We start from the raw sequence: 144,179 nt of genomic DNA on the forward strand, positions 1-144,179 counted from the left end.
GATTTTTAGGACATAACATTGTTAATAATACTATTAAACCTATTATAAGAAGTTTAGAATTTTCTAATAAATTTCCTGACGAAATTATAGATAAAAAACAACTTCAACGATTTCTAGGATGTCTAAATTATATTCATGATTTTTTCAAAGATTTAGGAACTCTTTGCAAACCTCTTTATAATAGATTAAAAAATAATCCACAACCTTGGACTCAAGAACATACTAATATTGTTAAACTTATAAAAAAACAAAATTCCTTCTTTACCTTGTTTAAATTTACCACATCCTTATGCTAATATCATAGTCGAAACTGATGCTAGTGATATTGGATTTGGAGGTATTTTAAAACAAAAATTATCAAATTCTTCTGAAGAACAATTGGTTCGTTTTTATTCAGGTGCTTGGAATAATACTCAAAAGAATTATTCAACTGTTAAAAAGGAGATTTTAAGTATTGTTTTATGTATTACTAAATTTGAAGAAGATTTATTTATGAAAACTTTTTTATTAAGAATTGATTGTCAATCTGCAAAATCAATTTTAGAAAAAGATGTTAAAAATATAATTTCTAAACAAATCTTTGCTAGATGGCAAGCATTGTTGGGCAATTTTGATTTTGATATTGAATTTATAAAAGGAGAAAGCAATTCATTACCAGATTTTCTTTCTCGTGAATTTTTGCAGGGAAAATGAGTTCATCGTCTTCCTCTAAGATTGAAGACAAGAAACCAATTAATCAAAAGCTTGTTCCTTTCTCAAGTCAGAATCGTTTTTCTCCATTAACTCCAATTGCAAAAAATTCTCAACTTTATTCAAATATGCTTCAATCAAAATTAGTCAATCCAAACATTTCTCCAGTTCAATCAATTAGCCCTTTTTCAAAACCTATTCCTTCTGAAACACAACTTTCAACAACTTCTAAACCTACAAATAAAGCCCCTTATGTTCTCAATTCAAATCTCTTGAAAATCCAAATACTTGAAGATTCTCAAATTCTTAAGCTCAATCAAGGTTTTCATGTTCTTACTGAACACCTCTTTGGCCGAGGAAAAACCTTTCATGAAAACTCTTACAAATCTCGAGAATATTATCAAACCATTCTACAAGAATCTGGATCTGTTCAGATTGATCACCGTTCTAATAATAAAGAAGGATCTATTGATTTTAGCAAAGCCCGAATTCTTAAAATCATTTCTCCAGAAAATTGGTCATCCAATCTTTCTTTCGAAAAACCCCTTTATCAATTTCCTGCTTATCCAAGATATTCATATTATGATTACCAAGAAGCTTGGACTAAAGCATTTTTTCTTCGAAACTATTCTCATTCATGGTTCATTTTCTTTGATAAAAATTTTACCTGTGAATATCCCAGATGGTTTGTCAATTGGTATCGCTATATGGGACTTGTTCCTAGTTGTTTACCCACTGAAATTCTCAAAGGCTTTTCTAAATTCAAAGAGCTATTTATTCAACAAATCCCAGAATTTGAATATTTGTTACAATTCACCATGTTATTTAAAGTTCCATGGATTATGTCCTGGACATTCTCTTATCAAGAAGCAACAGACTTCAATCCCCCTTGGCTCAATAGACAATTTCGTCTAAAATGGTGGGATAAAGTCACAATTTCTCAAGCAAACGAGCAAGCTGTTTTCAATCATTATCAATCAATGTATAATCAAAAGCCAGAAATTGAAGCAAATCTTATCAAGAGTCTATCTTCTCCAGATGCTAATCTTATTAGCAAAATTCGTGCCGCTGCAAACTCTTCCCCTGAAGATCTACAACAATTACTTCAAGAAATTCGCAATTCTCCAACTAATTCAGAACATTCTCCCACATCTGTCAAAAATAATTTTCAAGATGCTCAAGATCCTTTTGATGATCCATTTGCAGATTAATTAAGTTTTTAATTTTGGTGTTATACCTTCAATGTAAGGTATTCTTTTATATGTGTTTGTTATTCAAAGGGGGGTAGTACGTGTGTTATCAAATTGTTCAACTATTATCAATTATACACTGTGTGTGTTCAACTATTATCAATTATACACTGTGTGAGTACATCAATTATCAAAAATATTATCATGTCTTCTGCAGTGAGATGATGCTAAATTATTGCATGAAAACAAACAACTTTTATAAAGATGAAAGAAGATGCTCCATTATCGCCAAAGAAGATTTCCATTATCAAAAAATGACAAAATATGATGCCAATTTGTCAAAAGCTTTAAAGTTTTGTCTGCCACATCTACACTCTGACAAATGCAAGTTGATTCAATAATTCTCAAGATGATCCGGTAATCCTTCGGTTTCCCGTCTCAAGATGTTTCAAGACTCCAAGACTCCTATATATTGAAGGGACATGTTTTAATGAAGACCATCCAAAAGTTCTCTAAAAATCTCTCTTATAAAACTTCTGTCAAATGTTTAGTTCATGTCTAAGAAAAGAGTTCTCCTATCTACTTCTAGATGTTCAAAATCTTTAGATTTTCAAATCATACTTGCTCCAGACGGATGCTCTGATTGTAATTTAAAAGAAGGTAATATATAAAGAATTTTATTCAATTATTGTCTTAACTCTGTTATCGCTATGACAGTCTCTTTTCGAGTTATTCTAACTATTAATTCTACAAGATTTGAAATTTTTGTTAAAATAATACTTGCATTTAATAATAATCAAATTCATGCTTGAAATATTATGTCTGATTCAAAGATACAAGTTAATCGTCATTATTATTGTAATCAATTAAAAGCTTTACAAGTTCTAATCCATAATCATGAGTTTAGAAGCAAAGATAGAAAACAGTTTTATAAAATAATGTATGATTTTTATCATCAAAAAAATATCTGAAACTACTAGTTAGCAAATGGTATCAGAGCTACGTTTTAGACCAGAGATTAGTATGTATGATAACTCTGTTTGTTATTTGGTTAATTTTTGTTTGAAGAATTTTAAGAAACAGAGTTATCATACATGATAAAATTGGCAGACAAAAATATAAATTTCTTCATTTAGGTCTTGTTCAAATACATACAGTTTTATAAAATAATGTATGATTTTTATCATCAAAAAATATCTGAAACTACTAGTTAGCAAATGGTATCAGAGCTACGTTTTAGACCAGAGATTAGTATGTATGATAACTCTGTTTGTTATTTGGTTAATTTTTGTTTGAAGAATTTTAAGAAAATTATGAGTTTTGTTAAGAATGATACAGAGACCAGACCAGTGATTGGTTGGATTAGCGTAAGACGTGCAAGTATGGTAAGTCACGGAGCCGGACCACAATCATCGTTGGGCCGATGCCCTCTCTGTTCATCCTAGATAAAACAAGTAAGTTTTCTTATAAAATCTTTAAACTAAAAATTAATCAAATATGAGTAGATTTTCACGCATATTATCTAAAAAATATGATACTGGTAAAAATATTATGAATAAAGAACAAGATTATGATGATAATCATATAAACTCTATTGAAGAAACTATTGATAATATAGAACAAAATTTAAATGATTGGACTATACCTAAAACAAATATAAACACAATTTATAGAATAGGGACTTTTGATTATTTTCAAAGTTACTCAATTAAAATGACTGAACAAACCCTATCCATTGGTCAAAACCAACAAAATATAAATTTGTTATCATCAAGATCTATTTTCGAACATAGACAAAAATATAAATTTCTTCATTTAGGTCTTGTTCAAATTGCTATCAAACCTCTTTTTAGAATTGGTGTTGATGCTCCTGTTCTCTTAATATTAAGAGATAAAAGACATACAGATTTTCAAAATTCTATTTTAGCTATGGCAGAAACAAATATCGCAAATGGACCAATTTATTTTAATTGTTATCCGAATTTTTCCGTAGGATTATTTGACAAAAATATTTTAGACACTTTGGTTTTAACTGTTGAAACAAAGAATTTAGAATTTAAAAATAACTCTAAACCTTTAGCAATTATTTATCGTGTTTGTTATAAAACCATGACAACTACCTTAGAACCAAAGACCCGTTTGTCAAATCCAAGAAATGAAACAATTATTTACGAAGCAAATACTAATCATACAAAAGTTCATATGCCTAAACGACTTAAATGGTCAGAAATTACTCAATCATGTAATTGGAATTTACAAAATGTTATTGAACCAAAATCTTTAGATTCTTCAAAACAAATTTCAAATATAATTGAGCATAATGATGGCTCAGTTGATATAAACTTTTCTTCTACAAATTTTTCTTCATCTAGATTTTCTACTAGTTCTATTCCTGAAATTGGTACTTCTAAATTTTCGCTTTCAAAATCAAAGTCTTTAAATTTAAAAACTGTTGACTATTCTAGTCCTATTCCTAAACCTCTTTATCAAGAAGACCAAACTAGTGATACAAGTTTACCAAGTCCTACTAAATCTGATTTTATTAATGAACTTCAAAATTATAGACAACAATTATGACTAATAAAGTTCAAATAAATTGCAATTCTTTAAATAGAAATAGAGTTACTGCTATTAAGAGATTAAGAAATTCAATAAAAATATTTAAAAAACTCTTGCAAGAAAAGATATTAGAATTAAAAAATATAAATAATGATAAAGAACTATTGGAATTAGAACAAGAAATTAATAACATAAAAGCAGTATTAAAAACCTTTAATATACATCTTGATAATTATTTAAGAAATTTATCTAAATATACGTGTTAATGAGTTCTAAAAGACAGATTAGTTGTAGTAATAATAATAAATTTTGGAATAATTTATTAAAGACCAGATGGAAAATTATTGCAAGCATTTCTAAAGAAATAAATAGAATTAAACAACTTAAAAAAGACGAAGAAATTAAATTAATTAATACTGAAAAGGACACATATAATTATAATATTCAAAAGGAAATAATATATTGCTTATCAAAAATGATTAAAAATAAAACTATTGTTATTAGTGCTCAACTTAGTATTATTAAAAATATATCTTTTAGATTAAATCAATCAACTTGTTAAAATGAATATTAATATAGATATTTCTAAAATACCATCATATGTTAATTTTGATTATTTAAAAGAAGAAGAATATTATAAAGATTATAATAATATAAAAAGAATTTGGCATGAAGAAAACTTTTCATATTATATAAGATTTTTACATTTTGGACTTTGGGAAGATTATGTTTTATCAAATCAAATTCACTCTCCGTTTTTTCAATGGTTCGAATTAATTTATGCTCCTAAACATAATATAGATTATCCTTTTAAAATGCAAACTATTTTTCCTGTTTCTTCAAAAACATACAAGGATGTTATTACTAATCAAGAAATTATTTCTGAGTATCCGCCAAAAAAGGAAATCATTATTGATAATAATTTTATTGCAACTCCTTTAGTTAAAGTTCCGAGTCAGATAACAAATGAAAAATGTTTTCAAAACATTATTTATCAAAATAATTACTCAAATGAAACTCTTTTAACTATTTCAGATCAACTAAATAGGATTGAAGAAAATACTATAAATTTACAATTATCAAAAGAAAATAAAATTAAAACAAAAAATTTTTATAATAATATAGCAAGTTCTAGTAATGTCAGCTTTATTCCTCATCAAATAAATGGAAATTTTAATCTTGGAAATAAAGATTTAATTGATGAATTAGAAAAAAGACTTACTAATTTTCGTATTTCAAAAAATGTATCTATAAATATGTTAAGAACAAATAATGACTCTTTTGACGAATCTGATGAAAGTAATAATGAAAGTGAATTAAATTTAGACAATCTTACTCAACAATTCATAAATGACAATGATGATATAAATCAGCTTACAAATGATTTTTCAAGATTAAATAAGATTAATTATTTTGGTAATAATCCAAAACCAACTATTAAAAATTATTGGAATAGACCTTCTCTTCCTGATATTCAAATTGAAGAAAGAGCTTTTCAATATGATCGTTCAGCTTACGATGGTACTTCTGTTTACGAATGGAATATCGATGGTAACTCTGAACATCAAATTCTTAATATTGTTCAAGAAATGACCATGGCAGCTAATGCTTACAAGTCTCACAATAATACTCAACTTCAAATTGTTAATATTATTATTTCTGGGTTTACTGGTACTCTTAAAGGTTGGTGGGATTTCTATATTACACCAGAAGAAAAGAATTTTATTATGAATGCCAAGAAAACCGTTATAAAACAAGAAAATAATTTACCAATTCAAACTCAAGAGGATGATATGGTTAATACTTTAATTTTTGCTATAATCAAAAACTTTGTAGGAGATCCTACTACTTTTCAAGAAAGAACTTCTGAAATTCTAATGAACTTACATTGTAGAAAATTAACTGATTTCAGATGGTACAAAGATAATTATCTCGTTAAAGTTTTTTCAAGACCAGATTGTAAAGAATCTTATTGGAAAGAACGTTTTATTGCTGGACTTCCAAAACTTTTTGCCGAAAGAATTAGACAAAAATTAAGAGAAAATTTTAATAATACAATTCCTTATCAAAACTTAACTTATGGAGACTTAATTAATTATATTAATAAAGAAGGATTAGCTATTTGTGCTGACCTTAGATTTAAAGAAAAACTTAAAAAAGATAGAATTAATAGTAAGAATGAATTAGGAAATTTTTGTCAACAATATGGTTATCAACCATTAACAGGTCCGTCTACTTCAAAAACCAAAAAATATAATAAAAAATCTTCAAAATATTTCAAGAAAAAGAAATATAATAAATCAGAAAAATATAAGAATTATAAGAAAAATAAATTTTTAACATCAAAAAACCCTTATAAACGATCTAATAAAAATTCTAAAAGAAAATCAAAAGACATTATTATTTGCCATAAATGTGGTCGTAATGGTCATAATGCTAATAATTGTTATGCAAAAACAAAAATTAATGAATTAAATATTTCAGAAGAATTAAAAGAACAAATTAGAAAAATTATGTTAAATTCTGATTCCGATTCTGATTCTAGTTTTACCGATTTTCAAGAAAATGATTTAAACATCTTAGAACAAAATACTTCAAGTTCGGAAGATTCTGATACATGCAAATGTGTTGGAAAATGTAATTGTAATTATTCAATTAATGTCCTTACAAACAATGACAAAGATCTTTTAAAAAATTTGGATTCAATTAAAGATAAAAATATCCAAGAACTGTTGATAAAACAAATGCTTAATAAGAATGAAAATTCTATTTCAAATAATACAAAAATTTTTAATTTAAAAGACATATATGAAAGATTTTCTGAAACAAAACCCATTTCCATACAAGAACTTCAAGAAGAATTAAAATTAGTTAAACAAGACATAAAAGAAATTAAAGGCAAAATTATAACTCTTGAAAAGGGAAAAAATATTATTAATTCACAAAATAATGATAATAAAGATGAAAAGGTTATCGAAAGAATTATAAATGATCAAATTTCTCAAAAATGGAATACTCAAATAACTCTAGTAAAAAATAATTTTAAAATGGATATTACTGCTCTAATTGATAGTGGTGCTGATATGAACTGTATACAAGAAGGTTTATTTCCCACTCAATTTTATGAAAAAACTTCTTCTAGGCTTACTGGAGCTGAAGGAACCAGTTTAAAAATAAATTATAAAATTTCCGATGTTCATATTTGCAACAATCAAGATTATTGTTATAAAACTCATTTAATTTTAGTAAAAAATCTTACTTCTCCTTTAATTTTAGGAACACCTTTTATTACTAAATTATATCCTTTTATGGTTCAAGATGATGGAATTATTACTAAAGTTTTTGGAAAAGAAATTATGTTTAAATTTTGTGAACCTCCGTCTTATTCAACTATTAATATTCTTAATTATAAAACAAAACAAGCAAATTACCTTATCAATGAAATTAATGATTTTCGTATACATAATCAATTACAAGATAAGTATATTCAAGACAAAATTATAGCTTTAAAACAAAAGTTTGAAAATAATGTTTGCTCAAATATTCCAAACGCCTTTTGGAACAGAAAACAACATATTGTCAAATTACCTTATATTAAAACTTTCAATGAAAAGGATATTCCTTCAAAATCAAGAGCTATTCATATGAATAATGAATTAGAAGCCCATTGTAAAAAAGAAATTCAAGATTTATTAGACAAAAAATTAATTAGACCTTCTAAATCTCCTTGGTCTTGTTCAGCTTTCTATGTTATGAATGCTGCTGAATTAGAAAGAGGATCACCAAGATTAGTTATCAATTATAAACCTTTAAATAAAGTTTTAGATTGGATTAGATATCCTATTCCTAATAAAAGAGATTTATTGAAAAAACTTTATGATTCAAAAATATTTTCAAAATTTGATATGAAATCTGGTTTTTGGCAAATTCAAATTCAAGAAGAAGATAAATACAAAACAGGTTTTAATGTTCCTTTTGGACATTATGAGTGGAACGTTATGCCCTTTGGTTTAAAAAATGCTCCTTCTGAATTTCAAAACATTATGAATGATATTATCATTCCTATAAACAGTTTTTCAATTGTTTATATTGATGATGTTCTTATTTTTTCAAAATCTATTGATCAACATTTCAAACATTTAAATCAGTTTTATGATTTAATTTATAAAAATGGCTTAGCTGTTTCAGCTAAGAAAATGCATTTATTTCAAAATGAAATTAGATTTTTAGGACATAACATTGTTAATAATACTATTAAACCTATTATAAGAAGTTTAGAATTTTCTAATAAATTTCCTGACGAAATTATAGATAAAAAACAACTTCAACGATTTCTAGGATGTCTAAATTATATTCATGATTTTTTCAAAGATTTAGGAACTCTTTGCAAACCTCTTTATAATAGATTAAAAAATAATCCACAACCTTGGACTCAAGAACATACTAATATTGTTAAACTTATAAAACAAAAAATTCCTTCTTTACCTTGTTTAAATTTACCACATCCTTATGCTAATATCATAGTCGAAACTGATGCTAGTGATATTGGATTTGGAGGTATTTTAAAACAAAAATTATCAAATTCTTCTGAAGAACAATTGGTTCGTTTTTATTCAGGTGCTTGGAATAATACTCAAAAGAATTATTCAACTGTTAAAAAGGAGATTTTAAGTATTGTTTTATGTATTACTAAATTTGAAGAAGATTTATTTATGAAAACTTTTTTATTAAGAATTGATTGTCAATCTGCAAAATCAATTTTAGAAAAAGATGTTAAAAATATAATTTCTAAACAAATCTTTGCTAGATGGCAAGCATTGTTGGGCAATTTTGATTTTGATATTGAATTTATAAAAGGAGAAAGCAATTCATTACCAGATTTTCTTTCTCGTGAATTTTTGCAGGGAAAATGAGTTCATCGTCTTCCTCTAAGATTGAAGACAAGAAACCAATTAATCAAAAGCTTGTTCCTTTCTCAAGTCAGAATCGTTTTTCTCCATTAACTCCAATTGCAAAAAATTCTCAACTTTATTCAAATATGCTTCAATCAAAATTAGTCAATCCAAACATTTCTCCAGTTCAATCAATTAGCCCTTTTTCAAAACCTATTCCTTCTGAAACACAACTTTCAACAACTTCTAAACCTACAAATAAAGCCCCTTATGTTCTCAATTCAAATCTCTTGAAAATCCAAATACTTGAAGATTCTCAAATTCTTAAGCTCAATCAAGGTTTTCATGTTCTTACTGAACACCTCTTTGGCCGAGGAAAAACCTTTCATGAAAACTCTTACAAATCTCGAGAATATTATCAAACCATTCTACAAGAATCTGGATCTGTTCAGATTGATCACCGTTCTAATAATAAAGAAGGATCTATTGATTTTAGCAAAGCCCGAATTCTTAAAATCATTTCTCCAGAAAATTGGTCATCCAATCTTTCTTTCGAAAAACCCCTTTATCAATTTCCTGCTTATCCAAGATATTCATATTATGATTACCAAGAAGCTTGGACTAAAGCATTTTTTCTTCGAAACTATTCTCATTCATGGTTCATTTTCTTTGATAAAAATTTTACCTGTGAATATCCCAGATGGTTTGTCAATTGGTATCGCTATATGGGACTTGTTCCTAGTTGTTTACCCACTGAAATTCTCAAAGGCTTTTCTAAATTCAAAGAGCTATTTATTCAACAAATCCCAGAATTTGAATATTTGTTACAATTCACCATGTTATTTAAAGTTCCATGGATTATGTCCTGGACATTCTCTTATCAAGAAGCAACAGACTTCAATCCCCCTTGGCTCAATAGACAATTTCGTCTAAAATGGTGGGATAAAGTCACAATTTCTCAAGCAAACGAGCAAGCTGTTTTCAATCATTATCAATCAATGTATAATCAAAAGCCAGAAATTGAAGCAAATCTTATCAAGAGTCTATCTTCTCCAGATGCTAATCTTATTAGCAAAATTCGTGCCGCTGCAAACTCTTCCCCTGAAGATCTACAACAATTACTTCAAGAAATTCGCAATTCTCCAACTAATTCAGAACATTCTCCCACATCTGTCAAAAATAATTTTCAAGATGCTCAAGATCCTTTTGATGATCCATTTGCAGATTAATTAAGTTTTTAATTTTGGTGTTATACCTTCAATGTAAGGTATTCTTTTATATGTGTTTGTTATTCAAAGGGGGGTAGTACGTGTGTTATCAAATTGTTCAACTATTATCAATTATACACTGTGTGTGTTCAACTATTATCAATTATACACTGTGTGAGTACATCAATTATCAAAAATATTATCATGTCTTCTGCAGTGAGATGATGCTAAATTATTGCATGAAAACAAACAACTTTTATAAAGATGAAAGAAGATGCTCCATTATCGCCAAAGAAGATTTCCATTATCAAAAAATGACAAAATATGATGCCAATTTGTCAAAAGCTTTAAAGTTTTGTCTGCCACATCTACACTCTGACAAATGCAAGTTGATTCAATAATTCTCAAGATGATCCGGTAATCCTTCGGTTTCCCGTCTCAAGATGTTTCAAGACTCCAAGACTCCTATATATTGAAGGGACATGTTTTAATGAAGACCATCCAAAAGTTCTCTAAAAATCTCTCTTATAAAACTTCTGTCAAATGTTTAGTTCATGTCTAAGAAAAGAGTTCTCCTATCTACTTCTAGATGTTCAAAATCTTTAGATTTTCAAATCATACTTGCTCCAGACGGATGCTCTGATTGTAATTTAAAAGAAGGTAATATATAAAGAATTTTATTCAATTATTGTCTTAACTCTGTTATCGCTATGACAGTCTCTTTTCGAGTTATTCTAACTATTAATTCTACAAGATTTGAAATTTTTGTTAAAATAATACTTGCATTTAATAATAATCAAATTCATGCTTGAAATATTATGTCTGATTCAAAGATACAAGCTAATCGTCATTATTATTGTAATCAATTAAAAGCTTTACAAGTTCTAATCCATAATCATGAGTTTAGAAGCAAAGATAGAAAACAGTTTTATAAAATAATGTATGATTTTTATCATCAAAAAATATCTGAAACTACTAGTTAGCAAATGGTATCAGAGCTACGTTTTAGACCAGAGATTAGTATGTATGATAACTCTGTTTGTTATTTGGTTAATTTTATCATGTATGATAACTCTGTTTTAGACTTACCATAGTTGATAAGGTAATTTGCTTGTTTTGTTTTATAATCTAGATGTTCAAAATCTATAGGTTTTTGAAGTAGACGGACCTGTTAATGGTTGATAACCATATTGTTGACAAAAATTTCCTAATTCATTCTTACTATTAATTCTATCTTTTTTAAGTTTTTCTTTAAATCTAAGGTCAGCACAAATAGCTAATCCTTCTTTATTAATATAATTAATTAAGTCTCCATAAGTTAAGTTTTGATAAGGAATTGTATTATTAAAATTTTCTCTTAATTTTTGTCTAATTCTTTCGGCAAAAAGTTTTGGAAGTCCAGCAATAAAACGTTCTTTCCAATAAGATTCTTTACAATCTGGTCTTGAAAAAACTTTAACGAGATAATTATCTTTGTACCATCTTGATAATAGTTGAACAATTTGATAACACACGTACCATAAATTTATATTAACAGTTTGATTGTAATTTAACTAAAGTATTATTTGATTGTATTTGCCATCAATTAAAAGCTTTACAAGTTCTAATCCATAATTTTTTAATTGATAATTGATAATAGTTGAACACACACAGGGACATGTTTTAATTGATAATAGTTGAACACACACAGTGTATAACCATATTTACTAAACTTTAGTAAATAATGACGAATAGTCTTAACGATTATTTGTGGTGGGCTTGATCAGTGCACAAGAATGTGTACTCGATCCTTTACTTGACTCACACATCCATGTGAACAAGTAGTTAGTCTTAATTTTTCCAATGCTTGAAAGTTCTTATTCATCATGCTATACAACTTGCATGATTCCAAGTTTCTATCCAACTGAAACTTAGGTGATGAGAATCTTTCCTTATTTGGTAAATTTAGACACTATCACAAATGAAAGAATCAAATTCATATTTCCAATAAAAACACACAGTGTATAATTGATAATATTTTTGATATTTTTTGATGATAAAATTCATACATTATTTTATAAAACGTTTCATCCAAAATTTATTATTATTACTACAACTAATCTGTCTTTTAGAACTCATTAACACGTATATTTAGATAAATTTCTTAAATAATTATCAAGATGTATATTAAAGGTTTTTAATACTGCTTTTATGTTATTAATTTCTTGTTCTAATTCCAATAGTTCTTTATCATTATTTATATTTTTTAATTCTAATATCTTTTCTTGCAAGAGTTTTTTAAATATTTTTATTGAATTTCTTAATCTCTTAATAGCAGTAACTCTATTTCTATTTAAAGAATTGCAATTTATTTGAACTTTATTAGTCATAATTGTTGTCTATAATTTTGAAGTTCATTAATAAAATCAGATTTAGTAGGACTTGGTAAACTTGTATCACTAGTTTGGTCTTCTTGATAAAGAGGTTTAGGAATAGGACTAGAATAGTCAACAGTTTTTAAATTTAAAGACTTTGATTTTGAAAGCGAAAATTTAGAAGTACCAATTTCAGGAATAGAACTAGTAGAAAATCTAGATGAAGAAAAATTTGTAGAAGAAAACTTTATATCAACTGAGCCATCATTATGCTCAATTATATTTGAAATTTGTTTTGAAGAATCTAAAGATTTTGGTTCAATAACATTTTGTAAATTCCAATTACATGATTGAGTAATTTCTGACCATTTAAGTCGTTTAGGCATATGAACTTTTGTATGATTAGTATTTACGAAGCAAATACTAAAGTATTTTTGATATTTATTCAGGTGCTTGGAATAATACTCAAAAGAATTATTCAACTGTTAAAAAGGAGATTTTAAGTATTGTTTTATGTATTACTAAATTTGAAGAAGATTTATTTATGAAAACTTTTTTATTAAGAATTGATTGTCAATCTGCAAAATCAATTTTAGAAAAAGATGTTAAAAATATAATTTCTAAACAAATCTTTGCTAGATGGCAAGCATTGTTGGGCAATTTTGATTTTGATATTGAATTTATAAAAGGAGAAAGCAATTCATTACCAGATTTTCTTTCTCGTGAATTTTTGCAGGGAAAATGAGTTCATCGTCTTCCTCTAAGATTGAAGACAAGAAACCAATTAATCAAAAGCTTGTTCCTTTCTCAAGTCAGAATCGTTTTTCTCCATTAACTCCAATTGCAAAAAATTCTCAACTTTATTCAAATATGCTTCAATCAAAATTAGTCAATCCAAACATTTCTCCAGTTCAATCAATTAGCCCTTTTTCAAAACCTATTCCTTCTGAAACACAACTTTCAACAACTTCTAAACCTACAAATAAAGCCCCTTATGTTCTCAATTCAAATCTCTTGAAAATCCAAATACTTGAAGATTCTCAAATTCTTAAGCTCAATCAAGGTTTTCATGTTCTTACTGAACACCTCTTTGGCCGAGGAAAAACCTTTCATGAAAACTCTTACAAATCTCGAGAATATTATCAAACCATTCTACAAGAATCTGGATCTGTTCAGATTGATCACCGTTCTAATAATAAAGAAGGATCTATTGATTTTAGCAAAGCCCGAATTCTTAAAATCATTTCTCCAGAAAATTGGTCATCCAATCTTTCTTTCGAAAAACCCCTTTATCAATTTCCTGCTTATCCAAGATATTCATATTATGATTACCAAGAAGCTTGGACTAAAGCATTTTTTCTTCGAAACTATTCTCATTCATGGTTCATTTTCTTTGATAAAAATTTTATCTGTGAATATCCCAGATGGTTTGTCAATTGGTATCGCTATATGGGACTTGTTCCTAGTTGTTTACCCACTGAAATTCTCAAAGGCTTTTCTAAATTCAAAGAGCTATTTATTCAACAAATCCCAGAATTTGAATATTTGTTACAATTCACCATGTTATTTAAAGTTCCATGGATTATGTCCTGGACATTCTCTTATCAAGAAGCAACAGACTTCAATCCCCCTTGGCTCAATAGACAATTTCGTCTAAAATGGTGGGATAAAGTCACAATTTCTCAAGCAAACGAGCAAGCTGTTTTCAATCATTATCAATCAATGTATAATCAAAAGCCAGAAATTGAAGCAAATCTTATCAAGAGTCTATCTTCTCCAGATGCTAATCTTATTAGCAAAATTCGTGCCGCTGCAAACTCTTCCCCTGAAGATCTACAACAATTACTTCAAGAAATTCGCAATTCTCCAACTAATTCAGAACATTCTCCCACATCTGTCAAAAATAATTTTCAAGATGCTCAAGATCCTTTTGATGATCCATTTGCAGATTAATTAAGTTTTTAATTTTGGTGTTATACCTTCAATGTAAGGTATTCTTTTATATGTGTTTGTTATTCAAAGGGGGGTAGTACGTGTGTTATCAAATTGTTCAACTATTATCAATTATACACTGTGTGTGTTCAACTATTATCAATTATACACTGTGTGAGTACATCAATTATCAAAAATATTATCATGTCTTCTGCAGTGAGATGATGCTAAATTATTGCATGAAAACAAACAACTTTTATAAAGATGAAAGAAGATGCTCCATTATCGCCAAAGAAGATTTCCATTATCAAAAAATGACAAAATATGATGCCAATTTGTCAAAAGCTTTAAAGTTTTGTCTGCCACATCTACACTCTGACAAATGCAAGTTGATTCAATAATTCTCAAGATGATCCGGTAATCCTTCGGTTTCCCGTCTCAAGATGTTTCAAGACTCCAAGACTCCTATATATTGAAGGGACATGTTTTAATGAAGACCATCCAAAAGTTCTCTAAAAATCTCTCTTATAAAACTTCTGTCAAATGTTTAGTTCATGTCTAAGAAAAGAGTTCTCCTATCTACTTCTAGATGTTCAAAATCTTTAGATTTTCAAATCATACTTGCTCCAGACGGATGCTCTGATTGTAATTTAAAAGAAGGTAATATATAAAGAATTTTATTCAATTATTGTCTTAACTCTGTTATCGCTATGACAGTCTCTTTTCGAGTTATTCTAACTATTAATTCTACAAGATTTGAAATTTTTGTTAAAATAATACTTGCATTTAATAATAATCAAATTCATGCTTGAAATATTATGTCTGATTCAAAGATACAAGCTAATCGTCATTATTATTGTAATCAATTAAAAGCTTTACAAGTTCTAATCCATAATCATGAGTTTAGAAGCAAAGATAGAAAACAGTTTTATAAAATAATGTATGATTTTTATCATCAAAAAATATCTGAAACTACTAGTTAGCAAATGGTATCAGAGCTACGTTTTAGACCAGAGATTAGTATGTATGATAACTCTGTTTGTTATTTGGTTAATTTTTGTTTGAAGAATTTTAAGAAAATTATGAGTTTTGTTAAGAATGATACAGAGACCAGACCAGTGATTGGTTGGATTAGCGTAAGACGTGCAAGTATGGTAAGTCACGGAGCCGGACCACAATCATCGTTGGGCCGATGCCCTCTCTGTTCATCCTAGATAAAACAAGTAAGTTTTCTTATAAAATCTTTAAACTAAAAATTAATCAAATATGAGTAGATTTTCACGCATATTATCTAAAAAATATGATACTGGTAAAAATATTATGAATAAAGAACAAGATTATGATGATAATCATATAAACTCTATTGAAGAAACTATTGATAATATAGAACAAAATTTAAATGATTGGACTATACCTAAAACAAATATAAACACAATTTATAGAATAGGGACTTTTGATTATTTTCAAAGTTACTCAATTAAAATGACTGAACAAACCCTATCCATTGGTCAAAACCAACAAAATATAAATTTGTTATCATCAAGATCTATTTTCGAACATAGACAAAAATATAAATTTCTTCATTTAGGTCTTGTTCAAATTGCTATCAAACCTCTGTTATTGAATCAACGTTTTAGACCACGTAATGGTTAATACACATTATTTATAATTGATAACTAATCTTGGTGATCCTCTTTCTAATTCATCAATTAAATCTTTATTTCCAAGATTAAAATTTCCATTTATTTGATGAGGAATAAAGCTGACATTACTAGAACTTGCTATATTATTATAAAAATTTTTTGTTTTAATTTTATTTTCTTTTGATAATTGTAAATTTATAGTATTTTCTTCAATCCTATTTAGTTGATCTGAAATAGTTAAAAGAGTTTCATTTGAGTAATTATTTTGATAAATAATGTTTTGAAAACATTTTTCATTTGTTATCTGACTCGGAACTTTAACTAAAGGAGTTGCAATAAAATTATTATCAATAATGATTTCCTTTTTTGGCGGATACTCAGAAATAATTTCTTGATTAGTAATAACATCCTTGTATGTTTTTGAAGAAACAGGAAAAATAGTTTGCATTTTAAAAGGATAATCTATATTATGTTTAGGAGCATAAATTAATTCGAACCATTGAAAAAACGGAGAGTGAATTTGATTTGATAAAACATAATCTTCCCAAAGTCCAAAATGTAAAAATCTTATATAATATGAAAAGTTTTCTTCATGCCAAATTCTTTTTATATTATTATAATCTTTATAATATTCTTCTTCTTTTAAATAATCAAAATTAACATATGATGGTATTTTAGAAATATCTATATTAATATTCATTTTAACAAGTTGATTGATTTAATCTAAAAGATATATTTTTAATAATACTAAGTTGAGCACTAATAACAATAGTTTTATTTTTAATCATTTTTGATAAGCAATATATTATTTCCTTTTGAATATTATAATTATATGTGTCCTTTTCAGTATTAATTAATTTAATTTCTTCGTCTTTTTTAAGTTGTTTAATTCTATTTATTTCTTTAGAAATGCTTGCAATAATTTTCCATCTGGTCTTTAATAAATTATTCCAAAATTTATTATTATTACTACAACTAATCTGTCTTTTAGAACTCATTAACACGTATATTTAGATAAATTTCTTAAATAATTATCAAGATGTATATTAAAGGTTTTTAATACTGCTTTTATGTTATTAATTTCTTGTTCTAATTCCAATAGTTCTTTATCATTATTTATATTTTTTAATTCTAATATCTTTTCTTGCAAGAGTTTTTTAAATATTTTTATTGAATTTCTTAATCTCTTAATAGCAGTAACTCTATTTCTATTTAAAGAATTGCAATTTATTTGAACTTTATTAGTCATAATTGTTGTCTATAATTTTGAAGTTCATTAATAAAATCAGATTTAGTAGGACTTGGTAAACTTGTATCACTAGTTTGGTCTTCTTGATAAAGAGGTTTAGGAATAGGACTAGAATAGTCAACAGTTTTTAAATTTAAAGACTTTGATTTTGAAAGCGAAAATTTAGAAGTACCAATTTCAGGAATAGAACTAGTAGAAAATCTAGATGAAGAAAAATTTGTAGAAGAAAAGTTTATATCAACTGAGCCATCTGATTAGTATTTGCTTCGTAAATAATTGTTTCATTTCTTGGATTTGACAAACGGGTCTTTGGTTCTAAGGTAGTTGTCATGGTTTTATAACAAACACGATAAATAATTGCTAAAGGTTTAGAGTTATTTTTAAATTCTAAATTCTTTGTTTCAACAGTTAAAACCAAAGTGTCTAAAATATTTTTGTCAAATAATCCTACGGAAAAATTCGGATAACAATTAAAATAAATTGGTCCATTTGCGATATTTGTTTCTGCCATAGCTAAAATAGAATTTTGAAAATCTGTATGTCTTTTATCTCTTAATATTAAGAGAACAGGAGCATCAACACCAATTCTAAAAAGAGGTTTGATAGCAATTTGAACAAGACCTAAATGAAGAAATTTATATTTTTGTCTATGTTCGAAAATAGATCTTGATGATAACAAATTTATATTTTGTTGGTTTTGACCAATGGATAGGGTTTGTTCAGTCATTTTAATTGAGTAACTTTGAAAATAATCAAAAGTCCCTATTCTATAAATTGTGTTTATATTTGTTTTAGGTATAGTCCAATCATTTAAATTTTGTTCTATATTATCAATAGTTTCTTCAATAGAGTTTATATGATTATCATCATAATCTTGTTCTTTATTCATAATATTTTTACCAGTATCATATTTTTTAGATAATATGCGTGAAAATCTACTCATATTTGATTAATTTTTAGTTTAAAGATTTTATAAGAAAACTTACTTGTTTTATCTAGGATGAACAGAGAGGGCATCGGCCCAACGATGATTGTGGTCCGGCTCCGTGACTTACCATACTTGCACGTCTTACGCTAATCCAACCAATCACTGGTCTGGTCTCTGTATCATTCTTAACAAAACTCATAATTTTCATCGTCAAAAAATATCTGAAACTACTAGTTAGCAAATGGTATCAGAGCTACGTTTTAGACCAGAGATTAGTATGTATGATAACTCTGTTTGTTATTTGATAACTACTAATTTTATTCAATCATAGTTAGCAAATGGTATCAAAGCTACGTTTTAGACCAGAGATTAGTATGTATGATAACTCTGTTTGTTATTTGGTTAATTTTTGTTTGAAGAATTTTAAGAAAATTATGAGTTTTGTTAAGAATGATACAGAGACCAGACCAGTGATTGGTTGGATTAGCGTAAGACGTGCAAGTATGGTAAGTCACGGAGCCGGACCACAATCATCGTTGGGCCGATGCCCTCTCTGTTCATCCTAGATAAAACAAGTAAGTTTTCTTATAAAATCTTTAAACTAAAAATTAATCAAATATGAGTAGATTTTCACGCATATTATCTAAAAAATATGATACTGGTAAAAATATTATGAATAAAGAACAAGATTATGATGATAATCATATAAACTCTATTGAAGAAACTATTGATAATATAGAACAAAATTTAAATGATTGAACTATACCTAAAACAAATATAAACACAATTTATAGAATAGGGACTTTTGATTATTTTCAAAGTTACTCAATTAAAATGACTGAACAAACCCTATCCATTGGTCAAAACCAACAAAATATAAATTTGTTATCATCAAGATCTATTTTCGAACATAGACAAAAATATAAATTTCTTCATTTAGGTCTTGTTCAAATTGCTATCAAACCTCTTTTTAGAATTGGTGTTGATGCTCCTGTTCTCTTAATATTAAGAGATAAAAGACATACAGATTTTCAAAATTCTATTTTAGCTATGGCAGAAACAAATATCGCAAATGGACCAATTTATTTTAATTGTTATCCGAATTTTTCCGTAGGATTATTTGACAAAAATATTTTAGACACTTTGGTTTTAACTGTTGAAACAAAGAATTTAGAATTTAAAAATAACTCTAAACCTTTAGCAATTATTTATCGTGTTTGTTATAAAACCATGACAACTACCTTAGAACCAAAGACCCGTTTGTCAAATCCAAGAAATGAAACAATTATTTACGAAGCAAATACTAATCATACAAAAGTTCATATGCCTAAACGACTTAAATGGTCAGAAATTACTCAATCATGTAATTGGAATTTACAAAATGTTATTGAACCAAAATCTTTAGATTCTTCAAAACAAATTTCAAATATAATTGAGCATAATGATGGCTCAGTTGATATAAACTTTTCTTCTACAAATTTTTCTTCATCTAGATTTTCTACTAGTTCTATTCCTGAAATTGGTACTTCTAAATTTTCGCTTTCAAAATCAAAGTCTTTAAATTTAAAAACTGTTGACTATTCTAGTCCTATTCCTAAACCTCTTTATCAAGAAGACCAAACTAGTGATACAAGTTTACCAAGTCCTACTAAATCTGATTTTATTAATGAACTTCAAAATTATAGACAACAATTATGACTAATAAAGTTCAAATAAATTGCAATTCTTTAAATAGAAATAGAGTTACTGCTATTAAGAGATTAAGAAATTCAATAAAAATATTTAAAAAACTCTTGCAAGAAAAGATATTAGAATTAAAAAATATAAATAATGATAAAGAACTATTGGAATTAGAACAAGAAATTAATAACATAAAAGCAGTATTAAAAACCTTTAATATACATCTTGATAATTATTTAAGAAATTTATCTAAATATACGTGTTAATGAGTTCTAAAAGACAGATTAGTTGTAGTAATAATAATAAATTTTGGAATAATTTATTAAAGACCAGATGGAAAATTATTGCAAGCATTTCTAAAGAAATAAATAGAATTAAACAACTTAAAAAAGACGAAGAAATTAAATTAATTAATACTGAAAAGGACACATATAATTATAATATTCAAAAGGAAATAATATATTGCTTATCAAAAATGATTAAAAATAAAACTATTGTTATTAGTGCTCAACTTAGTATTATTAAAAATATATCTTTTAGATTAAATCAATCAACTTGTTAAAATGAATATTAATATAGATATTTCTAAAATACCATCATATGTTAATTTTGATTATTTAAAAGAAGAAGAATATTATAAAGATTATAATAATATAAAAAGAATTTGGCATGAAGAAAACTTTTCATATTATATAAGATTTTTACATTTTGGACTTTGGGAAGATTATGTTTTATCAAATCAAATTCACTCTCCGTTTTTTCAATGGTTCGAATTAATTTATGCTCCTAAACATAATATAGATTATCCTTTTAAAATGCAAACTATTTTTCCTGTTTCTTCAAAAACATACAAGGATGTTATTACTAATCAAGAAATTATTTCTGAGTATCCGCCAAAAAAAGAAATCATTATTGATAATAATTTTATTGCAACTCCTTTAGTTAAAGTTCCGAGTCAGATAACAAATGAAAAATGTTTTCAAAACATTATTTATCAAAATAATTACTCAAATGAAACTCTTTTAACTATTTCAGATCAACTAAATAGGATTGAAGAAAATACTATAAATTTACAATTATCAAAAGAAAATAAAATTAAAACAAAAAATTTTTATAATAATATAGCAAGTTCTAGTAATGTCAGCTTTATTCCTCATCAAATAAATGGAAATTTTAATCTTGGAAATAAAGATTTAATTGATGAATTAGAAAAAAGACTTACTAATTTTCGTATTTCAAAAAATGTATCTATAAATATGTTAAGAACAAATAATGACTCTTTTGACGAATCTGATGAAAGTAATAATGAAAGTGAATTAAATTTAGACAATCTTACTCAACAATTCATAAATGACAATGATGATATAAATCAGCTTACAAATGATTTTTCAAGATTAAATAAGATTAATTATTTTGGTAATAATCCAAAACCAACTATTAAAAATTATTGGAATAGACCTTCTCTTCCTGATATTCAAATTGAAGAAAGAGCTTTTCAATATGATCGTTCAGCTTACGATGGTACTTCTGTTTACGAATGGAATATCGATGGTAACTCTGAACATCAAATTCTTAATATTGTTCAAGAAATGACCATGGCAGCTAATGCTTACAAGTCTCACAATAATACTCAACTTCAAATTGTTAATATTATTATTTCTGGGTTTACTGGTACTCTTAAAGGTTGGTGGGATTTCTATATTACACCAGAAGAAAAGAATTTTATTATGAATGCCAAGAAAACCGTTATAAAACAAGAAAATAATTTACCAATTCAAACTCAAGAGGATGATATGGTTAATACTTTAATTTTTGCTATAATCAAAAACTTTGTAGGAGATCCTACTACTTTTCAAGAAAGAACTTCTGAAATTCTAATGAACTTACATTGTAGAAAATTAACTGATTTCAGATGGTACAAAGATAATTATCTCGTTAAAGTTTTTTCAAGACCAGATTGTAAAGAATCTTATTGGAAAGAACGTTTTATTGCTGGACTTCCAAAACTTTTTGCCGAAAGAATTAGACAAAAATTAAGAGAAAATTTTAATAATACAATTCCTTATCAAAACTTAACTTATGGAGACTTAATTAATTATATTAATAAAGAAGGATTAGCTATTTGTGCTGACCTTAGATTTAAAGAAAAACTTAAAAAAGATAGAATTAATAGTAAGAATGAATTAGGAAATTTTTGTCAACAATATGGTTATCAACCATTAACAGGTCCGTCTACTTCAAAAACCAAAAAATATAATAAAAAATCTTCAAAATATTTCAAGAAAAAGAAATATAATAAATCAGAAAAATATAAGAATTATAAGAAAAATAAATTTTTAACATCAAAAAACCCTTATAAACGATCTAATAAAAATTCTAAAAGAAAATCAAAAGACATTATTATTTGCCATAAATGTGGTCGTAATGGTCATAATGCTAATAATTGTTATGCAAAAACAAAAATTAATGAATTAAATATTTCAGAAGAATTAAAAGAACAAATTAGAAAAATTATGTTAAATTCTGATTCCGATTCTGATTCTAGTTTTACCGATTTTCAAGAAAATGATTTAAACATCTTAGAACAAAATACTTCAAGTTCGGAAGATTCTGATACATGCAAATGTGTTGGAAAATGTAATTGTAATTATTCAATTAATGTCCTTACAAACAATGACAAAGATCTTTTAAAAAATTTGGATTCAATTAAAGATAAAAATATCCAAGAACTGTTGATAAAACAAATGCTTAATAAGAATGAAAATTCTATTTCAAATAATACAAAAATTTTTAATTTAAAAGACATATATGAAAGATTTTCTGAAACAAAACCCATTTCCATACAAGAACTTCAAGAAGAATTAAAATTAGTTAAACAAGACATAAAAGAAATTAAAGGCAAAATTATAACTCTTGAAAAGGGAAAAAATATTATTAATTCACAAAATAATGATAATAAAGATGAAAAGGTTATCGAAAGAATTATAAATGATCAAATTTCTCAAAAATGGAATACTCAAATAACTCTAGTAAAAAATAATTTTAAAATGGATATTACTGCTCTAATTGATAGTGGTGCTGATATGAACTGTATACAAGAAGGTTTATTTCCCACTCAATTTTATGAAAAAACTTCTTCTAGGCTTACTGGAGCTGAAGGAACCAGTTTAAAAATAAATTATAAAATTTCCGATGTTCATATTTGCAACAATCAAGATTATTGTTATAAAACTCATTTAATTTTAGTAAAAAATCTTACTTCTCCTTTAATTTTAGGAACACCTTTTATTACTAAATTATATCCTTTTATGGTTCAAGATGATGGAATTATTACTAAAGTTTTTGGAAAAGAAATTATGTTTAAATTTTGTGAACCTCCGTCTTATTCAACTATTAATATTCTTAATTATAAAACAAAACAAGCAAATTACCTTATCAATGAAATTAATGATTTTCGTATACATAATCAATTACAAGATAAGTATATTCAAGACAAAATTATAGCTTTAAAACAAAAGTTTGAAAATAATGTTTGCTCAAATATTCCAAACGCCTTTTGGAACAGAAAACAACATATTGTCAAATTACCTTATATTAAAACTTTCAATGAAAAGGATATTCCTTCAAAATCAAGAGCTATTCATATGAATAATGAATTAGAAGCCCATTGTAAAAAAGAAATTCAAGATTTATTAGACAAAAAATTAATTAGACCTTCTAAATCTCCTTGGTCTTGTTCAGCTTTCTATGTTATGAATGCTGCTGAATTAGAAAGAGGATCACCAAGATTAGTTATCAATTATAAACCTTTAAATAAAGTTTTAGATTGGATTAGATATCCTATTCCTAATAAAAGAGATTTATTGAAAAAACTTTATGATTCAAAAATATTTTCAAAATTTGATATGAAATCTGGTTTTTGGCAAATTCAAATTCAAGAAGAAGATAAATACAAAACAGGTTTTAATGTTCCTTTTGGACATTATGAGTGGAACGTTATGCCCTTTGGTTTAAAAAATGCTCCTTCTGAATTTCAAAACATTATGAATGATATTATCATTCCTATAAACAGTTTTTCAATTGTTTATATTGATGATGTTCTTATTTTTTCAAAATCTATTGATCAACATTTCAAACATTTAAATCAGTTTTATGATTTAATTTATAAAAATGGCTTAGCTGTTTCAGCTAAGAAAATGCATTTATTTCAAAATGAAATTAGATTTTTAGGACATAACATTGTTAATAATACTATTAAACCTATTATAAGAAGTTTAGAATTTTCTAATAAATTTCCTGACGAAATTATAGATAAAAAACAACTTCAACGATTTCTAGGATGTCTAAATTATATTCATGATTTTTTCAAAGATTTAGGAACTCTTTGCAAACCTCTTTATAATAGATTAAAAAATAATCCACAACCTTGGACTCAAGAACATACTAATATTGTTAAACTTATAAAACAAAAAATTCCTTCTTTACCTTGTTTAAATTTACCACATCCTTATGCTAATATCATAGTCGAAACTGATGCTAGTGATATTGGATTTGGAGGTATTTTAAAACAAAAATTATCAAATTCTTCTGAAGAACAATTGGTTCGTTTTTATTCAGGTGCTTGGAATAATACTCAAAAGAATTATTCAACTGTTAAAAAGGAGATTTTAAGTATTGTTTTATGTATTACTAAATTTGAAGAAGATTTATTTATGAAAACTTTTTTATTAAGAATTGATTGTCAATCTGCAAAATCAATTTTAGAAAAAGATGTTAAAAATATAATTTCTAAACAAATCTTTGCTAGATGGCAAGCATTGTTGGGCAATTTTGATTTTGATATTGAATTTATAAAAGGAGAAAGCAATTCATTACCAGATTTTCTTTCTCGTGAATTTTTGCAGGGAAAATGAGTTCATCGTCTTCCTCTAAGATTGAAGACAAGAAACCAATTAATCAAAAGCTTGTTCCTTTCTCAAGTCAGAATCGTTTTTCTCCATTAACTCCAATTGCAAAAAATTCTCAACTTTATTCAAATATGCTTCAATCAAAATTAGTCAATCCAAACATTTCTCCAGTTCAATCAATTAGCCCTTTTTCAAAACCTATTCCTTCTGAAACACAACTTTCAACAACTTCTAAACCTACAAATAAAGCCCCTTATGTTCTCAATTCAAATCTCTTGAAAATCCAAATACTTGAAGATTCTCAAATTCTTAAGCTCAATCAAGGTTTTCATGTTCTTACTGAACACCTCTTTGGCCGAGGAAAAACCTTTCATGAAAACTCTTACAAATCTCGAGAATATTATCAAACCATTCTACAAGAATCTGGATCTGTTCAGATTGATCACCGTTCTAATAATAAAGAAGGATCTATTGATTTTAGCAAAGCCCGAATTCTTAAAATCATTTCTCCAGAAAATTGGTCATCCAATCTTTCTTTCGAAAAACCCCTTTATCAATTTCCTGCTTATCCAAGATATTCATATTATGATTACCAAGAAGCTTGGACTAAAGCATTTTTTCTTCGAAACTATTCTCATTCATGGTTCATTTTCTTTGATAAAAATTTTACCTGTGAATATCCCAGATGGTTTGTCAATTGGTATCGCTATATGGGACTTGTTCCTAGTTGTTTACCCACTGAAATTCTCAAAGGCTTTTCTAAATTCAAAGAGCTATTTATTCAACAAATCCCAGAATTTGAATATTTGTTACAATTCACCATGTTATTTAAAGTTCCATGGATTATGTCCTGGACATTCTCTTATCAAGAAGCAACAGACTTCAATCCCCCTTGGCTCAATAGACAATTTCGTCTAAAATGGTGGGATAAAGTCACAATTTCTCAAGCAAACGAGCAAGCTGTTTTCAATCATTATCAATCAATGTATAATCAAAAGCCAGAAATTGAAGCAAATCTTATCAAGAGTCTATCTTCTCCAGATGCTAATCTTATTAGCAAAATTCGTGCCGCTGCAAACTCTTCCCCTGAAGATCTACAACAATTACTTCAAGAAATTCGCAATTCTCCAACTAATTCAGAACATTCTCCCACATCTGTCAAAAATAATTTTCAAGATGCTCAAGATCCTTTTGATGATCCATTTGCAGATTAATTAAGTTTTTAATTTTGGTGTTATACCTTCAATGTAAGGTATTCTTTTATATGTGTTTGTTATTCAAAGGGGGGTAGTACGTGTGTTATCAAATTGTTCAACTATTATCAATTATACACTGTGTGTGTTCAACTATTATCAATTATACACTGTGTGAGTACATCAATTATCAAAAATATTATCATGTCTTCTGCAGTGAGATGATGCTAAATTATTGCATGAAAACAAACAACTTTTATAAAGATGAAAGAAGATGCTCCATTATCGCCAAAGAAGATTTCCATTATCAAAAAATGACAAAATATGATGCCAATTTGTCAAAAGCTTTAAAGTTTTGTCTGCCACATCTACACTCTGACAAATGCAAGTTGATTCAATAATTCTCAAGATGATCCGGTAATCCTTCGGTTTCCCGTCTCAAGATGTTTCAAGACTCCAAGACTCCTATATATTGAAGGGACATGTTTTAATGAAGACCATCCAAAAGTTCTCTAAAAATCTCTCTTATAAAACTTCTGTCAAATGTTTAGTTCATGTCTAAGAAAAGAGTTCTCCTATCTACTTCTAGATGTTCAAAATCTTTAGATTTTCAAATCATACTTGCTCCAGACGGATGCTCTGATTGTAATTTAAAAGAAGGTAATATATAAAGAATTTTATTCAATTATTGTCTTAACTCTGTTATCGCTATGACAGTCTCTTTTCGAGTTATTCTAACTATTAATTCTACAAGATTTGAAATTTTTGTTAAAATAATACTTGCATTTAATAATAATCAAATTCATGCTTGAAATATTATGTCTGATTCAAAGATACAAGCTAATCGTCATTATTATTGTAATCAATTAAAAGCTTTACAAGTTCTAATCCATAATCATGAGTTTAGAAGCAAAGATAGAAAACAGTTTTATAAAATAATGTATGATTTTTATCATCAAAAAATATCTGAAACTACTAGTTAGCAAATGGTATCAGAGCTAATCTCTGGTCTAAAACGTACCATCATTACCAGATTTATCATACATACTAATATGATGCCAATTTGTCAAAAGCTTAAGATATTTGTTTTAGGTATAGTCCAATCATTTAAATTTTGTTCTATATTATCAATAGTTTCTTCAATAGAGTTTATATGATTATCATCATAATCTAGTTCTTTATTCATAATATTTTTACCAGTATCATATTTTTTAGATAATATGCGTGAAAATCTACTCATATTTGATTAATTTTTAGTTTAAAGATTTTATAAGAAAACTTACTTGTTTTATCTAGGATGAACAGAGAGGGCATCGGCCCAACGATGATTGTGGTCCGGCTCCGTGACTTACCATACTTGCACGTCTTACGCTAATCCAACCAATCACTGGTCTGGTCTCTGTATCATTCTTAACAAAACTCATAATTTTCTTAAAATTCTTCAAACAAAAATTAACCAAATAACAAACAGAGTTATCATACATACTAATCTCTGGTCTAAAACGTAGCTCTGATACCATTTGCTAACTAGTAGTTTCAGATATTTTTTGATGATAAAAATCATACATTATTTTATAAAACTGTTTTCTATCTTTGCTTCTAAACTCATGATTATGGATTAGAACTTGTAAAGCTTTTAATTGATTACAATAATAATGACGATTAGCTTTTATCTTTGAATCAGACATAATATTTCAAGCATGAATTTGATTATTATTAAATGCAAGTATTATTTTAACAAAAATTTCAAATCTTGTAGAATTATTGAATCAACTTGCATTTGTCAGAGTGTAGATGTGGCAGACAAAACTTTAAAGCTTTTGACAAATTGGCATCATATTTTGTCATTTTTTGATAATGGAAATCTTCTTTGGCGATAATGGAGCATCTTCTTTCATCTTTATAAAAGTTGTTTGTTTTCATGCAATAATTTAGCATCATCTCACTGCAGAAGACATGATAATATTTTTGATAATTGATGTACTCACACAGTGTATAATTGATAATAGTTGAACACACACAGTGTATAATTGATAATAGTTGAACAATTTGATAACACACGTAAAACCGAAGGATTACCGGATCATCTTGAGAATTATTGAATCAACTTGCATTTGTCAGAGTGTAGATGTGGCAGACAAAACTTTAAAGCTTTTGACAAATTAGCATCATATTTTGTCATTTTTTGATAATGGAAATCTTCTTTGGCGATAATGGAGCATCTTCTTTCATCTTTATAAAAGTTGTTTGTTTTCATGCAATAATTTAGCATCATCTCACTGCAGAAGACATGATAATATTTTTGATAATTGATGTACTCACACAGTGTATAATTGATAATAGTTGAACACACACAGTGTATAATTGATAATAGTTGAACAATTTGATAACACAGTGATGACAAAATATATTTTTAACTAAAGGAGTTGCAATAAAAACTACTCTGTTATTGAATCAACGTTTTATCATCAAACTCTTGAAAAGGGAAAAAATATTATTAATTCACAAAATAATGATAATAAAGATGAAAAGGTTATCGAAAGAATTATAAATGATCAAATTTCACAAAAATGGAATATTCAAATAACTCTAGTAAAAAATAATTTTAAAATGATGTTATCAAATTGTTCAACTATTATCAATTATACACTGTGTGTGTTCAACTATTATCAATTATACACTGTGTGAGTACATCAATTATCAAAAATATTATCATGTCTTCTGCAGTGAGATGATGCTAAATTATTGCATGAAAACAAAAGTTTGAAAATAATGTTTGCTCAAATATTCCAAACGCCTTTTGGAACAGAAAACAACATATTGTCAAATTACCTTATATTAAAACTTTCAATGAAAAGGATATTCCTTCAAAATCAAGAGCTATTCATATGAATAATGAATTAGAAGCCCATTGTAAAAAAGAAATTCAAGATTTATTAGACAAAAAATTAATTAGACCTTCTAAATCTCCTTGGTCTTGTTCAGCTTTCTATGTTATGAATGCTGCTGAATTAGAAAGAGGATCACCAAGATTAGTTATCAATTATAAACCTTTAAATAAAGTTTTAGATTGGATTAGATATCCTATTCCTAATAAAAGAGATTTATTGAAAAAACTTTATGATTCAAAAATATTAATCAAAGATGCCCTCTCTGATACCATTTGCTAACTAGTAGTTTCAGATATTTTTTGATGATAAAAATCATACATTATTTTATAAAACTGTTTTCTATCTTTGCTTCTAAACTCATGATTATGGATTAGAACTTGTAAAGCTTTTAATTGATTACAATAATAATGACGATTAGCTTGTATCTTTGAATCAGACATAATATTTCAAGCATGAATTTGATTATTATTAAATGCAAGTATTATTTTAACAAAAATTTCAAATCTTGTAGAATTAATAGTTAGAATAACTCGAAAAGAGACTGTCATAGCGATAACAGAGTTAAGACAATAATTGAATAAAATTCTTTATATATTACCTTCTTTTAAATTACAATCAGAGCATCCGTCTGGAGCAAGTATGATTTGAAAATCTAAAGATTTTGAACATCTAGAAGTAGATAGGAGAACTCTTTTCTTAGACATGAACTAAACATTTGACAGAAGTTTTATAAGAGAGATTTTTAGAGAACTTTTGGATGATCTTCATTAAAACATGTCCCTTCAATATATAGGAGTCTTGGAGTCTTGAAACATCTTGAGACGGGAAACCGAAGGATTACCGGATCATCTTGAGAATTATTGAATCAACTTGCATTTGTCAGAGTGTAGATGTGGCAGACAAAACTTTAAAGCTTTTGACAAATTGGCATCATATTTTGTCATTTTTTGATAATGGAAATCTTCTTTGGCGATAATGGAGCATCTTCTTTCATCTTTATAAAAGTTGTTTGTTTTCATGCAATAATTTAGCATCATCTCACTGCAGAAGACATGATAATATTTTTGATAATTGATGTACTCACACAGTGTATAATTGATAATAGTTGAACACACACAGTGTATAATTGATAATAGTTGAACAATTTGATAACACACGTACTACCCCCCTTTGAATAACAAACACATATAAAAGAATACCTTACATTGAAGGTATAACACCAAAATTAAAAACTTAATTAATCTGCAAATGGATCATCAAAAGGATCTTGAGCATCTTGAAAATTATTTTTGACAGATGTGGGAGAATGTTCTGAATTAGTTGGAGAATTGCGAATTTCTTGAAGTAATTGTTGTAGATCTTCAGGGGAAGAGTTTGCAGCGGCACGAATTTTGCTAATAAGATTAGCATCTGGAGAAGATAGACTCTTGATAAGATTTGCTTCAATTTCTGGCTTTTGATTATACATTGATTGATAATGATTGAAAACAGCTTGCTCGTTTGCTTGAGAAATTGTGACTTTATCCCACCATTTTAGACGAAATTGTCTATTGAGCCAAGGGGGATTGAAGTCTGTTGCTTCTTGATAAGAGAATGTCCAGGACATAATCCATGGAACTTTAAATAACATGGTGAATTGTAACAAATATTCAAATTCTGGGATTTGTTGAATAAATAGCTCTTTGAATTTAGAAAAGCCTTTGAGAATTTCAGTGGGTAAACAACTAGGAACAAGTCCCATATAGCGATACCAATTGACAAACCATCTGGGATATTCACAGGTAAAATTTTTATCAAAGAAAATGAACCATGAATGAGAATAGTTTCGAAGAAAAAATGCTTTAGTCCAAGCTTCTTGGTAATCATAATATGAATATCTTGGATAAGCAGGAAATTGATAAAGGGGTTTTTCGAAAGAAAGATTGGATGACCAATTTTCTGGAGAAATGATTTTAAGAATTCGGGCTTTGCTAAAATCAATAGATCCTTCTTTATTATTAGAACGGTGATCAATCTGAACAGATCCAGATTCTTGTAGAATGGTTTGATAATATTCTCGAGATTTGTAAGAGTTTTCATGAAAGGTTTTTCCTCGGCCAAAGAGGTGTTCAGTAAGAACATGAAAACCTTGATTGAGCTTAAGAATTTGAGAATCTTCAAGTATTTGGATTTTCAAGAGATTTGAATTGAGAACATAAGGGGCTTTATTTGTAGGTTTAGAAGTTGTTGAAAGTTGTGTTTCAGAAGGAATAGGTTTTGAAAAAGGGCTAATTGATTGAACTGGAGAAATGTTTGGATTGACTAATTTTGATTGAAGCATATTTGAATAAAGTTGAGAATTTTTTGCAATTGGAGTTAATGGAGAAAAACGATTCTGACTTGAGAAAGGAACAAGCTTTTGATTAATTGGTTTCTTGTCTTCAATCTTAGAGGAAGACGATGAACTCATTTTCCCTGCAAAAATTCACGAGAAAGAAAATCTGGTAATGAATTGCTTTCTCCTTTTATAAATTCAATATCAAAATCAAAATTGCCCAACAATGCTTGCCATCTAGCAAAGATTTGTTTAGAAATTATATTTTTAACATCTTTTTCTAAAATTGATTTTGCAGATTGACAATCAATTCTTAATAAAAAAGTTTTCATAAATAAATCTTCTTCAAATTTAGTAATACATAAAACAATACTTAAAATCTCCTTTTTAACAGTTGAATAATTCTTTTGAGTATTATTCCAAGCACCTGAATAAAAACGAACCAATTGTTCTTCAGAAGAATTTGATAATTTTTGTTTTAAAATACCTCCAAATCCAATATCACTAGCATCAGTTTCGACTATGATATTAGCATAAGGATGTGGTAAATTTAAACAAGGTAAAGAAGGAATTTTTTGTTTTATAAGTTTAACAATATTAGTATGTTCTTGAGTCCAAGGTTGTGGATTATTTTTTAATCTATTATAAAGAGGTTTGCAAAGAGTTCCTAAATCTTTGAAAAAATCATGAATATAATTTAGACATCCTAGAAATCGTTGAAGTTGTTTTTTATCTATAATTTCGTCAGGAAATTTATTAGAAAATTCTAAACTTCTTATAATAGGTTTAATAGTATTATTAACAATGTTATGTCCTAAAAATCTAATTTCATTTTGAAATAAATGCATTTTCTTAGCTGAAACAGCTAAGCCATTTTTATAAATTAAATCATAAAACTGATTTAAATGTTTGAAATGTTGATCAATAGATTTTGAAAAAATAAGAACATCATCAATATAAACAATTGAAAAACTGTTTATAGGAATGATAATATCATTCATAATGTTTTGAAATTCAGAAGGAGCATTTTTTAAACCAAAGGGCATAACGTTCCACTCATAATGTCCAAAAGGAACATTAAAACCTGTTTTGTATTTATCTTCTTCTTGAATTTGAATTTGCCAAAAACCAGATTTCATATCAAATTTTGAAAATATTTTTGAATCATAAAGTTTTTTCAATAAATCTCTTTTATTAGGAATAGGATATCTAATCCAATCTAAAACTTTATTTAAAGGTTTATAATTGATAACTAATCTTGGTGATCCTCTTTCTAATTCAGCAGCATTCATAACATAGAAAGCTGAACAAGACCAAGGAGATTTAGAAGGTCTAATTAATTTTTTGTCTAATAAATCTTGAATTTCTTTTTTACAATGGGCTTCTAATTCATTATTCATATGAATAGCTCTTGATTTTGAAGGAATATCCTTTTCATTGAAAGTTTTAATATAAGGTAATTTGACAATATGTTGTTTTCTGTTCCAAAAGGCGTTTGGAATATTTGAGCAAACATTATTTTCAAACTTTTGTTTTAAAGCTATAATTTTGTCTTGAATATACTTATCTTGTAATTGATTATGTATACGAAAATCATTAATTTCATTGATAAGGTAATTTGCTTGTTTTGTTTTATAATTAAGAATATTAATAGTTGAATAAGACGGAGGTTCACAAAATTTAAACATAATTTCTTTTCCAAAAACTTTAGTAATAATTCCATCATCTTGAACCATAAAAGGATATAATTTAGTAATAAAAGGTGTTCCTAAAATTAAAGGAGAAGTAAGATTTTTTACTAAAATTAAATGAGTTTTATAACAATAATCTTGATTGTTGCAAATATGAACATCGGAAATTTTATAATTTATTTTTAAACTGGTTCCTTCAGCTCCAGTAAGCCTAGAAGAAGTTTTTTCATAAAATTGAGTGGGAAATAAACCTTCTTGTATACAGTTCATATCAGCACCACTATCAATTAGAGCAGTAATATCCATTTTAAAATTATTTTTTACTAGAGTTATTTGAGTATTCCATTTTTGAGAAATTTGATCATTTATAATTCTTTCGATAACCTTTTCATCTTTATTATCATTATTTTGTGAATTAATAATATTTTTTCCCTTTTCAAGAGTTATAATTTTGCCTTTAATTTCTTTTATGTCTTGTTTAACTAATTTTAATTCTTCTTGAAGTTCTTGTATGGAAATGGGTTTTGTTTCAGAAAATCTTTCATATATGTCTTTTAAATTAAAAATTTTTGTATTATTTGAAATAGAATTTTCATTCTTATTAAGCATTTGTTTTATCAACAGTTCTTGGATATTTTTATCTTTAATTGAATCCAAATTTTTTAAAAGATCTTTGTCATTGTTTGTAAGGACATTAATTGAATAATTACAATTACATTTTCCAACACATTTGCATGTATCAGAATCTTCCGAACTTGAAGTATTTTGTTCTAAGATGTTTAAATCATTTTCTTGAAAATCGGTAAAACTAGAATCAGAATCGGAATCAGAATTTAACATAATTTTTCTAATTTGTTCTTTTAATTCTTCTGAAATATTTAATTCATTAATTTTTGTTTTTGCATAACAATTATTAGCATTATGACCATTACGACCACATTTATGGCAAATAATAATGTCTTTTGATTTTCTTTTAGAATTTTTATTAGATCGTTTATAAGGGTTTTTTGATGTTAAAAATTTATTTTTCTTATAATTCTTATATTTTTCTGATTTATTATATTTCTTTTTCTTGAAATATTTTGAAGATTTTTTATTATATTTTTTGGTTTTTGAAGTAGACGGACCTGTTAATGGTTGATAACCATATTGTTGACAAAAATTTCCTAATTCATTCTTACTATTAATTCTATCTTTTTTAAGTTTTTCTTTAAATCTAAGGTCAGCACAAATAGCTAATCCTTCTTTATTAATATAATTAATTAAGTCTCCATAAGTTAAGTTTTGATAAGGAATTGTATTATTAAAATTTTCTCTTAATTTTTGTCTAATTCTTTCGGCAAAAAGTTTTGGAAGTCCAGCAATAAAACGTTCTTTCCAATAAGATTCTTTACAATCTGGTCTTGAAAAAACTTTAACGAGATAATTATCTTTGTACCATCTGAAATCAGTTAATTTTCTACAATGTAAGTTCATTAGAATTTCAGAAGTTCTTTCTTGAAAAGTAGTAGGATCTCCTACAAAGTTTTTGATTATAGCAAAAATTAAAGTATTAACCATATCATCCTCTTGAGTTTGAATTGGTAAATTATTTTCTTGTTTTATAACGGTTTTCTTGGCATTCATAATAAAATTCTTTTCTTCTGGTGTAATATAGAAATCCCACCAACCTTTAAGAGTACCAGTAAACCCAGAAATAATAATATTAACAATTTGAAGTTGAGTATTATTGTGAGACTTGTAAGCATTAGCTGCCATGGTCATTTCTTGAACAATATTAAGAATTTGATGTTCAGAGTTACCATCGATATTCCATTCGTAAACAGAAGTACCATCGTAAGCTGAACGATCATATTGAAAAGCTCTTTCTTCAATTTGAATATCAGGAAGAGAAGGTCTATTCCAATAATTTTTAATAGTTGGTTTTGGATTATTACCAAAATAATTAATCTTATTTAATCTTGAAAAATCATTTGTAAGCTGATTTATATCATCATTGTCATTTATGAATTGTTGAGTAAGATTGTCTAAATTTAATTCACTTTCATTATTACTTTCATCAGATTCGTCAAAAGAGTCATTATTTGTTCTTAACATATTTATAGATACATTTTTTGAAATACGAAAATTAGTAAGTCTTTTTTCTAATTCATCAATTAAATCTTTATTTCCAAGATTAAAATTTCCATTTATTTGATGAGGAATAAAGCTGACATTACTAGAACTTGCTATATTATTATAAAAATTTTTTGTTTTAATTTTATTTTCTTTTGATAATTGTAAATTTATAGTATTTTCTTCAATCCTATTTAGTTGATCTGAAATAGTTAAAAGAGTTTCATTTGAGTAATTATTTTGATAAATAATGTTTTGAAAACATTTTTCATTTGTTATCTGACTCGGAACTTTAACTAAAGGAGTTGCAATAAAATTATTATCAATAATGATTTCCTTTTTTGGCGGATACTCAGAAATAATTTCTTGATTAGTAATAACATCCTTGTATGTTTTTGAAGAAACAGGAAAAATAGTTTGCATTTTAAAAGGATAATCTATATTATGTTTAGGAGCATAAATTAATTCGAACCATTGAAAAAACGGAGAGTGAATTTGATTTGATAAAACATAATCTTCCCAAAGTCCAAAATGTAAAAATCTTATATAATATGAAAAGTTTTCTTCATGCCAAATTCTTTTTATATTATTATAATCTTTATAATATTCTTCTTCTTTTAAATAATCAAAATTAACATATGATGGTATTTTAGAAATATCTATATTAATATTCATTTTAACAAGTTGATTGATTTAATCTAAAAGATATATTTTTAATAATACTAAGTTGAGCACTAATAACAATAGTTTTATTTTTAATCATTTTTGATAAGCAATATATTATTTCCTTTTGAATATTATAATTATATGTGTCTTTTTCAGTATTAATTAATTTAATTTCTTCGTCTTTTTTAAGTTGTTTAATTCTATTTATTTCTTTAGAAATGCTTGCAATAATTTTCCATCTGGTCTTTAATAAATTATTCCAAAATTTATTATTATTACTACAACTAATCTGTCTTTTAGAACTCATTAACACGTATATTTAGATAAATTTCTTAAATAATTATCAAGATGTATATTAAAGGTTTTTAATACTGCTTTTATGTTATTAATTTCTTGTTCTAATTCCAATAGTTCTTTATCATTATTTATATTTTTTAATTCTAATATCTTTTCTTGCAAGAGTTTTTTAAATATTTTTATTGAATTTCTTAATCTCTTAATAGCAGTAACTCTATTTCTATTTAAAGAATTGCAATTTATTTGAACTTTATTAGTCATAATTGTTGTCTATAATTTTGAAGTTCATTAATAAAATCAGATTTAGTAGGACTTGGTAAACTTGTATCACTAGTTTGGTCTTCTTGATAAAGAGGTTTAGGAATAGGACTAGAATAGTCAACAGTTTTTAAATTTAAAGACTTTGATTTTGAAAGCGAAAATTTAGAAGTACCAATTTCAGGAATAGAACTAGTAGAAAATCTAGATGAAGAAAAATTTGTAGAAGAAAACTTTATATCAACTGAGCCATCATTATGCTCAATTATATTTGAAATTTGTTTTGAAGAATCTAAAGATTTTGGTTCAATAACATTTTGTAAATTCCAATTACATGATTGAGTAATTTCTGACCATTTAAGTCGTTTAGGCATATGAACTTTTGTATGATTAGTATTTGCTTCGTAAATAATTGTTTCATTTCTTGGATTTGACAAACGGGTCTTTGGTTCTAAGGTAGTTGTCATGGTTTTATAACAAACACGATAAATAATTGCTAAAGGTTTAGAGTTATTTTTAAATTCTAAATTCTTTGTTTCAACAGTTAAAACCAAAGTGTCTAAAATATTTTTGTCAAATAATCCTACGGAAAAATTCGGATAACAATTAAAATAAATTGGTCCATTTGCGATATTTGTTTCTGCCATAGCTAAAATAGAATTTTGAAAATCTGTATGTCTTTTATCTCTTAATATTAAGAGAACAGGAGCATCAACACCAATTCTAAAAAGAGGTTTGATAGCAATTTGAACAAGACCTAAATGAAGAAATTTATATTTTTGTCTATGTTCGAAAATAGATCTTGATGATAACAAATTTATATTTTGTTGGTTTTGACCAATGGATAGGGTTTGTTCAGTCATTTTAATTGAGTAACTTTGAAAATAATCAAAGTCCCTATTCTATAAATTGTGTTTATATTTGTTTTAGGTATAGTCCAATCATTTAAATTTTGTTCTATATTATCAATAGTTTCTTCAATAGAGTTTATATGATTATCATCATAATCTTGTTCTTTATTCATAATATTTTTACCAGTATCATATTTTTTAGATAATATGCGTGAAAATCTACTCATATTTGATTAATTTTTAGTTTAAAGATTTTATAAGAAAACTTACTTGTTTTATCTAGGATGAACAGAGAGGGCATCGGCCCAACGATGATTGTGGTCCGGCTCCGTGACTTACCATACTTGCACGTCTTACGCTAATCCAACCAATCACTGGTCTGGTCTCTGTATCATTCTTAACAAAACTCATAATTTTCTTAAAATTCTTCAAACAAAAATTAACCAAATAACAAACAGAGTTATCATACATACTAATCTCTGGTCTAAAACGTGGCTCTGATACCATTTGCTAACTAGTAGTTTCGTTATAATAATATAGCAAGTTCTAGTAATGTCAGCTTTATTCCTCATCAAATAAATGGAAATTTTAATCTTGGAAATAAAGATTTAATTGATGAATTAGAAAAAAGACTTACTAATTTTCGTATTTCAAAAAATGTATCTATAAATATGTTAAGAACAAATAATGACTCTTTTGACGAATCTGATGAAAGTAATAATGAAAGTGAATTAAATTTAGACAATCTTACTCAACAATTCATAAATGACAATGATGATATAAATCAGCTTACAAAAATTTCAAATCTGATACCATTATTTTAATAAATTTCCTATCTACTTCTAGATGTTCAAAATCTTTAGATTTTCAAATCATACTTGCTCCAGACGGATGCTCTGATTGTAATTTAAAAGAAGGTAATATATAAAGAATTTTATTCAATTATTGTCTTAACTCTGTTATCGCTATGACAGTCTCTTTTCGAGTTATTCTAACTATTAATTCTACAAGATTTGAAATTTTTGTTAAAATAATACTTGCATTTAATAATAATCAAATTCATGCTTGAAATATTATGTCTGATTCAAAGATACAAGCTAATCGTCATTATTATTGTAATCAATTAAAAGCTTTACAAGTTCTAATCCATAATCATGAGTTTAGAAGCAAAGATAGAAAACAGTTTTATAAAATAATGTATGATTTTTATCATCAAAAAATATCTGAAACTACTAGTTGAAACAAAGAATTTAGAATTTAAAAATAACTCTAAACCTTTAGCAATTATTTATCGTGTTTGTTATAAAACCATGACAACTACCTTAGAACCAAAGACCCGTTTGTCAAATCCAAGAAATGAAACAATTATTTACGAAGCAAATACTAATCATACAAAAGTTCATATGCCTAAACGACTTAAATGGTCAGAAATTACTCAATCATGTAATTGGAATTTACAAAATGTTATTGAACCAAAATCTTTAGATTCTTCAAAACAAATTTCAAATATAATTGAGCATAATGATGGCTCAGTTGATATAAACTTTTCTTCTACAAATTTTTCTTCATCTAGATTTTCTACTAGTTCTATTCCTGAAATTGGTACTTCTAAATTTTCGCTTTCAAAATCAAAGTCTTTAAATTTAAAAACTGTTGACTATTCTAGTCCTATTCCTAAACCTCTTTATCAAGAAGACCAAACTAGTGATACAAGTTTACCAAGTCCTACTAAATCTGATTTTATTAATGAACTTCAAAATTATAGACAACAATTATGACTAATAAAGTTCAAATAAATTGCAATTCTTTAAATAGAAATAGAGTTACTGCTATTAAGAGATTAAGAAATTCAATAAAAATATTTAAAAAACTCTTGCAAGAAAAGATATTAGAATTAAAAAATATAAATAATGATAAAGAACTATTGGAATTAGAACAAGAAATTAATAACATAAAAGCAGTATTAAAAACCTTTAATATACATCTTGATAATTATACACCCAACTATTAGTGTATACAGAGACCAGACCAGTGATTGGTTGGATTAGCGTAAGACGTGCAAGTATGGTAAGTCACGGAGCCGGACCACAATCATCGTTGGGCCGATGCCCTCTCTGTTCATCCTAGATAAAACAAGTAAGTTTTCTTATAAAATCTTTAAACTAAAAATTAATCAAATATGAGTAGATTTTCACGCAAATATGATGCTAAAAATTACCATACTTGCACGTCTTACGCTAATCCAACCAATCACTGGTCTGGTCTCTGTATCATTCTTAACAAAACTCATAATTTTCTTAAAATTCTTCAAACAAAAATTAACCAAATAACAAACAGAGTTATCATACATACTAATCTCTGGTCTAAAACGTAGCTCTGATACCATTTGCTAACTAGTAGTTTCAGATATTTTTTGATGATAAAAATCATACATTATTTTATAAAACTGTTTTCTATCTTTGCTTCTAAACTCATGATTATGGATTAGAACTTGTAAAGCTTTTAATTGATTACAATAATAATGACGATTAGCTTGTATCTTTGAATCAGACATAATATTTCAAGCATGAATTTGATTATTATTAAATGCAAGTATTATTTTAACAAAAATTTCAAATCTTGTAGAATTAATAGTTAGAATAACTCGAAAAGAGACTGTCATAGCGATAACAGAGTTAAGACAATAATTGAATAAAATTCTTTATATATTACCTTCTTTTAAATTACAATCAGAGCATCCGTCTGGAGCAAGTATGATTTGAAAATCTAAAGATTTTGAACATCTAGAAGTAGATAGGAGAACTCTTTTCTTAGACATGAACTAAACATTTGACAGAAGTTTTATAAGAGAGATTTTGAGAGAACTTTTGGATGGTCTTCATTAAAACATGTCCCTTCAATATATAGGAGTCTTGGAGTCTTGAAACATCTTGAGACGGGAAACCGAAGGATTACCGGATCATCTTGAGAATTATTGAATCAACTTGCATTTGTCAGAGTGTAGATGTGGCAGACAAAACTTTAAAGCTTTTGACAAATTGGCATCATATTTTGTCATTTTTTGATAATGGAAATCTTCTTTGGCGATAATGGAGCATCTTCTTTCATCTTTATAAAAGTTGTTTGTTTTCATGCAATAATTTAGCATCATCTCACTGCAGAAGACATGATAATATTTTTGATAATTGATGTACTCACACAGTGTATAATTGATAATAGTTGAACACACACAGTGTATAATTGATAATAGTTGAACAATTTGATAACACACGTACTACCCCCCTTTGAATAACAAACACATATAAAAGAATACCTTACATTGAAGGTATAACACCAAAATTAAAAACTTAATTAATCTGCAAATGGATCATCAAAAGGATCTTGAGCATCTTGAAAATTATTTTTGACAGATGTGGGAGAATGTTCTGAATTAGTTGGAGAATTGCGAATTTCTTGAAGTAATTGTTGTAGATCTTCAGGGGAAGAGTTTGCAGCGGCACGAATTTTGCTAATAAGATTAGCATCTGGAGAAGATAGACTCTTGATAAGATTTGCTTCAATTTCTGGCTTTTGATTATACATTGATTGATAATGATTGAAAACAGCTTGCTCGTTTGCTTGAGAAATTGTGACTTTATCCCACCATTTTAGACGAAATTGTCTATTGAGCCAAGGGGGATTGAAGTCTGTTGCTTCTTGATAAGAGAATGTCCAGGACATAATCCATGGAACTTTAAATAACATGGTGAATTGTAACAAATATTCAAATTCTGGGATTTGTTGAATAAATAGCTCTTTGAATTTAGAAAAGCCTTTGAGAATTTCAGTGGGTAAACAACTAGGAACAAGTCCCATATAGCGATACCAATTGACAAACCATCTGGGATATTCACAGGTAAAATTTTTATCAAAGAAAATGAACCATGAATGAGAATAGTTTCGAAGAAAAAATGCTTTAGTCCAAGCTTCTTGGTAATCATAATATGAATATCTTGGATAAGCAGGAAATTGATAAAGGGGTTTTTCGAAAGAAAGATTGGATGACCAATTTTCTGGAGAAATGATTTTAAGAATTCGGGCTTTGCTAAAATCAATAGATCCTTCTTTATTATTAGAACGGTGATCAATCTGAACAGATCCAGATTCTTGTAGAATGGTTTGATAATATTCTCGAGATTTGTAAGAGATTTGAATTGAGAACATAAGGGGCTTTATTTGTAGGTTTAGAAGTTGTTGAAAGTTGTGTTTCAGAAGGAATAGGTTTTGAAAAAGGGCTAATTGATTGAACTGGAGAAATGTTTGGATTGACTAATTTTGATTGAAGCATATTTGAATAAAGTTGAGAATTTTTTGCAATTGGAGTTAATGGAGAAAAACGATTCTGACTTGAGAAAGGAACAAGCTTTTGATTAATTGGTTTCTTGTCTTCAATCTTAGAGGAAGACGATGAACTCATTTTCCCTGCAAAAATTCACGAGAAAGAAAATCTGGTAATGAATTGCTTTCTCCTTTTATAAATTCAATATCAAAATCAAAATTGCCCAACAATGCTTGCCATCTAGCAAAGATTTGTTTAGAAATTATATTTTTAACATCTTTTTCTAAAATTGATTTTGCAGATTGACAATCAATTCTTAATAAAAAAGTTTTCATAAATAAATCTTCTTCAAATTTAGTAATACATAAAACAATACTTAAAATCTCCTTTTTAACAGTTGAATAATTCTTTTGAGTATTATTCCAAGCACCTGAATAAAAACGAACCAATTGTTCTTCAGAAGAATTTGATAATTTTTGTTTTAAAATACCTCCAAATCCAATATCACTAGCATCAGTTTCGACTATGATATTAGCATAAGGATGTGGTAAATTTAAACAAGGTAAAGAAGGAATTTTTTGTTTTATAAGTTTAACAATATTAGTATGTTCTTGAGTCCAAGGTTGTGGATTATTTTTTAATCTATTATAAAGAGGTTTGCAAAGAGTTCCTAAATCTTTGAAAAAATCATGAATATAATTTAGACATCCTAGAAATCGTTGAAGTTGTTTTTTATCTATAATTTCGTCAGGAAATTTATTAGAAAATTCTAAACTTCTTATAATAGGTTTAATAGTATTATTAACAATGTTATGTCCTAAAAATCTAATTTCATTTTGAAATAAATGCATTTTCTTAGCTGAAACAGCTAAGCCATTTTTATAAATTAAATCATAAAACTGATTTAAATGTTTGAAATGTTGATCAATAGATTTTGAAAAAATAAGAACATCATCAATATAAACAATTGAAAAACTGTTTATAGGAATGATAATATCATTCATAATGTTTTGAAATTCAGAAGGAGCATTTTTTAAACCAAAGGGCATAACGTTCCACTCATAATGTCCAAAAGGAACATTAAAACCTGTTTTGTATTTATCTTCTTCTTGAATTTGAATTTGCCAAAAACCAGATTTCATATCAAATTTTGAAAATATTTTTGAATCATAAAGTTTTTTCAATAAATCTCTTTTATTAGGAATAGGATATCTAATCCAATCTAAAACTTTATTTAAAGGTTTATAATTGATAACTAATCTTGGTGATCCTCTTTCTAATTCAGCAGCATTCATAACATAGAAAGCTGAACAAGACCAAGGAGATTTAGAAGGTCTAATTAATTTTTTGTCTAATAAATCTTGAATTTCTTTTTTACAATGGGCTTCTAATTCATTATTCATATGAATAGCTCTTGATTTTGAAGGAATATCCTTTTCATTGAAAGTTTTACTATAAGGTAATTTGACAATATGTTGTTTTCTGTTCCAAAAGGCGTTTGGAATATTTGAGCAAACATTATTTTCAAACTTTTGTTTTAAAGCTATAATTTTGTCTTGAATATACTTATCTTGTAATTGATTATGTATACGAAAATCATTAATTTCATTGATAAGGTAATTTGCTTGTTTTGTTTTATAATTAAGAATATTAATAGTTGAATAAGACGGAGGTTCACAAAATTTAAACATAATTTCTTTTCCAAAAACTTTAGTAATAATTCCATCATCTTGAACCATAAAAGGATATAATTTAGTAATAAAAGGTGTTCCTAAAATTAAAGGAGAAGTAAGATTTTTTACTAAAATTAAATGAGTTTTATAACAATAATCTTGATTGTTGCAAATATGAACATCGGAAATTTTATAATTTATTTTTAAACTGGTTCCTTCAGCTCCAGTAAGCCTAGAAGAAGTTTTTTCATAAAATTGAGTGGGAAATAAACCTTCTTGTATACAGTTCATATCAGCACCACTATCAATTAGAGCAGTAATATCCATTTTAAAATTATTTTTTACTAGAGTTATTTGAGTATTCCATTTTTGAGAAATTTGATCATTTATAATTCTTTCGATAACCTTTTCATCTTTATTATCATTATTTTGTGAATTAATAATATTTTTTCCCTTTTCAAGAGTTATAATTTTGCCTTTAATTTCTTTTATGTCTTGTTTAACTAATTTTAATTCTTCTTGAAGTTCTTGTATGGAAATGGGTTTTGTTTCAGAAAATCTTTCATATATGTCTTTTAAATTAAAAATTTTTGTATTATTTGAAATAGAATTTTCATTCTTATTAAGCATTTGTTTTATCAACAGTTCTTGGATATTTTTATCTTTAATTGAATCCAAATTTTTTAAAAGATCTTTGTCATTGTTTGTAAGGACATTAATTGAATAATTACAATTACATTTTCCAACACATTTGCATGTATCAGAATCTTCCGAACTTGAAGTATTTTGTTCTAAGATGTTTAAATCATTTTCTTGAAAATCGGTAAAACTAGAATCAGAATCGGAATCAGAATTTAACATAATTTTTCTAATTTGTTCTTTTAATTCTTCTGAAATATTTAATTCATTAATTTTTGTTTTTGCATAACAATTATTAGCATTATGACCATTACGACCACATTTATGGCAAATAATAATGTCTTTTGATTTTCTTTTAGAATTTTTATTAGATCGTTTATAAGGGTTTTTTGATGTTAAAAATTTATTTTTCTTATAATTCTTATATTTTTCTGATTTATTATATTTCTTTTTCTTGAAATATTTTGAAGATTTTTTATTATATTTTTTGGTTTTTGAAGTAGACGGACCTGTTAATGGTTGATAACCATATTGTTGACAAAAATTTCCTAATTCATTCTTACTATTAATTCTATCTTTTTTAAGTTTTTCTTTAAATCTAAGGTCAGCACAAATAGCTAATCCTTCTTTATTAATATAATTAATTAAGTCTCCATAAGTTAAGTTTTGATAAGGAATTGTATTATTAAAATTTTCTCTTAATTTTTGTCTAATTCTTTCGGCAAAAAGTTTTGGAAGTCCAGCAATAAAACGTTCTTTCCAATAAGATTCTTTACAATCTGGTCTTGAAAAAACTTTAACGAGATAATTATCTTTGTACCATCTGAAATCAGTTAATTTTCTACAATGTAAGTTCATTAGAATTTCAGAAGTTCTTTCTTGAAAAGTAGTAGGATCTCCTACAAAGTTTTTGATTATAGCAAAAATTAAAGTATTAACCATATCATCCTCTTGAGTTTGAATTGGTAAATTATTTTCTTGTTTTATAACGGTTTTCTTGGCATTCATAATAAAATTCTTTTCTTCTGGTGTAATATAGAAATCCCACCAACCTTTAAGAGTACCAGTAAACCCAGAAATAATAATATTAACAATTTGAAGTTGAGTATTATTGTGAGACTTGTAAGCATTAGCTGCCATGGTCATTTCTTGAACAATATTAAGAATTTGATGTTCAGAGTTACCATCGATATTCCATTCGTAAACAGAAGTACCATCGTAAGCTGAACGATCATATTGAAAAGCTCTTTCTTCAATTTGAATATCAGGAAGAGAAGGTCTATTCCAATAATTTTTAATAGTTGGTTTTGGATTATTACCAAAATAATTAATCTTATTTAATCTTGAAAAATCATTTGTAAGCTGATTTATATCATCATTGTCATTTATGAATTGTTGAGTAAGATTGTCTAAATTTAATTCACTTTCATTATTACTTTCATCAGATTCGTCAAAAGAGTCATTATTTGTTCTTAACATATTTATAGATACATTTTTTGAAATACGAAAATTAGTAAGTCTTTTTTCTAATTCATCAATTAAATCTTTATTTCCAAGATTAAAATTTCCATTTATTTGATGAGGAATAAAGCTGACATTACTAGAACTTGCTATATTATTATAAAAATTTTTTGTTTTAATTTTATTTTCTTTTGATAATTGTAAATTTATAGTATTTTCTTCAATCCTATTTAGTTGATCTGAAATAGTTAAAAGAGTTTCATTTGAGTAATTATTTTGATAAATAATGTTTTGAAAACATTTTTCATTTGTTATCTGACTCGGAACTTTAACTAAAGGAGTTGCAATAAAATTATTATCAATAATGATTTCCTTTTTTGGCGGATACTCAGAAATAATTTCTTGATTAGTAATAACATCCTTGTATGTTTTTGAAGAAACAGGAAAAATAGTTTGCATTTTAAAAGGATAATCTATATTATGTTTAGGAGCATAAATTAATTCGAACCATTGAAAAAACGGAGAGTGAATTTGATTTGATAAAACATAATCTTCCCAAAGTCCAAAATGTAAAAATCTTATATAATATGAAAAGTTTTCTTCATGCCAAATTCTTTTTATATTATTATAATCTTTATAATATTCTTCTTCTTTTAAATAATCAAAATTAACATATGATGGTATTTTAGAAATATCTATATTAATATTCATTTTAACAAGTTGATTGATTTAATCTAAAAGATATATTTTTAATAATACTAAGTTGAGCACTAATAACAATAGTTTTATTTTTAATCATTTTTGATAAGCAATATATTATTTCCTTTTGAATATTATAATTATATGTGTCCTTTTCAGTATTAATTAATTTAATTTCTTCGTCTTTTTTAAGTTGTTTAATTCTATTTATTTCTTTAGAAATGCTTGCAATAATTTTCCATCTGGTCTTTAATAAATTATTCCAAAATTTATTATTATTACTACAACTAATCTGTCTTTTAGAACTCATTAACACGTATATTTAGATAAATTTCTTAAATAATTATCAAGATGTATATTAAAGGTTTTTAATACTGCTTTTATGTTATTAATTTCTTGTTCTAATTCCAATAGTTCTTTATCATTATTTATATTTTTTAATTCTAATATCTTTTCTTGCAAGAGTTTTTTAAATATTTTTATTGAATTTCTTAATCTCTTAATAGCAGTAACTCTATTTCTATTTAAAGAATTGCAATTTATTTGAACTTTATTAGTCATAATTGTTGTCTATAATTTTGAAGTTCATTAATAAAATCAGATTTAGTAGGACTTGGTAAACTTGTATCACTAGTTTGGTCTTCTTGATAAAGAGGTTTAGGAATAGGACTAGAATAGTCAACAGTTTTTAAATTTAAAGACTTTGATTTTGAAAGCGAAAATTTAGAAGTACCAATTTCAGGAATAGAACTAGTAGAAAATCTAGATGAAGAAAAATTTGTAGAAGAAAAGTTTATATCAACTGAGCCATCATTATGCTCAATTATATTTGAAATTTGTTTTGAAGAATCTAAAGATTTTGGTTCAATAACATTTTGTAAATTCCAATTACATGATTGAGTAATTTCTGACCATTTAAGTCGTTTAGGCATATGAACTTTTGTATGATTAGTATTTGCTTCGTAAATAATTGTTTCATTTCTTGGATTTGACAAACGGGTCTTTGGTTCTAAGGTAGTTGTCATGGTTTTATAACAAACACGATAAATAATTGCTAAAGGTTTAGAGTTATTTTTAAATTCTAAATTCTTTGTTTCAACAGTTAAAACCAAAGTGTCTAAAATATTTTTGTCAAATAATCCTACGGAAAAATTCGGATAACAATTAAAATAAATTGGTCCATTTGCGATATTTGTTTCTGCCATAGCTAAAATAGAATTTTGAAAATCTGTATGTCTTTTATCTCTTAATATTAAGAGAACAGGAGCATCAACACCAATTCTAAAAAGAGGTTTGATAGCAATTTGAACAAGACCTAAATGAAGAAATTTATATTTTTGTCTATGTTCGAAAATAGATCTTGATGATAACAAATTTATATTTTGTTGGTTTTGACCAATGGATAGGGTTTGTTCAGTCATTTTAATTGAGTAACTTTGAAAATAATCAAAAGTCCCTATTCTATAAATTGTGTTTATATTTGTTTTAGGTATAGTCCAATCATTTAAATTTTGTTCTATATTATCAATAGTTTCTTCAATAGAGTTTATATGATTATCATCATAATCTTGTTCTTTATTCATAATATTTTTACCAGTATCATATTTTTTAGATAATATGCGTGAAAATCTACTCATATTTGATTAATTTTTAGTTTAAAGATTTTATAAGAAAACTTACTTGTTTTATCTAGGATGAACAGAGAGGGCATCGGCCCAACGATGATTGTGGTCCGGCTCCGTGACTTACCATACTTGCACGTCTTACGCTAATCCAACCAATCACTGGTCTGGTCTCTGTATCATTCTTAACAAAACTCATAATTTTCTTAAAATTCTTCAAACAAAAATTAACCAAATAACAAACAGAGTTATCATACATACTAATCTCTGGTCTAAAACGTAGCTCTGATACCATTTGCTAACTAGTAGTTTCATATAAACTCCATTTGCTAACTAGTAGTTTCATAAAAATTGATGTACTCACACAGTGTATAATTGATAATAGTTGAACACACACAGTGTATAATTGATAATAGTTGAACAATTTGATAACACACGTACTACCCCCCTTTGAATAACAAACACATATAAAAGAATACCTTACATTGAAGGTATAACACCAAAATTAAAAACTTAATTAATCTGCAAATGGATCATCAAAAGGATCTTGAGCATCTTGAAAATTATTTTTGACAGATGTGGGAGAATGTTCTGAATTAGTTGGAGAATTGCGAATTTCTTGAAGTAATTGTTGTAGATCTTCAGGGGAAGAGTTTGCAGCGGCACGAATTTTGCTAATAAGATTAGCATCTGGAGAAGATAGACTCTTGATAAGATTTGCTTCAATTTCTGGCTTTTGATTATACATTGATTGATAATGATTGAAAAGAGCTTGCTCGTTTGCTTGAGAAATTGTGACTTTATCCCACCATTTTAGACGAAATTGTCTATTGAGCCAAGGGGGATTGAAGTCTGTTGCTTCTTGATAAGAGAATGTCCAGGACATAATCCATGGAACTTTAAATAACATGGTGAATTGTAACAAATATTCAAATTCTGGGATTTGTTGAATAAATAGCTCTTTGAATTTAGAAAAGCCTTTGAGAATTTCAGTGGGTAAACAACTAGGAACAAGTCCCATATAGCGATACCAATTGACAAACCATCTGGGATATTCACAGGTAAAATTTTTATCAAAGAAAATGAACCATGAATGAGAATAGTTTCGAAGAAAAAATGCTTTAGTCCAAGCTTCTTGGTAATCATAATATGAATATCTTGGATAAGCAGGAAATTGATAAAGGGGTTTTTCGAAAGAAAGATTGGATGACCAATTTTCTGGAGAAATGATTTTAAGAATTCGGGCTTTGCTAAAATCAATAGATCCTTCTTTATTATTAGAACGGTGATCAATCTGAACAGATCCAGATTCTTGTAGAATGGTTTGATAATATTCTCGAGATTTGTAAGAGTTTTCATGAAAGGTTTTTCCTCGGCCAAAGAGGTGTTCAGTAAGAACATGAAAACCTTGATTGAGCTTAAGAATTTGAGAATCTTCAAGTATTTGGATTTTCAAGAGATTTGAATTGAGAACATAAGGGGCTTTATTTGTAGGTTTAGAAGTTGTTGAAAGTTGTGTTTCAGAAGGAATAGGTTTTGAAAAAGGGCTAATTGATTGAACTGGAGAAATGTTTGGATTGACTAATTTTGATTGAAGCATATTTGAATAAAGTTGAGAATTTTTTGCAATTGGAGTTAATGGAGAAAAACGATTCTGACTTGAGAAAGGAACAAGCTTTTGATTAATTGGTTTCTTGTCTTCAATCTTAGAGGAAGACGATGAACTCATTTTCCCTGCAAAAATTCACGAGAAAGAAAATCTGGTAATGAATTGCTTTCTCCTTTTATAAATTCAATATCAAAATCAAAATTGCCCAACAATGCTTGCCATCTAGCAAAGATTTGTTTAGAAATTATATTTTTAACATCTTTTTCTAAAATTGATTTTGCAGATTGACAATCAATTCTTAATAAAAAAGTTTTCATAAATAAATCTTCTTCAAATTTAGTAATACATAAAACAATACTTAAAATCTCCTTTTTAACAGTTGAATAATTCTTTTGAGTATTATTCCAAGCACCTGAATAAAAACGAACCAATTGTTCTTCAGAAGAATTTGATAATTTTTGTTTTAAAATACCTCCAAATCCAATATCACTAGCATCAGTTTCGACTATGATATTAGCATAAGGATGTGGTAAATTTAAACAAGGTAAAGAAGGAATTTTTTGTTTTATAAGTTTAACAATATTAGTATGTTCTTGAGTCCAAGGTTGTGGATTATTTTTTAATCTATTATAAAGAGGTTTGCAAAGAGTTCCTAAATCTTTGAAAAAATCATGAATATAATTTAGACATCCTAGAAATCGTTGAAGTTGTTTTTTATCTATAATTTCGTCAGGAAATTTATTAGAAAATTCTAAACTTCTTATAATAGGTTTAATAGTATTATTAACAATGTTATGTCCTAAAAATCTAATTTCATTTTGAAATAAATGCATTTTCTTAGCTGAAACAGCTAAGCCATTTTTATAAATTAAATCATAAAACTGATTTAAATGTTTGAAATGTTGATCAATAGATTTTGAAAAAATAAGAACATCATCAATATAAACAATTGAAAAACTGTTTATAGGAATGATAATATCATTCATAATGTTTTGAAATTCAGAAGGAGCATTTTTTAAACCAAAGGGCATAACGTTCCACTCATAATGTCCAAAAGGAACATTAAAACCTGTTTTGTATTTATCTTCTTCTTGAATTTGAATTTGCCAAAAACCAGATTTCATATCAAATTTTGAAAATATTTTTGAATCATAAAGTTTTTTCAATAAATCTCTTTTATTAGGAATAGGATATCTAATCCAATCTAAAACTTTATTTAAAGGTTTATAATTGATAACTAATCTTGGTGATCCTCTTTCTAATTCAGCAGCATTCATAACATAGAAAGCTGAACAAGACCAAGGAGATTTAGAAGGTCTAATTAATTTTTTGTCTAATAAATCTTGAATTTCTTTTTTTACAATGGGCTTCTAATTCATTATTCATATGAATAGCTCTTGATTTTGAAGGAATATCCTTTTCATTGAAAGTTTTAATATAAGGTAATTTGACAATATGTTGTTTTCTGTTCCAAAAGGCGTTTGGAATATTTGAGCAAACATTATTTTCAAACTTTTGTTTTAAAGCTATAATTTTGTCTTGAATATACTTATCTTGTAATTGATTATGTATACGAAAATCATTAATTTCATTGATAAGGTAATTTGCTTGTTTTGTTTTATAATTAAGAATATTAATAGTTGAATAAGACGGAGGTTCACAAAATTTAAACATAATTTCTTTTCCAAAAACTTTAGTAATAATTCCATCATCTTGAACCATAAAAGGATATAATTTAGTAATAAAAGGTGTTCCTAAAATTAAAGGAGAAGTAAGATTTTTTACTAAAATTAAATGAGTTTTATAACAATAATCTTGATTGTTGCAAATATGAACATCGGAAATTTTATAATTTATTTTTAAACTGGTTCCTTCAGCTCCAGTAAGCCTAGAAGAAGTTTTTTCATAAAATTGAGTGGGAAATAAACCTTCTTGTATACAGTTCATATCAGCACCACTATCAATTAGAGCAGTAATATCCATTTTAAAATTATTTTTTACTAGAGTTATTTGAGTATTCCATTTTTGAGAAATTTGATCATTTATAATTCTTTCGATAACCTTTTCATCTTTATTATCATTATTTTGTGAATTAATAATATTTTTTCCCTTTTCAAGAGTTATAATTTTGCCTTTAATTTCTTTTATGTCTTGTTTAACTAATTTTAATTCTTCTTGAAGTTCTTGTATGGAAATGGGTTTTGTTTCAGAAAATCTTTCATATATGTCTTTTAAATTAAAAATTTTTGTATTATTTGAAATAGAATTTTCATTCTTATTAAGCATTTGTTTTATCAACAGTTCTTGGATATTTTTATCTTTAATTGAATCCAAATTTTTTAAAAGATCTTTGTCATTGTTTGTAAGGACATTAATTGAATAATTACAATTACATTTTCCAACACATTTGCATGTATCAGAATCTTCCGAACTTGAAGTATTTTGTTCTAAGATGTTTAAATCATTTTCTTGAAAATCGGTAAAACTAGAATCAGAATCGGAATCAGAATTTAACATAATTTTTCTAATTTGTTCTTTTAATTCTTCTGAAATATTTAATTCATTAATTTTTGTTTTTGCATAACAATTATTAGCATTATGACCATTACGACCACATTTATGGCAAATAATAATGTCTTTTGATTTTCTTTTAGAATTTTTATTAGATCGTTTATAAGGGTTTTTTGATGTTAAAAATTTATTTTTCTTATAATTCTTATATTTTTCTGATTTATTATATTTCTTTTTCTTGAAATATTTTGAAGATTTTTTATTATATTTTTTGGTTTTTGAAGTAGACGGACCTGTTAATGGTTGATAACCATATTGTTGACAAAAATTTCCTAATTCATTCTTACTATTAATTCTATCTTTTTTAAGTTTTTCTTTAAATCTAAGGTCAGCACAAATAGCTAATCCTTCTTTATTAATATAATTAATTAAGTCTCCATAAGTTAAGTTTTGATAAGGAATTGTATTATTAAAATTTTCTCTTAATTTTTGTCTAATTCTTTCGGCAAAAAGTTTTGGAAGTCCAGCAATAAAACGTTCTTTCCAATAAGATTCTTTACAATCTGGTCTTGAAAAAACTTTAACGAGATAATTATCTTTGTACCATCTGAAATCAGTTAATTTTCTACAATGTAAGTTCATTAGAATTTCAGAAGTTCTTTCTTGAAAAGTAGTAGGATCTCCTACAAAGTTTTTGATTATAGCAAAAATTAAAGTATTAACCATATCATCCTCTTGAGTTTGAATTGGTAAATTATTTTCTTGTTTTATAACGGTTTTCTTGGCATTCATAATAAAATTCTTTTCTTCTGGTGTAATATAGAAATCCCACCAACCTTTAAGAGTACCAGTAAACCCAGAAATAATAATATTAACAATTTGAAGTTGAGTATTATTGTGAGACTTGTAAGCATTAGCTGCCATGGTCATTTCTTGAACAATATTAAGAATTTGATGTTCAGAGTTACCATCGATATTCCATTCGTAAACAGAAGTACCATCGTAAGCTGAACGATCATATTGAAAAGCTCTTTCTTCAATTTGAATATCAGGAAGAGAAGGTCTATTCCAATAATTTTTAATAGTTGGTTTTGGATTATTACCAAAATAATTAATCTTATTTAATCTTGAAAAATCATTTGTAAGCTGATTTATATCATCATTGTCATTTATGAATTGTTGAGTAAGATTGTCTAAATTTAATTCACTTTCATTATTACTTTCATCAGATTCGTCAAAAGAGTCATTATTTGTTCTTAACATATTTATAGATACATTTTTTGAAATACGAAAATTAGTAAGTCTTTTTTCTAATTCATCAATTAAATCTTTATTTCCAAGATTAAAATTTCCATTTATTTGATGAGGAATAAAGCTGACATTACTAGAACTTGCTATATTATTATAAAAATTTTTTGTTTTAATTTTATTTTCTTTTGATAATTGTAAATTTATAGTATTTTCTTCAATCCTATTTAGTTGATCTGAAATAGTTAAAAGAGTTTCATTTGAGTAATTATTTTGATAAATAATGTTTTGAAAACATTTTTCATTTGTTATCTGACTCGGAACTTTAACTAAAGGAGTTGCAATAAAATTATTATCAATAATGATTTCCTTTTTTGGCGGATACTCAGAAATAATTTCTTGATTAGTAATAACATCCTTGTATGTTTTTGAAGAAACAGGAAAAATAGTTTGCATTTTAAAAGGATAATCTATATTATGTTTAGGAGCATAAATTAATTCGAACCATTGAAAAAACGGAGAGTGAATTTGATTTGATAAAACATAATCTTCCCAAAGTCCAAAATGTAAAAATCTTATATAATATGAAAAGTTTTCTTCATGCCAAATTCTTTTTATATTATTATAATCTTTATAATATTCTTCTTCTTTTAAATAATCAAAATTAACATATGATGGTATTTTAGAAATATCTATATTAATATTCATTTTAACAAGTTGATTGATTTAATCTAAAAGATATATTTTTAATAATACTAAGTTGAGCACTAATAACAATAGTTTTATTTTTAATCATTTTTGATAAGCAATATATTATTTCCTTTTGAATATTATAATTATATGTGTCCTTTTCAGTATTAATTAATTTAATTTCTTCGTCTTTTTTAAGTTGTTTAATTCTATTTATTTCTTTAGAAATGCTTGCAATAATTTTCCATCTGGTCTTTAATAAATTATTCCAAAATTTATTATTATTACTACAACTAATCTGTCTTTTAGAACTCATTAACACGTATATTTAGATAAATTTCTTAAATAATTATCAAGATGTATATTAAAGGTTTTTAATACTGCTTTTATGTTATTAATTTCTTGTTCTAATTCCAATAGTTCTTTATCATTATTTATATTTTTTAATTCTAATATCTTTTCTTGCAAGAGTTTTTTAAATATTTTTATTGAATTTCTTAATCTCTTAATAGCAGTAACTCTATTTCTATTTAAAGAATTGCAATTTATTTGAACTTTATTAGTCATAATTGTTGTCTATAATTTTGAAGTTCATTAATAAAATCAGATTTAGTAGGACTTGGTAAACTTGTATCACTAGTTTGGTCTTCTTGATAAAGAGGTTTAGGAATAGGACTAGAATAGTCAACAGTTTTTAAATTTAAAGACTTTGATTTTGAAAGCGAAAATTTAGAAGTACCAATTTCAGGAATAGAACTAGTAGAAAATCTAGATGAAGAAAAATTTGTAGAAGAAAAGTTTATATCAACTGAGCCATCATTATGCTCAATTATATTTGAAATTTGTTTTGAAGAATCTAAAGATTTTGGTTCAATAACATTTTGTAAATTCCAATTACATGATTGAGTAATTTCTGACCATTTAAGTCGTTTAGGCATATGAACTTTTGTATGATTAGTATTTGCTTCGTAAATAATTGTTTCATTTCTTGGATTTGACAAACGGGTCTTTGGTTCTAAGGTAGTTGTCATGGTTTTATAACAAACACGATAAATAATTGCTAAAGGTTTAGAGTTATTTTTAAATTCTAAATTCTTTGTTTCAACAGTTAAAACCAAAGTGTCTAAAATATTTTTGTCAAATAATCCTACGGAAAAATTCGGATAACAATTAAAATAAATTGGTCCATTTGCGATATTTGTTTCTGCCATAGCTAAAATAGAATTTTGAAAATCTGTATGTCTTTTATCTCTTAATATTAAGAGAACAGGAGCATCAACACCAATTCTAAAAAGAGGTTTGATAGCAATTTGAACAAGACCTAAATGAAGAAATTTATATTTTTGTCTATGTTCGAAAATAGATCTTGATGATAACAAATTTATATTTTGTTGGTTTTGACCAATGGATAGGGTTTGTTCAGTCATTTTAATTGAGTAACTTTGAAAATAATCAAAAGTCCCTATTCTATAAATTGTGTTTATATTTGTTTTAGGTATAGTCCAATCATTTAAATTTTGTTCTATATTATCAATAGTTTCTTCAATAGAGTTTATATGATTATCATCATAATCTTGTTCTTTATTCATAATATTTTTACCAGTATCATATTTTTTAGATAATATGCGTGAAAATCTACTCATATTTGATTAATTTTTAGTTTAAAGATTTTATAAGAAAACTTACTTGTTTTATCTAGGATGAACAGAGAGGGCATCGGCCCAACGATGATTGTGGTCCGGCTCCGTGACTTACCATACTTGCACGTCTTACGCTAATCCAACCAATCACTGGTCTGGTCTCTGTATCATTCTTAACAAAACTCATAATTTTCTTAAAATTCTTCAAACAAAAATTAACCAAATAACAAACAGAGTTATCATACATACTAATCTCTGGTCTATAACCTGGCTCTGATACCATTTGCTAACTAGTAGTTTCAGATATTTTTTGATGATAAAAATCATACATTATTTTATAAAACTGTTTTCTATCTTTGCTTCTAAACTCATGATTATGGATTAGAACTTGTAAAGCTTTTAATTGATTACAATAATAATGACGATTAGCTTGTATCTTTGAATCAGACATAATATTTCAAGCATGAATTTGATTATTATTAAATGCAAGTATTATTTTAACAAAAATTTCAAATCTTGTAGAATTAATAGTTAGAATAACTCGAAAAGAGACTGTCATAGCGATAACAGAGTTAAGACAATAATTGAATAAAATTCTTTATATATTACCTTCTTTTAAATTACAATCAGAGCATCCGTCTGGAGCAAGTATGATTTGAAAATCTAAAGATTTTGAACATCTAGAAGTAGATAGGAGAACTCTTTTCTTAGACATGAACTAAACATTTGACAGAAGTTTTATAAGAGAGATTTTTAGAGAACTTTTGGATGGTCTTCATTAAAACATGTCCCTTCAATATATAGGAGTCTTGGAGTCTTGAAACATCTTGAGACGGGAAACCGAAGGATTACCGGATCATCTTGAGAATTATTGAATCAACTTGCATTTGTCAGAGTGTAGATGTGGCAGACAAAACTTTAAAGCTTTTGACAAATTGGCATCATATTTTGTCATTTTTTGATAATGGAAATCTTCTTTGGCGATAATGGAGCATCTTCTTTCATCTTTATAAAAGTTGTTTGTTTTCATGCAATAATTTAGCATCATCTCACTGCAGAAGACATGATAATATTTTTGATAATTGATGTACTCACACAGTGTATAATTGATAATAGTTGAACACACACAGTGTATAATTGATAATAGTTGAACAATTTGATAACTCTGTTTGTTATTTGATGTACTCACACATTATTTTTTGATGATACCATTTGCTAACTAGTAGTTTCCTTATAAAAGTTGTTATTGGTTTAATTCAAATGAAAGTTAAAATATATCTTTTAGATTAAATCAATCAACTTGACTTAAATAATTATCAAGATGTCTTTTAAATTAAAAATTTTTGTATTATTTGAAATAGAATTTTCATTCTTATTAAGCATTTGTTTTATCAACAGTTCTTGGATATTTTTATCTTTAATTGAATCCAAATTTTTTAAAAGATCTTTGTCATTGTTTGTAAGGACATTAATTGAATAATTACAATTACATTTTCCAACACATTTGCATGTATCAGAATCTTCCGAACTTGAAGTATTTTGTTCTAAGATGTTTAAATCATTTTCTTGAAAATCGGTAAAACTAGAATCAGAATCGGAATCAGAATTTAACATAATTTTTCTAATTTGTTCTTTTAATTCTTCTGAAATATTTAATTCATTAATTTTTGTTTTTGCATAACAATTATTAGCATTATGACCATTACGACCACATTTATGGCAAATAATAATGTCTTTTGATTTTCTTTTAGAATTTTTATTAGATCGTTTATAAGGGTTTTTTGATGTTAAAAATTTATTTTTCTTATAATTCTTATATTTTTCTGATTTATTATATTTCTTTTTCTTGAAATATTTTGAAGATTTTTTATTATATTTTTTGGTTTTTGAAGTAGACGGACCTGTTAATGGTTGATAACCATATTGTTGACAAAAATTTCCTAATTCATTCTTACTATTAATTCTATCTTTTTTAAGTTTTTCTTTAAATCTAAGGTCAGCACAAATAGCTAATCCTTCTTTATTAATATAATTAATTAAGTCTCCATAAGTTAAGTTTTGATAAGGAATTGTATTATTAAAATTTTCTCTTAATTTTTGTCTAATTCTTTCGGCAAAAAGTTTTGGAAGTCCAGCAATAAAACGTTCTTTCCAATAAGATTCTTTACAATCTGGTCTTGAAAAAACTTTAACGAGATAATTATCTTTGTACCATCTGAAATCAGTTAATTTTCTACAATGTAAGTTCATTAGAATTTCAGAAGTTCTTTCTTGAAAAGTAGTAGGATCTCCTACAAAGTTTTTGATTATAGCAAAAATTAAAGTATTAACCATATCATCCTCTTGAGTTTGAATTGGTAAATTATTTTCTTGTTTTATAACGGTTTTCTTGGCATTCATAATAAAATTCTTTTCTTCTGGTGTAATATAGAAATCCCACCAACCTTTAAGAGTACCAGTAAACCCAGAAATAATAATATTAACAATTTGAAGTTGAGTATTATTGTGAGACTTGTAAGCATTAGCTGCCATGGTCATTTCTTGAACAATATTAAGAATTTGATGTTCAGAGTTACCATCGATATTCCATTCGTAAACAGAAGTACCATCGTAAGCTGAACGATCATATTGAAAAGCTCTTTCTTCAATTTGAATATCAGGAAGAGAAGGTCTATTCCAATAATTTTTAATAGTTGGTTTTGGATTATTACCAAAATAATTAATCTTATTTAATCTTGAAAAATCATTTGTAAGCTGATTTATATCATCATTGTCATTTATGAATTGTTGAGTAAGATTGTCTAAATTTAATTCACTTTCATTATTACTTTCATCAGATTCGTCAAAAGAGTCATTATTTGTTCTTAACATATTTATAGATACATTTTTTGAAATACGAAAATTAGTAAGTCTTTTTTCTAATTCATCAATTAAATCTTTATTTCCAAGATTAAAATTTCCATTTATTTGATGAGGAATAAAGCTGACATTACTAGAACTTGCTATATTATTATAAAAATTTTTTGTTTTAATTTTATTTTCTTTTGATAATTGTAAATTTATAGTATTTTCTTCAATCCTATTTAGTTGATCTGAAATAGTTAAAAGAGTTTCATTTGAGTAATTATTTTGATAAATAATGTTTTGAAAACATTTTTCATTTGTTATCTGACTCGGAACTTTAACTAAAGGAGTTGCAATAAAATTATTATCAATAATGATTTCCTTTTTTGGCGGATACTCAGAAATAATTTCTTGATTAGTAATAACATCCTTGTATGTTTTTGAAGAAACAGGAAAAATAGTTTGCATTTTAAAAGGATAATCTATATTATGTTTAGGAGCATAAATTAATTCGAACCATTGAAAAAACGGAGAGTGAATTTGATTTGATAAAACATAATCTTCCCAAAGTCCAAAATGTAAAAATCTTATATAATATGAAAAGTTTTCTTCATGCCAAATTCTTTTTATATTATTATAATCTTTATAATATTCTTCTTCTTTTAAATAATCAAAATTAACATATGATGGTATTTTAGAAATATCTATATTAATATTCATTTTAACAAGTTGATTGATTTAATCTAAAAGATATATTTTTAATAATACTAAGTTGAGCACTAATAACAATAGTTTTATTTTTAATCATTTTTGATAAGCAATATATTATTTCCTTTTGAATATTATAATTATATGTGTCATTTTCAGTATTAATTAATTTAATTTCTTCGTCTTTTTTAAGTTGTTTAATTCTATTTATTTCTTTAGAAATGCTTGCAATAATTTTCCATCTGGTCTTTAATAAATTATTCCAAAATTTATTATTATTACTACAACTAATCTGTCTTTTAGAACTCATTAACACGTATATTTAGATAAATTTCTTAAATAATTATCAAGATGTATATTAAAGGTTTTTAATACTGCTTTTATGTTATTAATTTCTTGTTCTAATTCCAATAGTTCTTTATCATTATTTATATTTTTTAATTCTAATATCTTTTCTTGCAAGAGTTTTTTAAATATTTTTATTGAATTTCTTAATCTCTTAATAGCAGTAACTCTATTTCTATTTAAAGAATTGCAATTTATTTGAACTTTATTAGTCATAATTGTTGTCTATAATTTTGAAGTTCATTAATAAAATCAGATTTAGTAGGACTTGGTAAACTTGTATCACTAGTTTGGTCTTCTTGATAAAGAGGTTTAGGAATAGGACTAGAATAGTCAACAGTTTTTAAATTTAAAGACTTTGATTTTGAAAGCGAAAATTTAGAAGTACCAATTTCAGGAATAGAACTAGTAGAAAATCTAGATGAAGAAAAATTTGTAGAAGAAAAGTTTATATCAACTGAGCCATCATTATGCTCAATTATATTTGAAATTTGTTTTGAAGAATCTAAAGATTTTGGTTCAATAACATTTTGTAAATTCCAATTACATGATTGAGTAATTTCTGACCATTTAAGTCGTTTAGGCATATGAACTTTTGTATGATTAGTATTTGCTTCGTAAATAATTGTTTCATTTCTTGGATTCGACAAACGGGTCTTTGGTTCTAAGGTAGTTGTCATGGTTTTATAACAAACACGATAAATAATTGCTAAAGGTTTAGAGTTATTTTTAAATTCTAAATTCTTTGTTTCAACAGTTAAAACCAAAGTGTCTAAAATATTTTTGTCAAATAATCCTACGGAAAAATTCGGATAACAATTAAAATAAATTGGTCCATTTGCGATATTTGTTTCTGCCATAGCTAAAATAGAATTTTGAAAATCTGTATGTCTTTTATCTCTTAATATTAAGAGAACAGGAGCATCAACACCAATTCTAAAAAGAGGTTTGATAGCAATTTGAACAAGACCTAAATGAAGAAATTTATATTTTTGTCTATGTTCGAAAATAGATCTTGATGATAACAAATTTATATTTTGTTGGTTTTGACCAATGGATAGGGTTTGTTCAGTCATTTTAATTGAGTAACTTTGAAAATAATCAAAAGTCCCTATTCTATAAATTGTGTTTATATTTGTTTTAGGTATAGTCCAATCATTTAAATTTTGTTCTATATTATCAATAGTTTCTTCAATAGAGTTTATATGATTATCATCATAATCTTGTTCTTTATTCATAATATTTTTACCAGTATCATATTTTTTAGATAATATGCGTGAAAATCTACTCATATTTGATTAATTTTTAGTTTAAAGATTTTATAAGAAAACTTACTTGTTTTATCTAGGATGAACAGAGAGGGCATCGGCCCAACGATGATTGTGGTCCGGCTCCGTGACTTACCATACTTGCACGTCTTACGCTAATCCAACCAATCACTGGTCTGGTCTCTGTATCATTCTTAACAAAACTCATAATTTTCTTAAAATTCTTCAAACAAAAATTAACCAAATAACAAACAGAGTTATCATACATACTAATCTCTGGTCTAAAACGTAGCTCTGATACCATTTGCTAACTAGTAGTTTCAGATATTTTTTGATGATAAAAATCATACATTATTTTATAAAACTGTTTTCTATCTTTGCTTCTAAACTCATGATTATGGATTAGAACTTGTAAAGCTTTTAATTGATTACAATAATAATGACGATTAGCTTGTATCTTTGAATCAGACATAATATTTCAAGCATGAATTTGATTATTATTAAATGCAAGTATTATTTTAACAAAAATTTCAAATCTTGTAGAATTAATAGTTAGAATAACTCGAAAAGAGACTGTCATAGCGATAACAGAGTTAAGACAATAATTGAATAAAATTCTTTATATATTACCTTCTTTTAAATTACAATCAGAGCATCCGTCTGGAGCAAGTATGATTTGAAAATCTAAAGATTTTGAACATCTAGAAGTAGATAGGAGAACTCTTTTCTTAGACATGAACTAAACATTTGACAGAAGTTTTATAAGAGAGATTTTTAGAGAACTTTTTGATGGTCTTCATTAAAACATGTCCCTTCAATATATAGGAGTCTTGGAGTCTTGAAACATCTTGAGACGGGAAACCGAAGGATTACCGGATCATCTTGAGAATTATTGAATCAACTTGCATTTGTCAGAGTGTAGATGTGGCAGACAAAACTTTAAAGCTTTTGACAAATTGGCATCATATTTTGTCATTTTTTGATAATGGAAATCTTCTTTGGCGATAATGGAGCATCTTCTTTCATCTTTATAAAAGTTGTTTGTTTTCATGCAATAATTTAGCATCATCTCACTGCAGAAGACATGATAATATTTTTGATAATTGATGTACTCACACAGTGTATAATTGATAATAGTTGAACACACACAGTGTATAATTGATAATAGTTGAACAATTTGATAACACACGTACTATTAATTTGATAACACACGTACTACCCCCCTTTGAATAACAAACACATATAAAAGAATACCTTACATTGAAGGTATAACACCAAAATTAAAAACTTAATTAATCTGCAAATGGATCATCAAAAGGATCTTGAGCATCTTGAAAATTATTTTTGACAGATGTGGGAGAATGTTCTGAATTAGTTGGAGAATTGCGAATTTCTTGAAGTAATTGTTGTAGATCTTCAGGGGAAGAGTTTGCAGCGGCACGAATTTTGCTAATAAGATTAGCATCTGGAGAAGATAGACTCTTGATAAGATTTGCTTCAATTTCTGGCTTTTGATTATACATTGATTGATAATGATTGAAAACAGCTTGCTCGTTTGCTTGAGAAATTGTGACTTTATCCCACCATTTTAGACGAAATTGTCTATTGAGCCAAGGGGGATTGAAGTCTGTTGCTTCTTGATAAGAGAATGTCCAGGACATAATCCATGGAACTTTAAATAACATGGTGAATTGTAACAAATATTCAAATTCTGGGATTTGTTGAATAAATAGCTCTTTGAATTTAGAAAAGCCTTTGAGAATTTCAGTGGGTAAACAACTAGGAACAAGTCCCATATAGCGATACCAATTGACAAACCATCTGGGATATTCACAGGTAAAATTTTTATCAAAGAAAATGAACCATGAATGAGAATAGTTTCGAAGAAAAAATGCTTTAGTCCAAGCTTCTTGGTAATCATAATATGAATATCTTGGATAAGCAGGAAATTGATAAAGGGGTTTTTCGAAAGAAAGATTGGATGACCAATTTTCTGGAGAAATGATTTTAAGAATTCGGGCTTTGCTAAAATCAATAGATCCTTCTTTATTATTAGAACGGTGATCAATCTGAACAGATCCAGATTCTTGTAGAATGGTTTGATAATATTCTCGAGATTTGTAAGAGTTTTCATGAAAGGTTTTTCCTCGGCCAAAGAGGTGTTCAGTAAGAACATGAAAACCTTGATTGAGCTTAAGAATTTGAGAATCTTCAAGTATTTGGATTTTCAAGAGATTTGAATTGAGAACATAAGGGGCTTTATTTGTAGGTTTAGAAGTTGTTGAAAGTTGTGTTTCAGAAGGAATAGGTTTTGAAAAAGGGCTAATTGATTGAACTGGAGAAATGTTTGGATTGACTAATTTTGATTGAAGCATATTTGAATAAAGTTGAGAATTTTTTGCAATTGGAGTTAATGGAGAAAAACGATTCTGACTTGAGAAAGGAACAAGCTTTTGATTAATTGGTTTCTTGTCTTCAATCTTAGAGGAAGACGATGAACTCATTTTCCCTGCAAAAATTCACGAGAAAGAAAATCTGGTAATGAATTGCTTTCTCCTTTTATAAATTCAATATCAAAATCAAAATTGCCCAACAATGCTTGCCATCTAGCAAAGATTTGTTTAGAAATTATATTTTTAACATCTTTTTCTAAAATTGATTTTGCAGATTGACAATCAATTCTTAATAAAAAAGTTTTCATAAATAAATCTTCTTCAAATTTAGTAATACATAAAACAATACTTAAAATCTCCTTTTTAACAGTTGAATAATTCTTTTGAGTATTATTCCAAGCACCTGAATAAAAACGAACCAATTGTTCTTCAGAAGAATTTGATAATTTTTGTTTTAAAATACCTCCAAATCCAATATCACTAGCATCAGTTTCGACTATGATATTAGCATAAGGATGTGGTAAATTTAAACAAGGTAAAGAAGGAATTTTTTGTTTTATAAGTTTAACAATATTAGTATGTTCTTGAGTCCAAGGTTGTGGATTATTTTTTAATCTATTATAAAGAGGTTTGCAAAGAGTTCCTAAATCTTTGAAAAAATCATGAATATAATTTAGACATCCTAGAAATCGTTGAAGTTGTTTTTTATCTATAATTTCGTCAGGAAATTTATTAGAAAATTCTAAACTTCTTATAATAGGTTTAATAGTATTATTAACAATGTTATGTCCTAAAAATCTAATTTCATTTTGAAATAAATGCATTTTCTTAGCTGAAACAGCTAAGCCATTTTTATAAATTAAATCATAAAACTGATTTAAATGTTTGAAATGTTGATCAATAGATTTTGAAAAAATAAGAACATCATCAATATAAACAATTGAAAAACTGTTTATAGGAATGATAATATCATTCATAATGTTTTGAAATTCAGAAGGAGCATTTTTTAAACCAAAGGGCATAACGTTCCACTCATAATGTCCAAAAGGAACATTAAAACCTGTTTTGTATTTATCTTCTTCTTGAATTTGAATTTGCCAAAAACCAGATTTCATATCAAATTTTGAAAATATTTTTGAATCATAAAGTTTTTTCAATAAATCTCTTTTATTAGGAATAGGATATCTAATCCAATCTAAAACTTTATTTAAAGGTTTATAATTGATAACTAATCTTGGTGATCCTCTTTCTAATTCAGCAGCATTCATAACATAGAAAGCTGAACAAGACCAAGGAGATTTAGAAGGTCTAATTAATTTTTTGTCTAATAAATCTTGAATTTCTTTTTTACAATGGGCTTCTAATTCATTATTCATATGAATAGCTCTTGATTTTGAAGGAATATCCTTTTCATTGAAAGTTTTAATATAAGGTAATTTGACAATATGTTGTTTTCTGTTCCAAAAGGCGTTTGGAATATTTGAGCAAACATTATTTTCAAACTTTTGTTTTAAAGCTATAATTTTGTCTTGAATATACTTATCTTGTAATTGATTATGTATACGAAAATCATTAATTTCATTGATAAGGTAATTTGCTTGTTTTGTTTTATAATTAAGAATATTAATAGTTGAATAAGACGGAGGTTCACAAAATTTAAACATAATTTCTTTTCCAAAAACTTTAGTAATAATTCCATCATCTTGAACCATAAAAGGATATAATTTAGTAATAAAAGGTGTTCCTAAATTTAAAGGAGAAGTAAGATTTTTTACTAAAATTAAATGAGTTTTATAACAATAATCTTGATTGTTGCAAATATGAACATCGGAAATTTTATAATTTATTTTTAAACTGGTTCCTTCAGCTCCAGTAAGCCTAGAAGAAGTTTTTTCATAAAATTGAGTGGGAAATAAACCTTCTTGTATACAGTTCATATCAGCACCACTATCAATTAGAGCAGTAATATCCATTTTAAAATTATTTTTTACTAGAGTTATTTGAGTATTCCATTTTTGAGAAATTTGATCATTTATAATTCTTTCGATAACCTTTTCATCTTTATTATCATTATTTTGTGAATTAATAATATTTTTTCCCTTTTCAAGAGTTATAATTTTGCCTTTAATTTCTTTTATGTCTTGTTTAACTAATTTTAATTCTTCTTGAAGTTCTTGTATGGAAATGGGTTTTGTTTCAGAAAATCTTTCATATATGTCTTTTAAATTAAAAATTTTTGTATTATTTGAAATAGAATTTTCATTCTTATTAAGCATTTGTTTTATCAACAGTTCTTGGATATTTTTATCTTTAATTGAATCCAAATTTTTTAAAAGATCTTTGTCATTGTTTGTAAGGACATTAATTGAATAATTACAATTACATTTTCCAACACATTTGCATGTATCAGAATCTTCCGAACTTGAAGTATTTTGTTCTAAGATGTTTAAATCATTTTCTTGAAAATCGGTAAAACTAGAATCAGAATCGGAATCAGAATTTAACATAATTTTTCTAATTTGTTCTTTTAATTCTTCTGAAATATTTAATTCATTAATTTTTGTTTTTGCATAACAATTATTAGCATTATGACCATTACGACCACATTTATGGCAAATAATAATGTCTTTTGATTTTCTTTTAGAATTTTTATTAGATCGTTTATAAGGGTTTTTTGATGTTAAAAATTTATTTTTCTTATAATTCTTATATTTTTCTGATTTATTATATTTCTTTTTCTTGAAATATTTTGAAGATTTTTTATTATATTTTTTGGTTTTTGAAGTAGACGGACATGTTAATGGTTGATAACCATATTGTTGACAAAAATTTCCTAATTCATTCTTACTATTAATTCTATCTTTTTTAAGTTTTTCTTTAAATCTAAGGTCAGCACAAATAGCTAATCCTTCTTTATTAATATAATTAATTAAGTCTCCATAAGTTAAGTTTTGATAAGGAATTGTATTATTAAAATTTTCTCTTAATTTTTGTCTAATTCTTTCGGCAAAAAGTTTTGGAAGTCCAGCAATAAAACGTTCTTTCCAATAAGATTCTTTACAATCTGGTCTTGAAAAAACTTTAACGAGATAATTATCTTTGTACCATCTGAAATCAGTTAATTTTCTACAATGTAAGTTCATTAGAATTTCAGAAGTTCTTTCTTGAAAAGTAGTAGGATCTCCTACAAAGTTTTTGATTATAGCAAAAATTAAAGTATTAACCATATCATCCTCTTGAGTTTGAATTGGTAAATTATTTTCTTGTTTTATAACGGTTTTCTTGGCATTCATAATAAAATTCTTTTCTTCTGGTGTAATATAGAAATCCCACCAACCTTTAAGAGTACCAGTAAACCCAGAAATAATAATATTAACAATTTGAAGTTGAGTATTATTGTGAGACTTGTAAGCATTAGCTGCCATGGTCATTTCTTGAACAATATTAAGAATTTGATGTTCAGAGTTACCATCGATATTCCATTCGTAAACAGAAGTACCATCGTAAGCTGAACGATCATATTGAAAAGCTCTTTCTTCAATTTGAATATCAGGAAGAGAAGGTCTATTCCAATAATTTTTAATAGTTGGTTTTGGATTATTACCAAAATAATTAATCTTATTTAATCTTGAAAAATCATTTGTAAGCTGATTTATATCATCATTGTCATTTATGAATTGTTGAGTAAGATTGTCTAAATTTAATTCACTTTCATTATTACTTTCATCAGATTCGTCAAAAGAGTCATTATTTGTTCTTAACATATTTATAGATACATTTTTTGAAATACGAAAATTAGTAAGTCTTTTTTCTAATTCATCAATTAAATCTTTATTTCCAAGATTAAAATTTCCATTTATTTGATGAGGAATAAAGCTGACATTACTAGAACTTGCTATATTATTATAAAAATTTTTTGTTTTAATTTTATTTTCTTTTGATAATTGTAAATTTATAGTATTTTCTTCAATCCTATTTAGTTGATCTGAAATAGTTAAAAGAGTTTCATTTGAGTAATTATTTTGATAAATAATGTTTTGAAAACATTTTTCATTTGTTATCTGACTCGGAACTTTAACTAAAGGAGTTGCAATAAAATTATTATCAATAATGATTTCCTTTTTTGGCGGATACTCAGAAATAATTTCTTGATTAGTAATAACATCCTTGTATGTTTTTGAAGAAACAGGAAAAATAGTTTGCATTTTAAAAGGATAATCTATATTATGTTTAGGAGCATAAATTAATTCGAACCATTGAAAAAACGGAGAGTGAATTTGATTTGATAAAACATAATCTTCCCAAAGTCCAAAATGTAAAAATCTTATATAATATGAAAAGTTTTCTTCATGCCAAATTCTTTTTATATTATTATAATCTTTATAATATTCTTCTTCTTTTAAATAATCAAAATTAACATATGATGGTATTTTAGAAATATCTATATTAATATTCATTTTAACAAGTTGATTGATTTAATCTAAAAGATATATTTTTAATAATACTAAGTTGAGCACTAATAACAATAGTTTTATTTTTAATCATTTTTGATAAGCAATATATTATTTCCTTTTGAATATTATAATTATATGTGTCCTTTTCAGTATTAATTAATTTAATTTCTTCGTCTTTTTTAAGTTGTTTAATTCTATTTATTTCTTTAGAAATGCTTGCAATAATTTTCCATCTGGTCTTTAATAAATTATTCCAAAATTTATTATTATTACTACAACTAATCTGTCTTTTAGAACTCATTAACACGTATATTTAGATAAATTTCTTAAATAATTATCAAGATGTATATTAAAGGTTTTTAATACTGCTTTTATGTTATTAATTTCTTGTTCTAATTCCAATAGTTCTTTATCATTATTTATATTTTTTAATTCTAATATCTTTTCTTGCAAGAGTTTTTTAAATATTTTTATTGAATTTCTTAATCTCTTAATAGCAGTAACTCTATTTCTATTTAAAGAATTGCAATTTATTTGAACTTTATTAGTCATAATTGTTGTCTATAATTTTGAAGTTCATTAATAAAATCAGATTTAGTAGGACTTGGTAAACTTGTATCACTAGTTTGGTCTTCTTGATAAAGAGGTTTAGGAATAGGACTAGAATAGTCAACAGTTTTTAAATTTAAAGACTTTGATTTTGAAAGCGAAAATTTAGAAGTACCAATTTCAGGAATAGAACTAGTAGAAAATCTAGATGAAGAAAAATTTGTAGAAGAAAAGTTTATATCAACTGAGCCATCATTATGCTCAATTATATTTGAAATTTGTTTTGAAGAATCTAAAGATTTTGGTTCAATAACATTTTGTAAATTCCAATTACATGATTGAGTAATTTCTGACCATTTAAGTCGTTTAGGCATATGAACTTTTGTATGATTAGTATTTGCTTCGTAAATAATTGTTTCATTTCTTGGATTTGACAAACGGGTCTTTGGTTCTAAGGTAGTTGTCATGGTTTTATAACAAACACGATAAATAATTGCTAAAGGTTTAGAGTTATTTTTAAATTCTAAATTCTTTGTTTCAACAGTTAAAACCAAAGTGTCTAAAATATTTTTGTCAAATAATCCTACGGAAAAATTCGGATAACAATTAAAATAAATTGGTCCATTTGCGATATTTGTTTCTGCCATAGCTAAAATAGAATTTTGAAAATCTGTATGTCTTTTATCTCTTAATATTAAGAGAACAGGAGCATCAACACTAATTCTAAAAAGAGGTTTGATAGCAATTTGAACAAGACCTAAATGAAGAAATTTATATTTTTGTCTATGTTCGAAAATAGATCTTGATGATAACAAATTTATATTTTGTTGGTTTTGACCAATGGATAGGGTTTGTTCAGTCATTTTAATTGAGTAACTTTGAAAATAATCAAAAGTCCCTATTCTATAAATTGTGTTTATATTTGTTTTAGGTATAGTCCAATCATTTAAATTTTGTTCTATATTATCAATAGTTTCTTCAATAGAGTTTATATGATTATCATAATCTTGTTCTTTATTCATAATATTTTTACCAGTATCATATTTTTTAGATAATATGCGTGAAAATCTACTCATATTTGATTAATTTTTAGTTTAAAGATTTTATAAGAAAACTTACTTGTTTTATCTAGGATGAACAGAGAGGGCATCGGCCCAACGATGATTGTGGTCCGGCTCCGTGACTTACCATACTTGCACGTCTTACGCTAATCCAACCAATCACTGGTCTGGTCTCTGTATCATTCTTAACAAAACTCATAATTTTCTTAAAATTCTTCAAACAAAAATTAACCAAATAACAAACAGAGTTATCATACATACTAATCTCTGGTCTAAAACGTAGCTCTGATACCATTTGCTAACTAGTAGTTTCAGATATTTTTTGATGATAAAAATCATACATTATTTTATAAAACTGTTTTCTATCTTTGCTTCTAAACTCATGATTATGGATTAGAACTTGTAAAGCTTTTAATTGATTACAATAATAATGACGATTAGCTTGTATCTTTGAATCAGACATAATATTTCAAGCATGAATTTGATTATTATTAAATGCAAGTATTATTTTAACAAAAATTTCAAATCTTGTAGAATTAATAGTTAGAATAACTCGAAAAGAGACTGTCATAGCGATAACAGAGTTAAGACAATAATTGAATAAAATTCTTTATATATTACCTTCTTTTAAATTACAATCAGAGCATCCGTCTGGAGCAAGTATGATTTGAAAATCTAAAGATTTTGAACATCTAGAAGTAGATAGGAGAACTCTTTTCTTAGACATGAACTAAACATTTGACAGAAGTTTTATAAGAGAGATTTTTAGAGAACTTTTGGATGGTCTTCATTAAAACATGTCCCTTCAATATATAGGAGTCTTGGAGTCTTGAAACATCTTGAGACGGGAAACCGAAGGATTACCGGATCATCTTGAGAATTATTGAATCAACTTGCATTTGTCAGAGTGTAGATGTGGCAGACAAAACTTTAAAGCTTTTGACAAATTGGCATCATATTTTGTCATTTTTTGATAATGGAAATCTTCTTTGGCGATAATGGAGCATCTTCTTTCATCTTTATAAAAGTTGTTTGTTTTCATGCAATAATTTAGCATCATCTCACTGCAGAAGACATGATAATATTTTTGATAATTGATGTACTCACACAGTGTATAATTGATAATAGTTGAACACACACAGTGTATAATTGATAATAGTTGAACAATTTGATAACACACGTACAAAAATATTTTAGACACTTTGGTTTTAACTGTTGAAACAAAGAATATAGAATTTAAAAATAACTCTAAACCTTTAGCAATTATTTATCGTGTTTGTTATAAAACCATGACAACTACCTTAGAACCAAAGACCCGTTTGTCAAATCCAAGAAATGAAACAATTATTTACGAAGCAAATACTAATCATACAAAAGTTCATATGCCTAAACGACTTAAATGGTCAGAAATTACTCAATCATGTAATTGGAATTTACAAAATGTTATTGAACCAAAATCTTTAGATTCTTCAAAACAAATTTCAAATATAATTGAGCATAATGATGGCTCAGTTGATATAAACTTTTCTTCTACAAATTTTTCTTCATCTAGATTTTCTACTAGTTCTATTCCTGAAATTGGTACTTCTAAATTTTCGCTTTCAAAATCAAAGTCTTTAAATTTAAAAACTGTTGACTATTCTAGTCCTATTCCTAAACCTCTTTATCAAGAAGACCAAACTAGTGATACAAGTTTACCAAGTCCTACTAAATCTGATTTTATTAATGAACTTCAAAATTATAGACAACAATTATGACTAATAAAGTTCAAATAAATTGCAATTCTTTAAATAGAAATAGAGTTACTGCTATTAAGAGATTAAGAAATTCAATAAAAATATTTAAAAAACTCTTGCAAGAAAAGATATTAGAATTAAAAAATATAAATAATGATAAAGAACTATTGGAATTAGAACAAGAAATTAATAACATAAAAGCAGTATTAAAAACCTTTAATATACATCTTGATAATTATTTAAGAAATTTATCTAAATATACGTGTTAATGAGTTCTAAAAGACAGATTAGTTGTAGTAATAATAATAAATTTTGGAATAATTTATTAAAGACCAGATGGAAAATTATTGCAAGCATTTCTAAAGAAATAAATAGAATTAAACAACTTAAAAAAGACGAAGAAATTAAATTAATTAATACTGAAAAGGACACATATAATTATAATATTCAAAAGGAAATAATATATTGCTTATCAAAAATGATTAAAAATAAAACTATTGTTATTAGTGCTCAACTTAGTATTATTAAAAATATATCTTTTAGATTAAATCAATCAACTTGTTAAAATGAATATTAATATAGATATTTCTAAAATACCATCATATGTTAATTTTGATTATTTAAAAGAAGAAGAATATTATAAAGATTATAATAATATAAAAAGAATTTGGCATGAAGAAAACTTTTCATATTATATAAGATTTTTACATTTTGGACTTTGGGAAGATTATGTTTTATCAAATCAAATTCACTCTCCGTTTTTTCAATGGTTCGAATTAATTTATGCTCCTAAACATAATATAGATTATCCTTTTAAAATGCAAACTATTTTTCCTGTTTCTTCAAAAACATACAAGGATGTTATTACTAATCAAGAAATTATTTCTGAGTATCCGCCAAAAAAGGAAATCATTATTGATAATAATTTTATTGCAACTCCTTTAGTTAAAGTTCCGAGTCAGATAACAAATGAAAAATGTTTTCAAAACATTATTTATCAAAATAATTACTCAAATGAAACTCTTTTAACTATTTCAGATCAACTAAATAGGATTGAAGAAAATACTATAAATTTACAATTATCAAAAGAAAATAAAATTAAAACAAAAAATTTTTATAATAATATAGCAAGTTCTAGTAATGTCAGCTTTATTCCTCATCAAATAAATGGAAATTTTAATCTTGGAAATAAAGATTTAATTGATGAATTAGAAAAAAGACTTACTAATTTTCGTATTTCAAAAAATGTATCTATAAATATGTTAAGAACAAATAATGACTCTTTTGACGAATCTGATGAAAGTAATAATGAAAGTGAATTAAATTTAGACAATCTTACTCAACAATTCATAAATGACAATGATGATATAAATCAGCTTACAAATGATTTTTCAAGATTAAATAAGATTAATTATTTTGGTAATAATCCAAAACCAACTATTAAAAATTATTGGAATAGACCTTCTCTTCCTGATATTCAAATTGAAGAAAGAGCTTTTCAATATGATCGTTCAGTTTACGATGGTACTTCTGTTTACGAATGGAATATCGATGGTAACTCTGAACATCAAATTCTTAATATTGTTCAAGAAATGACCATGGCAGCTAATGCTTACAAGTCTCACAATAATACTCAACTTCAAATTGTTAATATTATTATTTCTGGGTTTACTGGTACTCTTAAAGGTTGGTGGGATTTCTATATTACACCAGAAGAAAAGAATTTTATTATGAATGCCAAGAAAACCGTTATAAAACAAGAAAATAATTTACCAATTCAAACTCAAGAGGATGATATGGTTAATACTTTAATTTTTGCTATAATCAAAAACTTTGTAGGAGATCCTACTACTTTTCAAGAAAGAACTTCTGAAATTCTAATGAACTTACATTGTAGAAAATTAACTGATTTCAGATGGTACAAAGATAATTATCTCGTTAAAGTTTTTTCAAGACCAGATTGTAAAGAATCTTATTGGAAAGAACGTTTTATTGCTGGACTTCCAAAACTTTTTGCCGAAAGAATTAGACAAAAATTAAGAGAAAATTTTAATAATACAATTCCTTATCAAAACTTAACTTATGGAGACTTAATTAATTATATTAATAAAGAAGGATTAGCTATTTGTGCTGACCTTAGATTTAAAGAAAAACTTAAAAAAGATAGAATTAATAGTAAGAATGAATTAGGAAATTTTTGTCAACAATATGGTTATCAACCATTAACAGGTCCGTCTACTTCAAAAACCAAAAAATATAATAAAAAATCTTCAAAATATTTCAAGAAAAAGAAATATAATAAATCAGAAAAATATAAGAATTATAAGAAAAATAAATTTTTAACATCAAAAAACCCTTATAAACGATCTAATAAAAATTCTAAAAGAAAATCAAAAGACATTATTATTTGCCATAAATGTGGTCGTAATGGTCATAATGCTAATAATTGTTATGCAAAAACAAAAATTAATGAATTAAATATTTCAGAAGAATTAAAAGAACAAATTAGAAAAATTATGTTAAATTCTGATTCCGATTCTGATTCTAGTTTTACCGATTTTCAAGAAAATGATTTAAACATCTTAGAACAAAATACTTCAAGTTCGGAAGATTCTGATACATGCAAATGTGTTGGAAAATGTAATTGTAATTATTCAATTAATGTCCTTACAAACAATGACAAAGATCTTTTAAAAAATTTGGATTCAATTAAAGATAAAAATATCCAAGAACTGTTGATAAAACAAATGCTTAATAAGAATGAAAATTCTATTTCAAATAATACAAAAATTTTTAATTTAAAAGACATATATGAAAGATTTTCTGAAACAAAACCCATTTCCATACAAGAACTTCAAGAAGAATTAAAATTAGTTAAACAAGACATAAAAGAAATTAAAGGCAAAATTATAACTCTTGAAAAGGGAAAAAATATTATTAATTCACAAAATAATGATAATAAAGATGAAAAGGTTATCGAAAGAATTATAAATGATCAAATTTCTCAAAAATGGAATACTCAAATAACTCTAGTAAAAAATAATTTTAAAATGGATATTACTGCTCTAATTGATAGTGGTGCTGATATGAACTGTATACAAGAAGGTTTATTTCCCACTCAATTTTATGAAAAAACTTCTTCTAGGCTTACTGGAGCTGAAGGAACCAGTTTAAAAATAAATTATAAAATTTCCGATGTTCATATTTGCAACAATCAAGATTATTGTTATAAAACTCATTTAATTTTAGTAAAAAATCTTACTTCTCCTTTAATTTTAGGAACACCTTTTATTACTAAATTATATCCTTTTATGGTTCAAGATGATGGAATTATTACTAAAGTTTTTGGAAAAGAAATTATGTTTAAATTTTGTGAACCTCCGTCTTATTCAACTATTAATATTCTTAATTATAAAACATAATCTTCCCAAAGTCCAAAATGTAAAAATCTTATATAATATGAAAAGTTTTCTTCATGCCAAATTCTTTTTATATTATTATAATCTTTATAATATTCTTCTTCTTTTAAATAATCAAAATTAACATATGATGGTATTTTAGAAATATCTATATTAATATTCATTTTAACAAGTTGATTGATTTAATCTAAAAGATATATTTTTAATAATACTAAGTTGAGCACTAATAACAATAGTTTTATTTTTAATCATTTTTGATAAGCAATATATTATTTCCTTTTGAATATTATAATTATATGTGTCCTTTTCAGTATTAATTAATTTAATTTCTTCGTCTTTTTTAAGTTGTTTAATTCTATTTATTTCTTTAGAAATGCTTGCAATAATTTTCCATCTGGTCTTTAATAAATTATTCCAAAATTTATTATTATTACTACAACTAATCTGTCTTTTAGAACTCATTAACACGTATATTTAGATAAATTTCTTAAATAATTATCAAGATGTATATTAAAGGTTTTTAATACTGCTTTTATGTTATTAATTTCTTGTTCTAATTCCAATAGTTCTTTATCATTATTTATATTTTTTAATTCTAATATCTTTTCTTGCAAGAGTTTTTTAAATATTTTTATTGAATTTCTTAATCTCTTAATAGCAGTAACTCTATTTCTATTTAAAGAATTGCAATTTATTTGAACTTTATTAGTCATAATTGTTGTCTATAATTTTGAAGTTCATTAATAAAATCAGATTTAGTAGGACTTGGTAAACTTGTATCACTAGTTTGGTCTTCTTGATAAAGAGGTTTAGGAATAGGACTAGAATAGTCAACAGTTTTTAAATTTAAAGACTTTGATTTTGAAAGCGAAAATTTAGAAGTACCAATTTCAGGAATAGAACTAGTAGAAAATCTAGATGAAGAAAAATTTGTAGAAGAAAAGTTTATATCAACTGAGCCATCATTATGCTCAATTATATTTGAAATTTGTTTTGAAGAATCTAAAGATTTTGGTTCAATAACATTTTGTAAATTCCAATTACATGATTGAGTAATTTCTGACCATTTAAGTCGTTTAGGCATATGAACTTTTGTATGATTAGTATTTGCTTCGTAAATAATTGTTTCATTTCTTGGATTTGACAAACGGGTCTTTGGTTCTAAGGTAGTTGTCATGGTTTTATAACAAACACGATAAATAATTGCTAAAGGTTTAGAGTTATTTTTAAATTCTAAATTCTTTGTTTCAACAGTTAAAACCAAAGTGTCTAAAATATTTTTGTCAAATAATCCTACGGAAAAATTCGGATAACAATTAAAATAAATTGGTCCATTTGCGATATTTGTTTCTGCCATAGCTAAAATAGAATTTTGAAAATCTGTATGTCTTTTATCTCTTAATATTAAGAGAACAGGAGCATCAACACTAATTCTAAAAAGAGGTTTGATAGCAATTTGAACAAGACCTAAATGAAGAAATTTATATTTTTGTCTATGTTCGAAAATAGATCTTGATGATAACAAATTTATATTTTGTTGGTTTTGACCAATGGATAGGGTTTGTTCAGTCATTTTAATTGAGTAACTTAGAAAATAATCAAAAGTCCCTATTCTATAAATTGTGTTTATATTTGTTTTAGGTATAGTCCAATCATTTAAATTTTGTTCTATATTATCAATAGTTTCTTCAATAGAGTTTATATGATTATCATCATAATCTTGTTCTTTATTCATAATATTTTTACCAGTATCATATTTTTTAGATAATATGCGTGAAAATCTACTCATATTTGATTAATTTTTAGTTTAAAGATTTTATAAGAAAACTTACTTGTTTTATCTAGGATGAACAGAGAGGGCATCGGCCCAACGATGATTGTGGTCCGGCTCCGTGACTTACCATACTTGCACGTCTTACGCTAATCCAACCAATCACTGGTCTGGTCTCTGTATCATTCTTAACAAAACTCATAATTTTCTTAAAATTCTTCAAAACAAGCAAATTAACCAAATAACAAACAGAGTTATCATACATACTAATCTCTGGTCTAAAACGTGGCTCTGATACCATTTGCTAACTAGTAGTTTCAGATATTTTTTGATGATAAAAATCATACATTATTTTATAAAACTGTTTTCTATCTTTGCTTCTAAACTCATGATTATGGATTAGAACTTGTAAAGCTTTTAATTGATTACAATAATAATGACGATTAGCTTGTATCTTTGAATCAGACATAATATTTCAAGAGTGAATTTGATTTGATAAAACATAATCTTCCCAAAATCCAAAAGTTCTCTAAAAATCTCTCTTATAAAACTTCTGTCAAATGTTTAGTTCATGTCTAAGAAAAGAGTTCTCCTATCTACTTCTAGATGTTCAAAATCTTTAGATTTTCAAATCATACTTGCTCCAGACGGATGCTCTGATTGTAATTTAAAAGAAGGTAATATATAAAGAATTTTATTCAATTATTGTCTTAACTCTGTTATCGCTATGACAGTCTCTTTTCGAGTTATTCTAACTATTAATTCTACAAGATTTGAAATTTTTGTTAAAATAATACTTGCATGTGTTATCAAATTGTTCAACTATTATCAATTATACACTGTGTGTGTTCAACTATTATCAATTATACACTGTGTGAGTACATCAATTATCAAAAATATTATCATGTCTTCTGCAGTGAGATGATGCTAAATTATTGCATGAAAACAAACAACTTTTATAAAGATGAAAGAAGATGCTCCATTATCGCCAAAGAAGATTTCCATTATCAAAAAATGACAAAATATGATGCCAATTTGTCAAAAGCTTTAAAGTTTTGTCTGCCACATCTACACTCTGATATCTTTTTATTATAATTTTTTATAATAATATAGCAAGTTCTAGTAATGTCAGCTTTATTCCTCATCAAATAAATGGAAATTTTAATCTTGGAAATAAAGATTTAATTGATGAATTAGAAAAAAGACTTACTAATTTTCGTATTTCAAAAAATGTATCTATAAATATGTTAAGAACAAACAGGTTTTAATGTTCCTTTTGGACATTATGAGTGGAACGTTATGCCCTTTGGTTTAAAAAATGCTCCTTCTGAATTTCAAAACATTATGAATGATATTATCATTCCTATAAACAGTTTTTCAATTGTTTATATTGATGATGTTCTTATTTTTTCAAAATCTATTGATCAACATTTCAAACATTTAAATCAGTTTTATGATTTAATTTATAAAAATGGCTTAGCTGTTTCAGCTAAGAAAATGCATTTATTTCAAAATGAAATTAGATTTTTAGGACATAACATTGTTAATAATACTATTAAACCTATTATAAGAATCAGTAGTTTCAAGTAAAAAATATGATACTGGATTAAACCAATAACAGAGGTTTGATAGCAATTTGATAGCAACTATAAATATGGTAAGTCAAAAAACTACGTTTTAGACCAGAGATTAGTATGTATGATAACTCTGTTTGTTATTTGGTTAATTTTTGTTTGAAGAATTTTTAGAAAATTATGAGTTTTGTTAAGAATGATACAGAGACCAGACCAGTGATTGGTTGGATTAGCGTAAGACGTGCAAGTATGGTAAGTCACGGAGCCGGACCACAATCATCGTTGGGCCGATGCCCTCTCTGTTCATCCTAGATAAAACAAGTAAGTTTTCTTATAAAATCTTTAAACTAAAAATTAATCAAATATGAGTAGATTTTCACGCATATTATCTAAAAAATATGATACTGGTAAAAATATTATGAATAAAGAACTAGATTATGATGATAATCATATAAACTCTATTGAAGAAACTATTGATAATATAGAACAAAATTTAAATGATTGGACTATACCTAAAACAAATATAAACACAATTTATAGAATAGGGACTTTTGATTATTTTCAAAGTTACTCAATTAAAATGACTGAACAAACCCTATCCATTGGTCAAAACCAACAAAATATAAATTTGTTATCATCAAGATCTATTTTCGAACATAGACAAAAATATAAATTTCTTCATTTAGGTCTTGTTCAAATTGCTATCAAACCTCTTTTTAGAATTGGTGTTGATGCTCCTGTTCTCTTAATATTAAGAGATAAAAGACATACAGATTTTCAAAATTCTATTTTAGCTATGGCAGAAACAAATATCGCAAATGGACCAATTTATTTTAATTGTTATCCGAATTTTTCCGTAGGATTATTTGACAAAAATATTTTAGACACTTTGGTTTTAACTGTTGAAACAAAGAATTTAGAATTTAAAAATAACTCTAAACCTTTAGCAATTATTTATCGTGTTTGTTATAAAACCATGACAACTACCTTAGAACCAAAGACCCGTTTGTCAAATCCAAGAAATGAAACAATTATTTACGAAGCAAATACTAATCATACAAAAGTTCATATGCCTAAACGACTTAAATGGTCAGAAATTACTCAATCATGTAATTGGAATTTACAAAATGTTATTGAACCAAAATCTTTAGATTCTTCAAAACAAATTTCAAATATAATTGAGCATAATGATGGCTCAGTTGATATAAACTTTTCTTCTACAAATTTTTCTTCATCTAGATTTTCTACTAGTTCTATTCCTGAAATTGGTACTTCTAAATTTTCGCTTTCAAAATCAAAGTCTTTAAATTTAAAAACTGTTGACTATTCTAGTCCTATTCCTAAACCTCTTTATCAAGAAGACCAAACTAGTGATACAAGTTTACCAAGTCCTACTAAATCTGATTTTATTAATGAACTTCAAAATTATAGACAACAATTATGACTAATAAAGTTCAAATAAATTGCAATTCTTTAAATAGAAATAGAGTTACTGCTATTAAGAGATTAAGAAATTCAATAAAAATATTTAAAAAACTCTTGCAAGAAAAGATATTAGAATTAAAAAATATAAATAATGATAAAGAACTATTGGAATTAGAACAAGAAATTAATAACATAAAAGCAGTATTAAAAACCTTTAATATACATCTTGATAATTATTTAAGAAATTTATCTAAATATACGTGTTAATGAGTTCTAAAAGACAGATTAGTTGTAGTAATAATAATAAATTTTGGAATAATTTATTAAAGACCAGATGGAAAATTATTGCAAGCATTTCTAAAGAAATAAATAGAATTAAACAACTTAAAAAAGACGAAGAAATTAAATTAATTAATACTGAAAAGGACACATATAATTATAATATTCAAAAGGAAATAATATATTGCTTATCAAAAATGATTAAAAATAAAACTATTGTTATTAGTGCTCAACTTAGTATTATTAAAAATATATCTTTTAGATTAAATCAATCAACTTGTTAAAATGAATATTAATATAGATATTTCTAAAATACCATCATATGTTAATTTTGATTATTTAAAAGAAGAAGAATATTATAAAGATTATAATAATATAAAAAGAATTTGGCATGAAGAAAACTTTTCATATTATATAAGATTTTTACATTTTGGACTTTGGGAAGATTATGTTTTATCAAATCAAATTCACTCTCCGTTTTTTCAATGGTTCGAATTAATTTATGCTCCTAAACATAATATAGATTATCCTTTTAAAATGCAAACTATTTTTCCTGTTTCTTCAAAAACATACAAGGATGTTATTACTAATCAAGAAATTATTTCTGAGTATCCGCCAAAAAAAGAAATCATTATTGATAATAATTTTATTGCAACTCCTTTAGTTAAAGTTCCGAGTCAGATAACAAATGAAAAATGTTTTCAAAACATTATTTATCAAAATAATTACTCAAATGAAACTCTTTTAACTATTTCAGATCAACTAAATAGGATTGAAGAAAATACTATAAATTTACAATTATCAAAAGAAAATAAAATTAAAACAAAAAATTTTTATAATAATATAGCAAGTTCTAGTAATGTCAGCTTTATTCCTCATCAAATAAATGGAAATTTTAATCTTGGAAATAAAGATTTAATTGATGAATTAGAAAAAAGACTTACTAATTTTCGTATTTCAAAAAATGTATCTATAAATATGTTAAGAACAAATAATGACTCTTTTGACGAATCTGATGAAAGTAATAATGAAAGTGAATTAAATTTAGACAATCTTACTCAACAATTCATAAATGACAATGATGATATAAATCAGCTTACAAATGATTTTTCAAGATTAAATAAGATTAATTATTTTGGTAATAATCCAAAACCAACTATTAAAAATTATTGGAATAGACCTTCTCTTCCTGATATTCAAATTGAAGAAAGAGCTTTTCAATATGATCGTTCAGCTTACGATGGTACTTCTGTTTACGAATGGAATATCGATGGTAACTCTGAACATCAAATTCTTAATATTGTTCAAGAAATGACCATGGCAGCTAATGCTTACAAGTCTCACAATAATACTCAACTTCAAATTGTTAATATTATTATTTCTGGGTTTACTGGTACTCTTAAAGGTTGGTGGGATTTCTATATTACACCAGAAGAAAAGAATTTTATTATGAATGCCAAGAAAACCGTTATAAAACAAGAAAATAATTTACCAATTCAAACTCAAGAGGATGATATGGTTAATACTTTAATTTTTGCTATAATCAAAAACTTTGTAGGAGATCCTACTACTTTTCAAGAAAGAACTTCTGAAATTCTAATGAACTTACATTGTAGAAAATTAACTGATTTCAGATGGTACAAAGATAATTATCTCGTTAAAGTTTTTTCAAGACCAGATTGTAAAGAATCTTATTGGAAAGAACGTTTTATTGCTGGACTTCCAAAACTTTTTGCCGAAAGAATTAGACAAAAATTAAGAGAAAATTTTAATAATACAATTCCTTATCAAAACTTAACTTATGGAGACTTAATTAATTATATTAATAAAGAAGGATTAGCTATTTGTGCTGACCTTAGATTTAAAGAAAAACTTAAAAAAGATAGAATTAATAGTAAGAATGAATTAGGAAATTTTTGTCAACAATATGGTTATCAACCATTAACAGGTCCGTCTACTTCAAAAACCAAAAAATATAATAAAAAATCTTCAAAATATTTCAAGAAAAAGAAATATAATAAATCAGAAAAATATAAGAATTATAAGAAAAATAAATTTTTAACATCAAAAAACCCTTATAAACGATCTAATAAAAATTCTAAAAGAAAATCAAAAGACATTATTATTTGCCATAAATGTGGTCGTAATGGTCATAATGCTAATAATTGTTATGCAAAAACAAAAATTAATGAATTAAATATTTCAGAAGAATTAAAAGAACAAATTAGAAAAATTATGTTAAATTCTGATTCCGATTCTGATTCTAGTTTTACCGATTTTCAAGAAAATGATTTAAACATCTTAGAACAAAATACTTCAAGTTCGGAAGATTCTGATACATGCAAATGTGTTGGAAAATGTAATTGTAATTATTCAATTAATGTCCTTACAAACAATGACAAAGATCTTTTAAAAAATTTGGATTCAATTAAAGATAAAAATATCCAAGAACTGTTGATAAAACAAATGCTTAATAAGAATGAAAATTCTATTTCAAATAATACAAAAATTTTTAATTTAAAAGACATATATGAAAGATTTTCTGAAACAAAACCCATTTCCATACAAGAACTTCAAGAAGAATTAAAATTAGTTAAACAAGACATAAAAGAAATTAAAGGCAAAATTATAACTCTTAAAAAGGGAAAAAATATTATTAATTCACAAAATAATGATAATAAAGATGAAAAGGTTATCGAAAGAATTATAAATGATCAAATTTCTCAAAAATGGAATACTCAAATAACTCTAGTAAAAAATAATTTTAAAATGGATATTACTGCTCTAATTGATAGTGGTGCTGATATGAACTGTATACAAGAAGGTTTATTTCCCACTCAATTTTATGAAAAAACTTCTTCTAGGCTTACTGGAGCTGAAGGAACCAGTTTAAAAATAAATTATAAAATTTCCGATGTTCATATTTGCAACAATCAAGATTATTGTTATAAAACTCATTTAATTTTAGTAAAAAATCTTACTTCTCCTTTAATTTTAGGAACACCTTTTATTACTAAATTATATCCTTTTATGGTTCAAGATGATGGAATTATTACTAAAGTTTTTGGAAAAGAAATTATGTTTAAATTTTGTGAACCTCCGTCTTATTCAACTATTAATATTCTTAATTATAAAACAAAACAAGCAAATTACCTTATCAATGAAATTAATGATTTTCGTATACATAATCAATTACAAGATAAGTATATTCAAGACAAAATTATAGCTTTAAAACAAAAGTTTGAAAATAATGTTTGCTCAAATATTCCAAACGCCTTTTGGAACAGAAAACAACATATTGTCAAATTACCTTATATTAAAACTTTCAATGAAAAGGATATTCCTTCAAAATCAAGAGCTATTCATATGAATAATGAATTAGAAGCCCATTGTAAAAAAGAAATTCAAGATTTATTAGACAAAAAATTAATTAGACCTTCTAAATCTCCTTGGTCTTGTTCAGCTTTCTATGTTATGAATGCTGCTGAATTAGAAAGAGGATCACCAAGATTAGTTATCAATTATAAACCTTTAAATAAAGTTTTAGATTGGATTAGATATCCTATTCCTAATAAAAGAGATTTATTGAAAAAACTTTATGATTCAAAAATATTTTCAAAATTTGATATGAAATCTGGTTTTTGGCAAATTCAAATTCAAGAAGAAGATAAATACAAAACAGGTTTTAATGTTCCTTTTGGACATTATGAGTGGAACGTTATGCCCTTTGGTTTAAAAAATGCTCCTTCTGAATTTCAAAACATTATGAATGATATTATCATTCCTATAAACAGTTTTTCAATTGTTTATATTGATGATGTTCTTATTTTTTCAAAATCTATTGATCAACATTTCAAACATTTAAATCAGTTTTATGATTTAATTTATAAAAATGGCTTAGCTGTTTCAGCTAAGAAAATGCATTTATTTCAAAATGAAATTAGATTTTTAGGACATAACATTGTTAATAATACTATTAAACCTATTATAAGAAGTTTAGAATTTTCTAATAAATTTCCTGACGAAATTATAGATAAAAAACAACTTCAACGATTTCTAGGATGTCTAAATTATATTCATGATTTTTTCAAAGATTTAGGAACTCTTTGCAAACCTCTTTATAATAGATTAAAAAATAATCCACAACCTTGGACTCAAGAACATACTAATATTGTTAAACTTATAAAACAAAAAATTCCTTCTTTACCTTGTTTAAATTTACCACATCCTTATGCTAATATCATAGTCGAAACTGATGCTAGTGATATTGGATTTGGAGGTATTTTAAAACAAAAATTATCAAATTCTTCTGAAGAACAATTGGTTCGTTTTTATTCAGGTGCTTGGAATAATACTCAAAAGAATTATTCAACTGTTAAAAAGGAGATTTTAAGTATTGTTTTATGTATTACTAAATTTGAAGAAGATTTATTTATGAAAACTTTTTTATTAAGAATTGATTGTCAATCTGCAAAATCAATTTTAGAAAAAGATGTTAAAAATATAATTTCTAAACAAATCTTTGCTAGATGGCAAGCATTGTTGGGCAATTTTGATTTTGATATTGAATTTATAAAAGGAGAAAGCAATTCATTACCAGATTTTCTTTCTCGTGAATTTTTGCAGGGAAAATGAGTTCATCGTCTTCCTCTAAGATTGAAGACAAGAAACCAATTAATCAAAAGCTTGTTCCTTTCTCAAGTCAGAATCGTTTTTCTCCATTAACTCCAATTGCAAAAAATTCTCAACTTTATTCAAATATGCTTCAATCAAAATTAGTCAATCCAAACATTTCTCCAGTTCAATCAATTAGCCCTTTTTCAAAACCTATTCCTTCTGAAACACAACTTTCAACAACTTCTAAACCTACAAATAAAGCCCCTTATGTTCTCAATTCAAATCTCTTGAAAATCCAAATACTTGAAGATTCTCAAATTCTTAAGCTCAATCAAGGTTTTCATGTTCTTACTGAACACCTCTTTGGCCGAGGAAAAACCTTTCATGAAAACTCTTACAAATCTCGAGAATATTATCAAACCATTCTACAAGAATCTGGATCTGTTCAGATTGATCACCGTTCTAATAATAAAGAAGGATCTATTGATTTTAGCAAAGCCCGAATTCTTAAAATCATTTCTCCAGAAAATTGGTCATCCAATCTTTCTTTCGAAAAACCCCTTTATCAATTTCCTGCTTATCCAAGATATTCATATTATGATTACCAAGAAGCTTGGACTAAAGCATTTTTTCTTCGAAACTATTCTCATTCATGGTTCATTTTCTTTGATAAAAATTTTACCTGTGAATATCCCAGATGGTTTGTCAATTGGTATCGCTATATGGGACTTGTTCCTAGTTGTTTACCCACTGAAATTCTCAAAGGCTTTTCTAAATTCAAAGAGCTATTTATTCAACAAATCCCAGAATTTGAATATTTGTTACAATTCACCATGTTATTTAAAGTTCCATGGATTATGTCCTGGACATTCTCTTATCAAGAAGCAACAGACTTCAATCCCCCTTGGCTCAATAGACAATTTCGTCTAAAATGGTGGGATAAAGTCACAATTTCTCAAGCAAACGAGCAAGCTGTTTTCAATCATTATCAATCAATGTATAATCAAAAGCCAGAAATTGAAGCAAATCTTATCAAGAGTCTATCTTCTCCAGATGCTAATCTTATTAGCAAAATTCGTGCCGCTGCAAACTCTTCCCCTGAAGATCTACAACAATTACTTCAAGAAATTCGCAATTCTCCAACTAATTCAGAACATTCTCCCACATCTGTCAAAAATAATTTTCAAGATGCTCAAGATCCTTTTGATGATCCATTTGCAGATTAATTAAGTTTTTAATTTTGGTGTTATACCTTCAATGTAAGGTATTCTTTTATATGTGTTTGTTATTCAAAGGGGGGTAGTACGTGTGTTATCAAATTGTTCAACTATTATCAATTATACACTGTGTGTGTTCAACTATTATCAATTATACACTGTGTGAGTACATCAATTATCAAAAATATTATCATGTCTTCTGCAGTGAGATGATGCTAAATTATTGCATGAAAACAAACAACTTTTATAAAGATGAAAGAAGATGCTCCATTATCGCCAAAGAAGATTTCCATTATCAAAAAATGACAAAATATGATGCCAATTTGTCAAAAGCTTTAAAGTTTTGTCTGCCACATCTACACTCTGACAAATGCAAGTTGATTCAATAATTCTCAAGATGATCCGGTAATCCTTCGGTTTCCCGTCTCAAGATGTTTCAAGACTCCAAGACTCCTATATATTGAAGGGACATGTTTTAATGAAGACCATCCAAAAGTTCTCTAAAAATCTCTCTTATAAAACTTCTGTCAAATGTTTAGTTCATGTCTAAGAAAAGAGTTCTCCTATCTACTTCTAGATGTTCAAAATCTTTAGATTTTCAAATCATACTTGCTCCAGACGGATGCTCTGATTGTAATTTAAAAGAAGGTAATATATAAAGAATTTTATTCAATTATTGTCTTAACTCTGTTATCGCTATGACAGTCTCTTTTCGAGTTATTCTAACTATTAATTCTACAAGATTTGAAATTTTTGTTAAAATAATACTTGCATTTAATAATAATCAAATTCATGCTTGAAATATTATGTCTGATTCAAAGATACAAGCTAATCGTCATTATTATTGTAATCAATTAAAAGCTTTACAAGTTCTAATCCATAATCATGAGTTTAGAAGCAAAGATAGAAAACAGTTTTATAAAATAATGTATGATTTTTATCATCAAAAAATATCTGAAACTACTAGTTAGCAAATGGTATCAGAGCTACGTTTTAGACCAGAGATTAGTATGTATGATAACTCTGTTTGTTATTTGGTTAATTTTTGTTTGAAGAATTTTTAGAAAATTATGAGTTTTGTTAAGAATGATACAGAGATTAGTATGTATTAGACCACGTTTATATCATAAATGTTAGACCAACGTTTTAGACCAACTTGATAATATTTTTAGACCACGTTTCATCTTCTTTCATCTTCTTTCATCTTTATAAAAGTTGTGTGTTATCAAAAATTAAATTTAATAATGTTAACAAAACAAAAATTAACCAAATAACAAACAGAGTTATCATACATACTAATCTCTGGTCTAAAACGTAGCTCTGATACCATTTGCTAACTAGTAGTTTCAGATATTTTTTGATGATAAAAATCATACATTATTTTATAAAACTGTTTTCTATCTTTGCTTCTAAACTCATGATTATGGATTAGAACTTGTAAAGCTTTTAATTGATTACAATAATAATGACGATTAGCTTGTATCTTTGAATCAGACATAATATTTCAAGCATGAATTTGATTATTATTAAATGCAAGTATTATTTTAACAAAAATTTCAAATCTTGTAGAATTAATAGTTAGAATAACTCGAAAAGAGACTGTCATAGCGATAACAGAGTTAAGACAATAATTGAATAAAATTCTTTATATATTACCTTCTTTTAAATTACAATCAGAGCATCCGTCTGGAGCAAGTATGATTTGAAAATCTAAAGATTTTGAACATCTAGAAGTAGATAGGAGAACTCTTTTCTTAGACATGAACTAAACATTTGACAGAAGTTTTATAAGAGAGATTTTTAGAGAACTTTTGGATGGTCTTCATTAAAACATGTCCCTTCAATATATAGGAGTCTTGGAGTCTTGAAACATCTTGAGACGGGAAACCGAAGGATTACCGGATCATCTTGAGAATTATTGAATCAACTTGCATTTGTCAGAGTGTAGATGTGGCAGACAAAACTTTAAAGCTTTTGACAAATTGGCATCATATTTTGTCATTTTTTGATAATGGAAATCTTCTTTGGCGATAATGGAGCATCTTCTTTCATCTTTATAAAAGTTGTTTGTTTTCATGCAATAATTTAGCATCATCTCACTGCAGAAGACATGATAATATTTTTGATAATTGATGTACTCACACAGTGTATAATTGATAATAGTTGAACACACACAGTGTATAATTGATAATAGTTGAACAATTTGATAACACACGTACTACCCCCCTTTGAATAACAAACACATATAAAAGAATACCTTACATTGAAGGTATAACACCAAAATTAAAAACTTAATTAATCTGCAAATGGATCATCAAAAGGATCTTGAGCATCTTGAAAATTATTTTTGACAGATGTGGGAGAATGTTCTGAATTAGTTGGAGAATTGCGAATTTCTTGAAGTAATTGTTGTAGATCTTCAGGGGAAGAGTTTGCAGCGGCACGAATTTTGCTAATAAGATTAGCATCTGGAGAAGATAGACTCTTGATAAGATTTGCTTCAATTTCTGGCTTTTGATTATACATTGATTGATAATGATTGAAAACAGCTTGCTCGTTTGCTTGAGAAATTGTGACTTTATCCCACCATTTTAGACGAAATTGTCTATTGAGCCAAGGGGGATTGAAGTCTGTTGCTTCTTGATAAGAGAATGTCCAGGACATAATCCATGGAACTTTAAATAACATGGTGAATTGTAACAAATATTCAAATTCTGGGATTTGTTGAATAAATAGCTCTTTGAATTTAGAAAAGCCTTTGAGAATTTCAGTGGGTAAACAACTAGGAACAAGTCCCATATAGCGATACCAATTGACAAACCATCTGGGATATTCACAGGTAAAATTTTTATCAAAGAAAATGAACCATGAATGAGAATAGTTTCGAAGAAAAAATGCTTTAGTCCAAGCTTCTTGGTAATCATAATATGAATATCTTGGATAAGCAGGAAATTGATAAAGGGGTTTTTCGAAAGAAAGATTGGATGACCAATTTTCTGGAGAAATGATTTTAAGAATTCGGGCTTTGCTAAAATCAATAGATCCTTCTTTATTATTAGAACGGTGATCAATCTGAACAGATCCAGATTCTTGTAGAATGGTTTGATAATATTCTCGAGATTTGTAAGAGTTTTCATGAAAGGTTTTTCCTCGGCCAAAGAGGTGTTCAGTAAGAACATGAAAACCTTGATTGAGCTTAAGAATTTGAGAATCTTCAAGTATTTGGATTTTCAAGAGATTTGAATTGAGAACATAAGGGGCTTTATTTGTAGGTTTAGAAGTTGTTGAAAGTTGTGTTTCAGAAGGAATAGGTTTTGAAAAAGGGCTAATTGATTGAACTGGAGAAATGTTTGGATTGACTAATTTTGATTGAAGCATATTTAAATAAAGTTGAGAATTTTTTGCAATTGGAGTTAATGGAGAAAAACGATTCTGACTTGAGAAAGGAACAAGCTTTTGATTAATTGGTTTCTTGTCTTCAATCTTAGAGGAAGACGATGAACTCATTTTCCCTGCAAAATTTCACGAGAAAGAAAATCTGGTAATGAATTGCTTTCTCCTTTTATAAATTCAATATCAAAATCAAAATTGCCCAACAATGCTTGCCATCTAGCAAAGATTTGTTTAGAAATTATATTTTTAACATCTTTTTCTAAAATTGATTTTGCAGATTGACAATCAATTCTTAATAAAAAAGTTTTCATAAATAAATCTTCTTCAAATTTAGTAATACATAAAACAATACTTAAAATCTCCTTTTTAACAGTTGAATAATTCTTTTGAGTATTATTCCAAGCACCTGAATAAAAACGAACCAATTGTTCTTCAGAAGAATTTGATAATTTTTGTTTTAAAATACCTCCAAATCCAATATCACTAGCATCAGTTTCGACTATGATATTAGCATAAGGATGTGGTAAATTTAAACAAGGTAAAGAAGGAATTTTTTGTTTTATAAGTTTAACAATATTAGTATGTTCTTGAGTCCAAGGTTGTGGATTATTTTTTAATCTATTATAAAGAGGTTTGCAAAGAGTTCCTAAATCTTTGAAAAAATCATGAATATAATTTAGACATCCTAGAAATCGTTGAAGTTGTTTTTTATCTATAATTTCGTCAGGAAATTTATTAGAAAATTCTAAACTTCTTATAATAGGTTTAATAGTATTATTAACAATGTTATGTCCTAAAAATCTAATTTCATTTTGAAATAAATGCATTTTCTTAGCTGAAACAGCTAAGCCATTTTTATAAATTAAATCATAAAACTGATTTAAATGTTTGAAATGTTGATCAATAGATTTTGAAAAAATAAGAACATCATCAATATAAACAATTGAAAAACTGTTTATAGGAATGATAATATCATTCATAATGTTTTGAAATTCAGAAGGAGCATTTTTTAAACCAAAGGGCATAACGTTCCACTCATAATGTCCAAAAGGAACATTAAAACCTGTTTTGTATTTATCTTCTTCTTGAATTTGAATTTGCCAAAAACCAGATTTCATATCAAATTTTGAAAATATTTTTGAATCATAAAGTTTTTTCAATAAATCTCTTTTATTAGGAATAGGATATCTAATCCAATCTAAAACTTTATTTAAAGGTTTATAATTGATAACTAATCTTGGTGATCCTCTTTCTAATTCAGCAGCATTCATAACATAGAAAGCTGAACAAGACCAAGGAGATTTAGAAGGTCTAATTAATTTTTTGTCTAATAAATCTTGAATTTCTTTTTTACAATGGGCTTCTAATTCATTATTCATATGAATAGCTCTTGATTTTGAAGGAATATCCTTTTCATTGAAAGTTTTAATATAAGGTAATTTGACAATATGTTGTTTTCTGTTCCAAAAGGCGTTTGGAATATTTGAGCAAACATTATTTTCAAACTTTTGTTTTAAAGCTATAATTTTGTCTTGAATATACTTATCTTGTAATTGATTATGTATACGAAAATCATTAATTTCATTGATAAGGTAATTTGCTTGTTTTGTTTTATAATTAAGAATATTAATAGTTGAATAAGACGGAGGTTCACAAAATTTAAACATAATTTCTTTTCCAAAAACTTTAGTAATAATTCCATCATCTTGAACCATAAAAGGATATAATTTAGTAATAAAAGGTGTTCCTAAAATTAAAGGAGAAGTAAGATTTTTTACTAAAATTAAATGAGTTTTATAACAATAATCTTGATTGTTGCAAATATGAACATCGGAAATTTTATAATTTATTTTTAAACTGGTTCCTTCAGCTCCAGTAAGCCTAGAAGAAGTTTTTTCATAAAATTGAGTGGGAAATAAACCTTCTTGTATACAGTTCATATCAGCACCACTATCAATTAGAGCAGTAATATCCATTTTAAAATTATTTTTTACTAGAGTTATTTGAGTATTCCATTTTTGAGAAATTTGATCATTTATAATTCTTTCGATAACCTTTTCATCTTTATTATCATTATTTTGTGAATTAATAATATTTTTTCCCTTTTCAAGAGTTATAATTTTGCCTTTAATTTCTTTTATGTCTTGTTTAACTAATTTTAATTCTTCTTGAAGTTCTTGTATGGAAATGGGTTTTGTTTCAGAAAATCTTTCATATATGTCTTTTAAATTAAAAATTTTTGTATTATTTGAAATAGAATTTTCATTCTTATTAAGCATTTGTTTTATCAACAGTTCTTGGATATTTTTATCTTTAATTGAATCCAAATTTTTTAAAAGATCTTTGTCATTGTTTGTAAGGACATTAATTGAATAATTACAATTACATTTTCCAACACACTTGCATGTATCAGAATCTTCCGAACTTGAAGTATTTTGTTCTAAGATGTTTAAATCATTTTCTTGAAAATCGGTAAAACTAGAATCAGAATCGGAATCAGAATTTAACATAATTTTTCTAATTTGTTCTTTTAATTCTTCTGAAATATTTAATTCATTAATTTTTGTTTTTGCATAACAATTATTAGCATTATGACCATTACGACCACATTTATGGCAAATAATAATGTCTTTTGATTTTCTTTTAGAATTTTTATTAGATCGTTTATAAGGGTTTTTTGATGTTAAAAATTTATTTTTCTTATAATTCTTATATTTTTCTGATTTATTATATTTCTTTTTCTTGAAATATTTTGAAGATTTTTTATTATATTTTTTGGTTTTTGAAGTAGACGGACCTGTTAATGGTTGATAACCATATTGTTGACAAAAATTTCCTAATTCATTCTTACTATTAATTCTATCTTTTTTAAGTTTTTCTTTAAATCTAAGGTCAGCACAAATAGCTAATCCTTCTTTATTAATATAATTAATTAAGTCTCCATAAGTTAAGTTTTGATAAGGAATTGTATTATTAAAATTTTCTCTTAATTTTTGTCTAATTCTTTCGGCAAAAAGTTTTGGAAGTCCAGCAATAAAACGTTCTTTCCAATAAGATTCTTTACAATCTGGTCTTGAAAAAACTTTAACGAGATAATTATCTTTGTACCATCTGAAATCAGTTAATTTTCTACAATGTAAGTTCATTAGAATTTCAGAAGTTCTTTCTTGAAAAGTAGTAGGATCTCCTACAAAGTTTTTGATTATAGCAAAAATTAAAGTATTAACCATATCATCCTCTTGAGTTTGAATTGGTAAATTATTTTCTTGTTTTATAACGGTTTTCTTGGCATTCATAATAAAATTCTTTTCTTCTGGTGTAATATAGAAATCCCACCAACCTTTAAGAGTACCAGTAAACCCAGAAATAATAATATTAACAATTTGAAGTTGAGTATTATTGTGAGACTTGTAAGCATTAGCTGCCATGGTCATTTCTTGAACAATATTAAGAATTTGATGTTCAGAGTTACCATCGATATTCCATTCGTAAACAGAAGTACCATCGTAAGCTGAACGATCATATTGAAAAGCTCTTTCTTCAATTTGAATATCAGGAAGAGAAGGTCTATTCCAATAATTTTTAATAGTTGGTTTTGGATTATTACCAAAATAATTAATCTTATTTAATCTTGAAAAATCATTTGTAAGCTGATTTATATCATCATTGTCATTTATGAATTGTTGAGTAAGATTGTCTAAATTTAATTCACTTTCATTATTACTTTCATCAGATTCGTCAAAAGAGTCATTATTTGTTCTTAACATATTTATAGATACATTTTTTGAAATACGAAAATTAGTAAGTCTTTTTTCTAATTCATCAATTAAATCTTTATTTCCAAGATTAAAATTTCCATTTATTTGATGAGGAATAAAGCTGACATTACTAGAACTTGCTATATTATTATAAAAATTTTTTGTTTTAATTTTATTTTCTTTTGATAATTGTAAATTTATAGTATTTTCTTCAATCCTATTTAGTTGATCTGAAATAGTTAAAAGAGTTTCATTTGAGTAATTATTTTGATAAATAATGTTTTGAAAACATTTTTCATTTGTTATCTGACTCGGAACTTTAACTAAAGGAGTTGCAATAAAATTATTATCAATAATGATTTCCTTTTTTGGCGGATACTCAGAAATAATTTCTTGATTAGTAATAACATCCTTGTATGTTTTTGAAGAAACAGGAAAAATAGTTTGCATTTTAAAAGGATAATCTATATTATGTTTAGGAGCATAAATTAATTCGAACCATTGAAAAAACGGAGAGTGAATTTGATTTGATAAAACATAATCTTCCCAAAGTCCAAAATGTAAAAATCTTATATAATATGAAAAGTTTTCTTCATGCCAAATTCTTTTTATATTATTATAATCTTTATAATATTCTTCTTCTTTTAAATAATCAAAATTAACATATGATGGTATTTTAGAAATATCTATATTAATATTCATTTTAACAAGTTGATTGATTTAATCTAAAAGATATATTTTTAATAATACTAAGTTGAGCACTAATAACAATAGTTTTATTTTTAATCATTTTTGATAAGCAATATATTATTTCCTTTTGAATATTATAATTATATGTGTCCTTTTCAGTATTAATTAATTTAATTTCTTCGTCTTTTTTAAGTTGTTTAATTCTATTTATTTCTTTAGAAATGCTTGCAATAATTTTCCATCTGGTCTTTAATAAATTATTCCAAAATTTATTATTATTACTACAACTAATCTGTCTTTTAGAACTCATTAACACGTATATTTAGATAAATTTCTTAAATAATTATCAAGATGTATATTAAAGGTTTTTAATACTGCTTTTATGTTATTAATTTCTTGTTCTAATTCCAATAGTTCTTTATCATTATTTATATTTTTTAATTCTAATATCTTTTCTTGCAAGAGTTTTTTAAATATTTTTATTGAATTTCTTAATCTCTTAATAGCAGTAACTCTATTTCTATTTAAAGAATTGCAATTTATTTGAACTTTATTAGTCATAATTGTTGTCTATAATTTTGAAGTTCATTAATAAAATCAGATTTAGTAGGACTTGGTAAACTTGTATCACTAGTTTGGTCTTCTTGATAAAGAGGTTTAGGAATAGGACTAGAATAGTCAACAGTTTTTAAATTTAAAGACTTTGATTTTGAAAGCGAAAATTTAGAAGTACCAATTTCAGGAATAGAACTAGTAGAAAATCTAGATGAAGAAAAATTTGTAGAAGAAAAGTTTATATCAACTGAGCCATCATTATGCTCAATTATATTTGAAATTTGTTTTGAAGAATCTAAAGATTTTGGTTCAATAACATTTTGTAAATTCCAATTACATGATTGAGTAATTTCTGATCATTTAAGTCGTTTAGGCATATGAACTTTTGTATGATTAGTATTTGCTTCGTAAATAATTGTTTCATTTCTTGGATTTGACAAACGGGTCTTTGGTTCTAAGGTAGTTGTCATGGTTTTATAACAAACACGATAAATAATTGCTAAAGGTTTAGAGTTATTTTTAAATTCTAAATTCTTTGTTTCAACAGTTAAAACCAAAGTGTCTAAAATATTTTTGTCAAATAATCCTACGGAAAAATTCGGATAACAATTAAAATAAATTGGTCCATTTGCGATATTTGTTTCTGCCATAGCTAAAATAGAATTTTGAAAATCTGTATGTCTTTTATCTCTTAATATTAAGAGAACAGGAGCATCAACACCAATTCTAAAAAGAGGTTTGATAGCAATTTGAACAAGACCTAAATGAAGAAATTTATATTTTTGTCTATGTTCGAAAATAGATCTTGATGATAACAAATTTATATTTTGTTGGTTTTGACCAATGGATAGGGTTTGTTCAGTCATTTTAATTGAGTAACTTTGAAAATAATCAAAAGTCCCTATTCTATAAATTGTGTTTATATTTGTTTTAGGTATAGTCCAATCATTTAAATTTTGTTCTATATTATCAATAGTTTCTTCAATAGAGTTTATATGATTATCATCATAATCTTGTTCTTTATTCATAATATTTTTACCAGTATCATATTTTTTAGATAATATGCGTGAAAATCTACTCATATTTGATTAATTTTTAGTTTAAAGATTTTATAAGAAAACTTACTTGTTTTATCTAGGATGAACAGAGAGGGCATCGGCCCAACGATGATTGTGGTCCGGCTCCGTGACTTACCATACTTGCACGTCTTACGCTAATCCAACCAATCACTGGTCTGGTCTCTGTATCATTCTTAACAAAACTCATAATTTTCTTAAAATTCTTCAAACAAAAATTAACCAAATAACAAACAGAGTTATCATACATACTAATCTCTGGTCTAAAACGTAGCTCTGATACCATTTGCTAACTAGTAGTTTCAGATATTTTTTGATGATAAAAATCATACATTATTTTATAAAACTGTTTTCTATCTTTGCTTCTAAACTCATGATTATGGATTAGAACTTGTAAAGCTTTTAATTGATTACAATAATAATGACGATTAGCTTGTATCTTTGAATCAGACATAATATTTCAAGCATGAATTTGATTATTATTAAATGCAAGTATTATTTTAACAAAAATTTCAAATCTTGTAGAATTAATAGTTAGAATAACTCGAAAAGAGACTGTCATAGCGATAACAGAGTTAAGACAATAATTGAATAAAATTCTTTATATATTACCTTCTTTTAAATTACAATCAGAGCATCCGTCTGGAGCAAGTATGATTTGAAAATCTAAAGATTTTGAACATCTAGAAGTAGATAGGAGAACTCTTTTCTTAGACATGAACTAAACATTTGACAGAAGTTTTATAAGAGAGATTTTTAGAGAACTTTTGGATGGTCTTCATTAAAACATGTCCCTTCAATATATAGGAGTCTTGGAGTCTTGAAACATCTTGAGACGGGAAACCGAAGGATTACCGGATCATCTTGAGAATTATTGAATCAACTTGCATTTGTCAGAGTGTAGATGTGGCAGACAAAACTTTAAAGCTTTTGACAAATTGGCATCATATTTTGTCATTTTTTGATAATGGAAATCTTCTTTGGCGATAATGGAGCATCTTCTTTCATCTTTATAAAAGTTGTTTGTTTTCATGCAATAATTTAGCATCATCTCACTGCAGAAGACATGATAATATTTTTGATAATTGATGTACTCACACAGTGTATAATTGATAATAGTTGAACACACACAGTGTATAATTGATAATAGTTGAACAATTTGATAACACACGTACTACCCCCCTTTGAATAACAAACACATATAAAAGAATACCTTACATTGAAGGTATAACACCAAAATTAAAAACTTAATTAATCTGCAAATGGATCATCAAAAGGATCTTGAGCATCTTGAAAATTATTTTTGACAGATGTGGGAGAATGTTCTGAATTAGTTGGAGAATTGCGAATTTCTTGAAGTAATTGTTGTAGATCTTCAGGGGAAGAGTTTGCAGCGGCACGAATTTTGCTAATAAGATTAGCATCTGGAGAAGATAGACTCTTGATAAGATTTGCTTCAATTTCTGGCTTTTGATTATACATTGATTGATAATGATTGAAAACAGCTTGCTCGTTTGCTTGAGAAATTGTGACTTTATCCCACCATTTTAGACGAAATTGTCTATTGAGCCAAGGGGGATTGAAGTCTGTTGCTTCTTGATAAGAGAATGTCCAGGACATAATCCATGGAACTTTAAATAACATGGTGAATTGTAACAAATATTCAAATTCTGGGATTTGTTGAATAAATAGCTCTTTGAATTTAGAAAAGCCTTTGAGAATTTCAGTGGGTAAACAACTAGGAACAAGTCCCATATAGCGATACCAATTGACAAACCATCTGGGATATTCACAGGTAAAATTTTTATCAAAGAAAATGAACCATGAATGAGAATAGTTTCGAAGAAAAAATGCTTTAGTCCAAGCTTCTTGGTAATCATAATATGAATATCTTGGATAAGCAGGAAATTGATAAAGGGGTTTTTCGAAAGAAAGATTGGATGACCAATTTTCTGGAGAAATGATTTTAAGAATTCGGGCTTTGCTAAAATCAATAGATCCTTCTTTATTATTAGAACGGTGATCAATCTGAACAGATCCAGATTCTTGTAGAATGGTTTGATAATATTCTCGAGATTTGTAAGAGTTTTCATGAAAGGTTTTTCCTCGGCCAAAGAGGTGTTCAGTAAGAACATGAAAACCTTGATTGAGCTTAAGAATTTGAGAATCTTCAAGTATTTGGATTTTCAAGAGATTTGAATTGAGAACATAAGGGGCTTTATTTGTAGGTTTAGAAGTTGTTGAAAGTTGTGTTTCAGAAGGAATAGGTTTTGAAAAAGGGCTAATTGATTGAACTGGAGAAATGTTTGGATTGACTAATTTTGATTGAAGCATATTTGAATAAAGTTGAGAATTTTTTGCAATTGGAGTTAATGGAGAAAAACGATTCTGACTTGAGAAAGGAACAAGCTTTTGATTAATTGGTTTCTTGTCTTCAATCTTAGAGGAAGACGATGAACTCATTTTCCCTGCAAAAATTCACGAGAAAGAAAATCTGGTAATGAATTGCTTTCTCCTTTTATAAATTCAATATCAAAATCAAAATTGCCCAACAATGCTTGCCATCTAGCAAAGATTTGTTTAGAAATTATATTTTTAACATCTTTTTCTAAAATTGATTTTGCAGATTGACAATCAATTCTTAATAAAAAAGTTTTCATAAATAAATCTTCTTCAAATTTAGTAATACATAAAACAATACTTAAAATCTCCTTTTTAACAGTTGAATAATTCTTTTGAGTATTATTCCAAGCACCTGAATAAAAACGAACCAATTGTTCTTCAGAAGAATTTGATAATTTTTGTTTTAAAATACCTCCAAATCCAATATCACTAGCATCAGTTTCGACTATGATATTAGCATAAGGATGTGGTAAATTTAAACAAGGTAAAGAAGGAATTTTTTGTTTTATAAGTTTAACAATATTAGTATGTTCTTGAGTCCAAGGTTGTGGATTATTTTTTAATCTATTATAAAGAGGTTTGCAAAGAGTTCCTAAATCTTTGAAAAAATCATGAATATAATTTAGACATCCTAGAAATCGTTGAAGTTGTTTTTTATCTATAATTTCGTCAGGAAATTTATTAGAAAATTCTAAACTTCTTATAATAGGTTTAATAGTATTATTAACAATGTTATGTCCTAAAAATCTAATTTCATTTTGAAATAAATGCATTTTCTTAGCTGAAACAGCTAAGCCATTTTTATAAATTAAATCATAAAACTGATTTAAATGTTTGAAATGTTGATCAATAGATTTTGAAAAAATAAGAACATCATCAATATAAACAATTGAAAAACTGTTTATAGGAATGATAATATCATTCATAATGTTTTGAAATTCAGAAGGAGCATTTTTTAAACCAAAGGGCATAACGTTCCACTCATAATGTCCAAAAGGAACATTAAAACCTGTTTTGTATTTATCTTCTTCTTGAATTTGAATTTGCCAAAAACCAGATTTCATATCAAATTTTGAAAATATTTTTGAATCATAAAGTTTTTTCAATAAATCTCTTTTATTAGGAATAGGATATCTAATCCAATCTAAAACTTTATTTAAAGGTTTATAATTGATAACTAATCTTGGTGATCCTCTTTCTAATTCAGCAGCATTCATAACATAGAAAGCTGAACAAGACCAAGGAGATTTAGAAGGTCTAATTAATTTTTTGTCTAATAAATCTTGAATTTCTTTTTTACAATGGGCTTCTAATTCATTATTCATATGAATAGCTCTTGATTTTGAAGGAATATCCTTTTCATTGAAAGTTTTAATATAAGGTAATTTGACAATATGTTGTTTTCTGTTCCAAAAGGCGTTTGGAATATTTGAGCAAACATTATTTTCAAACTTTTGTTTTAAAGCTATAATTTTGTCTTGAATATACTTATCTTGTAATTGATTATGTATACGAAAATCATTAATTTCATTGATAAGGTAATTTGCTTGTTTTGTTTTATAATTAAGAATATTAATAGTTGAATAAGACGGAGGTTCACAAAATTTAAACATAATTTCTTTTCCAAAAACTTTAGTAATAATTCCATCATCTTGAACCATAAAAGGATATAATTTAGTAATAAAAGGTGTTCTTAAAATTAAAGGAGAAGTAAGATTTTTTACTAAAATTAAATGAGTTTTATAACAATAATCTTGATTGTTGCAAATATGAACATCGGAAATTTTATAATTTATTTTTAAACTGGTTCCTTCAGCTCCAGTAAGCCTAGAAGAAGTTTTTTCATAAAATTGAGTGGGAAATAAACCTTCTTGTATACAGTTCATATCAGCACCACTATCAATTAGAGCAGTAATATCCATTTTAAAATTATTTTTTACTAGAGTTATTTGAGTATTCCATTTTTGAGAAATTTGATCATTTATAATTCTTTCGATAACCTTTTCATCTTTATTATCATTATTTTGTGAATTAATAATATTTTTTCCCTTTTCAAGAGTTATAATTTTGCCTTTAATTTCTTTTATGTCTTGTTTAACTAATTTTAATTCTTCTTGAAGTTCTTGTATGGAAATGGGTTTTGTTTCAGAAAATCTTTCATATATGTCTTTTAAATTAAAAATTTTTGTATTATTTGAAATAGAATTTTCATTCTTATTAAGCATTTGTTTTATCAACAGTTCTTGGATATTTTTATCTTTAATTGAATCCAAATTTTTTAAAAGATCTTTGTCATTGTTTGTAAGGACATTAATTGAATAATTACAATTACATTTTCCAACACATTTGCATGTATCAGAATCTTCCGAACTTGAAGTATTTTGTTCTAAGATGTTTAAATCATTTTCTTGAAAATCGGTAAAACTAGAATCAGAATCGGAATCAGAATTTAACATAATTTTTCTAATTTGTTCTTTTAATTCTTCTGAAATATTTAATTCATTAATTTTTGTTTTTGCATAACAATTATTAGCATTATGACCATTACGACCACATTTATGGCAAATAATAATGTCTTTTGATTTTCTTTTAGAATTTTTATTAGATCGTTTATAAGGGTTTTTTGATGTTAAAAATTTATTTTTCTTATAATTCTTATATTTTTCTGATTTATTATATTTCTTTTTCTTGAAATATTTTGAAGATTTTTTATTATATTTTTTGGTTTTTGAAGTAGACGGACCTGTTAATGGTTGATAACCATATTGTTGACAAAAATTTCCTAATTCATTCTTACTATTAATTCTATCTTTTTTAAGTTTTTCTTTAAATCTAAGGTCAGCACAAATAGCTAATCCTTCTTTATTAATATAATTAATTAAGTCTCCATAAGTTAAGTTTTGATAAGGAATTGTATTATTAAAATTTTCTCTTAATTTTTGTCTAATTCTTTCGGCAAAAAGTTTTGGAAGTCCAGCAATAAAACGTTCTTTCCAATAAGATTCTTTACAATCTGGTCTTGAAAAAACTTTAACGAGATAATTATCTTTGTACCATCTGAAATCAGTTAATTTTCTACAATGTAAGTTCATTAGAATTTCAGAAGTTCTTTCTTGAAAAGTAGTAGGATCTCCTACAAAGTTTTTGATTATAGCAAAAATTAAAGTATTAACCATATCATCCTCTTGAGTTTGAATTGGTAAATTATTTTCTTGTTTTATAACGGTTTTCTTGGCATTCATAATAAAATTCTTTTCTTCTGGTGTAATATAGAAATCCCACCAACCTTTAAGAGTACCAGTAAACCCAGAAATAATAATATTAACAATTTGAAGTTGAGTATTATTGTGAGACTTGTAAGCATTAGCTGCCATGGTCATTTCTTGAACAATATTAAGAATTTGTTGTTCAGAGTTACCATCGATATTCCATTCGTAAACAGAAGTACCATCGTAAGCTGAACGATCATATTGAAAAGCTCTTTCTTCAATTTGAATATCAGGAAGAGAAGGTCTATTCCAATAATTTTTAATAGTTGGTTTTGGATTATTACCAAAATAATTAATCTTATTTAATCTTGAAAAATCATTTGTAAGCTGATTTATATCATCATTGTCATTTATGAATTGTTGAGTAAGATTGTCTAAATTTAATTCACTTTCATTATTACTTTCATCAGATTCGTCAAAAGAGTCATTATTTGTTCTTAACATATTTATAGATACATTTTTTGAAATACGAAAATTAGTAAGTCTTTTTTCTAATTCATCAATTAAATCTTTATTTCCAAGATTAAAATTTCCATTTATTTGATGAGGAATAAAGCTGACATTACTAGAACTTGCTATATTATTATAAAAATTTTTTGTTTTAATTTTATTTTCTTTTGATAATTGTAAATTTATAGTATTTTCTTCAATCCTATTTAGTTGATCTGAAATAGTTAAAAGAGTTTCATTTGAGTAATTATTTTGATAAATAATGTTTTGAAAACATTTTTCATTTGTTATCTGACTCGGAACTTTAACTAAAGGAGTTGCAATAAAATTATTATCAATAATGATTTCCTTTTTTGGCGGATACTCAGAAATAATTTCTTGATTAGTAATAACATCCTTGTATGTTTTTGAAGAAACAGGAAAAATAGTTTGCATTTTAAAAGGATAATCTATATTATGTTTAGGAGCATAAATTAATTCGAACCATTGAAAAAACGGAGAGTGAATTTGATTTGATAAAACATAATCTTCCCAAAGTCCAAAATGTAAAAATCTTATATAATATGAAAAGTTTTCTTCATGCCAAATTCTTTTTATATTATTATAATCTTTATAATATTCTTCTTCTTTTAAATAATCAAAATTAACATATGATGGTATTTTAGAAATATCTATATTAATATTCATTTTAACAAGTTGATTGATTTAATCTAAAAGATATATTTTTAATAATACTAAGTTGAGCACTAATAACAATAGTTTTATTTTTAATCATTTTTGATAAGCAATATATTATTTCCTTTTGAATATTATAATTATATGTGTCCTTTTCAGTATTAATTAATTTAATTTCTTCGTCTTTTTTAAGTTGTTTAATTCTATTTATTTCTTTAGAAATGCTTGCAATAATTTTCCATCTGGTCTTTAATAAATTATTCCAAAATTTATTATTATTACTACAACTAATCTGTCTTTTAGAACTCATTAACACGTATATTTAGATAAATTTCTTAAATAATTATCAAGATGTATATTAAAGGTTTTTAATACTGCTTTTATGTTATTAATTTCTTGTTCTAATTCCAATAGTTCTTTATCATTATTTATATTTTTTAATTCTAATATCTTTTCTTGCAAGAGTTTTTTAAATATTTTTATTGAATTTCTTAATCTCTTAATAGCAGTAACTCTATTTCTATTTAAAGAATTGCAATTTATTTGAACTTTATTAGTCATAATTGTTGTCTATAATTTTGAAGTTCATTAATAAAATCAGATTTAGTAGGACTTGGTAAACTTGTATCACTAGTTTGGTCTTCTTGATAAAGAGGTTTAGGAATAGGACTAGAATAGTCAACAGTTTTTAAATTTAAAGACTTTGATTTTGAAAGCGAAAATTTAGAAGTACCAATTTCAGGAATAGAACTAGTAGAAAATCTAGATGAAGAAAAATTTGTAGAAGAAAAGTTTATATCAACTGAGCCATCATTATGCTCAATTATATTTGAAATTTGTTTTGAAGAATCTAAAGATTTTGGTTCAATAACATTTTGTAAATTCCAATTACATGATTGAGTAATTTCTGACCATTTAAGTCGTTTAGGCATATGAACTTTTGTATGATTAGTATTTGCTTCGTAAATAATTGTTTCATTTCTTGGATTTGACAAACGGGTCTTTGGTTCTAAGGTAGTTGTCATGGTTTTATAACAAACACGATAAATAATTGCTAAAGGTTTAGAGTTATTTTTAAATTCTAAATTCTTTGTTTCAACAGTTAAAACCAAAGTGTCTAAAATATTTTTGTCAAATAATCCTACGGAAAAATTCGGATAACAATTAAAATAAATTGGTCCATTTGCGATATTTGTTTCTGCCATAGCTAAAATAGAATTTTGAAAATCTGTATGTCTTTTATCTCTTAATATTAAGAGAACAGGAGCATCAACACCAATTCTAAAAAGAGGTTTGATAGCAATTTGAACAAGACCTAAATGAAGAAATTTATATTTTTGTCTATGTTCGAAAATAGATCTTGATGATAACAAATTTATATTTTGTTGGTTTTGACCAATGGATAGGGTTTGTTCAGTCATTTTAATTGAGTAACTTTGAAAATAATCAAAAGTCCCTATTCTATAAATTGTGTTTATATTTGTTTTAGGTATAGTCCAATCATTTAAATTTTGTTCTATATTATCAATAGTTTCTTCAATAGAGTTTATATGATTATCATCATAATCTTGTTCTTTATTCATAATATTTTTACCAGTATCATATTTTTTAGATAATATGCGTGAAAATCTACTCATATTTGATTAATTTTTAGTTTAAAGATTTTATAAGAAAACTTACTTGTTTTATCTAGGATGAACAGAGAGGGCATCGGCCCAACGATGATTGTGGTCCGGCTCCGTGACTTACCATACTTGCACGTCTTACGCTAATCCAACCAATCACTGGTCTGGTCTCTGTATCATTCTTAACAAAACTCATAATTTTCTTAAAATTCTTCAAACAAAAATTAACCAAATAACAAACAGAGTTATCATACATACTAATCTCTGGTCTAAAACGTAGCTCTGATACCATTAGCTAATAAGACCTTGATAAGATTTTATTCAATCATAGTTTTTTTTGCCTTTAATTTCTTGGTTTAATAGTATTAATTCACAAAATAATGATAATAAAGATGAAAAGGTTATCGAAAGAATTATAAATGATCAAATTTCTCAAAAATGGAATACTCAAATAACTCTAGTAAAAAATAATTTTAAAATGGATATTACTGCTCTAATTGATAGTGGTGCTGATATGAACTGTATACAAGAAGGTTTATTTCCCACTCAATTTTATGAAAAAACTTCTTCTAGGCTTACTGGAGCTGAAGGAACCAGTTTAAAAATAAATTATAAAATTTCCGATGTTCATATTTGCAACAATCAAGATTATTGTTATAAAACTCATTTAATTTTAGTAAAAAATCTTACTTCTCCTTTAATTTTAGGAACACCTTTTATTACTAAATTATATCCTTTTATGGTTCAAGATGATGGAATTATTACTAAAGTTTTTGGAAAAGAAATTATGTTTAAATTTTGTGAACCTCCGTCTTATTCAACTATTAATATTCTTAATTATAAAACAAAACAAGCAAATTACCTTATCAATGAAATTAATGATTTTCGTATACATAATCGCCATTATAAGCTGATTTATATCATCATTGTCATTTATGAATTTGTTCAAATTTGTTAGACCAACGTTTTAGACCACGTTTCATCTTCTTTCATCTTCTTTCATCTTTATAAAAGTTGTGTGTTATCAATTTAACAAGTAAAAGATAAATTTGACTTCTCCTTTAATTTTAGGAACACCTTTTATTACTAAATTATATCCTTTTATGGTTCAAGATGATGGAATTATTACTAAAGTTTTTGGAAAAGAAATTATGTTTAAATTTTGTGAACCTCCGTCTTATTCAACTATTAATATTCTTAATTATAAAACAAAACAAGCAAATTACCTTATCAGTTATCAAATTGTTCAACTATTATCAATTATACACTGTGTGTGTTCAACTATTATCAATTATACACTGTGTGAGTACATCAATTATCAAAAATATTATCATGTCTTCTGCAGTGAGACTTACGAATGGAATATCGATGGTAACTCTGAACATCAAATTCTTAATTATAGTCACGGAGCCGGACCACATTTACTAGAGTTATTTGAGTATTCCATTTTTGAGAAATTTGATCATTTATAATTCTTTCGATAACCTTTTCATCTTTATTATCATTATTTTGTGAATTAATAATATTTTTTCCCTTTTCAAGAGTTATAATTTTGCCTTTAATTTCTTTTATGTCTTGTTTAACTAATTTTAATTCTTCTTGAAGTTCTTGTATGGAAATGGGTTTTGTTTCAGAAAATCTTTCATATATGTCTTTTAAATTAAAAATTTTTGTATTATTTGAAATAGAATTTTCATTCTTATTAAGCATTTGTTTTATCAACAGTTCTTGGATATTTTTATCTTTAATTGAATCCAAATTTTTTAAAAGATCTTTGTCATTGTTTGTAAGGACATTAATTGAATAATTACAATTACATTTTCCAACACATTTGCATGTATCAGAATCTTCCGAACTTGAAGTATTTTGTTCTAAGATGTTTAAATCATTTTCTTGAAAATCGGTAAAACTAGAATCAGAATCGGAATCAGAATTTAACATAATTTTTCTAATTTGTTCTTTTAATTCTTCTGAAATATTTAATTCATTAATTTTTGTTTTTGCATAACAATTATTAGCATTATGACCATTACGACCACATTTATGGCAAATAATAATGTCTTTTGATTTTCTTTTAGAATTTTTATTAGATCGTTTATAAGGGTTTTTTGATGTTAAAAATTTATTTTTCTTATAATTCTTATATTTTTCTGATTTATTATATTTCTTTTTCTTGAAATATTTTGAAGATTTTTTATTATATTTTTTGGTTTTTGAAGTAGACGGACCTGTTAATGGTTGATAACCATATTGTTGACAAAAATTTCCTAATTCATTCTTACTATTAATTCTATCTTTTTTAAGTTTTTCTTTAAATCTAAGGTCAGCACAAATAGCTAATCCTTCTTTATTAATATAATTAATTAAGTCTCCATAAGTTAAGTTTTGATAAGGAATTGTATTATTAAAACTTAGTTATACAAAAGACATTATTATTTATGATCAAAAAACCCTTATAAACGATCTAATAAAAATTCTAAAAGCTTAGTTAAAAAATATCAATTATACACTGTGTGTGTTCAACTATTATCAATTATACACTGTGTGAGTACATCAATTATCAAAAATATTATCATGTCTTCTGCAGTGAGATGATGCTAAATTATTTCTAATTATCAGTTTGATTGTAATTTAACTAAAGTATTCATCTTTATAAAAGTTGTTTGTTTTCATGCAATAATTTAGCATCATCTCACTGCAGAAGACATGATAATATTTTTGATAATTGATGTACTCACACAGTGTATAATTGATAATAGTTGAACACACACAGTGTATAATTGATAATAGTTGAACAATTTTGATAATAGTTGAACAATTTGATGCTAAAGTATTAACCAACTTGTTGATTCAAATAACTCTAGTAAAAAATAATTTTAAAATGGATATTACTGCTCTAATTGATAGTGGTGCTGATATGAACTGTATACAAGAAGGTTTATTTCCCACTCAATTTTATGAAAAAACTTCTTCTAGGCTTACTGGAGCTGAAGGAACCAGTTTAAAAATAAATTATAAAATTTCCTTATCAAAAAACCCTTATAAACGATATCAATCAACATTATGAGTGGAACGTTATGCCCTTTGGTTTAAAAAATGCTCCTTCTGAATTTCAAAACATTATGAATGATATTATCATTCCTATAAACAGTTTTTCAATTGTTTATATTGATGATGTTCTTATTTTTTCAAAATCTATTGATCAACATTTCAAACATTTAAATCAGTTTTATGATTTAATTTATAAAAATGGCTTAGCTGTTTCAGCTAAGAAAATGCATTTATTTCAAAATGAAATTAGATTTTTAGGACATAACATTGTTAATAATACTATTAAACCTATGATATTTTGTCATTTTTTGATAATGGAAATCTTCTTTGGCGATATTTTTTGATGATAAAAATCATACATTATTTTATAAAACTGTTTTCTATCTTTGCTTCTAAACTCATGATTATGGATTAGAACTTGTAAAGCTTTTAATTGATTACAATAATAATGACGATTAGCTTGTATCTTTGAATCAGACATAATATTTCAAGCATGAATTTGATTATTATTAAATGCAAGTATTATTTTAACAAAAATTTCAAATCTTGTAGAATTAATAGTTAGAATAACTCGAAAAGAGACTGTCATAGCGATAACAGAGTTAAGACAATAATTGAATAAAATTCTTTATATATTACCTTCTTTTAAATTACAATCAGAGCATCCGTCTGGAGCAAGTATGATTTGAAAATCTAAAGATTTTGAACATCTAGAAGTAGATAGGAGAACTCTTTTCTTAGACATGAACTAAACATTTGACAGAAGTTTTATAAGAGAGATTTTTAGAGAACTTTTGGATGGTCTTCATTAAAACATGTCCCTTCAATATATAGGAGTCTTGGAGTCTTGAAACATCTTGAGACGGGAAACCGAAGGATTACCGGATCATCTTGAGAATTATTGAATCAACTTGCATTTGTCAGAGTGTAGATGTGGCAGACAAAACTTTAAAGCTTTTGACAAATTGGCATCATATTTTGTCATTTTTTGATAATGGAAATCTTCTTTGGCGATAATGGAGCATCTTCTTTCATCTTTATAAAAGTTGTTTGTTTTCATGCAATAATTTAGCATCATCTCACTGCAGAAGACATGATAATATTTTTGATAATTGATGTACTCACACAGTGTATAATTGATAATAGTTGAACACACACAGTGTATAATTGATAATAGTTGAACAATTTGATAACACACGTACTAAAGTATTAACCATATCATCCTCTTGAGTTTGAATTGGTAAATTATTTTCTTGTTTTATAACGGTTTTCTTGGCATTCATAATAAAATTCTTTTCTTCTGGTGTAATATAGAAATCCCACCAACCTTTAAGAGTACCAGTAAACCCAGAAATAATAATATTAACAATTTGAAGTTGAGTATTATTGTGAGACTTGTAAGCATTAGCTGCCATGGTCATTTCTTGAACAATATTAAGAATTTGATGTTCAGAGTTACCATCGATATTCCATTCGTAAACAGAAGTACCATCGTAAGCTGAACGATCATATTGAAAAGCTCTTTCTTCAATTTGAATATCAGGAAGAGAAGGTCTATTCCAATAATTTTTAATAGTTGGTTTTGGATTATTACCAAAATAATTAATAATATCTGAAACTACTAGTTAGCAAATGGTATCAGAGCTACGTTTTAGACCAGAGATTAGTATGTATGATAACTCTGTTTGTTATTTGGTTAATTTTTGTTTGAAGAATTTTAAGAAAATTATGAGTTTTGTTAAGAATGATACAGAGACCAGACCAGTGATTGGTTGGATTAGCGTAAGACGTGCAAGTATGGTAAGTCACGGAGCCGGACCACAATCATCGTTGGGCCGATGCCCTCTCTGTTCATCCTAGATAAAACAAGTAAGTTTTCTTATAAAATCTTTAAACTAAAAATTAATCAAATATGAGTAGATTTTCACGCATATTATCTAAAAAATATGATACTGGTAAAAATATTATGAATAAAGAACAAGATTATGATGATAATCATATAAACTCTATTGAAGAAACTATTGATAATATAGAACAAAATTTAAATGATTGGACTATACCTAAAACAAATATAAACACAATTTATAGAATAGGGACTTTTGATTATTTTCAAAGTTACTCAATTAAAATGACTGAACAAACCCTATCCATTGGTCAAAACCAACAAAATATAAATTTGTTATCATCAAGATCTATTTTCGAACATAGACAAAAATATAAATTTCTTCATTTAGGTCTTGTTCAAATTGCTATCAAACCTCTTTTTAGAATTGGTGTTGATGCTCCTGTTCTCTTAATATTAAGAGATAAAAGACATACAGATTTTCAAAATTCTATTTTAGCTATGGCAGAAACAAATATCGCAAATGGACCAATTTATTTTAATTGTTATCCGAATTTTTCCGTAGGATTATTTGACAAAAATATTTTAGACACTTTGGTTTTAACTGTTGAAACAAAGAATTTAGAATTTAAAAATAACTCTAAACCTTTAGCAATTATTTATCGTGTTTGTTATAAAACCATGACAACTACCTTAGAACCAAAGACCCGTTTGTCAAATCCAAGAAATGAAACAATTATTTACGAAGCAAATACTAATCATACAAAAGTTCATATGCCTAAACGACTTAAATGGTCAGAAATTACTCAATCATGTAATTGGAATTTACAAAATGTTATTGAACCAAAATCTTTAGATTCTTCAAAACAAATTTCAAATATAATTGAGCATAATGATGGCTCAGTTGATATAAACTTTTCTTCTACAAATTTTTCTTCATCTAGATTTTCTACTAGTTCTATTCCTGAAATTGGTACTTCTAAATTTTCGCTTTCAAAATCAAAGTCTTTAAATTTAAAAACTGTTGACTATTCTAGTCCTATTCCTAAACCTCTTTATCAAGAAGACCAAACTAGTGATACAAGTTTACCAAGTCCTACTAAATCTGATTTTATTAATGAACTTCAAAATTATAGACAACAATTATGACTAATAAAGTTCAAATAAATTGCAATTCTTTAAATAGAAATAGAGTTACTGCTATTAAGAGATTAAGAAATTCAATAAAAATATTTAAAAAACTCTTGCAAGAAAAGATATTAGAATTAAAAAATATAAATAATGATAAAGAACTATTGGAATTAGAACAAGAAATTAATAACATAAAAGCAGTATTAAAAACCTTTAATATACATCTTGATAATTATTTAAGAAATTTATCTAAATATACGTGTTAATGAGTTCTAAAAGACAGATTAGTTGTAGTAATAATAATAAATTTTGGAATAATTTATTAAAGACCAGATGGAAAATTATTGCAAGCATTTCTAAAGAAATAAATAGAATTAAACAACTTAAAAAAGACGAAGAAATTAAATTAATTAATACTGAAAAGGACACATATAATTATAATATTCAAAAGGAAATAATATATTGCTTATCAAAAATGATTAAAAATAAAACTATTGTTATTAGTGCTCAACTTAGTATTATTAAAAATATATCTTTTAGATTAAATCAATCAACTTGTTAAAATGAATATTAATATAGATATTTCTAAAATACCATCATATGTTAATTTTGATTATTTAAAAGAAGAAGAATATTATAAAGATTATAATAATATAAAAAGAATTTGGCATGAAGAAAACTTTTCATATTATATAAGATTTTTACATTTTGGACTTTGGGAAGATTATGTTTTATCAAATCAAATTCACTCTCCGTTTTTTCAATGGTTCGAATTAATTTATGCTCCTAAACATAATATAGATTATCCTTTTAAAATGCAAACTATTTTTCCTGTTTCTTCAAAAACATACAAGGATGTTATTACTAATCAAGAAATTATTTCTGAGTATCCGCCAAAAAAGGAAATCATTATTGATAATAATTTTATTGCAACTCCTTTAGTTAAAGTTCCGAGTCAGATAACAAATGAAAAATGTTTTCAAAACATTATTTATCAAAATAATTACTCAAATGAAACTCTTTTAACTATTTCAGATCAACTAAATAGGATTGAAGAAAATACTATAAATTTACAATTATCAAAAGAAAATAAAATTAAAACAAAAAATTTTTATAATAATATAGCAAGTTCTAGTAATGTCAGCTTTATTCCTCATCAAATAAATGGAAATTTTAATCTTGGAAATAAAGATTTAATTGATGAATTAGAAAAAAGACTTACTAATTTTCGTATTTCAAAAAATGTATCTATAAATATGTTAAGAACAAATAATGACTCTTTTGACGAATCTGATGAAAGTAATAATGAAAGTGAATTAAATTTAGACAATCTTACTCAACAATTCATAAATGACAATGATGATATAAATCAGCTTACAAATGATTTTTCAAGATTAAATAAAATTAATTATTTTGGTAATAATCCAAAACCAACTATTAAAAATTATTGGAATAGACCTTCTCTTCCTGATATTCAAATTGAAGAAAGAGCTTTTCAATATGATCGTTCAGCTTACGATGGTACTTCTGTTTACGAATGGAATATCGATGGTAACTCTGAACATCAAATTCTTAATATTGTTCAAGAAATGACCATGGCAGCTAATGCTTACAAGTCTCACAATAATACTCAACTTCAAATTGTTAATATTATTATTTCTGGGTTTACTGGTACTCTTAAAGGTTGGTGGGATTTCTATATTACACCAGAAGAAAAGAATTTTATTATGAATGCCAAGAAAACCGTTATAAAACAAGAAAATAATTTACCAATTCAAACTCAAGAGGATGATATGGTTAATACTTTAATTTTTGCTATAATCAAAAACTTTGTAGGAGATCCTACTACTTTTCAAGAAAGAACTTCTGAAATTCTAATGAACTTACATTGTAGAAAATTAACTGATTTCAGATGGTACAAAGATAATTATCTCGTTAAAGTTTTTTCAAGACCAGATTGTAAAGAATCTTATTGGAAAGAACGTTTTATTGCTGGACTTCCAAAACTTTTTGCCGAAAGAATTAGACAAAAATTAAGAGAAAATTTTAATAATACAATTCCTTATCAAAACTTAACTTATGGAGACTTAATTAATTATATTAATAAAGAAGGATTAGCTATTTGTGCTGACCTTAGATTTAAAGAAAAACTTAAAAAAGATAGAATTAATAGTAAGAATGAATTAGGAAATTTTTGTCAACAATATGGTTATCAACCATTAACAGGTCCGTCTACTTCAAAAACCAAAAAATATAATAAAAAATCTTCAAAATATTTCAAGAAAAAGAAATATAATAAATCAGAAAAATATAAGAATTATAAGAAAAATAAATTTTTAACATCAAAAAACCCTTATAAACGATCTAATAAAAATTCTAAAAGAAAATCAAAAGACATTATTATTTGCCATAAATGTGGTCGTAATGGTCATAATGCTAATAATTGTTATGCAAAAACAAAAATTAATGAATTAAATATTTCAGAAGAATTAAAAGAACAAATTAGAAAAATTATGTTAAATTCTGATTCCGATTCTGATTCTAGTTTTACCGATTTTCAAGAAAATGATTTAAACATCTTAGAACAAAATACTTCAAGTTCGGAAGATTCTGATACATGCAAATGTGTTGGAAAATGTAATTGTAATTATTCAATTAATGTCCTTACAAACAATGACAAAGATCTTTTAAAAAATTTGGATTCAATTAAAGATAAAAATATCCAAGAACTGTTGATAAAACAAATGCTTAATAAGAATGAAAATTCTATTTCAAATAATACAAAAATTTTTAATTTAAAAGACATATATGAAAGATTTTCTGAAACAAAACCCATTTCCATACAAGAACTTCAAGAAGAATTAAAATTAGTTAAACAAGACATAAAAGAAATTAAAGGCAAAATTATAACTCTTGAAAAGGGAAAAAATATTATTAATTCACAAAATAATGATAATAAAGATGAAAAGGTTATCGAAAGAATTATAAATGATCAAATTTCTCAAAAATGGAATACTCAAATAACTCTAGTAAAAAATAATTTTAAAATGGATATTACTGCTCTAATTGATAGTGGTGCTGATATGAACTGTATACAAGAAGGTTTATTTCCCACTCAATTTTATGAAAAAACTTCTTCTAGGCTTACTGGAGCTGAAGGAACCAGTTTAAAAATAAATTATAAAATTTCCGATGTTCATATTTGCAACAATCAAGATTATTGTTATAAAACTCATTTAATTTTAGTAAAAAATCTTACTTCTCCTTTAATTTTAGGAACACCTTTTATTACTAAATTATATCCTTTTATGGTTCAAGATGATGGAATTATTACTAAAGTTTTTGGAAAAGAAATTATGTTTAAATTTTGTGAACCTCCGTCTTATTCAACTATTAATATTCTTAATTATAAAACAAAACAAGCAAATTACCTTATCAATGAAATTAATGATTTTCGTATACATAATCAATTACAAGATAAGTATATTCAAGACAAAATTATAGCTTTAAAACAAAAGTTTGAAAATAATGTTTGCTCAAATATTCCAAACGCCTTTTGGAACAGAAAACAACATATTGTCAAATTACCTTATATTAAAACTTTCAATGAAAAGGATATTCCTTCAAAATCAAGAGCTATTCATATGAATAATGAATTAGAAGCCCATTGTAAAAAAGAAATTCAAGATTTATTAGACAAAAAATTAATTAGACCTTCTAAATCTCCTTGGTCTTGTTCAGCTTTCTATGTTATGAATGCTGCTGAATTAGAAAGAGGATCACCAAGATTAGTTATCAATTATAAACCTTTAAATAAAGTTTTAGATTGGATTAGATATCCTATTCCTAATAAAAGAGATTTATTGAAAAAACTTTATGATTCAAAAATATTTTCAAAATTTGATATGAAATCTGGTTTTTGGCAAATTCAAATTCAAGAAGAAGATAAATACAAAACAGGTTTTAATGTTCCTTTTGGACATTATGAGTGGAACGTTATGCCCTTTGGTTTAAAAAATGCTCCTTCTGAATTTCAAAACATTATGAATGATATTATCATTCCTATAAACAGTTTTTCAATTGTTTATATTGATGATGTTCTTATTTTTTCAAAATCTATTGATCAACATTTCAAACATTTAAATCAGTTTTATGATTTAATTTATAAAAATGGCTTAGCTGTTTCAGCTAAGAAAATGCATTTATTTCAAAATGAAATTAGATTTTTAGGACATAACATTGTTAATAATACTATTAAACCTATTATAAGAAGTTTAGAATTTTCTAATAAATTTCCTGACGAAATTATAGATAAAAAACAACTTCAACGATTTCTAGGATGTCTAAATTATATTCATGATTTTTTCAAAGATTTAGGAACTCTTTGCAAACCTCTTTATAATAGATTAAAAAATAATCCACAACCTTGGACTCAAGAACATACTAATATTGTTAAACTTATAAAACAAAAAATTCCTTCTTTACCTTGTTTAAATTTACCACATCCTTATGCTAATATCATAGTCGAAACTGATGCTAGTGATATTGGATTTGGAGGTATTTTAAAACAAAAATTATCAAATTCTTCTGAAGAACAATTGGTTCGTTTTTATTCAGGTGCTTGGAATAATACTCAAAAGAATTATTCAACTGTTAAAAAGGAGATTTTAAGTATTGTTTTATGTATTACTAAATTTGAAGAAGATTTATTTATGAAAACTTTTTTATTAAGAATTGATTGTCAATCTGCAAAATCAATTTTAGAAAAAGATGTTAAAAATATAATTTCTAAACAAATCTTTGCTAGATGGCAAGCATTGTTGGGCAATTTTGATTTTGATATTGAATTTATAAAAGGAGAAAGCAATTCATTACCAGATTTTCTTTCTCGTGAATTTTTGCAGGGAAAATGAGTTCATCGTCTTCCTCTAAGATTGAAGACAAGAAACCAATTAATCAAAAGCTTGTTCCTTTCTCAAGTCAGAATCGTTTTTCTCCATTAACTCCAATTGCAAAAAATTCTCAACTTTATTCAAATATGCTTCAATCAAAATTAGTCAATCCAAACATTTCTCCAGTTCAATCAATTAGCCCTTTTTCAAAACCTATTCCTTCTGAAACACAACTTTCAACAACTTCTAAACCTACAAATAAAGCCCCTTATGTTCTCAATTCAAATCTCTTGAAAATCCAAATACTTGAAGATTCTCAAATTCTTAAGCTCAATCAAGGTTTTCATGTTCTTACTGAACACCTCTTTGGCCGAGGAAAAACCTTTCATGAAAACTCTTACAAATCTCGAGAATATTATCAAACCATTCTACAAGAATCTGGATCTGTTCAGATTGATCACCGTTCTAATAATAAAGAAGGATCTATTGATTTTAGCAAAGCCCGAATTCTTAAAATCATTTCTCCAGAAAATTGGTCATCCAATCTTTCTTTCGAAAAACCCCTTTATCAATTTCCTGCTTATCCAAGATATTCATATTATGATTACCAAGAAGCTTGGACTAAAGCATTTTTTCTTCGAAACTATTCTCATTCATGGTTCATTTTCTTTGATAAAAATTTTACCTGTGAATATCCCAGATGGTTTGTCAATTGGTATCGCTATATGGGACTTGTTCCTAGTTGTTTACCCACTGAAATTCTCAAAGGCTTTTCTAAATTCAAAGAGCTATTTATTCAACAAATCCCAGAATTTGAATATTTGTTACAATTCACCATGTTATTTAAAGTTCCATGGATTATGTCCTGGACATTCTCTTATCAAGAAGCAACAGACTTCAATCCCCCTTGGCTCAATAGACAATTTCGTCTAAAATGGTGGGATAAAGTCACAATTTCTCAAGCAAACGAGCAAGCTGTTTTCAATCATTATCAATCAATGTATAATCAAAAGCCAGAAATTGAAGCAAATCTTATCAAGAGTCTATCTTCTCCAGATGCTAATCTTATTAGCAAAATTCGTGCCGCTGCAAACTCTTCCCCTGAAGATCTACAACAATTACTTCAAGAAATTCGCAATTCTCCAACTAATTCAGAACATTCTCCCACATCTGTCAAAAATAATTTTCAAGATGCTCAAGATCCTTTTGATGATCCATTTGCAGATTAATTAAGTTTTTAATTTTGGTGTTATACCTTCAATGTAAGGTATTCTTTTATATGTGTTTGTTATTCAAAGGGGGGTAGTACGTGTGTTATCAAATTGTTCAACTATTATCAATTATACACTGTGTGTGTTCAACTATTATCAATTATACACTGTGTGAGTACATCAATTATCAAAAATATTATCATGTCTTCTGCAGTGAGATGATGCTAAATTATTGCATGAAAACAAACAACTTTTATAAAGATGAAAGAAGATGCTCCATTATCGCCAAAGAAGATTTCCATTATCAAAAAATGACAAAATATGATGCCAATTTGTCAAAAGCTTTAAAGTTTTGTCTGCCACATCTACACTCTGACAAATGCAAGTTGATTCAATAATTCTCAAGATGATCCGGTAATCCTTCGGTTTCCCGTCTCAAGATGTTTCAAGACTCCAAGACTCCTATATATTGAAGGGACATGTTTTAATGAAGACCATCCAAAAGTTCTCTCAAAATCTCTCTTATAAAACTTCTGTCAAATGTTTAGTTCATGTCTAAGAAAAGAGTTCTCCTATCTACTTCTAGATGTTCAAAATCTTTAGATTTTCAAATCATACTTGCTCCAGACGGATGCTCTGATTGTAATTTAAAAGAAGGTAATATATAAAGAATTTTATTCAATTATTGTCTTAACTCTGTTATCGCTATGACAGTCTCTTTTCGAGTTATTCTAACTATTAATTCTACAAGATTTGAAATTTTTGTTAAAATAATACTTGCATTTAATAATAATCAAATTCATGCTTGAAATATTATGTCTGATTCAAAGATACAAGCTAATCGTCATTATTATTGTAATCAATTAAAAGCTTTACAAGTTCTAATCCATAATCATGAGTTTAGAAGCAAAGATAGAAAACAGTTTTATAAAATAATGTATGATTTTTATCATCAAAAAATATCTGAAACTACGTTTTAGACCAGAGATTAGTATGTATGATAACTCTGTTTGTTATTTGGTTAATTTTTGTTTGAAGAATTTTAAGAAAATTATGAGTTTTGTTAAGAATGATACAGAGACCAGACCAGTGATTGGTTGGATTAGCGTAAGACGTGCAAGTATGGTAAGTCACGGAGCCGGACCACAATCATCGTTGGGCCGATGCCCTCTCTGTTCATCCTAGATAAAACAAGTAAGTTTTCTTATAAAATCTTTAAACTAAAAATTAATCAAATATGAGTAGATTTTCACGCATATTATCTAAAAAATATGATACTGGTAAAAATATTATGAATAAAGAACAAGATTATGATGATAATCATATAAACTCTATTGAAGAAACTATTGATAATATAGAACAAAATTTAAATGATTGGACTATACCTAAAACAAATATAAACACAATTTATAGAATAGGGACTTTTGATTATTTTCAAAGTTACTCAATTAAAATGACTGAACAAACCCTATCCATTGGTCAAAACCAACAAAATATAAATTTGTTATCATCAAGATCTATTTTCGAACATAGACAAAAATATAAATTTCTTCATTTAGGTCTTGTTCAAATTGCTATCAAACCTCTTTTTAGAATTGGTGTTGATGCTCCTGTTCTCTTAATATTAAGAGATAAAAGACATACAGATTTTCAAAATTCTATTTTAGCTATGGCAGAAACAAATATCGCAAATGGACCAATTTATTTTAATTGTTATCCGAATTTTTCCGTAGGATTATTTGACAAAAATATTTTAGACACTTTGGTTTTAACTGTTGAAACAAAGAATTTAGAATTTAAAAATAACTCTAAACCTTTAGCAATTATTTATCGTGTTTGTTATAAAACCATGACAACTACCTTAGAACCAAAGACCCGTTTGTCAAATCCAAGAAATGAAACAATTATTTACGAAGCAAATACTAATCATACAAAAGTTCATATGCCTAAACGACTTAAATGGTCAGAAATTACTCAATCATGTAATTGGAATTTACAAAATGTTATTGAACCAAAATCTTTAGATTCTTCAAAACAAATTTCAAATATAATTGAGCATAATGATGGCTCAGTTGATATAAACTTTTCTTCTACAAATTTTTCTTCATCTAGATTTTCTACTAGTTCTATTCCTGAAATTGGTACTTCTAAATTTTCGCTTTCAAAATCAAAGTCTTTAAATTTAAAAACTGTTGACTATTCTAGTCCTATTCCTAAACCTCTTTATCAAGAAGACCAAACTAGTGATACAAGTTTACCAAGTCCTACTAAATCTGATTTTATTAATGAACTTCAAAATTATAGACAACAATTATGACTAATAAAGTTCAAATAAATTGCAATTCTTTAAATAGAAATAGAGTTACTGCTATTAAGAGATTAAGAAATTCAATAAAAATATTTAAAAAACTCTTGCAAGAAAAGATATTAGAATTAAAAAATATAAATAATGATAAAGAACTATTGGAATTAGAACAAGAAATTAATAACATAAAAGCAGTATTAAAAACCTTTAATATACATCTTGATAATTATTTAAGAAATTTATCTAAATATACGTGTTAATGAGTTCTAAAAGACAGATTAGTTGTAGTAATAATAATAAATTTTGGAATAATTTATTAAAGACCAGATGGAAAATTATTGCAAGCATTTCTAAAGAAATAAATAGAATTAAACAACTTAAAAAAGACGAAGAAATTAAATTAATTAATACTGAAAAGGACACATATAATTATAATATTCAAAAGGAAATAATATATTGCTTATCAAAAATGATTAAAAATAAAACTATTGTTATTAGTGCTCAACTTAGTATTATTAAAAATATATCTTTTAGATTAAATCAATCAACTTGTTAAAATGAATATTAATATAGATATTTCTAAAATACCATCATATGTTAATTTTGATTATTTAAAAGAAGAAGAATATTATAAAGATTATAATAATATAAAAAGAATTTGGCATGAAGAAAACTTTTCATATTATATAAGATTTTTACATTTTGGACTTTGGGAAGATTATGTTTTATCAAATCAAATTCACTCTCCGTTTTTTCAATGGTTCGAATTAATTTATGCTCCTAAACATAATATAGATTATCCTTTTAAAATGCAAACTATTTTTCCTGTTTCTTCAAAAACATACAAGGATGTTATTACTAATCAAGAAATTATTTCTGAGTATCCGCCAAAAAAGGAAATCATTATTGATAATAATTTTATTGCAACTCCTTTAGTTAAAGTTCCGAGTCAGATAACAAATGAAAAATGTTTTCAAAACATTATTTATCAAAATAATTACTCAAATGAAACTCTTTTAACTATTTCAGATCAACTAAATAGGATTGAAGAAAATACTATAAATTTACAATTATCAAAAGAAAATAAAATTAAAACAAAAAATTTTTATAATAATATAGCAAGTTCTAGTAATGTCAGCTTTATTCCTCATCAAATAAATGGAAATTTTAATCTTGGAAATAAAGATTTAATTGATGAATTAGAAAAAAGACTTACTAATTTTCGTATTTCAAAAAATGTATCTATAAATATGTTAAGAACAAATAATGACTCTTTTGACGAATCTGATGAAAGTAATAATGAAAGTGAATTAAATTTAGACAATCTTACTCAACAATTCATAAATGACAATGATGATATAAATCAGCTTACAAATGATTTTTCAAGATTAAATAAGATTAATTATTTTGGTAATAATCCAAAACCAACTATTAAAAATTATTGGAATAGACCTTCTCTTCCTGATATTCAAATTGAAGAAAGAGCTTTTCAATATGATCGTTCAGCTTACGATGGTACTTCTGTTTACGAATGGAATATCGATGGTAACTCTGAACATCAAATTCTTAATATTGTTCAAGAAATGACCATGGCAGCTAATGCTTACAAGTCTCACAATAATACTCAACTTCAAATTGTTAATATTATTATTTCTGGGTTTACTGGTACTCTTAAAGGTTGGTGGGATTTCTATATTACACCAGAAGAAAAGAATTTTATTATGAATGCCAAGAAAACCGTTATAAAACAAGAAAATAATTTACCAATTCAAACTCAAGAGGATGATATGGTTAATACTTTAATTTTTGCTATAATCAAAAACTTTGTAGGAGATCCTACTACTTTTCAAGAAAGAACTTCTGAAATTCTAATGAACTTACATTGTAGAAAATTAACTGATTTCAGATGGTACAAAGATAATTATCTCGTTAAAGTTTTTTCAAGACCAGATTGTAAAGAATCTTATTGGAAAGAACGTTTTATTGCTGGACTTCCAAAACTTTTTGCCGAAAGAATTAGACAAAAATTAAGAGAAAATTTTAATAATACAATTCCTTATCAAAACTTAACTTATGGAGACTTAATTAATTATATTAATAAAGAAGGATTAGCTATTTGTGCTGACCTTAGATTTAAAGAAAAACTTAAAAAAGATAGAATTAATAGTAAGAATGAATTAGGAAATTTTTGTCAACAATATGGTTATCAACCATTAACAGGTCCGTCTACTTCAAAAACCAAAAAATATAATAAAAAATCTTCAAAATATTTCAAGAAAAAGAAATATAATAAATCAGAAAAATATAAGAATTATAAGAAAAATAAATTTTTAACATCAAAAAACCCTTATAAACGATCTAATAAAAATTCTAAAAGAAAATCAAAAGACATTATTATTTGCCATAAATGTGGTCGTAATGGTCATAATGCTAATAATTGTTATGCAAAAACAAAAATTAATGAATTAAATATTTCAGAAGAATTAAAAGAACAAATTAGAAAAATTATGTTAAATTCTGATTCCGATTCTGATTCTAGTTTTACCGATTTTCAAGAAAATGATTTAAACATCTTAGAACAAAATACTTCAAGTTCGGAAGATTCTGATACATGCAAATGTGTTGGAAAATGTAATTGTAATTATTCAATTAATGTCCTTACAAACAATGACAAAGATCTTTTAAAAAATTTGGATTCAATTAAAGATAAAAATATCCAAGAACTGTTGATAAAACAAATGCTTAATAAGAATGAAAATTCTATTTCAAATAATACAAAAATTTTTAATTTAAAAGACATATATGAAAGATTTTCTGAAACAAAACCCATTTCCATACAAGAACTTCAAGAAGAATTAAAATTAGTTAAACAAGACATAAAAGAAATTAAAGGCAAAATTATAACTCTTGAAAAGGGAAAAAATATTATTAATTCACAAAATAATGATAATAAAGATGAAAAGGTTATCGAAAGAATTATAAATGATCAAATTTCTCAAAAATGGAATACTCAAATAACTCTAGTAAAAAATAATTTTAAAATGGATATTACTGCTCTAATTGATAGTGGTGCTGATATGAACTGTATACAAGAAGGTTTATTTCCCACTCAATTTTATGAAAAAACTTCTTCTAGGCTTACTGGAGCTGAAGGAACCAGTTTAAAAATAAATTATAAAATTTCCGATGTTCATATTTGCAACAATCAAGATTATTGTTATAAAACTCATTTAATTTTAGTAAAAAATCTTACTTCTCCTTTAATTTTAGGAACACCTTTTATTACTAAATTATATCCTTTTATGGTTCAAGATGATGGAATTATTACTAAAGTTTTTGGAAAAGAAATTATGTTTAAATTTTGTGAACCTCCGTCTTATTCAACTATTAATATTCTTAATTATAAAACAAAACAAGCAAATTACCTTATCAATGAAATTAATGATTTTCGTATACATAATCAATTACAAGATAAGTATATTCAAGACAAAATTATAGCTTTAAAACAAAAGTTTGAAAATAATGTTTGCTCAAATATTCCAAACGCCTTTTGGAACAGAAAACAACATATTGTCAAATTACCTTATATTAAAACTTTCAATGAAAAGGATATTCCTTCAAAATCAAGAGCTATTCATATGAATAATGAATTAGAAGCCCATTGTAAAAAAGAAATTCAAGATTTATTAGACAAAAAATTAATTAGACCTTCTAAATCTCCTTGGTCTTGTTCAGCTTTCTATGTTATGAATGCTGCTGAATTAGAAAGAGGATCACCAAGATTAGTTATCAATTATAAACCTTTAAATAAAGTTTTAGATTGGATTAGATATCCTATTCCTAATAAAAGAGATTTATTGAAAAAACTTTATGATTCAAAAATATTTTCAAAATTTGATATGAAATCTGGTTTTTGGCAAATTCAAATTCAAGAAGAAGATAAATACAAAACAGGTTTTAATGTTCCTTTTGGACATTATGAGTGGAACGTTATGCCCTTTGGTTTAAAAAATGCTCCTTCTGAATTTCAAAACATTATGAATGATATTATCATTCCTATAAACAGTTTTTCAATTGTTTATATTGATGATGTTCTTATTTTTTCAAAATCTATTGATCAACATTTCAAACATTTAAATCAGTTTTATGATTTAATTTATAAAAATGGCTTAGCTGTTTCAGCTAAGAAAATGCATTTATTTCAAAATGAAATTAGATTTTTAGGACATAACATTGTTAATAATACTATTAAACCTATTATAAGAAGTTTAGAATTTTCTAATAAATTTCCTGACGAAATTATAGATAAAAAACAACTTCAACGATTTCTAGGATGTCTAAATTATATTCATGATTTTTTCAAAGATTTAGGAACTCTTTGCAAACCTCTTTATAATAGATTAAAAAATAATCCACAACCTTGGACTCAAGAACATACTAATATTGTTAAACTTATAAAACAAAAAATTCCTTCTTTACCTTGTTTAAATTTACCACATCCTTATGCTAATATCATAGTCGAAACTGATGCTAGTGATATTGGATTTGGAGGTATTTTAAAACAAAAATTATCAAATTCTTCTGAAGAACAATTGGTTCGTTTTTATTCAGGTGCTTGGAATAATACTCAAAAGAATTATTCAACTGTTAAAAAGGAGATTTTAAGTATTGTTTTATGTATTACTAAATTTGAAGAAGATTTATTTATGAAAACTTTTTTATTAAGAATTGATTGTCAATCTGCAAAATCAATTTTAGAAAAAGATGTTAAAAATATAATTTCTAAACAAATCTTTGCTAGATGGCAAGCATTGTTGGGCAATTTTGATTTTGATATTGAATTTATAAAAGGAGAAAGCAATTCATTACCAGATTTTCTTTCTCGTGAATTTTTGCAGGGAAAATGAGTTCATCGTCTTCCTCTAAGATTGAAGACAAGAAACCAATTAATCAAAAGCTTGTTCCTTTCTCAAGTCAGAATCGTTTTTCTCCATTAACTCCAATTGCAAAAAATTCTCAACTTTATTCAAATATGCTTCAATCAAAATTAGTCAATCCAAACATTTCTCCAGTTCAATCAATTCGCCCTTTTTCAAAACCTATTCCTTCTGAAACACAACTTTCAACAACTTCTAAACCTACAAATAAAGCCCCTTATGTTCTCAATTCAAATCTCTTGAAAATCCAAATACTTGAAGATTCTCAAATTCTTAAGCTCAATCAAGGTTTTCATGTTCTTACTGAACACCTCTTTGGCCGAGGAAAAACCTTTCATGAAAACTCTTACAAATCTCGAGAATATTATCAAACCATTCTACAAGAATCTGGATCTGTTCAGATTGATCACCGTTCTAATAATAAAGAAGGATCTATTGATTTTAGCAAAGCCCGAATTCTTAAAATCATTTCTCCAGAAAATTGGTCATCCAATCTTTCTTTCGAAAAACCCCTTTATCAATTTCCTGCTTATCCAAGATATTCATATTATGATTACCAAGAAGCTTGGACTAAAGCATTTTTTCTTCGAAACTATTCTCATTCATGGTTCATTTTCTTTGATAAAAATTTTACCTGTGAATATCCCAGAATTTGAATATTTGTTACAATTCACCATGTTATTTAAAGTTCCATGGATTATGTCCTGGACATTCTCTTATCAAGAAGCAACAGACTTCAATCCCCCTTGGCTCAATAGACAATTTCGTCTAAAATGGTGGGATAAAGTCACAATTTCTCAAGCAAACGAGCAAGCTGTTTTCAATCATTATCAATCAATGTATAATCAAAAGCCAGAAATTGAAGCAAATCTTATCAAGAGTCTATCTTCTCCAGATGCTAATCTTATTAGCAAAATTCGTGCCGCTGCAAACTCTTCCCCTGAAGATCTACAACAATTACTTCAAGAAATTCGCAATTCTCCAACTAATTCAGAACATTCTCCCACATCTGTCAAAAATAATTTTCAAGATGCTCAAGATCCTTTTGATGATCCATTTGCAGATTAATTAAGTTTTTAATTTTGGTGTTATACCTTCAATGTAAGGTATTCTTTTATATGTGTTTGTTATTCAAAGGGGGGTAGTACGTGTGTTATCAAATTGTTCAACTATTATCAATTATACACTGTGTGTGTTCAACTATTATCAATTATACACTGTGTGAGTACATCAATTATCAAAAATATTATCATGTCTTCTGCAGTGAGATGATGCTAAATTATTGCATGAAAACAAACAACTTTTATAAAGATGAAAGAAGATGCTCCATTATCGCCAAAGAAGATTTCCATTATCAAAAAATGACAAAATATGATGCCAATTTGTCAAAAGCTTTAAAGTTTTGTCTGCCACATCTACACTCTGACAAATGCAAGTTGATTCAATAATTCTCAAGATGATCCGGTAATCCTTCGGTTTCCCGTCTCAAGATGTTTCAAGACTCCAAGACTCCTATATATTGAAGGGACATGTTTTAATGAAGACCATCCAAAAGTTCTCTAAAAATCTCTCTTATAAAACTTCTGTCAAATGTTTAGTTCATGTCTAAGAAAAGAGTTCTCCTATCTACTTCTAGATGTTCAAAATCTTTAGATTTTCAAATCATACTTGCTCCAGACGGATGCTCTGATTGTAATTTAAAAGAAGGTAATATATAAAGAATTTTATTCAATTATTGTCTTAACTCTGTTATCGCTATGACAGTCTCTTTTCGAGTTATTCTAACTATTAATTCTACAAGATTTGAAATTTTTGTTAAAATAATACTTGCATTTAATAATAATCAAATTCATGCTTGAAATATTATGTCTGATTCAAAGATACAAGCTAATCGTCATTATTATTGTAATCAATTAAAAGCTTTACAAGTTCTAATCCATAATCATGAGTTTAGAAGCAAAGATAGAAAACAGTTTTATAAAATAATGTATGATTTTTATCATCAAAAAATATCTGAAACTACTAGTTAGCAAAAATTGTTCAACTATTATCAATTATACACTGTGTGTGTTCAACTATTATCAATTATACACTGTGTGAGTACATCAATTATCAAAAATATTATCATGTCTTCTGCAGTGAGATGATGCTAAATTATTGCATGAAAACAAACAACTTTTATAAAGATGAAAGAAGATGCTCCATTATCGCCAAAGAAGATTTCCATTATCAAAAAATGACAAAATATGATGCCAATTTGTCAAAAGCTTTAAAGTTTTGTCTGCCACATCTACACTCTGACAAATGCAAGTTGATTCAATAATTCTCAAGATGATCCGGTAATCCTTCGGTTTCCCGTCTCAAGATGTTTCAAGACTCCAAGACTCCTATATATTGAAGGGACATGTTTTAATGAAGACCATCCAAAAGTTCTCTAAAAATCTCTCTTATAAAACTTCTGTCAAATGTTTAGTTCATGTCTAAGAAAAGAGTTCTCCTATCTACTTCTAGATGTTCAAAATCTTTAGATTTTCAAATCATACTTGCTCCAGACGGATGCTCTGATTGTAATTTAAAAGAAGGTAATATATAAAGAATTTTATTCAATTATTGTCTTAACTCTGTTATCGCTATGACAGTCTCTTTTCGAGTTATTCTAACTATTAATTCTACAAGATTTGAAATTTTTGTTAAAATAATACTTGCATTTAATAATAATCAAATTCATGCTTGAAATATTATGTCTGATTCAAAGATACAAGCTAATCGTCATTATTATTGTAATCAATTAAAAGCTTTACAAGTTCTAATCCATAATCATGAGTTTAGAAGCAAAGATAGAAAACAGTTTTATAAAATAATGTATGATTTTTATCATCAAAAAATATCTGAAACTACTAGTTAGCAAATGGTATCAGAGCTACGTTTTAGACCAGAGATTAGTATGTATGATAACTCTGTTTGTTATTTGGTTAATTTTTGTTTGAAGAATTTTAAGAAAATTATGAGTTTTGTTAAGAATGATACAGAGACCAGACCAGTGATTGGTTGGATTAGCGTAAGACGTGCAAGTATGGTAAGTCACGGAGCCGGACCACAATCATCGTTGGGCCGATGCCCTCTCTGTTCATCCTAGATAAAACAAGTAAGTTTTCTTATAAAATCTTTAAACTAAAAATTAATCAAATATGAGTAGATTTTCACGCATATTATCTAAAAAATATGATACTGGTAAAAATATTATGAATAAAGAACAAGATTATGATGATAATCATATAAACTCTATTGAAGAAACTATTGATAATATAGAACAAAATTTAAATGATTGGACTATACCTAAAACAAATATAAACACAATTTATAGAATAGGGACTTTTGATTATTTTCAAAGTTACTCAATTAAAATGACTGAACAAACCCTATCCATTGGTCAAAACCAACAAAATATAAATTTGTTATCATCAAGATCTATTTTCGAACATAGACAAAAATATAAATTTCTTCATTTAGGTCTTGTTCAAATTGCTATCAAACCTCTTTTTAGAATTGGTGTTGATGCTCCTGTTCTCTTAATATTAAGAGATAAAAGACATACAGATTTTCAAAATTCTATTTTAGCTATGGCAGAAACAAATATCGCAAATGGACCAATTTATTTTAATTGTTATCCGAATTTTTCCGTAGGATTATTTGACAAAAATATTTTAGACACTTTGGTTTTAACTGTTGAAACAAAGAATTTAGAATTTAAAAATAACTCTAAACCTTTAGCAATTATTTATCGTGTTTGTTATAAAACCATGACAACTACCTTAGAACCAAAGACCCGTTTGTCAAATCCAAGAAATGAAACAATTATTTACGAAGCAAATACTAATCATACAAAAGTTCATATGCCTAAACGACTTAAATGGTCAGAAATTACTCAATCATGTAATTGGAATTTACAAAATGTTATTGAACCAAAATCTTTAGATTCTTCAAAACAAATTTCAAATATAATTGAGCATAATGATGGCTCAGTTGATATAAACTTTTCTTCTACAAATTTTTCTTCATCTAGATTTTCTACTAGTTCTATTCCTGAAATTGGTACTTCTAAATTTTCGCTTTCAAAATCAAAGTCTTTAAATTTAAAAACTGTTGACTATTCTAGTCCTATTCCTAAACCTCTTTATCAAGAAGACCAAACTAGTGATACAAGTTTACCAAGTCCTACTAAATCTGATTTTATTAATGAACTTCAAAATTATAGACAACAATTATGACTAATAAAGTTCAAATAAATTGCAATTCTTTAAATAGAAATAGAGTTACTGCTATTAAGAGATTAAGAAATTCAATAAAAATATTTAAAAAACTCTTGCAAGAAAAGATATTAGAATTAAAAAATATAAATAATGATAAAGAACTATTGGAATTAGAACAAGAAATTAATAACATAAAAGCAGTATTAAAAACCTTTAATATACATCTTGATAATTATTTAAGAAATTTATCTAAATATACGTGTTAATGAGTTCTAAAAGACAGATTAGTTGTAGTAATAATAATAAATTTTGGAATAATTTATTAAAGACCAGATGGAAAATTATTGCAAGCATTTCTAAAGAAATAAATAGAATTAAACAACTTAAAAAAGACGAAGAAATTAAATTAATTAATACTGAAAAGGACACATATAATTATAATATTCAAAAGGAAATAATATATTGCTTATCAAAAATGATTAAAAATAAAACTATTGTTATTAGTGCTCAACTTAGTATTATTAAAAATATATCTTTTAGATTAAATCAATCAACTTGTTAAAATGAATATTAATATAGATATTTCTAAAATACCATCATATGTTAATTTTGATTATTTAAAAGAAGAAGAATATTATAAAGATTATAATAATATAAAAAGAATTTGGCATGAAGAAAACTTTTCATATTATATAAGATTTTTACATTTTGGACTTTGGGAAGATTATGTTTTATCAAATCAAATTCACTCTCCGTTTTTTCAATGGTTCGAATTAATTTATGCTCCTAAACATAATATAGATTATCCTTTTAAAATGCAAACTATTTTTCCTGTTTCTTCAAAAACATACAAGGATGTTATTACTAATCAAGAAATTATTTCTGAGTATCCGCCAAAAAAGGAAATCATTATTGATAATAATTTTATTGCAACTCCTTTAGTTAAAGTTCCGAGTCAGATAACAAATGAAAAATGTTTTCAAAACATTATTTATCAAAATAATTACTCAAATGAAACTCTTTTAACTATTTCAGATCAACTAAATAGGATTGAAGAAAATACTATAAATTTACAATTATCAAAAGAAAATAAAATTAAAACAAAAAATTTTTATAATAATATAGCAAGTTCTAGTAATGTCAGCTTTATTCCTCATCAAATAAATGGAAATTTTAATCTTGGAAATAAAGATTTAATTGATGAATTAGAAAAAAGACTTACTAATTTTCGTATTTCAAAAAATGTATCTATAAATATGTTAAGAACAAATAATGACTCTTTTGACGAATCTGATGAAAGTAATAATGAAAGTGAATTAAATTTAGACAATCTTACTCAACAATTCATAAATGACAATGATGATATAAATCAGCTTACAAATGATTTTTCAAGATTAAATAAGATTAATTATTTTGGTAATAATCCAAAACCAACTATTAAAAATTATTGGAATAGACCTTCTCTTCCTGATATTCAAATTGAAGAAAGAGCTTTTCAATATGATCGTTCAGCTTACGATGGTACTTCTGTTTACGAATGGAATATCGATGGTAACTCTGAACATCAAATTCTTAATATTGTTCAAGAAATGACCATGGCAGCTAATGCTTACAAGTCTCACAATAATACTCAACTTCAAATTGTTAATATTATTATTTCTGGGTTTACTGGTACTCTTAAAGGTTGGTGGGATTTCTATATTACACCAGAAGAAAAGAATTTTATTATGAATGCCAAGAAAACCGTTATAAAACAAGAAAATAATTTACCAATTCAAACTCAAGAGGATGATATGGTTAATACTTTAATTTTTGCTATAATCAAAAACTTTGTAGGAGATCCTACTACTTTTCAAGAAAGAACTTCTGAAATTCTAATGAACTTACATTGTAGAAAATTAACTGATTTCAGATGGTACAAAGATAATTATCTCGTTAAAGTTTTTTCAAGACCAGATTGTAAAGAATCTTATTGGAAAGAACGTTTTATTGCTGGACTTCCAAAACTTTTTGCCGAAAGAATTAGACAAAAATTAAGAGAAAATTTTAATAATACAATTCCTTATCAAAACTTAACTTATGGAGACTTAATTAATTATATTAATAAAGAAGGATTAGCTATTTGTGCTGACCTTAGATTTAAAGAAAAACTTAAAAAAGATAGAATTAATAGTAAGAATGAATTAGGAAATTTTTGTCAACAATATGGTTATCAACCATTAACAGGTCCGTCTACTTCAAAAACCAAAAAATATAATAAAAAATCTTCAAAATATTTCAAGAAAAAGAAATATAATAAATCAGAAAAATATAAGAATTATAAGAAAAATAAATTTTTAACATCAAAAAACCCTTATAAACGATCTAATAAAAATTCTAAAAGAAAATCAAAAGACATTATTATTTGCCATAAATGTGGTCGTAATGGTCATAATGCTAATAATTGTTATGCAAAAACAAAAATTAATGAATTAAATATTTCAGAAGAATTAAAAGAACAAATTAGAAAAATTATGTTAAATTCTGATTCCGATTCTGATTCTAGTTTTACCGATTTTCAAGAAAATGATTTAAACATCTTAGAACAAAATACTTCAAGTTCGGAAGATTCTGATACATGCAAATGTGTTGGAAAATGTAATTGTAATTATTCAATTAATGTCCTTACAAACAATGACAAAGATCTTTTAAAAAATTTGGATTCAATTAAAGATAAAAATATCCAAGAACTGTTGATAAAACAAATGCTTAATAAGAATGAAAATTCTATTTCAAATAATACAAAAATTTTTAATTTAAAAGACATATATGAAAGATTTTCTGAAACAAAACCCATTTCCATACAAGAACTTCAAGAAGAATTAAAATTAGTTAAACAAGACATAAAAGAAATTAAAGGCAAAATTATAACTCTTGAAAAGGGAAAAAATATTATTAATTCACAAAATAATGATAATAAAGATGAAAAGGTTATCGAAAGAATTATAAATGATCAAATTTCTCAAAAATGGAATACTCAAATAACTCTAGTAAAAAATAATTTTAAAATGGATATTACTGCTCTAATTGATAGTGGTGCTGATATGAACTGTATACAAGAAGGTTTATTTCCCACTCAATTTTATGAAAAAACTTCTTCTAGGCTTACTGGAGCTGAAGGAACCAGTTTAAAAATAAATTATAAAATTTCCGATGTTCATATTTGCAACAATCAAGATTATTGTTATAAAACTCATTTAATTTTAGTAAAAAATCTTACTTCTCCTTTAATTTTAGGAACACCTTTTATTACTAAATTATATCCTTTTATGGTTCAAGATGATGGAATTATTACTAAAGTTTTTGGAAAAGAAATTATGTTTAAATTTTGTGAACCTCCGTCTTATTCAACTATTAATATTCTTAATTATAAAACAAAACAAGCAAATTACCTTATCAATGAAATTAATGATTTTCGTATACATAATCAATTACAAGATAAGTATATTCAAGACAAAATTATAGCTTTAAAACAAAAGTTTGAAAATAATGTTTGCTCAAATATTCCAAACGCCTTTTGGAACAGAAAACAACATATTGTCAAATTACCTTATATTAAAACTTTCAATGAAAAGGATATTCCTTCAAAATCAAGAGCTATTCATATGAATAATGAATTAGAAGCCCATTGTAAAAAAGAAATTCAAGATTTATTAGACAAAAAATTAATTAGACCTTCTAAATCTCCTTGGTCTTGTTCAGCTTTCTATGTTATGAATGCTGCTGAATTAGAAAGAGGATCACCAAGATTAGTTATCAATTATAAACCTTTAAATAAAGTTTTAGATTGGATTAGATATCCTATTCCTAATAAAAGAGATTTATTGAAAAAACTTTATGATTCAAAAATATTTTCAAAATTTGATATGAAATCTGGTTTTTGGCAAATTCAAATTCAAGAAGAAGATAAATACAAAACAGGTTTTAATGTTCCTTTTGGACATTATGAGTGGAACGTTATGCCCTTTGGTTTAAAAAATGCTCCTTCTGAATTTCAAAACATTATGAATGATATTATCATTCCTATAAACAGTTTTTCAATTGTTTATATTGATGATGTTCTTATTTTTTCAAAATCTATTGATCAACATTTCAAACATTTAAATCAGTTTTATGATTTAATTTATAAAAATGGCTTAGCTGTTTCAGCTAAGAAAATGCATTTATTTCAAAATGAAATTAGATTTTTAGGACATAACATTGTTAATAATACTATTAAACCTATTATAAGAAGTTTAGAATTTTCTAATAAATTTCCTGACGAAATTATAGATAAAAAACAACTTCAACGATTTCTAGGATGTCTAAATTATATTCATGATTTTTTCAAAGATTTAGGAACTCTTTGCAAACCTCTTTATAATAGATTAAAAAATAATCCACAACCTTGGACTCAAGAACATACTAATATTGTTAAACTTATAAAACAAAAAATTCCTTCTTTACCTTGTTTAAATTTACCACATCCTTATGCTAATATCATAGTCGAAACTGATGCTAGTGATATTGGATTTGGAGGTATTTTAAAACAAAAATTATCAAATTCTTCTGAAGAACAATTGGTTCGTTTTTATTCAGGTGCTTGGAATAATACTCAAAAGAATTATTCAACTGTTAAAAAGGAGATTTTAAGTATTGTTTTATGTATTACTAAATTTGAAGAAGATTTATTTATGAAAACTTTTTTATTAAGAATTGATTGTCAATCTGCAAAATCAATTTTAGAAAAAGATGTTAAAAATATAATTTCTAAACAAATCTTTGCTAGATGGCAAGCATTGTTGGGCAATTTTGATTTTGATATTGAATTTATAAAAGGAGAAAGCAATTCATTACCAGATTTTCTTTCTCGTGAATTTTTGCAGGGAAAATGAGTTCATCGTCTTCCTCTAAGATTGAAGACAAGAAACCAATTAATCAAAAGCTTGTTCCTTTCTCAAGTCAGAATCGTTTTTCTCCATTAACTCCAATTGCAAAAAATTCTCAACTTTATTCAAATATGCTTCAATCAAAATTAGTCAATCCAAACATTTCTCCAGTTCAATCAATTAGCCCTTTTTCAAAACCTATTCCTTCTGAAACACAACTTTCAACAACTTCTAAACCTACAAATAAAGCCCCTTATGTTCTCAATTCAAATCTCTTGAAAATCCAAATACTTGAAGATTCTCAAATTCTTAAGCTCAATCAAGGTTTTCATGTTCTTACTGAACACCTCTTTGGCCGAGGAAAAACCTTTCATGAAAACTCTTACAAATCTCGAGAATATTATCAAACCATTCTACAAGAATCTGGATCTGTTCAGATTGATCACCGTTCTAATAATAAAGAAGGATCTATTGATTTTAGCAAAGCCCGAATTCTTAAAATCATTTCTCCAGAAAATTGGTCATCCAATCTTTCTTTCGAAAAACCCCTTTATCAATTTCCTGCTTATCCAAGATATTCATATTATGATTACCAAGAAGCTTGGACTAAAGCATTTTTTCTTCGAAACTATTCTCATTCATGGTTCATTTTCTTTGATAAAAATTTTACCTGTGAATATCCCAGATGGTTTGTCAATTGGTATCGCTATATGGGACTTGTTCCTAGTTGTTTACCCACTGAAATTCTCAAAGGCTTTTCTAAATTCAAAGAGCTATTTATTCAACAAATCCCAGAATTTGAATATTTGTTACAATTCACCATGTTATTTAAAGTTCCATGGATTATGTCCTGGACATTCTCTTATCAAGAGTCTATCTTCTCCAGATGCTAATCTTATTAGCAAAATTCGTGCCGCTGCAAACTCTTCCCCTGAAGATCTACAACAATTACTTCAAGAAATTCGCAATTCTCCAACTAATTCAGAACATTCTCCCACATCTGTCAAAAATAATTTTCAAGATGCTCAAGATCCTTTTGATGATCCATTTGCAGATTAATTAAGTTTTTAATTTTGGTGTTATACCTTCAATGTAAGGTATTCTTTTATATGTGTTTGTTATTCAAAGGGGGGTAGTACGTGTGTTATCAAATTGTTCAACTATTATCAATTATACACTGTGTGTGTTCAACTATTATCAATTATACACTGTGTGAGTACATCAATTATCAAAAATATTATCATGTCTTCTGCAGTGAGATGATGCTAAATTATTGCATGAAAACAAACAACTTTTATAAAGATGAAAGAAGATGCTCCATTATCGCCAAAGAAGATTTCCATTATCAAAAAATGACAAAATATGATGCCAATTTGTCAAAAGCTTTAAAGTTTTGTCTGCCACATCTACACTCTGACAAATGCAAGTTGATTCAATAATTCTCAAGATGATCCGGTAATCCTTCGGTTTCCCGTCTCAAGATGTTTCAAGACTCCAAGACTCCTATATATTGAAGGGACATGTTTTAATGAAGACCATCCAAAAGTTCTCTCAAAATCTCTCTTATAAAACTTCTGTCAAATGTTTAGTTCATGTCTAAGAAAAGAGTTCTCCTATCTACTTCTAGATGTTCAAAATCTTTAGATTTTCAAATCATACTTGCTCCAGACGGATGCTCTGATTGTAATTTAAAAGAAGGTAATATATAAAGAATTTTATTCAATTATTGTCTTAACTCTGTTATCGCTATGACAGTCTCTTTTCGAGTTATTCTAAATATTAATTCTACAAGATTTGAAATTTTTGTTAAAATAATACTTGCATTTAATAATAATCAAATTCATGCTTGAAATATTATGTCTGATTCAAAGATACAAGCTAATCGTCATTATTATTGTAATCAATTAAAAGCTTTACAAGTTCTAATCCATAATCATGAGTTTAGAAGCAAAGATAGAAAACAGTTTTATAAAATAATGTATGATTTTTATCATCAAAAAATATCTGAAACTACTAGTTAGCAAATGGTATCAGAGCTACGTTTTAGACCAGAGATTAGTATGTATGATAACTCTGTTTGTTATTTGGTTAATTTTTGTTTGAAGAATTTTAAGAAAAATAAATTTTTAACATCAAAAAACCCTTATAAACGATCTAATAAAAATTCTAAAAGAAAATCAAAAGACATTATTATTTGCCATAAATGTGGTCGTAATGGTCATAATGCTAATAATTGTTATGCAAAAACAAAAATTAATGAATTAAATATTTCAGAAGAATTAAAAGAACAAATTAGAAAAATTATGTTAAATTCTGATTCCGATTCTGATTCTAGTTTTACCGATTTTCAAGAAAATGATTTAAACATCTTAGAACAAAATACTTCAAGTTCGGAAGATTCTGATACATGCAAATGTGTTGGAAAATGTAATTGTAATTATTCAATTAATGTCCTTACAAACAATGACAAAGATCTTTTAAAAAATTTGGATTCAATTAAAGATAAAAATATCCAAGAACTGTTGATAAAACAAATGCTTAATAAGAATGAAAATTCTATTTCAAATAATACAAAAATTTTTAATTTAAAAGACATATATGAAAGATTTTCTGAAACAAAACCCATTTCCATACAAGAACTTCAAGAAGAATTAAAAATCATAAAATAATGTATGATTTTTATCATCAAAAAATATCTGAAACTACTAGTTAGCAAATGGTATCAAAGCCACGTTTTAGACCAGAGATTAGTATGTATGATAACTCTGTTTGTTATTTGGTTAATTTTTGTTTGAAGAATTTTAAGAAAATTATGAGTTTTGTTAAGAATGATACAGAGACCAGACCAGTGATTGGTTGGATTAGCGTAAGACGTGCAAGTATGGTAAGTCACGGAGCCGGACCACAATCATCGTTGGGCCGATGCCCTCTCTGTTCATCCTAGATAAAACAAGTAAGTTTTCTTATAAAATCTTTAAACTAAAAATTAATCAAATATGAGTAGATTTTCACGCATATTATCTAAAAAATATGATACTGGTAAAAATATTATGAATAAAGAACAAGATTATGATGATAATCATATAAACTCTATTGAAGAAACTATTGATAATATAGAACAAAATTTAAATGATTGGACTATACCTAAAACAAATATAAACACAATTTATAGAATAGGGACTTTTGATTATTTTCAAAGTTACTCAATTAAAATGACTGAACAAACCCTATCCATTGGTCAAAACCAACAAAATATAAATTTGTTATCATCAAGATCTATTTTCGAACATAGACAAAAATATAAATTTCTTCATTTAGGTCTTGTTCAAATTGCTATCAAACCTCTTTTTAGAATTGGTGTTGATGCTCCTGTTCTCTTAATATTAAGAGATAAAAGACATACAGATTTTCAAAATTCTATTTTAGCTATGGCAGAAACAAATATCGCAAATGGACCAATTTATTTTAATTGTTATCCGAATTTTTCCGTAGGATTATTTGACAAAAATATTTTAGACACTTTGGTTTTAACTGTTGAAACAAAGAATTTAGAATTTAAAAATAACTCTAAACCTTTAGCAATTATTTATCGTGTTTGTTATAAAACCATGACAACTACCTTAGAACCAAAGACCCGTTTGTCAAATCCAAGAAATGAAACAATTATTTACGAAGCAAATACTAATCATACAAAAGTTCATATGCCTAAACGACTTAAATGGTCAGAAATTACTCAATCATGTAATTGGAATTTACAAAATGTTATTGAACCAAAATCTTTAGATTCTTCAAAACAAATTTCAAATATAATTGAGCATAATGATGGCTCAGTTGATATAAACTTTTCTTCTACAAATTTTTCTTCATCTAGATTTTCTACTAGTTCTATTCCTGAAATTGGTACTTCTAAATTTTCGCTTTCAAAATCAAAGTCTTTAAATTTAAAAACTGTTGACTATTCTAGTCCTATTCCTAAACCTCTTTATCAAGAAGACCAAACTAGTGATACAAGTTTACCAAGTCCTACTAAATCTGATTTTATTAATGAACTTCAAAATTATAGACAACAATTATGACTAATAAAGTTCAAATAAATTGCAATTCTTTAAATAGAAATAGAGTTACTGCTATTAAGAGATTAAGAAATTCAATAAAAATATTTAAAAAACTCTTGCAAGAAAAGATATTAGAATTAAAAAATATAAATAATGATAAAGAACTATTGGAATTAGAACAAGAAATTAATAACATAAAAGCAGTATTAAAAACCTTTAATATACATCTTGATAATTATTTAAGAAATTTATCTAAATATACGTGTTAATGAGTTCTAAAAGACAGATTAGTTGTAGTAATAATAATAAATTTTGGAATAATTTATTAAAGACCAGATGGAAAATTATTGCAAGCATTTCTAAAGAAATAAATAGAATTAAACAACTTAAAAAAGACGAAGAAATTAAATTAATTAATACTGAAAAGGACACATATAATTATAATATTCAAAAGGAAATAATATATTGCTTATCAAAAATGATTAAAAATAAAACTATTGTTATTAGTGCTCAACTTAGTATTATTAAAAATATATCTTTTAGATTAAATCAATCAACTTGTTAAAATGAATATTAATATAGATATTTCTAAAATACCATCATATGTTAATTTTGATTATTTAAAAGAAGAAGAATATTATAAAGATTATAATAATATAAAAAGAATTTGGCATGAAGAAAACTTTTCATATTATATAAGATTTTTACATTTTGGACTTTGGGAAGATTATGTTTTATCAAATCAAATTCACTCTCCGTTTTTTCAATGGTTCGAATTAATTTATGCTCCTAAACATAATATAGATTATCCTTTTAAAATGCAAACTATTTTTCCTGTTTCTTCAAAAACATACAAGGATGTTATTACTAATCAAGAAATTATTTCTGAGTATCCGCCAAAAAAGGAAATCATTATTGATAATAATTTTATTGCAACTCCTTTAGTTAAAGTTCCGAGTCAGATAACAAATGAAAAATGTTTTCAAAACATTATTTATCAAAATAATTACTCAAATGAAACTCTTTTAACTATTTCAGATCAACTAAATAGGATTGAAGAAAATACTATAAATTTACAATTATCAAAAGAAAATAAAATTAAAACAAAAAATTTTTATAATAATATAGCAAGTTCTAGTAATGTCAGCTTTATTCCTCATCAAATAAATGGAAATTTTAATCTTGGAAATAAAGATTTAATTGATGAATTAGAAAAAAGACTTACTAATTTTCGTATTTCAAAAAATGTATCTATAAATATGTTAAGAACAAATAATGACTCTTTTGACGAATCTGATGAAAGTAATAATGAAAGTGAATTAAATTTAGACAATCTTACTCAACAATTCATAAATGACAATGATGATATAAATCAGCTTACAAATGATTTTTCAAGATTAAATAAGATTAATTATTTTGGTAATAATCCAAAACCAACTATTAAAAATTATTGGAATAGACCTTCTCTTCCTGATATTCAAATTGAAGAAAGAGCTTTTCAATATGATCGTTCAGCTTACGATGGTACTTCTGTTTACGAATGGAATATCGATGGTAACTCTGAACATCAAATTCTTAATATTGTTCAAGAAATGACCATGGCAGCTAATGCTTACAAGTCTCACAATAATACTCAACTTCAAATTGTTAATATTATTATTTCTGGGTTTACTGGTACTCTTAAAGGTTGGTGGGATTTCTATATTACACCAGAAGAAAAGAATTTTATTATGAATGCCAAGAAAACCGTTATAAAACAAGAAAATAATTTACCAATTCAAACTCAAGAGGATGATATGGTTAATACTTTAATTTTTGCTATAATCAAAAACTTTGTAGGAGATCCTACTACTTTTCAAGAAAGAACTTCTGAAATTCTAATGAACTTACATTGTAGAAAATTAACTGATTTCAGATGGTACAAAGATAATTATCTCGTTAAAGTTTTTTCAAGACCAGATTGTAAAGAATCTTATTGGAAAGAACGTTTTATTGCTGGACTTCCAAAACTTTTTGCCGAAAGAATTAGACAAAAATTAAGAGAAAATTTTAATAATACAATTCCTTATCAAAACTTAACTTATGGAGACTTAATTAATTATATTAATAAAGAAGGATTAGCTATTTGTGCTGACCTTAGATTTAAAGAAAAACTTAAAAAAGATAGAATTAATAGTAAGAATGAATTAGGAAATTTTTGTCAACAATATGGTTATCAACCATTAACAGGTCCGTCTACTTCAAAAACCAAAAAATATAATAAAAAATCTTCAAAATATTTCAAGAAAAAGAAATATAATAAATCAGAAAAATATAAGAATTATAAGAAAAATAAATTTTTAACATCAAAAAACCCTTATAAACGATCTAATAAAAATTCTAAAAGAAAATCAAAAGACATTATTATTTGCCATAAATGTGGTCGTAATGGTCATAATGCTAATAATTGTTATGCAAAAACAAAAATTAATGAATTAAATATTTCAGAAGAATTAAAAGAACAAATTAGAAAAATTATGTTAAATTCTGATTCCGATTCTGATTCTAGTTTTACCGATTTTCAAGAAAATGATTTAAACATCTTAGAACAAAATACTTCAAGTTCGGAAGATTCTGATACATGCAAATGTGTTGGAAAATGTAATTGTAATTATTCAATTAATGTCCTTACAAACAATGACAAAGATCTTTTAAAAAATTTGGATTCAATTAAAGATAAAAATATCCAAGAACTGTTGATAAAACAAATGCTTAATAAGAATGAAAATTCTATTTCAAATAATACAAAAATTTTTAATTTAAAAGACATATATGAAAGATTTTCTGAAACAAAACCCATTTCCATACAAGAACTTCAAGAAGAATTAAAATTAGTTAAACAAGACATAAAAGAAATTAAAGGCAAAATTATAACTCTTGAAAAGGGAAAAAATATTATTAATTCACAAAATAATGATAATAAAGATGAAAAGGTTATCGAAAGAATTATAAATGATCAAATTTCTCAAAAATGGAATACTCAAATAACTCTAGTAAAAAATAATTTTAAAATGGATATTACTGCTCTAATTGATAGTGGTGCTGATATGAACTGTATACAAGAAGGTTTATTTCCCACTCAATTTTATGAAAAAACTTCTTCTAGGCTTACTGGAGCTGAAGGAACCAGTTTAAAAATAAATTATAAAATTTCCGATGTTCATATTTGCAACAATCAAGATTATTGTTATAAAACTCATTTAATTTTAGTAAAAAATCTTACTTCTCCTTTAATTTTAGGAACACCTTTTATTACTAAATTATATCCTTTTATGGTTCAAGATGATGGAATTATTACTAAAGTTTTTGGAAAAGAAATTATGTTTAAATTTTGTGAACCTCCGTCTTATTCAACTATTAATATTCTTAATTATAAAACAAAACAAGCAAATTACCTTATCAATGAAATTAATGATTTTCGTATACATAATCAATTACAAGATAAGTATATTCAAGACAAAATTATAGCTTTAAAACAAAAGTTTGAAAATAATGTTTGCTCAAATATTCCAAACGCCTTTTGGAACAGAAAACAACATATTGTCAAATTACCTTATATTAAAACTTTCAATGAAAAGGATATTCCTTCAAAATCAAGAGCTATTCATATGAATAATGAATTAGAAGCCCATTGTAAAAAAGAAATTCAAGATTTATTAGACAAAAAATTAATTAGACCTTCTAAATCTCCTTGGTCTTGTTCAGCTTTCTATGTTATGAATGCTGCTGAATTAGAAAGAGGATCACCAAGATTAGTTATCAATTATAAACCTTTAAATAAAGTTTTAGATTGGATTAGATATCCTATTCCTAATAAAAGAGATTTATTGAAAAAACTTTATGATTCAAAAATATTTTCAAAATTTGATATGAAATCTGGTTTTTGGCAAATTCAAATTCAAGAAGAAGATAAATACAAAACAGGTTTTAATGTTCCTTTTGGACATTATGAGTGGAACGTTATGCCCTTTGGTTTAAAAAATGCTCCTTCTGAATTTCAAAACATTATGAATGATATTATCATTCCTATAAACAGTTTTTCAATTGTTTATATTGATGATGTTCTTATTTTTTCAAAATCTATTGATCAACATTTCAAACATTTAAATCAGTTTTATGATTTAATTTATAAAAATGGCTTAGCTGTTTCAGCTAAGAAAATGCATTTATTTCAAAATGAAATTAGATTTTTAGGACATAACATTGTTAATAATACTATTAAACCTATTATAAGAAGTTTAGAATTTTCTAATAAATTTCCTGACGAAATTATAGATAAAAAACAACTTCAACGATTTCTAGGATGTCTAAATTATATTCATGATTTTTTCAAAGATTTAGGAACTCTTTGCAAACCTCTTTATAATAGATTAAAAAATAATCCACAACCTTGGACTCAAGAACATACTAATATTGTTAAACTTATAAAACAAAAAATTCCTTCTTTACCTTGTTTAAATTTACCACATCCTTATGCTAATATCATAGTCGAAACTGATGCTAGTGATATTGGATTTGGAGGTATTTTAAAACAAAAATTATCAAATTCTTCTGAAGAACAATTGGTTCGTTTTTATTCAGGTGCTTGGAATAATACTCAAAAGAATTATTCAACTGTTAAAAAGGAGATTTTAAGTATTGTTTTATGTATTACTAAATTTGAAGAAGATTTATTTATGAAAACTTTTTTATTAAGAATTGATTGTCAATCTGCAAAATCAATTTTAGAAAAAGATGTTAAAAATATAATTTCTAAACAAATCTTTGCTAGATGGCAAGCATTGTTGGGCAATTTTGATTTTGATATTGAATTTATAAAAGGAGAAAGCAATTCATTACCAGATTTTCTTTCTCGTGAATTTTTGCAGGGAAAATGAGTTCATCGTCTTCCTCTAAGATTGAAGACAAGAAACCAATTAATCAAAAGCTTGTTCCTTTCTCAAGTCAGAATCGTTTTTCTCCATTAACTCCAATTGCAAAAAATTCTCAACTTTATTCAAATATGCTTCAATCAAAATTAGTCAATCCAAACATTTCTCCAGTTCAATCAATTAGCCCTTTTTCAAAACCTATTCCTTCTGAAACACAACTTTCAACAACTTCTAAACCTACAAATAAAGCCCCTTATGTTCTCAATTCAAATCTCTTGAAAATCCAAATACTTGAAGATTCTCAAATTCTTAAGCTCAATCAAGGTTTTCATGTTCTTACTGAACACCTCTTTGGCCGAGGAAAAACCTTTCATGAAAACTCTTACAAATCTCGAGAATATTATCAAACCATTCTACAAGAATCTGGATCTGTTCAGATTGATCACCGTTCTAATAATAAAGAAGGATCTATTGATTTTAGCAAAGCCCGAATTCTTAAAATCATTTCTCCAGAAAATTGGTCATCCAATCTTTCTTTCGAAAAACCCCTTTATCAATTTCCTGCTTATCCAAGATATTCATATTATGATTACCAAGAAGCTTGGACTAAAGCATTTTTTCTTCGAAACTATTCTCATTCATGGTTCATTTTCTTTGATAAAAATTTTACCTGTGAATATCCCAGATGGTTTGTCAATTGGTATCGCTATATGGGACTTGTTCCTAGTTGTTTACCCACTGAAATTCTCAAAGGCTTTTCTAAATTCAAAGAGCTATTTATTCAACAAATCCCAGAATTTGAATATTTGTTACAATTCACCATGTTATTTAAAGTTCCATGGATTATGTCCTGGACATTCTCTTATCAAGAAGCAACAGACTTCAATCCCCCTTGGCTCAATAGACAATTTCGTCTAAAATGGTGGGATAAAGTCACAATTTCTCAAGCAAACGAGCAAGCTGTTTTCAATCATTATCAATCAATGTATAATCAAAAGCCAGAAATTGAAGCAAATCTTATCAAGAGTCTATCTTCTCCAGATGCTAATCTTATTAGCAAAATTCGTGCCGCTGCAAACTCTTCCCCTGAAGATCTACAACAATTACTTCAAGAAATTCGCAATTCTCCAACTAATTCAGAACATTCTCCCACATCTGTCAAAAATAATTTTCAAGATGCTCAAGATCCTTTTGATGATCCATTTGCAGATTAATTAAGTTTTTAATTTTGGTGTTATACCTTCAATGTAAGGTATTCTTTTATATGTGTTTGTTATTCAAAGGGGGGTAGTACGTGTGTTATCAAATTGTTCAACTATTATCAATTATACACTGTGTGTGTTCAACTATTATCAATTATACACTGTGTGAGTACATCAATTATCAAAAATATTATCATGTCTTCTGCAGTGAGATGATGCTAAATTATTGCATGAAAACAAACAACTTTTATAAAGATGAAAGAAGATGCTCCATTATCGCCAAAGAAGATTTCCATTATCAAAAAATGACAAAATATGATGCCAATTTGTCAAAAGCTTTAAAGTTTTGTCTGCCACATCTACACTCTGACAAATGCAAGTTGATTCAATAATTCTCAAGATGATCCGGTAATCCTTCGGTTTCCCGTCTCAAGATGTTTCAAGACTCCAAGACTCCTATATATTGAAGGGACATGTTTTAATGAAGACCATCCAAAAGTTCTCTAAAAATCTCTCTTATAAAACTTCTGTCAAATGTTTAGTTCATGTCTAAGAAAAGAGTTCTCCTATCTACTTCTAGATGTTCAAAATCTTTAGATTTTCAAATCATACTTGCTCCAGACGGATGCTCTGATTGTAATTTAAAAGAAGGTAATATATAAAGAATTTTATTCAATTATTGTCTTAACTCTGTTATCGCTATGACAGTCTCTTTTCGAGTTATTCTAACTATTAATTCTACAAGATTTGAAATTTTTGTTAAAATAATACTTGCATTTAATAATAATCAAATTCATGCTTGAAATATTATGTCTGATTCAAAGATACAAGCTAATCGTCATTATTATTGTAATCAATTAAAAGCTTTACAAGTTCTAATCCATAATCATGAGTTTAGAAGCAAAGATAGAAAACAGTTTTATAAAATAATGTATGATTTTTATCATCAAAAAATATCTGAAACTACTAGTTAGCAAATGGTATCAGAGCCAAAGTCCAAAATGTGTTATCAAAGTGTTCAACTATTATCAATTATACACTGTGTGTGTTCAACTATTATCAATTATACACTGTGTGAGTACATCAATTATCAAAAATATTATCATGTCTTCTGCAGTGAGATGATGCTAAATTATTGCATGAAAACAAACAACTTTTATAAAGATGAAAGAAGATGCTCCATTATCGCCAAAGAAGATTTCCATTATCAAAAAATGACAAAATATGATGCCAATTTGTCAAAAGCTTTAAAGTTTTGTCTGCCACATCTACACTCTGACAAATGCAAGTTGATTCAATAATTCTCAAGATGATCCGGTAATCCTTCGGTTTCCCGTCTCAAGATGTTTCAAGACTCCAAGACTCCTATATATTGAAGGGACATGTTTTAATGAAGACCATCCAAAAGTTCTCTATGCCTAAACGACTTATATATATATGAGGGGCATTATTGTCAATTTCTTTTAAAAATAAGTGGATGAATAAAAAAGAGCTGTGGAAATACAGCCCAAATGAATTATATTTTAATGTTGTAAAACTTAAATTATTTAAATTAAAGTGTTGAAAAACTCTTTTAAGCTTAAAATATAGTTTATTTTAACAAACGTTAGAAAACAAACAATCTTTTTGTTGCAGACTAGATACGTTTGTTCCATATATTCACGAACAGAACACAAATGATAGAAGAGGAGGGGCCGAATATATATATATATATATATATATATATATATATATATATATATATATATATATATATAGAGAGAGAGAGAGAGAGAGAGAGAGAACTTTGTTATTAGATAACTCTCCTATTAGGATTCGGCCTCTCCTCTTCTATCATTTGTGTTCTGTTCGTGAATATATGGAACAAACGTATGTAGTCTGCAACAAAAAGATTGTTTGTTTTCTAACGTTTGTTAAAATAAACTATATTTTAAGCTTAAAAGAGTTTTTCAACACTTTAATTTAAATAATTTAAGTTTTACAACATTAAAATATAATTCATTTGGGCTATATTTCCACAGCTCTTTTTTATTCATCCACTTATTTTTAAGAGAAATTGACAATAATGCCCCTCATTTATATTTAATAATGTAATTAATTAGTCCTGATTTTTCTTCTTTTGTAGTTTCACACAAAGGTTTTTTTTCGTCAATACTTAATGGTATACCAAGAATCCCGAATCATGGTCGTCTCATCACCATTTTTTTGTTCATCCCTTTTGGAATCACCTTCAATCCGACAAAAAAATCATTACACAAAAACAATACATGGACATAAACACAAAATGTTCTGCATATATCACCAATAACAGAA

The sequence above is a fragment of the Lactuca virosa genome, chromosome 1, assembly GCF_052849685.1.
Source record: "Lactuca virosa cultivar CGN04683 chromosome 1, Lactuca_virosa_CGN04683_v6, whole genome shotgun sequence".
In the NCBI taxonomy this organism is placed as follows: Eukaryota; Viridiplantae; Streptophyta; class Magnoliopsida; order Asterales; family Asteraceae; genus Lactuca; species Lactuca virosa.